General features: G+C 33.4%; 1 protein-coding gene and 1 pseudogene across 1 annotated transcript; both read right to left on the bottom strand.

The window, feature by feature from the left end:
• Positions 1–18,953: 18,953 nt before the first annotated feature.
• Positions 18,954–31,049, bottom strand: LOC134229593 (uncharacterized; annotated as a pseudogene).
• Positions 31,050–48,779: 17,730 nt separating this feature from the next.
• LOC134229592 (mucin-2-like) lies at positions 48,780–126,183 on the bottom strand. The gene is made up of 47 exons (XM_062711342.1): positions 126,118–126,183; positions 90,222–95,176; positions 87,480–88,427; positions 81,720–86,465; positions 78,585–79,082; positions 75,364–75,533; positions 74,074–74,218; positions 73,552–73,747; positions 73,171–73,421; positions 72,737–72,989; positions 72,242–72,484; positions 71,932–72,060; positions 71,566–71,769; positions 71,130–71,384; positions 70,752–70,953; positions 70,382–70,548; positions 69,226–69,387; positions 68,809–68,934; positions 68,379–68,507; positions 67,949–68,071; positions 67,730–67,846; positions 66,508–66,759; positions 66,200–66,328; positions 65,975–66,100; positions 65,744–65,881; positions 65,379–65,510; positions 65,031–65,285; positions 64,699–64,938; positions 64,428–64,547; positions 63,821–63,943; positions 63,472–63,726; positions 63,068–63,328; positions 62,266–62,388; positions 61,879–62,133; positions 61,094–61,348; positions 58,516–58,770; positions 57,822–58,085; positions 55,672–55,802; positions 55,510–55,571; positions 54,909–55,093; positions 54,047–54,152; positions 53,849–53,865; positions 52,515–52,656; positions 52,098–52,261; positions 51,890–51,963; positions 51,706–51,753; positions 48,780–49,480 (listed from the first exon to the last, which is right to left on the bottom strand). Exons 2-47 carry the CDS (start codon positions 95,139–95,141, stop codon positions 49,460–49,462), a joined length of 18,117 nt encoding a protein of 6,038 aa, XP_062567326.1. The 5' UTR covers positions 95,142–95,176; positions 126,118–126,183; the 3' UTR covers positions 48,780–49,459.
• Positions 126,184–142,222: the final 16,039 nt, after the last annotated feature.

The raw sequence follows: 142,222 nt of genomic DNA, 5'->3' as shown, positions 1-142,222 counted from the left end.
AAATAAAAAATGTTAAAAACATCATCATTAATTTATATAACAGCGATCATTCCAGTTACAAAATATCAGAAATAACAGGCTTGAATAGGAGAACAGTTAGTAATTTTTTAAAGCGTTTTCGTGAGCGGGGAACACAGTAAACTTACCGCGAAGGGCAGGAAAGAAAACTTGATGACAGGGCGAAACGACACTCGTTCGCATTTTGGGGGAATCTCGGAAACTTAGAGGATCTCACAATAAATTCAACAATTCTGCAGTTGTTAAAATACCTTTAGGACTGTGGAAAGAAGATTTTTGAAAGTGAATACAAACGACATGTTGTTTCCAAAACATTAGATCAGAAAAATGAATCGCTCTCGACGTGTGGGTTTTTGTAGACAAAAGTTACTTTGGAATTCAAATTTGGATAGGTTTTTTTAGTGACGAGACAAAAATTATAATAGGTGGGGATAAAAAAATCTTTTTTGGGGGAAATCTGATGAACGTTTGATTGGGGAATGTGGGGAATAGTTTGGACAGGGAGAGGCGGGGGGTATAGCGATGTTTGGGGGAAACATACAATGGGGGGGCCCCTTTACATTGTTGAAGGAAATATGAACTCTAATGTTTATTTTGAAACTCTGAACAATAATTTGTGGCCTGTCGTTGCTAAAAACTTCAAATGGTGCCGGATTTTAAGATAATCCCCTTTGCCATGTTTCTAGGGTTTGAAACGATTGGAAAACACAAAACAATATTCCGTTTCCATGGCTGCACGACCCCAGATATTAATATTATAGAAAATGTTTAGATATTAAAATTAATTAAAGAGCGTACATACTTTAAAACAAAGCAGACCTGGAACGATGTTATAATTTTCTTTACCGCTTTACTATAAAAATTTTTTTAAAGCTACCCAAACAATTAGGGCAGTTTTAAACCAAGGACCATCACAAAACATACAAAGGTTAGTTTTATGCTGTTACATATAATTAAATTTAGGATTTTTGATATGTACTTAGGTTTACGGAAAAAGTGGCCATTTTGGGGAAAAACTTATGGGCCCAAATACTGTATTTTGAAGGTTTTTTTTTCGTCAGTTAGTAAAAAAAAAATTTATGAAAATAGTGTCGTGAAAGAAACATCCATATAATGTATAACAATCACATTTTCACACTTAAATTGGTTTTTTTTTTAAACTACACGTTTTCACTTACGTGTAGATTCCATTTAAATTTTAGAACGTGTAGCAATCTTGACGTCACTAAAATTGATACGTAAAACACCAGAATTTAGGTTTTCCCCTACAGACACCCTAACGTACACGTTTTTAAAAAACCCCTCAAAAATTTAAAATGTGAACGAGTAAAATTTAATAAATTCAATAGACTTTATTTATCGTAAAAGTTCAGAATCTGCAGAACAGTAATAGGAACATACAAAAAAGTAAAAAATTTATATTTTTAAAGGTCTATAATTGATTCAGAAAATTTCAAGAATATAATACAATTTAACATTGTAAAATGTATCTTTGTTTTTAAAAAATTGAGAGAAATCGTCTTATTTTCTGCAATGCACATCAAAGAGTAAATAGCACTGATTTTGCAAAAATTATTGCTTCAAGATATCTTTTTTTTTAAAAAAAATAATTCATAATAATGATTAACAAACCGGTTTTATTGCAAGAAGTATTGTCCCTTTTAAAGAAAATCCTGGAAAACACTGACATATGAAGGAACCGATAGTATTTTTACATTTTTGCTCACACCCTGAAGTTTTTTCCCAAAACATTGTCAATATCTGCAGCAAAAAGTCCAAGTTTCAAAAAAATCTACCTTGTATAGTTAGTGATTTATTTTTTTAATTTAACCAGCCTACATGCATGTATTCTTTTGATATCATTAATATCACAAGATAATATATTTTCTAACTTTTTTATTTTATCCAGTAAAAAAAATCAAAATTAAAATATAATAATTTTAAATATTCCATAAAAAATTTGTGGGATGTATCATGTAATAATTCTGATTTATTGTTTTTAATCATGCAGATTAAATTCGAATGATCCCCTTTCATGTTCATTGGACGTGTTGGGTAGCCATAGCTTATCAATATAATACCTTTAAATTTCATTTTCTTTTTGGAGTCCAGAAAAGTGGCAAAGAAATCCCCTCGGTATTCTACGGTTTCAGATGTTAAATCACAAACACTTACATTTCCATTTCTACATTCATTGATATCTTAAAGAAATGCATAACAAATGTTATAATATTGCTATATATCTTTTATAAATTATTTATATTATTTTATAAATCCCGCTTTAAAACCCTTTACATTTGTTTCCAACTTCTTCAAATCCTGGTGGACATCACAGTTATGCCCCACCAAGTCTTTTCTCCTTTGGGAGTAAGGTCAGTGCATTCTCTTCCCAATGGACAAGGACCACCAAAGCAGCCTTTTGATCATTTCACATTTCTACCTAAAAATTGGGTATTAGGCATTTTCAATGGGCCAATAAAAACTAATACAAAAGCCAAACAAAACTTTTCATTATTTTGCTTACCAGAATAACCAGTTTGACAATCACACAAGGCCAGTTTGAATCGGTCATTTTCTGTGATATTACATTGAAATAAAAAAAACCCCTTCATTACGGAGCCTCCGATAAATAATTAAAACATCCAGTGAGGGTGATTCTGCTCCTAATTCGTCCACAACACTTAAACTAAACAAACATTTCAATCATTGATATAAAAATTTCCCAGCAATACCCTATAACGTAGAAAATTTCTTTAAAATACCTTATTTCCGATATATTTGTACTCTTTCGTCCCCCTTCTATCCGGTGGTTGTGTTCAGATAAAAATCTTAGGACTTTTCAGAATATTGTATTTTGGCGTTTGGTTGCTGTGTAGTAGTATTGAACCACAATTCGGCAACTTTACCAACTTCAACTTGAATTGAAGTGTTTCCGATATCCGCAGTTTTGTTATCTTTAAAAAAAAAATTATTGAAAGAACACAAACAAAAATTGATGCAAATTAAACATGTATAAAAGGAAAATTTTGGGATTTAAGTTTCAATATACTGGACATTAAAAAATTAGTTTTTTAACCCAATTTGTTTAATTTTAGAAATGAAATTGTTTTTTTTTTTTGTTCCGATGATTCGGGAGTGCAATATCTCCTGTTGCCAGATAGTCAAAGATGCAGGCTTTACGGGTTTTCTCCAATTTTTTCTTTGCATTTTCCAAAGCCCCTTTTACTAATCTCGTCCAAAAACAATGGTTCGAACCGGGGGAAAAAGTTTTTGTTTGTCAATCCTTTATCTGTGAAAAATTTATTTTCATTTTCCCGCCCCATGGTATAAAGTTGTGTTTGGGTTAATAACTTTGATTGAAAAGAACCAATTATATCATATGTATATACACAATTCCCGAACTGTTAATGAATGTTTGTTAACAACAAAAAATGTCGTAAAATCTCAAAAATTTACATAAATTTATTTGATAATTTAAAGGGGAAAACTTTCCCAAAAAGAATGGATGGAATGACTTTTAAAATTTTAAATTTAGATTATAACATGAACAGATATTGCTCTGTTTAAAACGTTTATTAAAAATATTTAACATATGTAGAAAGTAAAGGAAATTCTTGATATTCAAAGAAGTGGTTTGTACCAAAAGGGAAAAAGTTTAAAAATACAATCAACGATGAATTTATAAAAAAATTTTGTTATGCAAAAAAATATAAGAATATCATACAAACTTACATAGCTGCCCAAAATTTTGTAGTTATCTCTTTCTGTTTTTGTTGCATTTTGTCCAGATATTTCTTTTGGAATAAAGTCATTGTTTAGATCTCCATAAAAACCCCCCATTAATCCTCTTTAAACCCCATTACGTATTGTCAACCCCGTTTCCGAAATCAAAAATGTCCCCTAAACTATTTTAAAATAATTGCTGTAAAATACTATTGGGTTTATGGAAAAAAAATGTGTAATAAATATAGGACCCTTTTCTATATGAATTTTTTTAAAAAAGAAATTTTTTAAATTAAAGTAATCATTTCTGAATCAAAAAATAACGATTCATATGCATTTCTCTTAAAACTTTCATATATATCCTTTTTCTGACCCCACTCGTTCAAAGGTTTTTCCCCATGAATACTTCATACGTTATAATAGGTGTTTTTTATCTTTAAAGATAAAAAACCGGGGGAGTTTTGCATTTAATTTTAATTTTGACGTGACGTAAAATTTTAAACTAAAAATAAACTAAAAACACAGTAAAACGATCCCATGTATATCAATCATAAAGAAAATTGGAATGGGGCTTGGCTGTGATTTGCTCCATCTCAATCAATAAGTATTTCTTTAATTAACCCAATTAAACTCCAAAAATGCAAGATATAAAATACCACCCCTTAATGTTTATTTCATTTCATTTCATATAAATTTTTTTTTTATAAAGGCAGCATTTTTTTTTATTCTGAAAATTTTATTTTACATTGCCAAATTCTCATTATGTACAATTGGCTATAAACATTCCATTAATGACTTCATTACAATTTGTGCATACACGATATAAATGCATGTATTTTTTTTTTTTTAATTTAAATAAAACAACAATAAATAAACAAACATTTTTTACAATGAAAAATCGATGTTGTTTCAGACCCTTGCTGATAAAAGAGGAACAACTTGAAAGTGTAGGAGATGTTTATTTTCCTCCCTTTTTTCACGGTTTTCCACAGAATCAGATACATTTACAGCAAGACCTGATAAATTCAAATTGAGTACTTTGTCCTCATATACACAATGTAAGTATAGAATTGAAAAGAATTGTTCACTTGTACTGAAATTATCTGCATTTATGAATATCCTATTGCAGCAAGTCGTAATTTGATTTCTTAAAATTTTATTTCCCCAATAAAACAAAACATATAAGATTTTAAAAAATATGATTATCAATGTCATTTGATATAAATTGAAATATATGTAGATGAAGAGTTTAATGTTTGATTTTTGAAGTTTAAAGTAGATGAATGCAGAATTTTCATTTTTAATTTAAAGGCGACACATTGAAAGAAATGCGTCAAAACATGAGGGGGGTTTACATTAATAAATGTAAAGTACCCCAGGCCCCTGTTCTTTGAAATAATGACATGAAAGAAATACAATTATTCCATTTATATCACAGGAGAGTTGAACATACACCATTTTTCATGTTTTTAATGAATAAAATTAAAAAAATAAAATTAAAAATAAAAATATTTACGTTCAACAAAATTGAATTGTATCCCCGGTTTCATGTGATATGGAAAGCATAATGATAGATAGGAAAACACTAAAATATTTATAAATTTTTGATACATATAAAAAAAGTAGTCAATATTTATTCTAATATGAATTTACAAACTAATGCTACCTCCGGGGTTTTACAAATACTAGTATATTTGTATGAAAGACGTTTCGTCAAACCCAATGGGTTGGGCAAAAAAAGGGAAAGGGGGGGGGGTGATAGGTGTATTAAAATTTAAAAAATTACATTTTAAAAACGCTTTACATATGAGAATTTTAAAATTTTAAGTTGATATATTTTTCAAGAAAACAAAATTTTTAATTTTAATTTTTTTTTTTGTTTTTGATTATAAACAAATACACCCCCGTCTGAAAAAGCACAATGATTTATTGAGAAAGGGGAGGGGTAATTTTCCGCTATTTAAAATTTAAAAATGGTGTCAAAAAATCCCAAAAAAAAATTGAGATTTTTTTCACCGCCCAAAAATTTTTCCAAAAAAAAAACAGGTTTTTTCAAAAAAATTTTATTTTAAAAAAACGCTACTTTCAAGGCTTAAAAATTAAGTTTTTCAGTTAAAATTTTAAAAATTGTTTTGATTAAAGTATATCAAAAAGATGACTATGTTTTTGTGTTAAATGGTTAAAGGAATAAGCCAATGAAATTTAATTAAACCAACCCGGGTTTTTTTAAAATAAGGTTTAAGTAGTTCATTGATTAAAAATTTTCTCTCCTTTAAAAAAAGGGGGGGAACTTTTGGAAATTCCCGTCCAAAAACCACTCAAAGATTTTTTCCAAAAATGCCATGCAGTAGATATAGTCAGATAAAAAAAAAATAAGAAAATTAAACGACGGAATTTTTTGGGTAGGGGTGTTGTAATCCTAAAATCTCACGTTCAGAATTCCAAAATAAAACAGGGTTAAAAAAACAAACTATTATAAAAAAAACAACAACAACAACAACAACACGAGTCCTTTATACTCTAATAGAGAAGAATTGAATTATTTTTTACTATTATTATTAACCCCCCCCTTGAAAAGCGGGAGGGTATATATAATTTTAATTTTTTCCGTCCTCTTTTTCTGCCTCCCTCTTCTTTGTTCCTTTTGGGGAATTTCCCATCCGCAACTCCTCTCATACCACTGAATGAAATTTATAAATTTCACAGAATCTTTATTACATATTGCCATTGTGCACCTCCTTTTTTACTTTTTGATCCGACACATATTTTTTCCCCCGGGCCCAGGAAAACTATTTTTTCACAGTTATAGCCATATGGAAAGGCGGGGGGGTTTTTTGTAGTCATCCTCCGTCCTCTATTTTTTAAGTCCCCACATAATTTTGGTTCATGTTATATGAACATTTGAGTTTTAAAAACAAAACAATACATGTATATATACTTCTCAATTTAACATCCTTCAGATATGTCGTGGCTTTTATTAAATTTTAAATTCGTCGTTTGATTTTTCAAACCCCCGAAAGAAAAGCGTCGACTTTCCTTTAAAAGTGGCCCCAACCATTTTTGGAACGGGGGAAGTTAAAAAGTTAAGTATTTCCTGTAGACTAAAATTCCACAAGTGTGCTGTCCCCTGAATCACTTAATTATAATATTTAAATTATATAAATTTTTTGCTTTTTTTAATACCAACACGGCAAATTTTAGAGGTGTGCAGCATGTTTTTTTTATTTTTCATTTTGTATTTATCTAAAAAATTTATAAAGCTTAGCTAGGCTTTTGGAATGGGGGGGGGGGGGGGGAAGGCTTTGCCCTCTCTTTTTTTGCAAATAATTTATAGGATTTAAAATTGGAGTTTACGTTTTTTTTTTTTTAGCCCCCCCCCCCCCCACCCCCACTTTCAATTTGCTTTCGACGCATATGCTTGGTAAGTTTAAAATTTGAATATTTACTATTCCCTAACATGCCTATTACATGTAATTTTTAAAAAAAGAGTTTCCAAATAAAATCATTTAGTATATATATTGATATATTATATACCCTGCACACTGCTGTTTAGTTACAATTTCTTTTGTTTGTTATTTTCGTCCCCCTTAAGAATTTTTTAAGACGCCACCACTTGCCGATGGAGAGCTACAAATTTTGCCCTATACTCTGTGCCTTGGAGCGGTAAGGGATCTCGCTTTATATGGTCTCATCCGAAGGACTGGTGTCTGGTCGCTTAAATAAAGTATAATGCAGCAACTGAATTCATTAATACTTTAATATCCGTCCCCCCAAAGTCACCATGTTATCTTTTTTCAAATCAAATATATTTTTGCATCAAAAACCCATAAATAACATGTTCATGAAAATATTCAGAAATAGGATATTAAGTCCCTTATATCTTTTTTGTATACCTGGGTAAAATAAAAAAAGAAGGAGCAGCGAGATTGCACTGTATACTCAGTACTTCACTCAGAAGAAATTAATTTCCCCATAAAAAAGGGAAAAATTAAAAAAAAATCATTAAAAAGTTTTTTGACCTTTTTGGGGTTATATTAAAACTGGGTTTGACTAGGTACATATACGGGGAAAAATTCATTTTTATTTCTCATCTTCAAATTCAGATCCACATTTGTGGAAATTTTCCCGTTTGCTAAAGTTATAATTTTAGTTACCCCCAAAAATTTTTTTTTTTTTGTGAAAACAAAGTACCCATGCAATTCGGAATTTACAGCATTCCTGGCAATCATGCCCGTTACACATTAATTAAAACATAAGCACACTCCTTTTACCCTTTGCTGCACTAAAAAATACCATACATGGTATCTTGCTTTTTAACCTTTTGGTTAGATTCTCCTTTAAAGCGCGTTTCAAACGTTTGATGTAAATAATGTTCGTTTGCCATAGCCAAACATTTGGCACGATAAAATTCCTGCCAATGGTCAAAAGCTGAGTAAAAGTCTAAATATGAAGCCATTGGGTATTGATCCCGTCAATGAGTGCAAATTTTGAAAGGGGGAAAAACAAATTGCAACAACAGTAAACATTCTTTACTTGTGAGTAGATCATTAAATGCATTATTAAAATATTAATCCAATTATTTCGGAAACTTTTTATTTTTTTACAACCTTTTGCAACATCAATATATATATTCCCCTAGGGCCAAAAAAAAATTAGTTATGGATTTAATATTACTTACATGAATCCGAAATGAGGCAAATTTTTTTTTGGGTTTTTCCCCATCGAACAGATAAATTTCTAGTGAAAGGTTTAGTTGACATTTTCAAAGTCTCTTGTTAAATCTCTTCCCTTTCTTAATTATCATTTCTTAAAAAAATTGTATGGTCTTGTATGATGTTTGACAAAACAAATTTCATTAAATTTTAAAAAAAAATTAATAAAACCTAAAAAATTTAATAAAATTATAATATATTGCTTTTACTTTGCTTATCTGGTCATTTATCTGCACTTTTGATCCAGTTTGGCTTCAGCTACAAACGCGCTAATTTTTGTTTGGTGGTTGTTCCATGGTCTTGCCAGGTCTGTCCATTGAAACTTAAATCTACGGAATCCTTTTTTTTTCATCATTATATTTTATCCAAAAAAGTGTAATTTTTTCCATCGAGAGTCAAAATGTGTGGGTCACCAAAATTTACACCTAAAAAAGAAAACAAATACTCAGCTGTAGCATGTTGAAATATTTAAAAAGGACTAATAGGGATTTTTTTTTGGGTTTCCATTTATTTTTTTTTTGGGGTTTATTGAATATTTAAAAGCAATAAACAATAAAAAAAATGGATTACACTGGAACTGCTTTCCAAACAAAAAAAATTAGACTATGCCAACGATCTAACCAAATTAAAAATTAATTAGGGAAGACAAAGGGTGATAAAAATTTAAAAAATAAAGAAAAACCAAAAAATAAAGAACTAGGACCATAAGAAAGATCATGAAAGACTAGTTAATAAATTATTAAAAACAAAAAGTGGAAGGCCATATTCTCTAAAGAAAATATTTTAACTTAAGAATAGAAAAAAACATGGGTTCAATGTTGAAGAAAAAAAAAAGAGGGGAAAGGGAAAAACACCTAGAAGTGTGTAGTAAAGAAAAGAGAGGGGGGGGAGAGGACTGAGTTTAATCAAGATCAATTGGAGTTTTTTTAGGCCATAGGGATTGGTTGTTATATAATAAAAATTTATAAAAAAAGTTAAAAAATTTAATATACCTACAAAAATATTAAATAGTGACAGAATGTTTTAATTTATTACCTTGATTGACCTTTAATTTTTAAATAATAAGACACTGGGACACAGATAGACTGTGATTAATATCATGCACTTGTAGTGAAATTAGGGGACAAAATTAAAATGGAACACCTTAAGGGTTTTAGTTGTTGCTAGTGACCGTTATTTGTTTTACAGCTTTATGGTCTTCCGAGACACGGTGTATAATAGTTTTCAAATTACAGTTGAAATATAAAGAACCACTAATATTTTTTATACCATGATTCTTCGATAGGCATTCAAAGTAATTGAACTAAATCTTTCAAAGGAAAAATGCCTGAGCTTATATCATTTAGCTGTTAATAATAAACATATGGGGATAAACCCATTGTTCAAGATCAAAACTCCACAAAACAATGAAAAAAATAGGAGCAAGCAGACATGAACCTCAAAACTCGGGGGGGTCAGGTCCCATTGAAAAGGACTATCCCCGTGACCGGTCACACCCGCCGTGTTCTGTCAAAACGGAAAATAACTAAATCATTTGTATAAATTATGGACTATAATGAGTATGAAAAACGTCAGCAGCATTGGACTCAATGATAAATTACATATGCTGAGAAGGTCAATGTATCGACCATAGAACTTACAAAAAGATACTTTAAAAAAATTTCTGATATTCTTCTTTATAAATTGTTTGTCAATAAATTACCTTTTTTTGGGAAAAATTTTTTGAGGCAAACACTTGCGTATTAAACAAGTGAATAAAAAACCCATAGCAGGGGATAAAATAATTCATAAATAACGGAAGTTAAAGATAAAATTTAAACATATTTTATATAGGCTTGGTTGTTGTTCCATCTCTTTTAATAAAATATCCTAAATATAACCAAAAATTTCCTAGCTTTAATGAATCTATCCATATAAGGTTATTACATGTAGTTTTATTTATATTATTTCTTCTTACCAGGTTGAAAGGGCGACCTCCAATAAAAAAATGGGATTGGAATTTCCCTTTTAATGTCCAAGCTACAACACCCCCCTTAGGTTTAAGGTCACTTTTACTGTACAGTTGTCGTTCAAAGAATGGGTTGTACTTTAAGAAGTTCCCGCAACAGGTTTCCCCCAAAGTACAAACTATTGATTAACCATGCATTCTGTAAAAGCATTCCTTAAAAACGGGAATTTTTTTGTTGCTTCAAGATTTAAAATATACAGGGTATTCAAAAAGTTCTTAGACTTTTGTCCTAACTTTTTTTATTTAAATATATTATACCCAAATTTGGTACAAATATTTTAACAACAGATTAAATAATTTGAGTAAAAAGTTGGAATGTATTTCATATTTATTTAAATTACCAAGGATTTAGAACAGCAAAAATGGGGTCACAGCCCGTCAAAATTGAGTAATTTACTAATTTTCACTTTTTAGTAATTACAGCCATACCTCTAATAAATTGGGCTGAAAAAAATAGAATTTACATTTTTTAAATAAAGCATTGCTGTATTAATTAAAATGAAAACAGGTTATGTAAATGCTTCCGTTTTTAAAATATCAGCTTCTAAATACATATGGACTTGATTAAAAAAAAAAAACCCATGACGTTGGAGGACTTTCACAGACAAACAATAAAACTGTACTTACATTGGGAAATTTCTTTCCAACTTAAAAAATCCGTATAAACCAGGATATGTGTGAAAAATAATTTTTATTTGTGTTAAATGGAAAATACAATTTTTAATTCAGTTTAAATGGACGTTGGATTGTCTGCAAAGAAACGGTTAAAGTTAAAAAATATTGTCGAAAGAGTTAGGAACGTCATTGAACTGATGTGTTTTTGTTGCAGAAATAATAGAGTTACATGGAAAATTAAAAATTTTTAAAAACAATAATTTTTATTCAACTTTTTACAATTGTTGAACTACAGTAGTTGTTAAGTGTTAATTATGGATATGATTTTTTTAATGGAAAGAGGCTAAAACCTGTTTAAATTAAGAAAATTAGTAAAATTTTGGGAAAAGTTTCTAACTTTTTTAACCTAAAAGTTGGGTAACAGTGCTCCGGGAACAAAACATGTTGGTTTAAATTTTTGGGTAACATGAGTTCTATTTATTCAAATGGAATGAAATTACAATTCGACAAAATAAATGTTAATGTTTACAAAAATGTGTTGATGTAAAATCTTGTAATAAATATATGCATGAGAAGCATTTTGTTTTTTTGAATGACCCTCGTATTTGAAAATTGAAAATGAATATACATTCACAAAGTGAAAATTATAAAATCTAGGAGAATGTTTTGTAATGTTGACATTGAACAATTTTTTGAAAAAGTTGCATGTTTTAAAATTTTTTTTGCAAAGCTTTCCCCCCACATGAAAAAAAAAGTATATAATATATACTTTTCATTCCTTTCCAATGTCGATGCGTAGCATAGAACTTATTTTTTTTGTCGAATTTTAATGGCATATCTTGGATCAAATCTAAGCAGTGGCTATCACAAGCACATTCAATTCTTTTCATCGGGGATAACAAACGTTCTTTTTTTCTTATTATTTGTATACCAGTCGTAAAATTTTTTGTCTTTGTTTTTTACCGTAGTCATTTTGTAATCCACAGTCCCTAATTCCTAAAAAGTAACATTTTTTTAAAACCTGGCTTTTATTTTTTTTAGAAAAGTCAAAAAAATATATTTCCTGATAAAATACAGATATTTTTAGGGTTTTATTTTTTTTAATTTGTAAAACTATACCTTTTTATAGATAGTTTTTGACTATCAGAATTTAGCAAGAGTTTTTTCACGTTGGCCGCCATATTAAGGGCAAATCTTCATATTCCTTTGTTGTTCAACTAATTTTAATTTTTTTTAATATCATCATTATTTTTCTGTAATATATACATTTTTGGAAGCCTCCTTTTTTAAAAAATAATTTTTAAATTTAAAATTTTCACCAAATAGTTCTGCTACATCCTTTTAAATTTATAAATTAAGACAATGAGGAAATATCATCAAGTGACCCCCAAAAGGCATATATGTTGTGATTTTAAACCGGGGGGGGATTTTCATTTACCTCCCCCCGAACTTTTTAAAATTTACAAAATGATAGCGGCATCATAACTCCTGCTAAATTCAACCTGTCGAAAACTATCGATACAAGTAGCTAGTAAAATGAAACATAATGTTTTTATTTTAATAATTTCCCCTGTTTCCCCGGATTTTCATCATTTGGAATGCAGCATCTTTGTTTTAAAAGGGGTTTTTGACAAAAAAAGATTTTACTGATAACCCAAATAATTTTCTTTCCCTTTTTTGGGTTTAATTTACCTTTTTAAAATATAACTGTAAAAGGTCTTCGCCATTTGTTATCAAAATACACTGGAAATACCCCTTAAAAAAAATTTAAATGTATAGATTTTTAAAACTACATAAATGGCATTGATGTATTCTTGAAAAAGGTATCAAATTTCAATAATTTAGCCTTTAAAAAATCTAAAAAGATGTGTTTTTTTTCACTTGATATGCTGCTTTTTAAAAATTTACATATACTTTACACGTAGCTAAAATTTCTTCTTTTTATATAAAACCATCCATGACAGTGTATATCCTCACACATAAATGTAAATGTCCTTTTTTAATTAGATTATAATTTTTTTTAAATCAGCTTTCTTTTTGCATAAATTTATACGTATTCTGATTGGCACGCATAGACAATCAATACCCCCGGTTTTTCATTTTGTGAAAGCCATGTGCAGTGTTTTTTTTTGGTACAGGTAAATTTAATTTTTACAATTCCTATACGATTCTGACCAGTGACCTACCTTGGACCAGGGTTTTCCCTTCTTTTAAAGCGTTTTTTTCCCAAATGTGCATACTGTAATTAAAAAAAAAACCCGCCACATATTCTTACCCAAAATCTTTAGCCTTTACGGTAGCAACTCGCATTTTGTGTTATCTCAGATCGATACAAATTGAATCAATATAAAAATTTAATATTTTTTGATTTTATATATCCCGGTATGACCTTCATTTATCAAAATATCATTTACTTATTACATTAATTACATTAATTTTTTAGTAAATTTATTAGTCTTTTAAATATTTTAATTACCCTACGGTTACTTTTTCCCAATGTTGAAATGTTGAAATGTTTTTAATTTGCTTCGCTAACCGCTTTTGGCATGTGTCCATTTTTATCGAAGGGAAATTCCATAAGGCGCTACCTATCGACAACAGAAATTCAACAAAGCCTCTACCTAGTACCTATGATTTGTTTCTAACACATATAACAATTAAATAAAATCAAGACTATCAAAACAACATAATCTTTCGGTTTTTTTTTTTTTTTGATTTTGAAATCACCCGGAAACTTCCAAAAGGCGCTCCTTCGACAACGGAAACTTCAACAAAGCCTCTACTAGTACCTATGATCATGCTCATGAACAATAAATATTTGACCGAATTATGCTACGGGCACAGGGAGGAGGGGTTAATTACTGGCTAAAGGGGTTGAAGGTTTTCCGATGCAAAAAAAAACTCTGATCGAGTTTCATTTTCCAAAATATTTGGGCATCCCTTTAATTAACCAAGTAATACTAGTACACGAAGAAAGTCTTTATATAAAAGTATAATACATCTGTAATTTTAAGTTATGGATTACTTCCATAATGAAACGTTTGTATTTTTCCAAAATTTTTTTTAATTAAAATTAATAAAAAATAAAAGTTTGTTTAAATAAATTTTTTTTAAATTATTACAAAGATTTTAAACGATCACATTTTTATTTAAAAAAAAAATAATGGGAGCCGAAAATATTTAAATTAATTTTAAAAAATTGGAGAAAAAAATTTAATCCATTGATCCTTTTCTAAAAATAGCCATATAAAATATCCAAAAAAAAAGGGCATAAAAAATCTTGACATAAAAAATTTAAAATTATATCTAATGAATGATTATTTTTGAAAGTTTGTAAATTCCTATGCAAGGTATAAGTTGAAAAAAACTTTTTAAATTTGAATTTCTGCAATTCGTTAATTATCATTTTGACCCTTTTGAAAAAAAAAGAAAATTAAAATCAGATCTTAAACATATTGATAAAATTCCATATTTTTGTTTTTATAAAAAAAAAAACAAAAAAAAAACACAATGTTTGTTAGCACATTTGAAGAAAGTGACAATGATACCTAGGTAATTTTTCAATGGACAATTAAATTTTTTTTAAAACCCGACTTTAGTGAACCTTTGAATTTTTAAAATACTAGTATTGATGGATTAAACAACAACTTTCCTTCTCACACGGTTTTTTTTTTTTTTTTTTTTTTTCAATATTTCATGAAAAATATTTGCCAAATACTATATATTTTTTTCTTTTCCAAATTTTTTTTAAAAAGTATATCCCTTTCTTTTGAACATTTAATTGTATGAAAAATCATAATTACATTTTTTTTTATCTTGTTTACTTGTCTTTTTTCCCGTGAGAAAAACTAGTAGTTCATAATATTAATAAACAGATGTACTCAGTATTGTATAAAATACAGAATGAACAGTATCGGGCTCGAAAAAATTTTGAAATTGGGGCCCAGGAGAAGTAACTCCCCAATGACAGGTCACACCTGCTGACCCGCAGTGAGCCTACAAACTGAAGCTTCGAAATTAATTAATTCTCTGCTCGTCCCTGTTTTTTTACTACCAGCTAAAATCTATGTCGTCTCCAAATCAATTAATTTAAAAATTTGAATTATCATTTTATTTTCTTTTTGAGTTGTTTGCTATAGTAGCCTTTACAGCTCCCAATTTCAAATCAAAAGGCATAAAACCAATTAAATTTTAACTCAACATAATTTTTTTTTCGTTCTGGACTTTTGGACGCCACCAAAGGAGACAAATTTGGGAAAAATTTTTGAAATTGAACTTCCTGTCTTTCAAACTGAAAATCTCAGGTTGATATTTTGAAAAAAAAATTTGTCATCAGTTGGGAGTTTTTGGTTTCCATTTATTAAATATCAAAATTTATGTGTTGCTTCTTGTGATGACACTAAAAAAAATATGCATGCCCCTTTTCCTTCAAAACATTTTTTTTTTGTAAATGTCATATTGATAAAGCTCTAAGCTTTTTGTTTATCTTTGATTATGTTTCTGTTTTCATGTGTATTGTTTTTGTATGAGTGTTGTAAATGTGTTTTTATTTAATAGGATTTCTTTATATCCATAACAAAATCTAAAAAAAACCAATTATAATTTTTACACAAAATGAATTTACATAAGGATGAAATTTTTTCCCATAAAAGTGTTATCGTCTTTTTGGGTGATTTTAATACTGCAGTGCATATTTTGAGGTCACAACAGTAGACTTGTTATATTTTTTTTTATTGGTTTTTTAAAACAGAAAAAAATAGCACTTTTATGACTTAACATTTAACTGGACACTTTATACATTCCCTAGGTTTTAATTGTAAGCAAAACTATAGCCTACCTTTTTTTAAAATATTGAACCCCAAATCCCATAAAACATTATGCCTTTGCCTTATCATATAATTTAAATTTTCAATAAAAACGAATCAAAATTTGATTGCACACAAGTATCTCCCGGGGAATTTGTCTCCAAACAAAGTCATGTTTACCCATGTAACCTTTAAAACCAGATGCCTAAATCTGGAAAATTTTAATTTGGAGTCGAATTAATTCACGGCTTTTCCAATGAATAAATATTTTCAGACTTTACCCCTTTAGAAAAAAAAAAAAAACTAATTAATAAATAACGCTTTTAGCAACCTTTCCCCTTTAAAAAGATTATTAAAATAATAAATTTACTGATCATATATGCATTTTTTTTAAAAACCATTTTTTGGGGGTAAAATTTCTGGTTGAGGAAAATATCAGTTTTGGGGGTTTATTTTGTATGAAGTTTTAGATCATGCATATGCCATTTTTCCCCGTGGTAATGAATTTGTGGGGATCTTCACACCTCAAAACAACAAAAAAAAACCCCCACAAAATTTTATTTAAGTAAAATTTATTAACAATGAGCATATGACGGGGTGACCAGATTTTATTTTTTTAAAAACTTTTGAGCCTAAAATTTTGTTTTTAGTGTAATCCAAATTTTTTTTTATTTTTAAAATTTAAAATGTACCTTTCGTATGTTTATAGTAAACCTGCCCTTTTTTTTTAGTGAAATCCGTAAAATGGCAAATTATATGTCTATCTTTTATCTCTGCACTGTTGATATTTTTTTACACTGTTGAAATCTTCACCAAGTCCTATTACACCCTTATACCATAATTATATATAATATCATTTTTTTTTTTACAAAATTTTCCAATATTTACATTGGTTTTTGTTTTTCATTTTCATATACACGTATATGTATTTAAAAACTTTATTAAAATTTAAAATTTATGATTACTAACACACGTAAATTTAATCCACCATATCCCTCTCCAGCAAATATTTTTGTCGGAACTTTAAGGGGTGGGCTGGATTCATCATCTCCCTTTACACAACATTTTTTCCCCATCAACATTTCCCTTGCTATAACGGTAAAGTTTAATTGATATTACATTTTTGTTAATTTTCCATATTTATTTAAAAATTTTTAATTTTTTAAAGACAGAAATTTTATACCCTTTTAACAATACTTTTTAAAAAATGTTTGGTAAATTTTCATATAAAACTTACAAAACATTTTTTTTTACACTCAAGTACCCCAAACTTTGTATTAAGGAGAGCTTTGACCTTTTACTTGACATGTAGATATATCATCGACCTTTTTTTTATTTACAATGTTAATTTTAATTCCCCTGATTTCAATCCTTAAAAAAAACACGATAAAGCCTACACAAATTATTTATCTTTTTTTTCTAAAAACCACATTGATGGCAAACTAAAAATGAACTTTATGATAGATGTGATAACTACAACCCTTTTTTTTTTTACCTGTTTAATGAATAAATCCCCTATAAAATTTTTTTCCAAGACAATTCGATACTCAAGAGAATATGCTTAAAAAAAAAATTCTTTAAAAAAAAGAAGATTCAAATGTTTATAATAAAAAGGGTATATTATTTTTTGAAAAAATAATTTAACTTAGTTTTCATATACTAACTTGGGAGTTTCCAAAAAGCGAAGTGGTTTATAAAAAAGCGTAAATGAAGTTATGTTATATGTAAAACATAAGTTGAAATAAGCATCATTCCTTATAATTTTTTTCAAATTAAACAAGGATAATACTTTTTGAAGTAATCATTTGACTAGGCAAGTTATGTTATACAAAATGGAAAAACCTTTTAAACCAATAAAATATGTGTTACAAATGAAATTAAATTATTTTACATTGTAATTAAAGTCAAAATCTCGCAAAATTAGTTTGAAAAACAAAAATCTTTGGACAAATGCAATGATAGTTTTAAAATAAAAAAATTTTTTATTTTCATTTTTTGTTGGGCATTATTTTCAATTGGTTTGTCTGTGTATTTTTCCTTTAAACGGTAAAAGGAGCATACAGGGTTGACCTGTTGATGGGGCGGCCAATCCCCCAAGCACCTGAAATACCTCAAAGCCTTTTAGAGGAAAGTTTATTTCTCACAATCTGTCTATAGACGTTTGGGTTATTAGGCCATTCCCTTTTTTTAAGTTTAGCGTCCGCGTGCGCTTTGGTTATTGCAACCCCTATAAGAAAAAAACACAACATAGGATCCTAAAAATTATTTTTTTAATTTTTTAAATTTTTAAATTTTCCAAAATTTTCGTAATAAATTTATTGGATGTATTTTAAACTTTTGTCCCTTGTTTTTCTTAAGAATAATTTTTTTTAAAGCAGTTTATTAGATCAAATCTTTGTAGGGGATCTTTTTTGACTTTTAATCCTGTGTTTTATGTTTTGGCATGTGTGTTTTTTTGGGAAAAGGTAGGTAGGTTTTTGAAAGATGGGTGGGCGCTAAAAAGAGAAAAAACTTGGAATGCCACGTTTATTATCTTCACATTTCGTTAAAAAAATTCCTACCCTGGAAATCGTAAAACATATAAAGGTCTGGTAAGAGTGGTTTTCGTGAGCATAAATAATATTTTTTATATTGCTATCAGGTTTAAATGAATTAACAATTGCGGACAGAATCCCCTTTGATGTTTATTTTTGGGGATTTTTTTAAAATACAATTTTAAAAATTGATCAAAAAACTTAAATTTAAAATTTTTTAATCTTTTAACAGAATATTTGCAAATTTGTTTTTGTTTCTTTGTTCCATAACAAACAAAAACAAGGAAAAGGTATGTTTTTGCAGTTTTAAAAAATTTGTGTAAAAATAAAAAATTTTAAAAATTCATACTTTTTTATTTTATCCAACCCAAAAAAGGTTCGCTTTTCCTTCATTCCAAGGGGCCCCTTGATATTGCTCCATAATCGGCAAAGATTGTTACATTTACAAATTTGGGATTTTTTTTTTTCCCAATTTCCAAATTTTTCCCTAAGGGTTTGTTGGTGTTTAATTGTGACTAAGGATTGACAAGGGTGTTTTTTAACAACCCCATTTTAAATACAAATTACTAGCAGAAAAGTTGCTCAATTTTTGGTCTATTTTTCCAGGAGGAAAAAGATCTTCAAAAGTGAAAAAAATTAGAGTTTTCATTACAAAAAAAATACTTTTTAACATCATCCCAGATAGAAAGCTTACGTTGGGCCGATGTTGGAATATGGTTTGTAGATCGGCACATATCGCCAAAAGATATTGGGCCAAAATGGTCCGACAATTGTCATTACAAAGTGGTGCATTACATTGTTCCAGCATGGTCCACATTTTAAATTTCAACAGTTGGTGATACATTGTTCCAAGTCAGCCCCAAAATTGTTATTTTTAATGTTGAAGTTTGGTCATCTTTGTAATGTTCTTACATTGTTGAACCAATGTTGCTATGTAAACTTATAAGTTGAAACATTTAAAAAAATTATTTATTTTAACTTTTATTTATTTGTTTATTTATTCGTTTTTAATTATTTAATTCGCAGTTTTTCAAAATGGGGAATATCTTTAGATTTTTTTTTTAAATTTAAAGGAAAATTCATGGGTGAATGGGTGATAAGAATTAATTTAAAAAAACACCCCAAAAATTTTTTGGGGGTTTCCCAGCCTTGTTGATGTTGTCAAAGGAAAGTTGGAAGAAGTTCCGAAAAGAAGAATCATAACTTTGGATAATAAACCCCCCGGTATGGGGACACAATGTACAAATTTTTTATGTGCCTTGAATAAATAATTCTTCTGCTACTGACTGTTCCTTGTCGGGACACTACAAAATATAAAAGCTATAAAATGCCTGGCGGAAAATCGTTTGGCAAGCGTTACGCATTTCAATTTTTTTATAAAATTTAACCCTAAACATCTCTATTTTAAAAAAAAGTTCTATTCAATATGCCATGCTTTTTCAGGAATCTGAATGCTCGCAAAAGGAAAAAGCAGATAAAATTAACAAAAGGGAAATTTTTAATTTTCATAAAAAAAGAATAAAATCACATAATTGAAATTATCTTTTGATAGATAAATTACATGTACCTTGTATCTTTTTTAGTGTTAGTAGGGATAAACTTTAGCTCTAACCTTTTTTTTTAGCTAACCTGAGCCATTTTAAGGCCCAAGGATTTTCTAATCAGTGTCTGGTATTTCTGTCATCTGTAAACTTCTCAAATTTTTCTTTTTCGGACCCAATCCCAATTTGAACCAAAAAAAAAGTAGTAATTTCTACCACTTTCTAACTGTCAGGTTGAAAGAACCAATTGTCTTGTAAAGTCTTATTTTTAAAAAATTTTTTCATATATTTATATGTGCGATATATATCATGATAAAAATAACCTAATGTAAACTTTTTTTTTTAAAATTGTGAGAAAAGTTTGAAGTGTTATGGGAAATCCGAAATTGCTGAGCCTCGCCCTTTAAATGAATCCGTTGTGAAATGACCGGTTATTTGGCTACCCTTTTAAAAAACCATTTTTATTTATTTATTATTGTGAAATTTTATGGGATATTGGTGAGGAATATTTTAAAAAACCTAGAAATTTTGGAAATTCCTTTAAATTTGGGTTCAAAAAATACATTTTTGATTTTATGGATTTTTAATTAAATAAATTATTTTCTAGTAGATATTTTGTATTTACATGTGTTTGTCACTCTAGTCTAGTCATTAACTTTTTTGGTAAATGTCATGGGAACTGGAAATTATTGTAACTGTATACCCTGCTGAGGTGGCCCAACGTTGGGCCAATGAAAAGTTTCTTTTGGGGGATAAAGCATACATACATGCACAAGTTTTCTTTCCCCCCACATAAGAAGTATTGAAGTTGAAAAAACGATATTTCTTCACCAAACTCCTTTCCTTCTAAAGATAGTGGAATGAAAATTATATTTTTTCTCAGGGCCAAAACTGGTTAATTTAAATACGCATCCCTTTATCAAAAGAATTTATTTACAAAAAACAAAGCTTATCTCTAGGTCATAACTACATTGATATTTAAGATTGGTTTTTAAAGGGGCCTGCTAAAAAAAAAAAATAAAATTTTTCAAATTTTCAACAAAATTCTCTTTATGAATATTATTTATACTTTTATTTTTTAAATATTACAAATGACAATTAAAACCCAAAATTTTCATTTTAGCAAAAAAGGAAAAATTTCATTTTTGATGACCTAGGGTAATATAAAAAATTAACAAATTTGAATCAAAAGTTTATATTTTTATGAAACATGTTCATGTATTTTCACTATTTTGTTTTTTTTAATTTGATTTTTTTTAACAAAAATTAAAAATAATTTTTTTTTAAATTCATGTTTTTAAAAATTTTAACAACTATTTAAAAGATTGCGTCCCTTTATATTAACAAATTACACAATTTTTCCCCAAATAATGTCTTATGAGTTTTAAAAAAAATGCCCCTTACAAAAATTTACTATATAAAATTAAAGTTTTTTAAAAAGGTTTAAACCTTTTTTTAAAAAGCTTTATCACAAGTTTTTAAACTTTTAAAAATGATAAAAAGTACTTGCTTATCAGTCAGGTAATATTTCAGGGCTTTTTCCAAAATTCTTTTTAAATCTATAACCTGTAAAAACGGGAAATGGTAATTAGATACTGTGGCTACACAATTTCAGTTTTTATGGGTACTTGTCAAAAAGAAAGTATGAAAAATCACAAAAATACTTCTTCAGATATTATAAAATTTTTTCCCGTTTTTGAGGTCAATAAAAATATTTAGCCTCGGAAAAACAATTTCCCCGGGCCCCAAAGGGGGGGTAAAAATTGACTTCGAAATGCTAATCATTTTTTGACCAAAAAAAACAGCAATAATTGTTTTATTGATTTCACTGATAAAATGATACAGCCCATTGCTTTTTTCATTGGTTTAACCCACCCAAAAAAGAGAGAAGCAGTTAAAATGTAAAAAAATTTCCCAAGTCGTATAACAGGAAAAAATTTTTTATAAATTTTAGTTGTCATGAAAAAATTATAAATTTTGGTTTTTTATAGGATAGATTTTGAAAGGAAGGATTTTTCAGGGAAAAAAAAAAATTTTCCCAAAAAGTAAATATTGTTGTTAAAAAAAAATTTAAAGGGGTCCCTGCATCCCCTTTTTACCACCCCTCCCCAAAAAATTATATTCACATATGTTTTGTTCACATGAAAAAAAGTCATAGTCCTTTAAATAGCTTTCAAAAACAATTTGTATAAATTTTGGGAAATTTTCCCCAAAAATTTTTTTTAAGATCAATGAGAGGAAAAAATCTTTGTATTCACCTGGAACGTCACGTGCAGGTAATACAACTAATATTTTTTTCTAGTTGGATTCAGCCAATCAGAGATATGAAAATTATTAAATAAATTTTGTTTAAAGTCATTTATTGACTTTATTAACTGAACGGTATTAAGCAATATCTCCCCAAGAATAATTTCTTTTTTATTCAATTCACATAAAGGATAAGTCCACATTTTAAAAAATAAGCAAATGAAAGTTTTAAGTCAATTTTTAAAATTTGTAAATTTTTTTTTAGAAGTCTCTGTCACAATTTTTTTTAAATTTTTCATGCAAAAACATACCCAAATGATAAAAAAAGTTATAAAGTAGCAAAACTTGGTTATAACGAAGTCACGGGGAAAAGTGAAATTTTTGATATCCGTTATTGTTAAAAAGGTAAAAGAAAGTCATTAAATTTATATATCGGGGATCCAAAAAATACTTTGTTTTATCCGAAAAAGGGGAATTCCTGTTGTATTTAAAGATTTTTGCTGTATACCTTTCGCTGCCAATGTTTGGGGAAATAGGTTATTATTTTAACGTTTATCAGACTTTGGGAAATTTTTTTTTTTTTAAAAAAAGATCATATTGGGAGAAAAATTTAGCTACCTCGGGATGTTTCCCAAAAAAGTTTAGCTTTTCTGGTCCCATGGTTTTGATAAGAATTTTAAAATTTTTTTTCCTATATATTTTGTGCATTTTTTTTTTAAAAATTTATTGCTTCTCCAGGGGGTAATAATCTGAAAAAATTAGAATTTACAATACCCCAGGATTTTTCCTCATAATTTCAGCTTTTTGACCCACTGGTTCCTGAGAAGTTTTTTAACAAATTTTTTTCAAATTTAAATGGGAAAATTAATTCCCTTGTGGTGAGAAAAAAATTTACATTTCCATTTTATTTTGGTTGATTAAAGTGCACAAAGGTTAACTTCACTTTTGGGGGTTTTATTGTTTTAAATTAAACCAAAATTTGGGGGGTCCAAACGGACAGACAAGCAAACCTAAATTTGGCCCAGTTGGGGCAAAAAAATTTGAATAAATATTGTATTTTCATTTTATATTTAATAAGAAATAAAAAATTTTAAGAAAGAAATAAAAATCATATAAAAAGTTTTTTTAAAATAGGCTTAAAAGGGTAAAGTGAATATATACCCCCCAGAATAAACCTTGATGAGCTCCTGTATGCATAAACATTTTTCCAGTGGGGCTTTTGTAATCTTTAATGAATGCTGAAGTAGTATAAACGCCCGGGTTGAAGGGGGTTACAAAAATTTAAGTATTTAACATTTCCAACTTAGGGGGGTTTTTCAGTTCCCAGTTTTGAAAAAACGGGTGCCTTGAAAGGGTTTTACAATGAAAACCAAAAAACCCGGATAGGAAGGATGGAACTATTGGTGTCTCCATTTAAAAGCCCTTTTGGCTTTTACTTCCTTCAACTCCAAGAAAAAGGGGTCTACAAAAGTCCTATCAATAAGATAAAGATAAAACATGTTTATACACTGTAAAAAATTTGGAAAGTAAATCCAAAATTTTTTTTTTTTTTTTGCTTGAAAATTTAAATTCCCACATTAACATATAAATAAATGTATCTTGTCAAATTTAATACAAAAAAAATTTTTTAATACTTTTCTTTTATAATTTTCTTTAAAAATTTTTTATTCAAACTAAAGCACATTTTAGGTCTTGGAGAAAAAGAAATTAAGATGTGGTTTTTTAATTCATTTGATTAATTAAAAAAAATGTTAATTTACAAAAGAAATGTTCTTTTCCCTTTGGGTAAACTTACATGTAATATGCCTTCCTTTTTTAAGGTTTTAGAGTAAAAAATTAATGAAGAAATATCATTTTAAATAAAGTGTATATAAACTGTGTAAATTTTTTTTAAAAATATTAATATGCAATTTCACTAAAACCCTTTTTAAAAAACCCTTTATTCGATAAACTACAGATATTCCGTGCACTGAGCAAAACAAAAAACATCCCCGCCTTCAAGGGTTTGGGGGGAAACGTAAATTCCGCTATAATAGTGGTATCCATATTATAGTAAAATTTCCGCTATATTTCCTGCCGTAGATCCCCTAGTTTTCCCCAATCATGCAAGGTGTTTGAACCGCAAGTATGGGGGGTATTAAAATAAATTAAAACCCCCAGCTTGTTTTAATTTTAATAATTTTTTAAAGGGTTTTTTAAAAGGCGACATTTTTTTTTCTAAACCCGAGTTCCCGGATTTTTTAAGCTTGTTTAAATCTATTTATTCCTCATTAAAGTGCACAAATTAGGCCATTTTTAATTATTTAAAGAGTTTAGGGGAATTAAACAAAAAAAAATTTTTTGGGTTTGAGGTTTTAAAGGGGTTTTGGGAAAGCTGTTATGGTAAACGAAAAAACCCCAATTTGGCAAACTTTAAAAAAGATATTTTGATAAACTCGATTATATCCTCTTAACAAAATCAATTTATAATAAATAACCCAAAAAAATTACTTATAAAAGCGATCGTAGAAAAAAATCTTTTTTTTTGGATTTTGGTTTAAATTTTAATTGTTTATTTAAAATAAAACTTTTTTATTTTGGTGTGGGGGAATAGTTTACAAGAGTGCCTGTAACCTTATTTTAACACATGTTAAAAAATAATTATTAATTGACAATTTATTTAAAATTTGCACAAACATATTTAAAACGCTTTATGTTTATGCACTTCGCAAGACATTTAATTTTAAAAAATTGAGAGAAATGGCTTTAGGTTATTTTTCTTGTTTTTTCAAAAATATATAAATCTAATTATATGCATATGAAATAAAAATTATATTGCAAAAAATCGCACTAAAAGTATCAATTTTTAAAATTTGGCGATTTTATACCAAAGTGTTGCTGTTTAAACCACAAGGAAACCCCAAATAACCAATCGCTACTGCTCAATATTCAGAAAAAAGTTTTTAAAATTCTTAAATTTCTATAAAAATTTTTAAAAAAAAAAAATTTTAAAAAATCGGTGGGAAACAATTTAGCACTTTTTAAAAAAAAGTATTTTCACAATTTTGAAAGCATTTCCATAATGGAAAAAAAGATATTAAAAATGAATTTGTTTTTAAAAAGCGAATTTTCATCTTCAATAAATTTTTAAATTTATTCATCATTGACTTTATTACATCATGTTATTGATGACAAATGCATTAAAATCTCTATTTACTTATCTTTTTTTTTAAAAATTTATTTATATTGATTTAATCTGAAGACAGTCAAAAATTAAAAAACAAACCCGGGCAGATACCCTGGAACTTTTTCACGTGATAATGCCCTTTTTTTGGGGCATGCTGCATGGCGCCTTTTCAAAATGTAAAAAAAATTTTTCCTTTTAAACATTCCAAAATGAACATTTAAAAAAACTTTTACTAGTTGAACAGTTTTTCAATTTTTTTAACCATGACTATGTACCACATATTTACCATCCCGGAAAAAAAATAAAATTTTCCTTTTATATCTATATTGTACCTTTTTTAAACTCTTTTTATATAGTCAAAATTATCAAATTTCTTGATGAGAAATGACAAAGAAATTGAAACATTATAACTACAATTAATATTTAGTTTAAAGCAAATTTTACTTATGATTTTTACATATATCAAAGAAGAATTATTTTACTGAACTATTACAAAAAAAACTTCTCATTTTCCATGTGCCACTAACACAATCACAAGAAGATGGCCGCAAAAGGGGAAACCGATAATAAAGGATCATGTTTCCCTAACGGGACTTAATACCCATAAACATGCAGACAGAAATAATTTTTTTTTTAATTCCCCAAAAAACCCTTTTATAAAATTTATAATTGTAAAAGGCCTAATTTTCATTTAAAGAGGAATAAAAGAATTTAAACAACTTAAAAACCCTATAAAAACCCGGGTTTCTATGTTAAAAATGCAACTTTTCAAAAAAAAATGGTTTGCATTATTAAACGCAACGGTAAAAAATTTATTAAAATTCCCAAAAAATCCCAACATTTACACTTTTTATAATTAAACCCCACCATGACTTTTAAAAACCTTTTAAAAATTTTTTTCCGGAAAAGAAATTGAGGGTATCTACGGCAGGAAATACAGCGTAATTTCACTATAATAGTAATTCCCCTATTATGGGAAATTAACTTTCCCCCCATCTGTTCAAAACCCTTTTAACGAAAAGTTTTTTTTTTCCTATAGGAAAAAAGAAATAAGAGTATGATCAAAAAGTAAAAAAAAAGATGATAATGGTTTTATGTTATAAAGGTTTTGGAAAAAAACCCCTTTAAAATTTTAATCAGTGGTACAAAAAGAGTTGGGGTAGGGGATTTTACCCAAACGTAACGGACGGCGTTTCAGCACACAACGACAGACACAACCCTCACTAGTTTTTCCCCTGCTTTTCAAGCGGGGTGTATAGTTAAACAAATACAAACTGCGATGGCAAACTGAGTCTTTGTGATAGTAAAACCCCACATAAACATGATAATGTTTGATGAAGTAACACTTGAGGGGGGGTTTTTTTCCCTCCCCCCCTCTTCTGATTCCTCCTGGAACTTAAGACCTAAAATGAAAAATTTCTGTTTTTAACCATATGAATAATTTCTTAAATCATATTCATTTGCAATGGACATCCAAACAAAAACTGACACAATATTACAAAAAAAAATAAAACAGTTATATTGAATTCCCTCACCTTTAAACCATTGTGAACTTTCTACTCAAATTAATGTATGTGTAATCAAGAATAAAAATCAACCGATTTAATCAATTCAAGAATTGGCTCTTCCATTTCTATGGAAAATCATTATAATTATATATAATTTCTTACAATGCAGTGCTATTTATTTTTAAATTACTCTGCTTGAATTACATACTTCCATAAAGATAAACATATATCAGTTCGCTTGTTCCCCATCCTTCTGAATTGTGTGCCAGACATCTATACCTGGAGTCATGCTCATTATAAAAATCCACCATGTTAATGACAAGTTTTGGCTTGAAAAGGTCAAGACTACTGCCGTTGTACCTCGTGTCAGTGATATTTATATCCATCGTGTATCCATTACAAATAGGTTGCCACTTCGTTTCATTAGTTGCTGGTAAATCCGTGCGATTTATACTAACGGAAGCTCCGATTTCGACTGTTGATAGAAATGGTATGTTGAAGGATGATTAGCTGCGTATAACCTTTGGAGTGCCTAAATATAAAGATCATCATCAACCAAAAGATTGAAATGGAAAATGACAAATAAAATTAATGAATTCATAAACACATACGCAGTGTTTCTATTTGCTCGATATATCCTGTGCTCTCTTTTTCAAAGTAATTGTTATACCAGCTTCTTGCTCTAATTGTAACAGAATAGTTTTCACCAGGCTCTAATCTTTCTGGCCATGTGTAAATGTTCGAATACGGATAATTATAGCCATGATAGCCAGCTCCGTTGATATCTACTCTGTATCTGTCTACGTCAAGTATTATTCTTTGGAACAGCCCATTTGAGATAAAGTCTTTCTGGATGAAAGTCACTAGCATTTACGTCTAATGGACCAGGAGGCAGAGGATCTAGAAAATATCATAAACCTTTTCAAAGAAATAAAGCGCAAAAAATTACATCATTTTACATGCAAATAGAATGTCAAAAATACATACTAGTATACATATTTAGCAAAGGTAAACACATACCTACGACAAGTCATATGCAAGATGTGGTAACATTAATTATTTCTGTTGGGTCGTTAAGTAGAACAGTAGAGGTAATGTAAAAGTAAAACAAATATCCAGGAGTAAAATATGATTCGAACGTGTGGTTATTTTTTCTTCCAACAGATATATGCCTATTATAAGGATCCCCAGTAATCTCTTAGTGAGACAGTGCAATACTGGATGAGATTGGAATCCGAAGACGGATCATCCCACCAAACGGTGATACGTGATGTAGTTATCTCGGATCCTCTGTAGACAGCCCTCAAGTTACCTCCTATAATTAGAAACAAAAAAATTGTGTCATATAGAGTACACAAAAAGAACAAAAAGAGTGTAACAGTTTTAAATTAGAACTTTACTTACTATTAAAACATATTTCGTTCCTGTGATAAGTGTAGCTGGCACACATACATGATCTGTATTTTGTTAGAACATTCTAAATGGTATCTCTGATCGCATTCTTTTGTCATGTTGCATGAATCATTAAACCGTAATACTAAAAAGGAAGAAATATTTTAACATCTACAAAATAAAACTTAGTGTGCAATATTGGGGAAAAAACAATTCCAGATACTCTCTCTCTCAACCCAATAGCAACAATGAATAATTTTTTAGTTCGTACTAGCCCTTGTTTACCAAACTTACTCTTTCTCGAAAATTAAAAAAATAATAATAACATACTTCCTTTTACTTCTAATCTAATCGTATTGCCATGACACCATCCACCAGATATTCGAACTTGAAGTTGATACCTCACTTCATCCTCAAAAGTAATGTTATTAATCCTGAGTAGCGGATGGGGCAAATGTTTACTTCCAGCGTATTTATCTTTGTTGATGTTAATGACTTCAGTTTTATCATGCCCTATTTTCAGCCATATTGCAAAGATAGCTGGTTCCGAATAGGACTCCACAGTGCCTGTATATGAAACTGATTGTCCGAAAAATTCTGATATAAATTCGGGAGTAGCAATGACGAGTGGACACCCTGAAAATAAAACATGATACATGCATAGACATATAATTAATTGGAGCTGGTGAGATTTAATTTTTTTTTTATAATTTCTATGGGTTAAAATATATAATGCTTTGAAAGTCCAAAAAACATGGGTCAACCAGCTACAGATTAAAAAATTACTTCTTCATTTTTTTAAAAATAATTTTATACTTACTCACAAAGAAAATCGTAGAGCTATTTACTGAGTACGTTAAAAGATTATTCCTTCCTTTTTGAATTTTAAAAAGAACCTTTTTTTTGTGCAGACAAGTTTAACTGTGAATTTTGAAATTTTCAGAAAATTCTGCAGAGTTACATAGCTATGAATGCCAAAAACCAATACCTGTTTACTTAATTTTTGTATATCCGATGAAAAGCTACGTAACAGTAAGATCATATGAAGAGAAATCTTCGTCATGAAGAATGGGCGGAGCGAGGAGGAGCCCATTCTTCGTGACGAAGATTTTCTCTTCATCTGTTCATATAATTTTACTATTACTAGAACAGAACCTCAGCCAATCAAATAAATGGATTAAAAATAAACTCCTCTCATGCTGTGTCATAAATGATGCTCACCTTGGCCGCTCGTTGTACATATCGAGCACTCAATCAATATCGAAAACACGCGGTTTCAAAATGAACTCCAACCCATTCAGGTTAGCACGGGATTATATGAAATTGCATGAAAAGATCTTTAGTGGGGAAATGGTATGGTTAAGATATTAAAGCTACTGAACTAATGAATTATATTCTTGTAACAAGAATCGTAATATCTATATTTGTGAAAAATGATTGTATTAAAATAACAAGGCCCTAGTCAGCAGGAGTGGGTATCGCTTCCTAGGGTGAAATAAAAAAATTGATAAAAATTTTAATTGTGACTTAAATCTGTCTTCAAAGACAAGGTTCGTCTCTGATATACATGACGATGGTTTTATTTTCTGTATGTACCGAAATGGGAAAAAATATTCAGAAAGGCAACAAAAGATTACAGTGGAATAAAGGTGAAGCAATGCCTAGAGAGTTAAAATATCATTGTAAACAGCTCGTGGATTTTGAATAGTTTGTTTTTGTGTGCTAAACAAGAACCAACGAAAACACACCCATATAGCTGTCAAGTCAACTAATCAGACACCGTTAAATATTTCAGAAATGGAAGAATTCCTCACCATGAAGAATCAATTCTTCGCGGTAAATGGAAGCATTTGATTGGCTGAATAAATAGGTTATGTTCTAATGTGGTATTTCAAATGATAACGCATATATCCCGGTATCTTTAAATTTCCGTTAATATGTTACACAAATAGTTTTCTACTATTTATTCAATACACAAAGTTATATCCTTAACTATTATATTAAATTGTCATTTTTTCTACTTTATATAGTCTTACATGAAATGTTAGCAGTGACCATCAATTGAAGATCCGTGGTTGTGACAGGGTAGCTGGTCGTTGATGTTGACAAGTAACTGGGACTGATTGTTTCATTTTCGGTTATCAAATTTGTATATCCAAAATTAGAAGTGCCACTTAAAGTTGGTAGCTCACTGCTTGATTGTACTTTTGTGGTACTTGTTGTTGCAGAGGGATATGACGTGACAGTAGATTCATGATTATCCATGTTTTCCTCTGTTATGAAACTTTCAGTTGTTGAACTTGATGGTGTGTTATCAGATATCTGATGAGTATTTAGAGAAGAAAAACTTTTTTCAGAAGTTTCGGATATTTTTGTCGACTGGGATTCATCATACTCGCTGTCGGTGGAGGATTCTGGAGTTAAAACTGTTGTTGTTGGTTTTGATGGAGTTGTAGGATTTTCTGCGAATGACCTTTCTGAAGTATCCTCTGATGAAGTAATTTTCGGTGAGGTGTTTGACGGAGATTGATAATTAAGCAAAGGTGTTGTGTTTTCATCAAGTTCTTCGGTGGTTGTTTCCATACTCATAGAAATGTTTACACCTGTGGTTGCATTCGAAGGGATATTTTCCATTTGTAATTTGTCATCGACAACAGGAAGCGCAGTTATGTCTTCTACACACTTCAAACTTATGCAGAGCAGAAGTAGATCAAAGGCACACACCCTTGTGGTTTGTCGTACCTTTTGACAAAGATTCATGGTGCCTAAAATGGTTTTGTAGAAGTCGGCATTTCAAATTAAAAAAATAAATCTGTCATGAATGGATATATTTTTAAAATACTTATCTATATATATTCTCTTTAATTATTTCAAAAATCAATGCTTATGTGTCATCTACTGATACAACTACGATTTTGGAAACGTTTTTTAAAATTAAAAAATTAAAATTAATATATGGGTTTATCGTAAGAAGTATTTTGCGATAGAGAAGAGTATGATCACTGTTTCGATTTCACTGACATCGTTTAATTTGTTGAACATCTTCAAAGCCTACCAAACAACGTACATAAAAATACATGTATGTTTGCAATTGGCATCTAAGTATTATGCCTCCCGATCATTCCTCTTAAAAGGAATACTTGTTTTAACTGTATATCTCTGCAAAAAAGCTTGTTTTTTTAATCCATTCCCCCTCTCTCAAATGACTAATGGTATCAACACAATATTTTCTAATTTTTTTTTTAATTTTATGATAGAACACACAAAAAGAAGTAAAGCGCGCTTTCCAGTACTTTGCATACTACCACGTTTAACTGGAAAATACATGTTACTGTGTAAATAGATTTAGGTGGTGCATTGGTTTACTAAACCAAAATATGAAAAAAATGGAACTACCTCTGCATGTATATTTAATTTATTTAAAGGGCCATGGGTATAGTTTCAATTTTTTTAACCAATTTTTATGTTTACAATTCTTAATCAAGGCAATTCAAATGATCAGCGAAAATTTGAACATCATTTGTTGATTTACAAAGAAGATACAGAACTTTAAATTCTTCATAATTTAAACACGGCTAATCTTGTTTTGTTTACATATAGAAAATATGATATTTATAACAAAAGAAGATTTAGTAAATCACAAAAAACTGTGTAATGGTATTTAGAATTAAGTTATTTATTGAAAAAGCTGCTTTTAACGGACATATATTAGTATATTTAAACTATGTAAACAAAAACACGACAAAAACCTTCTTTAGATAACAAAGGGTTTGAGTTTAAAGTCTGTCTTGTATTTTGACAACTGAAATTCAAACTTTTGATAATCATAAAAAAGTATTTGCAAACATTAAAAAAAACGGGAAAAAGAAATTTGAAAATATTCAACTGAACCTGCGTCCGTGTCCCTTTAAGATAATTTACTGTAAACTTGTGCCTTGATTCGGGCTATTAATTTCTATTTACAAGAAACTAACAAATACAATACATTTACGGGGTTATTCTCTTCGGTAAATTTATACACGTATCACTTAAATCGAATAAAATATTTTTTTTATTATTTTAATTTGTTTGGTTTTTTATGACATTCTATAGATCATTTCATGACTGTTGAAAAGAATTTTGATATCATGAAAGATTTCTATCTTCGTTTCGATAACTGCTGCTGCATCTTACGTCTGTACGTCGTCACCGTTTTGTTTATGTGCCTCTTTCAAAATAGTCAAAACTCCCATTTCATATACTTAATCAGTTAATATTTAATCCATTTGTACATGGTTTGCAGACAGACTTGAACAAAATCTACATATAATTAATATTAAACTTTTTCTGTTGTGAATATTATATTTTTAAAAATTTTTATTAAAATCTTCGAGATTAAGTTAAACAAAATGATTAAATTAGCACTAATAACTATCATTTATAGAAAAAAAATCCGGAAATTGAGTGTAAATTCCTAAGTATACGCGTGGAATTAAGTATCGCGTAATTTCGCGAGAAGCACCACACGCGAAATAAAATTACTTGCCTTTATACATGTAATCATGGTGCTGAAATCTATGTATGTATTCTTAATCAGCCGTCTATTCGCGAAAAATTATTCTCGCGATTTGCCGTTGAAGAGACCATTCGTGATAATAAGCACTCGCGAAAAATAAGGAATCTACACTAATTACAAAAAATGCCTATTTTGTTTATATACAGCATTTTGGAAAAAAAAGGATAAGTGCGTTTTAAAAAATATTGATTTTTAATATGTAGACCAAGTTAAACCAAAATAAAATTAATATAACGGATATCAAAAGAACATAACCCTCTCAAAGTGTCTCTTGTTTTATAGTTGATTTAAATACTTGAATCTAAATTTTCTAATGCTCACCCGGGAGTTCTCCTTATATCCCATGCAAATGTTAAAATATCATTGATAATCTTGGAGATAATTATGAATTTTGCCAGGCAAATAAAATATTGAAATAATTTGGATGATTGTAAACGCTATATCTCTTTGAAATGTATAAGACCTGCCTCCCTTTCCTGTTGATAATTTAGATTACCAAGTGTCAGTTTAAAAAGTAAGCATTATCTAGACTTAGGTATGAGATAGTTTCATGATCCTTGTTTTGTGATAGAACAAACAAAGACTTGATATATTATTTTTTGAAAAAGCTGCCCTTTCATTCTGTTAATTTAATTCTCGAAGGATATCACTGGTAGCCTGCTTCTTCATCAGCAATGGAGGAAAACGTCATGTAAGATTCACCAGTAAAATTAAGTCATTGAACTGATGTGCATAAACAATCTTCAGCTTGAAGTGAAATATCAGTATCTATTTATCGGATATTAAATTATAGATTTCATTTAATTATTAAATGCATGTTAATGTTTTTAAAGCAATATACTAACATAATACATAGCAACATGAATATTCTTCACAAAAATATTAGACTTCTTTCTTTATAATCTGAACTGAGCATTACAAAAAGTAAAGATAGATTTTAAAAAAAAACCTGGTTTATCACATTCCTTAATATCCTCTTATTAAAAATCCTAGATTGAATCAATAGCAAAAATACATTTCATTTACTTTATGCTTTAGAATAAAAATAGGACAACAATCCTCGATGACAGAATGAAATTACAATACTCTCAACCTCGTAATCTTTATAAATATTTAGAGAAAGGAAGTTTAATTTGCTTCAGTAATTCTTGTTTGTGTAGATTACACTATTAGGTCTAAATCTTAAACTTCAATTTTGATAAATTATTTAAAATGTGTAAGAAAGTACAAAAAAAAGAAAGATTTTTTTTTACTTCAATGAACAATACTTATGTATGGTCCAGTGTGTTTGTTTTATAGCAAACATGCATATGAATCAAAGACCGAACGGAGCTTTTCTGAGTTAAGTTTATCTGTGGTTTTCCTGTCTATCTGTAATTTCTATGTAATGTATCTCAATCAAGGCCACAAGAGGAGACTAACGTTTTAAAATCCACTTGTGACATCACTTTATTTTTCGAGCGCTCCCAATCGCATCTTCTCAGGCCTTTCCCGCAAGCTCGTAAAATCATCTCTAATGTATAATCGAATGTTTTCAACATAACTTCACACTCTTAAACTCCTAATAGATTCATTTTGACTTTTCTCTTATAATTTCATATATATGTGCAGATATATGCACTGTGGTCCGTGTAACACATAATAGGTAATTCAATTACCTAAAATGGTTTAGAATTTGATACATATGGTAAAATTCAAACAAATTTCGTACAGTGACTTTAATATTTTATTTCAAAAAACTAAAATTGAAAATTTTAAAACACATTTTGAAATGTTACATTCTTAGATTTTGACCCCCAATATTCAAAATTCAATTTTCCGATTTGATATTTTAAACTCTTTAGTTTTTAATCCATCGTTTGTTCAGAAAAGGACAAGATAGGGTAACAGCCGAATCTGGCCCCTTATTTGATGTAAAAATCAGAACACTGGTAAAATTGTGATAGTTTCTAGTTAAGAAGTTAAAATGGTGCTTACTTTAAAACAAGCACCAATTTTGATTCAAAGCTTACAGGGAAGCCACTAGAGGGTGCAGAAATAGGGCATTTTTCAGTTTCCTCAATTCTGGTTGAATTTCATCATATTTTGGATACATTTCTCTTCGGAAAACATAGAGCACAAGCTTGCCTATCTGAGATTTTTACACAGTACAAAAACTGCATCTGATACAAGTGTATAAAATATATAAATTTGGTAGATAGGCAAGCGTGTGCTCAATTTTTTCCGAAAGAAAATGTGCTGTAAAATTGATGAAAATTTGCATAAAAATGAGAAATGTCGAAAATTGACCTGTTTCCTGACCCCACTGTGACCCCTATATATTCTAAATCTTAAAACCAATACTCATTTTGTGGCAGGGGTGACAACAGGTTTTTATGGATAAACTGTTTAATCATTCTGAAAGACACCCAAAATCGGGGACCAAATACTGATCTTACCCTATCTTGTCCTTTACATTTAACAACCAATGGTTCCGTAACATTTTACGTCAATAGTTTAAACTTTTTACTTCAAACTTCTGAATTGAAATTTTTGAAACATTTTAAATTGTTTGAAGTAGAAAATTTTGAGTCTAACACTTTCCAATACCAAAAGTTCTTTGAGGTTTTAGAATTTTACTTCATGTTTATGTTTCCAAATTTTCAAACTCCATTTGAATTTTGAAACAAGGTCTGTATCGGGTTTTAATTTTTATGTTTCCTAAATAGCAAATTTTCAAACTCGATTTGAATTTTGAAACAAGGTCTGTATCAATTCAATATTTTAATTATTTTTAAAAGCTCTTTTGCTTGACCAAAAGTGTTTTGATAGAGTTTCAAATTTCAAACCGGGTTTTAATTTTGATGTTTTGGAAATTTAAGTGTTTGAAGAAAAAAAACACATTAAAATGTTTTGAGAGTTGAAATTTAGATTGAAGTGATATTTTTTTTTACAAATGTTGATAACTGTCGATTTCACATCCAGTTTCAATCACTCTGAAATGCTAAAGTTGATATTGAATTTATTTTTATTAAACAATATTTCAAACTTAAGATAGAGTACAGTTATAAACGATAATTCTATTAGTCAATAGTGTATTTTAAAGAACATTGTCTTTCATTTCATTTTTATTAGTAAATGTAAAAAAGAATGATATATATATATATATATATATATATATATATATATATATATATATATATATATCTGTTGATATGAAATTGATATGCAAGTTGTAGTTAATTGATTCAAGTAAATGGTTGGCCATGTGCACTTAGAATGAAAGAAGTTAATTTACATTGTCTTAAACTAAAGTACAAAAAGTAAAAGTTTTTAAAAACTAATTATAAAGCGTAGTCAATTTAAAAGAAGGATATGGATATAACAAACAGTACACATTATTTAAAATTAAAGTTCATAAAACAATTCAAAATAAAAGCAGAGCAAACACGGACCTCCGAAACATCAGAGGTGGGATCAGGTGTTATGAAGGAGTGAGCATCCCTTGGTGACCGGTCACAACCGCCGTGTGCTCCTTGTCATGATAATGGGGAGGGGGGAGGTTCCTTCGTCAATTCAGCGTATAACGTAAGTCAGCATTTGACTCAATGATACATTGAATTTGCTGACAGCATCATTGTATCGACCATAGAACTTAAAAAATGATGACTTTAAACGAAATTGCTGATATTCTTCTTTCATCAATTTGTTTGTCAATAATTTACCTCGTTTAAGAAATTTATGTAATTCATGTTCTTGCGTATCGAATCAACTGGGATACATAAACTACGTATGCATGTGATAAAGATATATTGCTTCTTAAGTAAGGGCAGTTGACAATAGAAAAGTTAAAAAGTCATCACGTTTTTCATAGAGCTTGCTTGTTAGATTACCAAAATGTCTTTTAAAAGTAAATATCCAGATATGACAAGGATGTGCCAGATCCTGTTGTATCTTTTATTTCTAACTCACGAGGATATACTGAGTATCGTATCAACATAAAAATGGAAATTACAAATGATAATTGATCATACGTTGTCGATATATCTAAATGTCAAATTGAAGGCATATCAAGTGTTTTCTTGTTTTCACGCATAAGATTTGCATATGAATACGAAAAATAGATCTAATAACGGAGCGCAATTGGCACCCTCGGGAATTCCAATAGATTGTTGGAAGACCTGGTCTCCAAAAACCACAAAGGTATTGTCAATAAGAAACTCAAGCATCTTTTTGATGTCAACTTCAGAGCATGTTTGTATGCAATCAGGATGTGTATAACAAAATAATTTTGCAAATGACCAATGACCAGGTAAGTAAATTTACGAGTTCCATTTTAATTGAAAAAGCAGCTGGACTTCAATTGACTGTGGGGAAAGGTTGTGTATAAAGTTTAAAAGTCGTAAGTTAAAACTTAATTTTGTCTTCATGAGTTCTTCTGATACAAATAAAATCAAGCATCAATTATTTACTACCGGTGTTTAACATAAAAGTTATAAATAATTTGTCAAAATATACAATGAAATGAAAAAAAGTTACATAACTATTATCTTTCACAAAAATAAAACAACAATGAAAGATAAAATAGACAAATATGGTATTAAATTATTTAAGAGTCACGAGATTCACATAAAAAGCATAACTTGATCTGTTCTGACGTCCAAATATGCAGGTTCTATTTGAGTGTATTCTAAAAACACCGCGGTTAAAATTTCAGGTCTACTATTGCCAAACTTTCCCTTTATTTGCCTAAAAAATATTCTAATAGATAAGAATCAGTCGGGGAAAAATTGTGACTTTATTAATGAAATCGTCCAATATTTATTTTTCAATTATCTCTTCACTAGAAAAAGTCGTCAGTTTCAATCTGCCTGAGCAGATTTAAAAAAAATACAGATGGAATCTTTGGTTTTAAGAAAAATAGATGAATTAATAAGATCGGGGAGCAAATTCTTTCGGATAAAACTAGTTAAGTACTTCCCATGCATCTGCATTCCCTTTATTTTTTTAATTGTATTTTTGCTGAAAAGTTTAGTCTTTATACTTTTGACTACGAAATGTTCCGTCTACCTGTTCAATATATATAGGGTTCATGAGGATGTTGACGGTCAACAGAGGATGCTCATTCCTCCTAAGCATCTTTTTATTAATTCATAACAATTTTTTATTTTCCTTATAGGCATTATAATAATACCTTGTGAACAGCATTTTAAAAATTCTGTATTACCATTAAAATATTCTAAAATTATAAAGAATGACATTGTAGCTATTTTTCTCGAATGCTCTGTAAATATTATTATCCCGCTTCAGACAAATTTGTCGATTACTGATTGGATAAAAGCTAATCACGTGAAGCCCTAAAATTTTCCGTATTACGTCTCCGTCGAGGCGTAATATGAAAATCGGAAACGCGATTCCGTTCGAAGCGTTGTTATTTAAGAAATAAGGTAGAAGGGCTTTATGGGAGATTTGATCATGTGCCAACCCGTTTTACATCCCAACAAAACTCAAAAAATGATACCTTATTACTTATATTTACATTTGTGACTTATTCATACTTTAAGTTTGCCTGATTGCTACTTTTGACGTTTGAAATGCGTTATTTTTCAAATCCAACGGCATGTATGTAATCCACTAAACGCGCGTCGACCCTTTATTACGTCACAAAGAAATTACGTCGAACGTTTATCCAAACGCACATCTATGACCTCTTGACCTCGTACCTGCATTTATACAATTATACATACGCATTGCTTTCAGTGGTGTTATATAAACGAAGACATTTGTAAATGGAAATATTGTAAATTGTAAATAAAAATGGCGGATAAGAAACGGTTTACTAGGTAGTTTAGTTAAATTTTTTGTTACCGTAACGATACTTTAGGTTGATTGTTATTGGATTAAAACTAATATTTTCATAATATGCACAAATATTTGTTTTATATTGAAAAAGGTGTTCAGCTGGATAAATTCGTAATACAGTCAATTAGCTTCGCCTCGCCCAATACGTATTTCCATTTCAAACCCTGTATGAATCCGTATTAGGTCACTAACTGACTGTGTAACTAATAGTTCATTAGAAAACGTAATATATGAAACAGACCCAGTGTTTAGTATCTTACATGTATATATATGGTACATATATAAAGCAAATTTTTCAACAACTCTTAATCTAACATAACTGCCCTAAGTAAGGAAAATTTAAGATAGAAATCACAAAGAAATTTACTTTTATATGGATACCCACTTCCTCCCAATCCCCACCGCTCGGCTATCTAGGCAAGTCTAAAATCTGCTTTCGATGCCGATGGAATTCTCGCGGCGCTGTACTACATTACACGGTCATTGAGAGTAGAAGTGAGATACAGTTATTTGGACATTAGTTTTTAACATAGGATTAATATTAACAATACACGTTGTAGTGAAATTAATTATTATTTATACACATTTTACAACAGCTCTTAATTACACTCTTCATTTAATGTTAATCTAGTAAATCTTATATAAGCCCACACCGCGATCTAAAAATTGTTTCAAGGATTAGAATCTTCTAAGGCAGTTCTTTTGGTATATAATTAAACATTTTAAATCAGAGGTTGGGGGTTATGGAAAATTTTTCAAAACGGCTTAAAATTTTGGCCATTTTTGAAGAAATTTTCAAGATTTGAAGAAAATGATGCGATTTCTGACGTCATAATACATGGACAAGTTAAAAAAATTACGTCATTTTTATTTGATATAAAGTCACTAAGAGTAAAAATGACATTTAACAAATTAAGAAATTTTTTAACTAAAAAGGAGCAGTTTTGATTTTTCAGAAATTCACATGGCCACAAACACCTTCTTTAAACTATAGTAAATCAAAATTTAATGCACATTATTTATAATCTCAATTTTTAAGGTAGGACAAACACCCCTGGATTCTATTTTAACCCATTTCTTGACAACAATGAATGATCCCTGTAAGAAAAATTATATGTTTTGGCATGTTGCGTCATTTTTGTGAAAAAAATCAGAGAATCCTATATATTGGTCACTTGGGGGCTTACATTTTGGAATGTTTTTATGCTAACTAAGTGTAATAAACAAGCATGTGACAGTCTGTTATAAAATGCAGTGTAACTTTTGTTCCATACATAGTAGAGGAATGATATTTGGACACATATATAAGGAGTCTCCATTCTTTATGTACTACTAAGGTCAAGGTCATATCAAAAGGTCAAAGGTGACGTCATCTACTGAATCTTTTAGTTTTTTTGCCATTGAAATTTTTTTGATCGCAAAAATATCTGAAACTAACGGTTCAATTTTCTTTATTTTTAAACATTTTATTTAATGACCCATTTGAATCATTCTGTTGATTTTATGTAAAAATTGAATCATACATTTTCTCTTAAGAAAACTTAAACTGTCGGATATTTACATGTAAAATTTCAATTCCAACGCTAAGTATGTTCTATTTTTACTTAATATTTTGACTTACTAACTTAAAGCAACAAAAAGGTTATATTTATGAAAAGTATTACACAAATTTGCAATAGATCAATTGATAATTCTAGAATAAGGATCATTCTCAAGTCTAATGTCTGATTTCCCAATCTTCTTACAGGGGTCTGATAGGCCATATTTCAGACTATGTGGGCAAAAAATGTGCGGTTGAATTTCTTTCATATCATACACAAAGAGAGATTTTATATCCTAGAACAAAATATCAAATTTTCAGGAAAATTGAATTTGAGGAAAAGTTTGGCCTGTCTATTGTGTCCTACCTTAAATGATTTTTTATATCAAAAATTCAAAATATATAAATGGATCAAACTATTAAAATTTTTGTTTGTATAATTATATGTAAATGTTCCCTACTCCCTCCTATCCCCCCCCCCCCAAAAAAGTGGGGGGGGGGGGGGGTTTCGGTTAAAGTATCATAGGAAAGCAATCTACCGTAAGAAAAGTTTCACAACATAGCATAGTAAATAAGAAAAAAATATCAAAGTATTAAATTCTTTAACTATTGTTTATTATAGTAAACTTAAGATAACTGTATTTTTTAGGATGTGCATCCATGTATGTTGGTATGAGGAAGATGTAATCAAGAATTTATTTTCCCCAGTTGGAAATTTGGGGGTACTTATTTCTCACTGATATGCTGAATCATAGATTTAGTAACATGATAAATTAATTATACAATCTGTAACCTAAAAAGTCATTCCATCGTGAAAATATAATTTCCCTTTTATTTACTAAACCCAATAATACAGTATAAGAAGGCATATTAAAAGCTTAGGTGACTGTCTATTTCACATCCTATTTCAATCGCTATAAAGTGTCAAATTGGTATCGAATTTGTTTATTAAACAATATTTTAAAGTTTACATAGAAAAAAGTTATAAACAATAATTCTTTTATTAGTCGATTTAAAAATGTGGCTTAAATGACCATAAAGTGGCCATGAAGTGTATCTCAATGAACACCATCTTTCATTTCTTTCATTTCATATTTATTAGTATTAATGTAAAAATGGTACGAAATTGATATGCAAGGTGTGGTCTGATGATTCAACTTAATGGTGGGTTATTTGTATTTAGAATAAAGAAGTTAATTCACATTGTGTTCAACTAAATAAATAGTTGTAAAAGTTTTGAAAATCTAATCAAAAAGCGGTGTCAATTTCTTTTGTTGTAAATTTTCTGAAACGAATGAAATCAAACATCAATCATTAGGAAAAATAAAAGGGGTTTAATATATACTATATCTATACATATTTTTTTTACGACAGGTACAATTAATACGAATGAAATCAAACATCAATCATTAAGAATGGGGTTATATACTATATCTTTACATAATTTTTTACGACAGGTACAATTAAAAATATTGTGTGAAAATCTAAAATGAAAGGAAAAAAGTTATGTACATGTATGTATTAACTTTCACAAAAAATAAAACCACAATGAATAATAAAATAGACAAATATGGAATTAAATTTCATAAGAGTCACAAGATGCACATAAAAAAATATAACTTGATATCTTCTGACATCCAAATATGTAGGTTCTTTTTGGGTGTATTCTAAAATTCCAGCCAGTTAGTATTTCAAGCCCATTGTTGTCAAATTTTCTAAAAAAAAAAAAAACAAAACAATATTCTAATAAATTAGCATCAGCATGGGAGAAAAGGTATGAATTTATTCATGAAGCCGTTCAGTTATGTATACTGTATTTCAATTATCTGTTGAATAGAAAAAAGTTAACATTTTAAATTATTTGTTTTTTGGCAAAAATAGTTATTGTACTCAAACACGATAAAGAGATAATTGGATATTTTCGCATGTACAATCTGCTTGAATAGTTACATCATGTATCTCTGTGAAATAAAAATAAAACACAGATTAAATCTTTGGTTTTATGGAATTCACATGAAACAATGAGATCGGAGAGAAACTCAATCGGATAAGACAAGTTAACTACTTCCCATGCCTCTGCCTTCCTTTAATTTTTTAATTGTATTTTGGCTGACATGTTAGGGTATTAAACAAGATTTGACTACGGAATGTTCCTTCAACCTGTTCAATACATACAGTGTTCATGAGGAACAGAGGATGCTTATTCCTCCTAATAAGCATTTTTTTATTTATGCAATTTTTGATTTTCCATATGGCATAATAATAATACCTTGTGAACAGCATTTTAAATTTTTTGTATAACATTAAAATATTCTTAAGTTTATTCAGAATTAATTGTGGTAATATCATTTTTTTCGATTGCTCTATGAATATCAGTTTATTAGAAAATGTAAGAGAGGGAACAGACCCAGTGTTCGTATTTTATTAATAGTCCCTTTAACAGCAACTCCGTCTTTAAATAAATGTGTATTTCTCTCATCTGGGATGAGGGGTATTGATGTCTTTTATTTGATATATCCTATTTTTAGCTTTTATTAGTCAATAAAATTATACATACCTCTAAATTTGTTTACGAAATACAAAAAGTTGCATATGTATTTGAATTTCTCAAGTATATGTTTTGTACCATTTCATAAAATACCAGTCACGATATGTGTTTCACATATCGATCATAAAGAACACGGACCCCCCTTCCCCTGAAAAAAAGATAGAAACAACGCATAATAAAGAAACGATTCAATGATTAATTACAAGGAATATTTGTCATCTAATTGTTTTATATGAATATTATTTATTCGAGAAAAACACATGATTTAAACGCACTTTTTGAAATAAAACAGCCAGTCTATAAAGCTCACAGACAAAAGAACCCAATTTTGTAAAATGGAAAAGTTCTGTCTTTTCAAAACATTCTTTGGTTGTTTTCTAATTAATATCATGCAGGTACATATAGTCTACCAGAGGCGTACATGTATCGTATTAAATTTTTTAATCAATGATGTTATTAATGCATCAAGTAAACACAACACTGTCTTCAATAATCCTTTTCATTTTTTTTCAATTTTGTTTGTCAGATGAATATTTACATGACCCTAAAACATTCGTATTGTAAATACCAAAGAACAATCCTACCCCTTCAAGTACTTCCTCATTTAAATTATCCTAACTTCATATCTTAACTTCCGGGTTTGACAGAAATACCATATGCACGATATGCAAGAGTTTGATAAGAATATCCTTGCTTTTTAAAGCCAAAACAACGTTACCACTTACTGTAAAATAACATATTTTCGTGGGGTTAAATTTTCGTGGTTTGAGAAAAAACTCTTGGTTCGTGGGGATTTGAATTCGCGGATTAAAAATTGTTGGGTTGTGTGTAACATTTTACATTTCGTAGTGGACATGAATTCATGGGTCTATCCATATCTCGAAAACAACGAAAATTAAACCTCCATGAAAATTTTTGATATGATATGGCAAAAACGGGAAGGGCTATTGCATATCACGACAATAACATATATATATATATATATATCACATTTCACAACAACTCCTAAACTAACATACGAGGGCTGTTCAATAAATAATGTCCTGAACTGTATGACATAAATTACAGATATCATATGACATTGAACTTGACCTTCTCTCATTATTGAATCTTTACTGAATTTATAACAGTTTATTTGACCACTTTTCAGCACATAGTTTCATCATGAGAAGCTGGGAGACAAGGGCTTTTCGAGACACTGCATTATAAATGAATGGTAAAGAATCAGTAAACTAGAGTGAAAATAAAAGCTACATTAAAGCTGCTGTAAAACTTGTTAAGAATCCCAAAGAAATATTCACTTAAATATGTGACATTTACAGCAACCGATGCCTGTTTTATAGACAAAGGAGCAGGTAGAATTCAATGATAAAAAATTATATTATGGGCATCAAAGATGGGTACCCTCCTTGCCAACAAAAATTATAACAACTCATGTACTGTTTGCCAAATTTCAACAAATAATATTTGATGATGTATAATTGACTTTAAGACATATAGCAAATTTGATAGACATCATATCGGGAGTAGTTTACACTGTTTTAAAGAAACGTTTGACAGTAAAAAAGCTTGGTAGTCAAAGGCCATCCTATATTCCTAAAAATGAGTGAAAACGACAGCGTGTACGAAAGTCTGAACAATTATTTTAAAATATCAGTAATTGTAGTTATCCACGTTTGTTTTATATTCAAACAGATATTGAAACATGATTCTATTGCTAAAAACCATCAAAACGAAATTTACCATAAGATGCACTTGATAAAAACGGCGAAGGTCTGACAAGAGCAAAGGTATGCAAGAGCACAAAGACAGATTTATATGCAATTTTCTTAAATATTAATGGTATTGTTGTTCAAATTCGTATTCGGGGAGACAGTTTAATATCTGGAGGAATCTAGAAAGCACTTTTTTTGCAAAAAAATAAAAAGGTTTATTAGAGGAAGGACCCAGAATCAGGAATCCACTACAATGAATTTCTTCACGACAGCGTCCAAACCCGCATGCCCTGAAGAGTAAAGGGATTTTCGGGATAAACAGAAAGTTAATGTTTTTTCACATTAACAATATTTGCCAGATCTTTGACCTTTTGACTTGTTTCTATTTCCAAACTTGAAAAAAAAAAACCTTTTAGAAGAAAAAAACAAGTCCGGGAAATCATTTGATCTGCCATTTTCCAGTATACTAAGGGTCATACCCAAAAATGAATTCTAAAAACAATCAGAAGTTGGATAAAAAATGTTACTTATATGTGTTTGAATTAAAAGAGATTAATAAGTAAAATCATGAAGACTAAACCATTGAAAAGCCCCGTTTTCTTCTTTCTAAGCACCGAGGACATTATTTATTGAACAGCCCTCGTAACTGCCCTAAGTGAAGAAATATTAATATAGAAAGCAAAAAGAAATTCACTTTTACATGGATACCCACTTCCGCCCCAGCCCGGGGTTGAACTCGAGACCTTCGGAATCTGTCTCCTAGCAGTTCAAGAACAGCGCGCTAGACCGCTCGGCTATCTAGGCAAGTCAAAAAACTTGCTTTCGATGCCGATGGAATTCTCGCGGCGCTGTTCTTGCACTTGCATTCCATCGGCATCTGCTAGGAGACAGATTGAGGTCGAGAGTTCATCCCCGGGATGGGGCGGAAGTGGGTATCCATGTAAAAGTGAATTTCTTTGTGCTTTCTATATTAATATTTCTTCAATTAGGGCAGTTATGTAAGTTTAGGAGTTGAAATGGTGTATATTCGCTCGGCAAGCCTCGCAAATATATACACCATTTCAACTCGTTGGATAAAGCCAATATATATATATATCACATTTCACAACAACTCCTAAACTAACATACATGTAACTGCCCTAAGTGAAGGAATATTAATATAGAAAGCACAAAGAAATTCACTTTTACATGGATACCCACTTCCGCCCCAGCCCGGGGTTTAACTCGAGACCTTCGGAATCTGTCTCCTAGCAGTGCAAGAACAGCGCGCTAGACCGCTCGGCTATCTAGGCAAGTCAAAAAACTTGCTTTCGATGCCGATGGAATTCTCGCGGCGCTGTTCTTGCACTTGCATTCCATCGGCATCTGCTAGGAGACAGATTCCGAAGGTCGAGAGTTCATCCCCGGGCTGGGGCGGAAGTGGGTATCCATGTAAAAGTGAATTTCTTTGTGTTTTCTATATTAATATTTCTTCACTTAGGGCAGTTATGTTAGTTTAGGAGTTGTTGTGAAATGTGCTTTATAAATAATAATTAATTTCGTTACAACATGTATTGGTAACAATCCTCTGTTAAAACTAATGTCCAAATAACTGTATCTCACTTCTATTCTCAATGGCGGTGTGGTGTAGGGCAGCGCCGCGAGAATTCCATCGGCATCGAAAGCAAGTTTTTTGACTTGCCTAGATAGCTGAGCGGTCTTATATTGCTAGGAGACAGATTCCGAAGGTCTCGAGTTGAGTTCAACCCCGGGCTGGGGCGGAAGTGGGTATACATGTAAAAGTGAATTTCTTTGTGCTTTCTTTATATATATATATATATATATATATATATATATATATATATATATATATATATATATATATATATATATACTTACTGAAAGAATGAATCGTTTAAACGTCCACATTTGGCCCCCCGATAATTTACAAAAAATCAGTTCAAAGATATCCTACATATTTCTGCCTCAATCTTTTCATCAAACATTGTAGTTTATTAATTTCATTTTCAATTTTCACTTACTTGCACTGTAATTGGGTATTTATCTGATTAATATAGCAGGGGTACGTTGTTTACATCGATTTCCCATAGACGTTAGGCCACACCCCCATTTTGAAAGCCCAATTTTTATATGAGCGCATAGATGTTTCAAGTTGTAGTAAATAGGGTCAATGTAAAGAGTTAAACTTGTCATTTTATTTCATGAAAGAAATTGAAACAGTCGTGCGCTCACTTGTTGTTTTCCAAAAAGGCAAAATCACGGGTACCTGTCCCTATAGTAAAGGCACCTTGTTTACAAATTTCAACCCGCCTTTGACCTCATGAATAACAAAGCATTAAACACGTGACTCAAATCTATTCACTTTCATGCTTTGAGCAGATCAATGCGACATCGTGTCCAGTGTTGCGAGCTATCGATGGTCAAATCCTTTTCAAATGGATAATTAGAATTAAATGTACCCTGGGATAAAATTTCTTTAAAACGGTATATTTAAGGCTTGTTAACATTTTTGATTTACTTGTTATTTCAGTCAATTTTGTTTGATTTTTTTCGGTATTTATCAATATATTTTAGAGGCTTTTAGCACAAAGCTTGCACTTACTGCTTGTATCTCATTAATACAGAATTTGAAAAAATATACTGAGAGTATATATATTATCAATTTGCCTTTCTTCCTAAATATACATGTACATGTACATCACATCAGCGTTACGTTCATTGACTCTTAGAAGATATAAAAAAAAATACGATCGTTATTTGAAAAAATATCAATTTCTTTAGAAAATAAACCGTTTGTTACAAATGCGTAATTCCATTTAAAGAAACATTACGGAAAAGAAATTGAAGTGTGAGGCATTAAAAAGATTTATATATCGGATAAAACACATTGCACAAAATGCACCCCTACATGTAATTAAACAGATGGAAACTCCGGGTTTCATCTGACGACACTACAAATGTTATAACTTTTTACATCGGCACAAAATCTAAAAACAATGAAAGATTTACATATAAATATTAGTATGTAACACAAAATCGAATGAAAAAGTGCGTATTTTTTTTTTTTGAAATGGTTTATTGTTTAACTCACTAGACAGGGACGTAGCAACCGGGGGGCCGGGGGGGGGGGTTGCCCCCCCCCACTTTTTTTCCCCAACATTACCTTTACTATAGTAAATGTTCATTGAAAGGATGGTTGGTCCCCCCACTTTATACCATAGTATAGTGATATCAAGGATTGTAGGGAGAAAAATTTGAAGTGATAGTAAGTTGGCTTCGAAAAAGTTGACCCCTCCCTCCCCACGAAATAGGATTTTCGAGTTTGGGCAACTTTTAATTTTTTTTTTTGCTTGTCAACTTTTTTTTCAGGCGATTAAAAAAAAATTTTCTCTGGTTGCCCCCCCCCACTTTCAAAAACGATACTACGTGCCTGCTAGAGGACGAGATTTTTTTAAACAATGCAATCTGGACTGTGTAAAGTACACTTATCTAACACTGATGTTTTTTTTTTATATCCAGCAGCGATAATATTGACGTTAAACTGACGTTTAATTTTCTCACTTTCTTGCGAATTTATTTTTCATACACTGAGTGAAGTTTTATATCACAATTCAACCGTATTTGTTGTAGCACACCAATTTCGCAAAATTATATATGTACATGATATGAAATAATTATTAACGTGAATGTAATAAGCTAATTAATTATAAGCTTTAATGAATGGATTATCATCTCTATAAAAATAAAGTTTAAGTATGATAAAGAGTCAATCCTGCATTATACGTTCTATTCACAAATTCCATTGTGTGTATTTATATATAAATAATCTGACGAATTTCTAATAAATAATTTAAAATATAACTCGTAAGTTAAGCAGAAAAAAATAAGCCTGACAAATAAAAAGGGATGCTTATGTGTTCGGTCTCTTGCACTAAGAAGGGGGCTTTTAGGTTTCACTTCATCATAAAACGTAATACACTTCAAACACACTATGTATTCATACTAATCGCACGCTTGATAGACGCCGCGCCTTCTCATTCATATGCTAGGACTACAATGATCTATATATAGCCGTAATGGCGAAGTTTTACAGTGAAATATGCGACTTTATTTAATCAATATCATGTATATATTGAAAATCTCTTTCACAAAAAATCCTTTATTAGTATCTATACAGACTATACTTGAAGACTTTAGCTATAAGATAACAATGTTCTTATTTAAAAGGGTAAAATTCTGCATTTAAAAAGGGGCGAAATTGCAGTGTTAAGAGGATTCATTCTTTTTTACAATAAAAAACTCTTCATTTGAACAATAACAATATATTTATTATATAAAGATAATATGACAACAGCAGCAAAGTAACAAAACAAAGATCATTTGTTCTAATTTAAATATATAAACTACGATAGAATATATTACTTCTATAATAAGTATTTTATTAAGAAGAATGAACGCACGCTTTCACACATACAAACCCTCACACACAATTTATGAAAGCTTAAACTTATAATGTAAGATCATGGACATGTACCTGCCTGATATATAGCATATTATCAAGCACCTTAGTGTTTGCTTTAATACAAATAAAAAGATATATCCAAAATATATTTTGGCGGACGGAAAAGATGATAATTGTGCGTAGACATGAACAAATACTCTGAATATTACGACTGGAAGAGATAAATATACTGGTAGAATACAAACAATGCACTCGTTGTACAGACATAGATTTATATATGGATATAAATTCCTCCTACAAACAATAAAATATGACATTCAGACACAAACAAATTAAGATAAGTACAATCTACTCCTAAAATGAATTAACTGTACGATAACATTAAACATTGAGCGTTATAAAATCTTTTTTTTAAAAATCAATCATAACATTTTATTGCACATCCTTGAAAAGGCCTTGATAGCATTTTAGTTGTTTCTATGGAATTCATAATGTTATTTATCTAATCCTTTCTACTTTGAAGATGCCATCAAGCTGTTGACTGATTTCTCTGTAAAATAAATTCTTCGTCTTAATATTTTAAAATGTCGCATCAATATATACATATACGAATACATGATACATTTTCACGATTATGTTAAAAATCATGTATAAAAAATATTTGAAAACAATGAATGCCTGATAAACATTGTATGTACAGTAATTGTTAAATTTGCTTTCAAATTTTGACACTTAAAAGAAAACAAAAGGCCCATGGGCCACATCGCTCACCTGAGTAACTTGGGTGATGCAGATCTTTTTTAAAGATTTGTTCTATATATATTTCTATGTAAAACTTGGATTCCCTATTGTGGCCCCGCTCTACCCCTGGGGGTCATGATTTTAATAATTTAATATCTACACTACCCAAGGATGCTTCCACGTAAGTTTCAGCTTTCCTGGCCCAGTGGTTCTTGAGTAGAAGATTTTTAAAGATTTGTAATAAATATTTCTATGTAAAACTTGGATTCCCTATTGTGGCCCCGCCCTACCCCCGGGGGTCATGATTTTAACAATTTAATATCTTCACTACCCAAGGATGCTTTCACGTAAGTTTCAGCTTTTCTGGCCCAGTGGTTCTTGAGAAGAAGATTTTTAAAGATTTGTTCTATATAGTTCTATGTAAAACTTGGATTCCCCATTGTGGCCCCGCCCTACCCCGGGGGGTCATGATTTTAACAATTTAATATTTACACTACCCAAGGATGCTTCCACATAAGTTTCATCTTCCCTGGCCCAGTGGTTTTTGAGTAGAAGATTTTTAAAGATTTGTTGTAGATATTTCTATGTAAAACTTGGATTCCCTATTGTGGCCCCGCCCTACCCCCGGGGGTCATGATTTTAACAACTTAATATCTACACTACCCAAGGATGCTTCCACATAAGTTTCAACTTTTCTGGCCCAGTGGTTCTTGAGAAGGAGGTTTTTAAAGATTTGTTCCATATATTTCTATGTAAAACTTGTATTCCCTATTGTGGCCTCGCCCTACCCCTGGGGGTCAGGATTTTAACAAATTAATATCTACACTACCCAAGGATGCTCCCACGAAAGTTTCAGCTCTCCTGGCCCAGTGGTTCTTGAGAAGAAGATTTTTAAAGATTTGTTCTATATAGTTCTATGTAAAACTTGGATTCCCCATTGTGGCCCCGCCCTACCCCCGGGGATCATGATTTTAACAATTTAATATCTACACTACCCAAGGATGCTTCCACATAAGTTTCAGCTTTTCTGGCCAGTGGTTCTTGAGAAGAAGATTTTTAAAGATTTGTTCTATATATTTCTATGTATAACTTGGATTTCCTATTGTGGCTCCGCCGTACCCCGGGGTTCTTTGATTTAGCAATTTAATATCTACACTACCCCAGGATGCTTCCATATAAGTTTCAGCTTTTCTGGCCCAGTGGTTCTTGAGAAGAAGATTTTTTAATGACCCCACCCTATTTTTATATTTTCTTGATTATCTCCCTTTGGAAGGGGTCTTGGCTCTTGATTTTAACAATTTAATTTTCCCTTCACCCAAGGATGCTTTGTACCAAGTTTGGTTAAAATTGGCCCAGTGGTTCTTGAGAAGAAGTTGAAAATGTGAAAAAGTTTACAGACGGACGGACGGACGAACGGACGACGGAGAACGGGTGATCAGAAAAGCTCACTTGAGCTTTCAGCTCAGGTGAGCTAAAAAGGGGAGCCACCTGAAATCATATTTGAACAATTATCTCAAAATGACGTCCTTTTAAGGTAATGATCTTGTCTAGACATAGCACGAAATTCCTTGATACAACAGTGTCTCGGAAGTTACTTACTGAATTAGGATTAGAAGTTAACCTTTTACATACGTTAAGGTTTGGGTTCTTAGACTAGGGTTGATAATAACGTATTCATAATGAGGGTAGCTAGCTCTTTTGATAATATATTCTGATTGAGATTGCTTCTTTGCATAAGTGTGATGTAACTTTGTTATGTTCCATTTCCGTAACTTTGATAATTTTTTTTGAATATTTTGCTGCTAAAAATTGTACTTACTAACAAATTTTTAGAGTCATGTATCAGAGAAATTGATCAAGGGATGCATGTGTGACAAATTATTTCAAATGGTATCATACATTTTCGGAATCCTTTACAATATACAATGTTCGTCTCTTAAAAATATTCCAGCATAAATAAAATGTTGATGTTTCGAAATCAATCATTCAAAGCAGTGAATTAAATAAACCAAAAGGTATGAAACGATAACTTACAAACACTGGGTTAGGATTTGCTTCTGCTATGGGTCGTTGTATTCTAAACTGTGTGAGAAAATATAACTAGTTTGAAAATTAGTTGAAATAATTGCAAAAAAAAGCAAAATCTCAATTCTGTATAAAATATACAGTTTATCAATTATGTATGAAAATCAAAATTCATTTCTGAGAAAAGACTAACCGATTCAGCTGTTGGAATGGAAGACTGTATGAAATCCCAGGAAAATTCCGAATTATAAGGAATAGGTCTATCATCTAAAAGAAAATTTCAGCAAAAAAAACACAATTTTAATTGCCCAAGTCCAATAGTATGCTTAAAGATTGAAGTTTTTCTCATGATAAAAATTGAACTAAAAATATTAGCTCTAAATGATGCAACTTAGATTTACCTATATGTTCTTGATTCCAGATGTCCTGTTCATATTGCCTTGGTCGTGGTGGGTTACTTTCTAAACTTCGAGGACCCTCGAGACCATACGGGGAGTACATGGGTCCCCAGCTGCCATAACGGACAGGTATTCCATACCTGAACGCTTCACTCCCATCACACGACCTATAAAATCATTTAAAATTTTTATGTAAAAATCTTATAATGAAGTACATGACATGTATAAATGTGAATAGTTTTAGGTAAAAGAATAAAAATAAATCAACAAAATTTATGTCCAAATTAGTATATATGAATTTTCTTGCATAAGAATTTGATACTTTTACACAAAAAATCTACTTATGCTACTCGCTATTGATTGTTTTCTTTTCAAAGAGTCTTAATTTTTAAGCAGTAATTTTACACATGTTGATCTAACCTATCATCACTATTACTGCTGACTGTCAGATCTTCCTTATCTTTTCTTCGTTTACAGTAGACGCATATGATGAATATAATAGCTATTACTGTTACTGTTAAGGGTATTCCTATTCCTAGCCCAACAATCAAGTCAAAGTAATCTGAAAGGATTAAAAATATACATCATTTCTTGCTCACATGATAAAACAAGAGATACTGTCAGCACTGCGCTCATAAAATAATTACTTACGCTTCAATATGAATAATATGTTTTTATTTAACCCGCCATACCCCTTATAACGAACAAACGTGCACAATAACACATTACTATTAAAAAAATACAAATATCCTTAAAGTATGCGTTTGTAAAGGAGGAGTTGCAGATAAAATAGTTTAAAAGGGAATGGAAGTGTCCTAGTTTTGCTATAGGGGAAATATGAATTAGAAGGTATAATGATACCACATACATGTAGATAAGACTCAGTGAAAGATTCATAAAATTTTATCGAATGGTACATGTACAGAATGATTTGCGGATATGAAAAGGCTATCAACAATGTAATGCTTTGAACATTAGGAGTACCTGTGTTACAGATTTACAGCAAGACGTTTCAACGCTTTGAACCTCCCATTTGAAAGAGATAATCAGTTTTCATCGATGAAAAACATGGAATGGAAAGTCAATCGTTTAACACCCTTTCCCGCAGTCACGCATTTTAACGCATATACCATTTCCTATTTCTAACGCAAAATCACGCATTTACCGTTTCCCCGCAATCGCGCATTTTCACGCACTTTAAAAAGTTCATTTAATCTTCAATTTATTGTCAAATTCCAACTACTTTATACTTGCTTGAATCCCATAAATTAGAAAAAGTTATTTTATAATTAAAATATTATTTCAGAACATTATTTCCGCTAAACTTTAGAGAAATTTGTACCCCGCTATAAAGTGTTTGCGGGGAAATGGTAAAGTAATATTTCTATGACGCGAGGATTCAATATATGTTGAATAGCAATTCTGTAAGTTGTAAAGAGTTAATTTTTTATAACGTATTAGTACAGTATCAGTATCTTGATATTTCAAATCAGTTTTATCCAGTTCTTTTTTACTAAAAGACAGAAAACAGATATAAAATTAATCATATATGGTGTTCAAATACTTTTCATACATCATGTACATCACCAATAAAAAAGAATGCATTAAATCATTTTATCATAGTAATTTTTTTAGTAAAAAAGCCGGTGTTAATATTTTATATTGGAACAAACTTTTGATTTTAAATTTGAGAAAAGATAGTGAAAATATTTTTATTTTCAAAATCCTTATTGCAAATTAAACAGAAAACATACCCGTTACTTCTATTGGTCTGAAAACAAGAATTAAACATAACATATTGATACATGGTTTGTAAATCCTATATTCAAATGTTAATTGCATTTGAATTACAAAATTAAACCTTTTAATTTTAAATTGCATTTTACAACGTAAGGAGTCCTTTTCTTGTCTTTTGACTTTTTTATATTAATTAAATGTCTTTATCTACTTACACACAGGAAGGAGTGCCTGAGTTTTCAACACATGTTTCCCCTTCCGAACACGGGGACAAAAGTTTTAAAATGGTACATGGGCTGCTTGAATTGCCGACTGTGAAATCTGATAAAAAGATGAGAGGTGCAATAAGTTTCTCTGAAAATAAGTACACATGTACCTCTCGAATTTAACGGAAAACGATTGCATTTAAGACATGTGCATCGGCATTACACAAACAATAACATATACGTACATATGCTTTTACAATGCATTGTTAAAGGACCCCGTTACTTCAAACGACAAATATTACAGCTACACAGATGAATTAATTTGTATTGCTTGGATGTTCTTCTTAATAGTTGATGCTAATATTTCACTTTAATTGTTTGTGTATAATTTTATTGAACACTAGAAGAACCGAATACTGGTGGTTCCAGTTTTAAATAAGCATAAAATTCATCATATTTACTGCGTGACTCCCTTTTTTAGATTTTGTGTATCATGACTTCAAGATCACTAAAAAATATTATATAATCTAGATCTTATATTTATATAGTATAAAATATATATCTAGGCTTGTTAATAACCAAGCTTTTTGTACATTTGAATAGCTCGAATTATCTCCTTAACATATTGGGAATAAAGGAACCTCTGTAAAACCCCCATTTGACTTTAAAATCTATGAAATACCGGTAAAATGTATTGTAGAAAATTGCCCATTTTTGTCACGTGAAATATTCAATATGTATCTAAGTAATCTTTCCTTTCTAGCGTCATTAAAATAATGTACTTAATTTTAAAAATCTAGCAAACCATTTGCTAGCTTATATACCAGAATGTTCCGTGGCAAAGTAAAGAGCAGCAATAAAAATTACTTACTTTTGCCTTCTCCGTCAGTGATTAATACAGTCACTGTGGAAAAAGAAGCATTTCTCTCTAAGATTTCAATCCTCACAACTTTACTCAGCAGTTTTTTCGTAGCCCTGATGTAGTCACTCGTTTGTGCTTCTTGTGACTCGTTCTTATAGACAACTATTTCAAATCTGACCTTAAGGCTACCAAGTCTAAACACAAAAATGTTTTCTTTAATTGAAACGTTAAACATCATAAGTCTGGAAACTTTCAATAATACTGAGAAAATCTATTTATAAATTCAGTCTCTTTATTAGTAAAGGCTGAACTAAAAAATGCAATTTATGTTTAAAGGCCAGTTATGCATGGGAGGGATCTTCAGTTATTCTTTGATCTGGTGTATTAAATTTTTGTTTGAAATCAATTGGATATTGTTATAAAAAATACGGCCTCTTACACAAAAGTGAAATTTTGAACAGAAAATCACATAACCTTTTTTAAAATTGACGTACATTAAATAGTCACTGTTATTCATATTAAATTCTTTATTTTTGTGGTATTTGATTTACATGTACTTTAATTCTGGGTAAATTTATGTTCATACATGTAGTCATTAAGGCTAACTTACCTTATAGATAAAATAAATATCGTTTTAAATCCACGTACTTCTTCCTTGAAATTGTCTATCAGCTGAAAATATCAATGAATTGTTACGGCTCAGTTCAGTAACATAAGCACAATTATTAAATGTATATGAAAATAAGAATTTTCATTTATGCTTGTAACTCACAGTCTGAAGGATAATGGCCGTTATATTTTCAGTGTGGTCTTTGAATTCCTGCGGCGTAACAGATATTGCCAGAGTTGTCTCCGCTTGGAACGTTGTTTCTATCGTTCCAGGTTTAGAAGGTGTTTTTTGTGCTGAAACAATAGCAAATAAAATCTAATACTGGCGTACAATACTTTTATGCATGCAATATTTAACAAGAGGCCCACGGGCCTTATAGGTCACCTGAGTATTGTGAAACAACTTTCAAACAATTAAATTTGGTTCATGTTTTAAACCAGAGGCCATGAAATTCACAATTCACAATTTTGAAAGAGGCACTATTGCTTATCATAATTAAAAAACTTAGCATGCTTACTCTACTTATTCAATACCCAGAGGTAGATCAGAGTTACAAAGAGAAAATGTTCTTCCACTTTTTAACCAGTTGTGCACCTCACCCCAAAAGAACCACTGACCCTGGGGCCAAATATTTCAAAATTTTGCAAATTTTATCTTAAAATGGTTGATTAATACCAAAGAGCAGATTTCAAAGCATTAATTTGTTTTCAGACTATGTAACCCCCCCCCCCACCCCTTGACCCAGGAGGGGGGGGGGGGGGGCATAAAAAATAATCATTTTGCTAGATGCACCTTTCTTCATCACAAATATATATACTTGGATCATTAGCATAAACCCAAAAGCAAAGGAAAATATTTTCAAAGAATTAATGTATTTTTACTGAATAATCAAAAGAGCCCTAACACCTGAACCCCTGATTCTGGGGCAATAAAATTCACAATTTTGGAAAAGGCACTTTTGCTTATCATAACAATGTGCTTAATTAGTTTATTTAATACTCAGAAGCAGAGAAGATTTTCAAAGAATAAATGTATTTTCACTATATAATCAATAGAGCCCGCCCTAACACTAGAATCCATGACCCTGGGGCCATAAAATTCACAAATCTGGAAGAGGCACTCTTTTTCATCATAACAATGTACTTAGTTAGTTTATTTAATACTCAGAAGCAGAGAAGAAGATTTTCAGAGAATAAATGCATTTTCACTATATAATCTATAGAGCCCCGCCCTAACTCCAGAACCCCTGACCCTGGGGCTATGAAATTCAGAAATCTGGAAGAGGCACTCTTGCTCATCATAACTATGTACTTAGTTAGTTTATTTAATACTCAGAAGCAGAGAGGAAGATTTTCAAAGAATAAATGCATTTTCACTATATAATCTATAGAGCCCCGCCCTAACACTAGAACCCCTGACCCTGGGGCCATAAAATTCACAAATCTGGAAGAAGCACTCTTGCTCATCATAACTATGTACTTAGTTAGTTTATTTAAAACCCAGAAGCAGAGAAGAAGATTTTCAAACAATAAATGCATTTTCACTATATAATCTATAGAGCCCCGCCCTAACACTAGAACCCCTGATCCTGGGGCTATAAAATTCACAAATCTGGAAGAGGCACTCTTACTCATCATAACTATGTAATTAGTTAGTTTATTCAAAACCTAGAAGCAGAGAGGAAGATTTTCAAAGAATAAATGCATTTTCACTATATAATCTATACAGCCCCGCCCTAACACTAGAACCCCTGACCCTGGGGCCATAATTCACAAATCTGGAAGGGGCACTCTTGCTCATCATAACTATGTATTTAGTTAGTTTATCTAATACCCAGAAGCAGAGAAGAAGATTTTCAAAGAAATAATGCATTTTCACTATATAATCTATATAGCCCCGCCCTAACACTAGAACCCCTGACCCTGGGGCCATGAATTTCACAATTTGGTAGAGGACTCAATGCTTATTACATTCATGCTAACAGTTTGCCTGCTTGAAGTCCAGGAGTAAAGAAGAAGATTCTTTAAGATTGCAATAATTTTAGTTGTTTTGGCCCCACCCCTCAGGCCCCAGGGGGGCGGGGACCATGAAATTCACAATTTTTGTTCCCCTTCACCCATAGATGCTGCATACCAAATTTGGTTGAAATTGGTTCAATGGTTTCACAGAAGAAGCTGAAAATGTTCAAATGTTAACACACGACACACGATGCACAACGCACGACGACGGACGAAAACAGATGGGAATAGGTCACCTGAGTTACTCAGGTGACCTAAAAATATTATCACTTTTTTATAGGTGGTTTTACTTACACAGACAATCCTCAGTTGTTGCATTTGTTCCATAACGACAAAAACAAAAGTGGCCGCTCGTTCCATTTAATAAACAATCTTGAAGATTACGGTCACATGCAGCAGTTCCGATACTACAGTCCTCTACATGGACATCACAATTTGTTCCGTTCCAGTTCGCTTTACAGATGCATGCTCCTGTCGTGTCGTCACAATCAGCCGTGTTCTCAGTATTGCAAGTACAGTTCTGAGAACACTGAGTACCGTATGTCCAATCACCACACCCTTCAGATATATGATAATAATTTTGGTTAATTATTATTATTTGCTGTATTGTATTATGTTTAGATGTTTTTGTGAGGAAAAGAGTTTTATTTAACCCACTTTCTTCGTCAAATTAATGAAAATATTTTAACACGCTAAGTACTAATTTCATTGAATCCAACGAACTTTTGCTCACACAAACAACGTTAATGTTATTTTTAATAGGTCATTCTTTTCTTCCAATTGTGCAAATTAATCTGAATTTCTTACATTTTAAAGCAATATATAATGTTGAATCTTGAATTTTATATGTTGTTATTACTTATTAGAATAATATCACTTTTTTATCAATTTTGTTTTGTTGTATACTTAATGCGGAATTAAATATATAAGAATAAGAGTTTTTGACAAGATTATGACTAAAATAAATAGAGTAGGAAATCCCTATTACCTGTACAATTAATTCCAACTCCATAGAATCCTAAATCACAAGAACAGTTGTAGCTGTCTATCGTGTCCTGACATGAAGCATTCAGATGACAGTTGTGAGCTCCTGTATTACACTCATCCGTAAACTCACAGTTGGTTCCATTAAAACCATCTTGACAAATGCATGTTCCGTCAATGTTATCACAGTCTGTTGTGCCAGCTGTGTTGCATGAGCATATTTGTGAACACTGCTCTCCATATGTGGTCTGGTCACAACCTTTTATAGATAATTTAATTTCATAAAACTCATGATGGATGACAATCATTCAAGTTTCAACTTTTATCTTTATAGTATGGTATAAATCAAATTTTGCACCTGAATAATCGAATCGACCTGAATATTATTAATACGTCAAAGAAGGTCACCTCGTCTTCATCTACTTTTGAGTCTACATGACTTAAGATCCTAAGCTGCCTCGACTGAACGGATTTATGATCATTTTCCTTTTGAAGTGCGAAATAACAAATGTTTACAAAGCAGCACTTTTGATACATTTGAAAGTAATGCCCAGTGGTCGTTGAGAACATTTTCTTGCAGCTACTAAAATTATCTTCTTTGTTTTAGAAATATATCACTTTTCTAAAAGGCACATCTGTTTTTTTTTTCGTGTAGTATAATTAAATCCAATTAACTACAGACACTGATTGACAAAACGTCAAAAATTAGCCAAGGCCTTCTAAAGATAAAATCTTATTCCAAAAAGTTGACACACACCAAGAGCTTTGGGCTCAAGTCAGATTTAAAGTTTACCTAGTCCTTTGTAAAAATTTAGAAATGGGCTTTAGCTACATCACATATCCGAGTTATTGCTCTTCTTTCCAATAAAATCTTTCTTACCGTAGTATTGTTCTAGAACGAATATCACTGCCATCATCAAGCGCAAATTTAAAGAAATTCGGCCCCCACTTGTCAAAAGTAATGTACATATAAATATGTACATGTTAGCCCTATATCTACTGCAATACATTCATACAATGTTTGGAAAACGGAACAATTTTTTTAATACAAGGCTACGAGGTCAAAACCAATTTTTAATGGACTCAGCAAAGGTAACGAGAAATATGAAAGACCTATCTCTTATACAAAAGGTATGAGCAGGGTAGATGTAATGTGTTTTTAAAAGTAGTATAAACTTGTCATGTTTGCAATAAAAAATCAAAGTATACTTTGAAAGATCTCAACACAGGTAATGTACATGACTGTGATGTATGTGTTATTCGCAACTTGTGACCAATGTTAAAGTTTTAAGACAGACTGACAGACGAATAAAATTTACTTTTCCCTCCTGTTTTTGCTTGGTTTGAACATATTTTATTGTTAAGATGTTATAACAAAAGGATTGGACACAAGTACTTAATACTTAGAACGTCCTCTTCTTAATAACAATTAATTACACAAAGTATTGTTCAAAAATTAATTTACACTGGAACCAAAGGTCAATAAGATTATTTAACATAGGTAATGCATGTACAGAATTTAAATTGATGTAGTATGTACAAACGAATCAAAATACTTCAAAAACGACCAGATCTCTTGATAAACAATTGCACATTTAAAAATAAACTTTCATTGTCAGAAATACTGATCGTATTATCTCCCCATAACAGAACATGAGTGTCTACAATACTTAAGTTAATCATTCTAAATATAGCATTAAACAGATCGTTCCTTGGAGCATTGTATTTCGCACAAGAGAAAAAGAAATGATATGCGTCTTCTATTTTTCCACAAGTGCATAATGGACTGTCAATAATACTACACCTAAATAAGTCTTTATTTAGAACACAATTGTGTCTTAATCTAGTATGAATTACACTCCAGTAACGATCACCAAAAGTAAAAAAGGACGGGGTAGGTGTTCTATGAGAGTTTACACAATTTTTGAAGGCACCTATAGTAGTAGATTGTCTTGTTTCAAGAGACAAAGAGTTCCACTCCCTTATTGCCATTGGAACAAATGATGATTTATATATATTTAATCTACACTTCGGGATGCAATAATTTTGTGACTGTCTTGTTACGTAATTTGATTCTTGTGATGGAATATTTGGAAATATTTCTCTCAGATACTCGGCTACCATGTTATAATATATTTTATACATAGTTGTTCTAATTTGGACATTCGTCTTACAGCAAGTGGTTCCCAACCAGTTTCAAAATAGAGAGAATCTCGCGATGCTAATGAAGTTAAACCAGTGACTATTCTTGCCGCTGCAAGTTGTAATTTTTCTAATTGTTCGGAATCTTGACTAGAACACCCACACTAAACTTCAGTTGCGTATTCTAACTGAGGTCTTATAAAAGAAGTATATAAAAGAGATAAAGTTTTAGCACTGACCCTGAATTGCATTTTTGCTTAAGTTGCCTAGTTTGGTACACAAATTTATATTTTGGGGTCTTCGGGTGATTTTTTGTCATATTTGAAAATATAACAAAAATATATAAAGGGATTAACAAAGAAAATACTTTCTATGCCACTTTGCTCTGAATGGCCACAGTTATTGTTTCGACATTTACATTCGCACATAAAAATAACTACCTGTACAATTGATGCCATCTCCATAGAATCCTAAATCACAAGAACAGTTGTAGCTGTCTATCGTGTCCTGACATGAAGCATTCAGATGACAGTTGTGAGCTCCTGTATTACACTCATCCGTAAACTCACAGTTGGTTCCATTAAAACCATCTTTACAAATGCATGTTCCGTCAATGTTATCACAGTCTGTTGTGCCAGCGGTGTTGCATGAGCATGTTTGTGAACACTGCTCACCAAACGATGTCTTGTTACAACCTTTTAGAGAATAATTAAGTTTTAATGAAGCATATGGCATTCAGAGAACATAACTATACGGCAAATGCCACATTGCCACAAAATAAAAGTTACAGGACCGTGAACGAATTAACTGTTTATTGAAGGAGAGTGATTCAAATAAAAAATTAGAATTGAAAAATCATATTGCATTAGAATGCAAAGCTCTTTCTCATTTGAGTCTTCGCAAAAATTCAGATTATTGATACAGATTAGATGAAAGTACATTTTATAGACTATTCTAGAGAAGCAACGTATAATGAGGAGAATCCTAATGTTGTTCCTAATCTTAACCTTGCAATATGGGATCATGAATTTTACAGTTATAGACGAAACATAAATTATATCCACACTTTCCCGTTTTAAAAAATTTCACTTATAGGATATAGCGGACAAAAAAAGAGTTAACAAAGGGGAACCTAAGACCACTAAATTACAAAAAACCACAAATATTATAGTAATTCCAACATTTCCGTATTGCTCTGCATTATATAAATATGAATAATGAATACCTGTACAATTGACGCCATCTCCGTAGAATCCTATATTACAGGAACAGTTGTAGCTGTCACTCGAGTCCCGACAAGTAGCGTTCATATGACAGTTGTGAGCTTCTGTATTACACTCATCCGTAAACTCACATTGGGTTCCGTTAAATCCATCTTTACAAATGCATGTTCCATCCAAATTATCACAGTCTGATGTGCCAACTGTGTTGCATGAACATGTTTTAGAACACTGCTCACCATATGACGTACCATTACAACCTTTGTGGAATTGAGATAGATGAATAAAAAAGACGTCTGGCTAAATTGATACCTATAATCTTTTTCGTTTGTGTTGAAAAAGAAAAGGTTTGCGGCTTTTGACCTCTTTTTTTAAGTACATATTAATTTTACCTGTACAACTATAGCCATCTCCACTGAAGCCTAGTTGACATGTACATGTAAAGCTTCCTTCAGTATCAGAACAACGTGCATTTTGTGAACAATTCCCGGTTCCAAGCGAACATTCATCAATATCTGATTAAGAGTATGAAAGATAAATGCATTATTCACATCGCTGCCTTAAATACGTAATAGATTTTACTAATAAAGAAAAAATATACTTAAGCCCACACACGGATGGTAATTTATTTTTTAAATATACATGTGTTCTATTAACGACAGGTTCTAGAAACAAAATGTTTTATGGAGAGTATTAATGTAGCTTTGGATTTAATCCTTGCAAACAAAGATACATTTTTCATAAACAAAAATAAGCTCCATCTAAAAATTTCTCTACAAAGTCCTTATATTTAATCTTCAGGAAAACATTAACTGCTGTAACAGAATAATCTCAGATGAACTGTGCTACGGTGAATTATAAATGTAAATCAGAAAAGGATCTTCTAGATCATTTAAAATCCAATTTTTTATCAAAAGGTTAATCATCAAAAGTTAATGAACTAAAGGTTTTTTGATATTATGGAAAACCGTTTTATTTTTTAAAATCAAAATGGATCTTGGGGAAATTTTCATATCTTGTGAAATTACTTCCTTCGAAACCACACTATTTGACTGTAAAAGCCAATACATGTACTTTCAGATTGATAATTAAAATATACTGAAGTTTCTCATTAACTACAAGCAATGAATAAAGGAAATTAAAAGGTGTAATTGTTATGCATAAAAATGAGTGAATTAAATTGTTTTTTCTTACTTTCACAATGTCCTGCTGATGTTTTATGAAAGCCAGAGTCACAAAGACATAAATATGAGCCTTTTGTTTCAGTACATGATGCATTATTTCCGCAAATATTGGGATCATTGGCGCATTCTTGGACGTCCTCTGTACAGTTAATACCCTGCCAACCAGAACTACAGTAACAGGTTCCATTCTGTTTGTCACATGACTGAGTGTTACTGAACTCACACGTACACTGACTGGCACAGTTCTGCCCATACGTTGTACTCGAACACTCTATAGAACAAAACAAAAACCATTTATCTTTAAGTTAACACGTTTTAAATACCATTGATCTAAATTAATTTGTTCTCTTTATCTAAATATTAAAAGACTTCCACTTGTCATGAATAAAAAACTCTGACAAAAGATCTACTTACCAACACATTGTTCGGCGGCAAAAGAAAATCCGTTTTTGCAATTACAAGAGTGAGATCCATTTAAATTCTTGCAGTCGGAATTATTCGGGCAAATATGATCGTTCAAACATTCATCAATATCATCATTACAGATTGTCCCATTCCACCCCTCTTTACAGGTACAGGAACCGGTGATTCTGTCACATGATTCTGTATTTTCAGGTTTACACGAACATGCATCATTGCAGTTTATCCCGTAGTATTCATTTTCGCATTCTAAATTGTCAAAGAGGTAAGTAGAGGGCAAAGAAATTTTCCATGAGGTAACATTTTAAATCTGTAATTTAAGTTTCTTAACTCATGTACATACCTATACATGTTCTCTGGTCAATGTCCAGCTTTTTCCCTACATCACAAGAACACGTGTAACCGAGACCAGGACTATTCTGTGTACAGTTCTCACTGCACGGGCTCTGAGAACACTCGTCAATATCTTTTTGAAAAAAGTAAAAATTAAACAAGAAACATGAATTCTCGATCCAAGAATGTGATTTGAAAAAGATATTTTATACCAATCATTGCGAAATTACATTATCACTACTTATTAACAAACATTCTGTGAAAAGTAATGCTAGAAAAATACAATACATGTATATAGAAATGTATGACTTTTTATATCAAAATTATGCTATATAATACAGCATTCCTTGTTATGTTCAATTCAACGTTGCATGTGGTTCATTGAATTGTTTACTATAACATATATAATATGATGGACTTTTAATGAAAATCTAATTTTACTTGTATGATAAGCAAAATTCATCGAAGTCCTGAAACATAAGGGAATCGTGATTGTTCAGATGTTTATTTTATAATTCTATTGCTGTTTAAAAGAAGCCTACTAGAGAACTAAAATGATAAAATTAATTTCTAAAAATACAATTATGCATATTAAAGAGCTTAAAATGTTAATTTACCATTGCATGTAACATTGTCTAAATCTATACTGAATCCATTTCTACAGGAACAATACTCCGACCCATCAGCACGCACGGCACACTGTTGAGTACAGTTCAGCTTGGTACACTCTGTTTTGGCTGCAATTAAAACAAATATGGGTACACATGACCAGATATTATATGTTAATTAATTAAATAAAAGTTCTCATTCTACAACCACTAATGTTTAAAAAATTGTACCATCAATGGTCAAACTCTAGTTCCAGGTTTCTCTTTTTTAGACACTTACCAAGGCAGTTGGACTTTGTTGTTGCGTTCAGAAGAAAACCTTCTCTACAAAAGCATTTGTAACTTCCAAGAGTGTTTGAACACAACTGGTCACATGGTGGAACTGGTGATGCACATTCATCAATGTCCTCACATTTTGATTGGTTTGTGAGCTTAAACCCAGGGTTACAGGAGCACGTGTACCCCCCATTTGTATTGTTGCAAATTTGGTCGCAAGGTTTGCTGATACATTCATTGATATCTTAAAAAGAGCAAGGAAATCGCTAAATTTATTTTGAGCTTTCAAGTAAGCGAAGATAAGTTATAAGCTACTATGTTAATCTGTGTTCATACCTGTACATTGCCCTGGTAAAGTTGCATTATATCCAATGTCACACAGACATCTGTAGGATCCTGGGGTGTTCTGACAGATCTGGTAGGCCCCGTTACAAGGAGTACCAATGGCACATTCATCGATGTCAGCATCACATTTCGACCCTGCCCATCCTGTTTCACACTGACATCCTTGTACGTTGTCACAAGTGGAGGCACCAACTCCGCAATTGCAAGGTATTTTGCAATCAAGTCCATAATGAAAATTATCGCACACTTAAAAAAAGGTAGATCAAATGCTTTTAAATTTCATTTATTTACTTTAACCCAAGCCATATTTAATGCTTGTAAACGTGCTTCATAACATACCTGAGCATTGTCTTCCGTCATTTTCTAAGACATGTCCTATGGGACATGAACAGTTGTAGGACCCAATAGTATTCACACAATTTTCTTTGAAGGTACACAGATTCAGTGTTTCATTGCCACACTCATTAACGTCTAATATTGTAAGCAAATAAAATAAAAGCAAAACCATTATTCATCTTCCATGACGTTGTACTGTTCATTATGTACATTTAAACAGTCTCTCAAATTTCACATAATTGTGAATGTTAACTTATACAGCAATGTAAAAGTCGATTATAAGATTGAAAATACAAAACCATTTAAAACAAGTAAATTTTATTACATTGATTATACAGTGTAGTACACATTATCTCTCTGTGTCTTACCAACACAGGATTGCTTATCCACCGCATTCAGGTAGAATCCCGCGCCACAGAAGCAGTATCCAATGGTTTTATTTGCTGGATCTTGTTTACATCCAAATGAGCAGTTAAGGTGTGGATAAAGCGAACAAATATCAGTCACTGTAATAATATATATTACAAATCACTGACCTATTAAACTTTTGATTGGTAATTCAGTGACAGATCTTAATATGTTTTGCTTAAGTTACATACCCACTGCGCATGTCTTCCTGTCATCCTCCAGTGTGTACCCAAACTCACACTCACAGTTAAAACCTCCTTCCACGTTAGAACACCCCTGAGAACACCCCGACACTCCCGTCTTACATTCGTCAACATCTAGTAATATTTCAAACATATCATCCAATTGTTTATCGGTAACATATAAGCGAAAACAAAAGTCCAGACTTGTGATGAAAATGATGATTTTCTGCCTACCTTGACATTCGAAAGTTGATTTCTGGGTGTAGCCTTCTTTACATTGACAAGTGTAATTACCGTCATTATTCAGACACGTGGACGATACGGGACATTCATTTGAACCGTCGTTTGCACACTCGTCAATATCTTTTCAAATAAAGGAATATTACATTGTGATACAATTGTTTTAACAAAATGTTAAATATTGTCTGCAAATCCTTCTTTAAAAAAATAATGAGTTGAGTATATTACTTTCCATAATAGAATTTATGTTTCCCAATTATCAACTTATATTTGTTGATAAACCTTTACGTAGTTTTATTTACCTTTACAAAGTTCATTAACTTTCTCGAATCCATTCCGGCAGTTACATGTGTAGGATCCCTGGAGATTATGACATTCCTGGTCTGTACCACAGATTAACGGATTAACTGTACACTCGTCTATATCTTGATCACATTTAGTTCCCGTCCATCCGGACAGACAGACACACCCGGTAGCTGAGTCACACCTGTCCATACCTGGACCACACTCGCACACCTGTTCACAGTTGTCACCATAACTCGGAGGTATACATTCTGTTTGGAAAAGATACATTCATTTGTATATTCATTTGACGCAATTTTATAATGATTCATCTTTTGATCCGATATTCCAATGCTCCTCCAAAATTAAAGAGGAATAAAAACATTAATAATATAATAATAATGATAACATACATATTGTGGAAATATATTTTTATTACATTTTTAAATAATAGAATTGGTATATTCTTTACTGAAAACAACATTTCAGTAAATTTAATATAAAATTAAAGATACCATATAGTCTAACATATCTGGTCATATCTGGACATTTTTCTAGAAGAAATACGTCAATAGTAACCAAACAACTTTGTATTATAAAAAATGTTGACATAAACATTTATTTTTTATCATTATTAATTCAGATATTAGAGAGGTTTAGCAAGCTCACTTGTACGTGTACATGTACGTGTAAACTACAAGTTAGAATTACACGTACACGTTAACATTTTTTTCTTGTTTAGCAAAGTATAACCTGTACTTGTACTCGTAAGTTTTTAAATGTAAGAGGGGTTTATATTTAAAAAATCATTTGAAAAAGCAATGATTTTAATACGTATTTCACCGTTTTAAATAAATATATGCATGTACTTATGAGAAAAAAATTGTACAGATTTCTTATATTTTTAATCTGTCACAGCCTGTTTCGAAAATCTTGATGTTGTGATTTTGACTCCCTATAAATTAATATTTTTTAATTTCTGACGTTCAATTTTTTTTAATCAGTATTTGCATTAAATATTCAGGTTTTATAAAAACCCACACTTATTGAAAAATAAACAGAGGATGAAGAATTTTAAGCTACAAGTTTTGATTTACGTGTACTTGGCAATCTACACGTAAACTGCGTAAGAAGATACGTGTAGAAATTCGTCATTAGCAAAAGTGATGACGTAATGCACATATTTCTAGTGCTACACGTACACGTACACGTTGGTTTGCTAAACCTCTCTATTTAGATTACCTGAACAAGTTGTTTTGTCATCGTTTAGAGTGAACCCCGTAAAACACGAGCAATTGTATGAACCGACTGTATTAACACAACCCTGAGCACATATTCCAAATCCACATTCGTCCACATCTTCAATATAAATATTAAAAATGCATTTTTTGAAATTTTGTAAAGCTAGCGAAATTTCAAAAGCATTCAATAACATCTACAGTTACTGAATATCATACAAACCTGTGCAATTTATTCCATTTGCAGCAAGTTTGTATCCGTTTTGACAGATACACTCATAAGTACCAGATGTATTGACACATGTATATTCACAGGTAAGGTTGGCTTTTTTACATTTATCTGTCTCTAAAATTGACAAAAATAACAATACATGTAACAACAGTTAGAGGTTAATTTGCTAAATAATTCCTAAAATTGTCGAACAAACCATGACCATACTCATTCAATTTCAATCAGTTCAAACCAAACAGTTCTGTTCAACTAATTCAGAACATTTACACTATTTTTTTTGGTTTTTATGCATAATCTAAGCTGAACATGATGCAAGATTGTAGGGTTACATTACAATAAAAAAGAAATAAAGTACATATTTTCAATATTGTTATTGAGTCATTGGTACCTATAAATCTTATCATGATATGGGGTGAATTACCTGTCGCAAAGCATGTTTTATTATCGTCATTTATTATAAAACCAGGTAAACAGGAGCAGACATATGCCCCTTCTGTGTTGTTACAGATCTGTGCGCATCCTGAAGTGCTCTCAAAACACTCGTCAATGTCTAAAAAAGATTTAGGAAACATACGTGGGGGTTAAAAAGAAAACATACAGATAAACTTCTGTCATCTTAAAATATATATCCCTCATTTGCAATACTCTTTCCCCATTTTCAACAAGATAGAGTGATTATGTAATAATATTGCATACAAGCACCTGCATAGTTTAAAGTCCTTCAAATATTTACACTGCATTTAAAGATATCTCATTCTATCCAACTTCGTCTAGCAAAATGGAATTAACATTTAGGAATATCGTATTTCAAAAGAATTTACTGCTTTCATTCAAAGCGATTTATTGTTTACCTAGACATTCAAGGTCAACCTTCCTGTACCCCGACACACAATTACAGGTATAACCCCCCTCTGTGTTCTCACAGTTCTCGGTCCTTACATTACACACCGGAGCAGTTCCATTGCACTCATTGATATCTGCATAATAAAAAGACAGTATTTCATTTCATAGTGACTCGCTGTATCGAGGACAGACAAAAAGATCACTTCAAGGTCAGAATTCATGGTGAATAAAGTTGCACATTCGAATTCACATGCACTTATACAAGAAAAAGACCTGTCAATTTAGTGCGGTTATTATCATGTAAATCTTTTATTATTTGAATGGTGATATAAAATGTATCATTATAAATATGCACATTTATAATCTTTTCATTTGAAAACATGTGTACGTATTTATTAATCAATTAAAAATTCTTAATGACGCACCTTCACATTTGTTGTCTATGTCTCTAAATCCACTTGGACAGTCAGAGCAGTTGTAACTTCTATTAAAAGCGGCTTCCTGGTCCGGAGTGAGGTCGGTACAATTCCTACCCAGGGGACAGGGGAAGTCAGCACACCCATCAACATCCTGTTCACAGTCATCACCTTAACAATAGAATTAACCGAAAATATATGATAACTTATCAAGAAGGCATTCGAAAATTAAAAAAAAAATGAATTGCAGACAACCACATGTGTAATGAATTTACAGTCGTATATTTTTTATTCTGCTCTTGGGATTAGGGATGCAAATTAAATTTATGAGTATATTACTGACTGCATGTATGTCTATTTGTAATACAAGGTCCATATATTTTAATATTATACTGAATGTTTTATACAAATACATATTACAGTGAACCGTGCGCGCATAAATTCCGCGCAGTCGCTATTTTTTGGGAATACACAAGTCGTCAAACAAAGGTGACTGTTGCTACGCAGGAAGGCGTGGCTTCATTAAATCAGCGGGTAGTAGTATTTTTATCAAATGTTTCTCGACGAATCAGATTCAAGTAATTTACATGAAAGTATAATATATAATAAATACTGCATGTAGTTGAGTGTAACATTGAAACTTTTCACCCCTCGAAAACCATTGTCAACCTCGGCTGCGCCTCGATTGACAATGGTTTTCTTGGGGTGAAAAGTTTCAATGTTACACTCAACTACATGCAATATTTATATATTATTAATACTGAAAGTTCATATTTATACCCCAACACGCTGTAAAAACGGGGTTGTATAGTAGTGAGTGTCCTTCTAACTGAACTTCCGTCCGTCTGTGACTGATCTCTTTTTCACAACTCCTTTTAAACCAATGAATTAAATTTGATACACACAGAATCTTTATTTTATACAGATATAATGTCGTTTTTTGCCTACTATTTTACTTTTTGATCAGTGACATTTTAAGTGTTCCATACCAAAACACGGTTATACTTTTATACTATGAACGGGAACAGGGGGTATCATTTTGTGAACTCATTGCCATTTTAAAACTACGTTCTGTCCCTTTCTTCTAACTTATAGTGTTTAGTTTAAACATTTGACTATATTAAAAGTGTTGAAAGGCAGGGTTTCTTTCCCTTGGCTATATTACCTGAGTATCCTAGTTTACATTCACATGTTGCTCTTTTAAAGAGTTCATTTTCGGAATTTCTTGTATTTGTGTAATTGCATATACCATTTCCGTTACAACCACTACATAGGATAATAGCGACATCTAGTGGAGAAGCTTCAACTTGTTGGTCATCTACGGCAGAGACACTTAAAAACGAAGATAACGTACTGTTAGTCATTTTAAAACATGTAAACAAAAACTGTTTCAAAATTTATGAATCGGGATTGTTGTGTCACTTGGTATAAATCGACACAAATATGGGAAAATACGTTACGGTAACATTTATTATAATGCCATGTTAAATTCAATTTTCGTAAATTTGTCTTTGCATAATGATGATCAGCATTACCTAATGCTTGTAACATTGGTATCATATGGTGTCCATGTCGCTATGCCTGTCATATTGTCAAACTGAAAGTTTGTGTTTGGCTGCTGTAAAATTTTGTATACAGCATTTTCGCCGTCATCAGAAATGTTGAATTTGATTTTCATAGTAACATTAACTTCTGCCTCGATCACAGTGTCTCCAACCACTTCCGGTGTCTCATTGGCTGAAAAAGAAAACATAATTGTTATCGGCTCTAAAATAATGCAGACATTCAATAACATTCAATAATATAAAGTTGTTGCACCGTTGATGATAAATGGCGCACCGTAAGCAATGAATCCTTACTTTTCAAAATATTTTAAACAAAAATTATATCTATCAGAAAATCTTAATGTGTACCTATGGCACTTGTTTCAGACTCGGAAGTGCTCTCTTCACTTCCGGAAGAAATAGCCAATGTTTTGTCGCCTGTGGCGAGAAAGTCAAAAATACAGGACTGGGAAGCAGATGCACCGCCACATTGTGCCTTAGCCTCGTTTTGTCTTTCTTCACTGAACTCGTCGATGAAAAAGGGAAGAAAATCCGGATGATTGTAGTCCTCGTGTGACAAACCAGTATCGTAGTGGAATATCGAAGTTGTTTCATTCACAGACCCTGCAAAGAGTATGATACATGATATTTTTTTTCTATTTGAACATTATCTCAATCATAAGACTTTAAAAGGGGTTATTATGGAAGAGGACACACAGAGACACATAGAGGTACATGTGTACTACGTATATATAAACGTTCTTTTCATCAAACCAAATATCATGTGTCTTGTACATGTACTCACAGGCTTGACCAAAGTTGAAGTATATGGCCCTCTCACTCCAAGTACTGTTTTCGGTCAGAGTTGTACCGTTGGGGAGAAGGAAATCGTTGCTTTTGTCGCCATCGAAATTTCCCATCAGCCCTGAAACGTTTCCTTTATAGACATCGTCAACAACAGCCTCACACGTCAAAAACCGCACACCAAGACTGACTTTGATTGTTATAGCTAAAATTGTCATGGTTTTTATGTTATTCATACTTTGAAAGCAATGAATGATATATTGGGAAATTTCTCAGAAAAGTTATTATTGTGAAAATTTTAATTTATTTGCAACAGTACTTTGAATTCTAAGATTATTCTTAAAGATCACCATAACATTCGACTTACAAGAATTAAGGAAAGAAGCAACAATTGTCTGGTTCTCTTGTCGTAGTTGTAGGTACTGCGTAGTGTATGTAAAGTTCAGATTCTCGAATTCTCTCGTCAAGTCGCGTCCATCACCTCTGATGTACATCTCTATAGAGACAATATTTTTTTCTTATGCATCATTGCACATCTGAGTTTTTAAAATGTTCATTTCAAATGGATCTCGTCAATCTGAAGTCTTTAGAATTAGTTTTATCTAGCGAGTGTTTTATAAAAAAAAAATCAACCATGGATCAGTCATTCTTTAATTTGACTTTTTTTGAAAACTTACTGTCTTTATTTCTTGACATTTCAATCTGAACGATTGCACCAGTCTGGTCTTTAGCGGCAAAAGCACTGAAAATTGTGGCATTAATGGTGGTTCCATTTTCGTTAGTTGCTAGATCAGTCCTAGCTTGGAGATCAAATTTAGTTTCTTCAGTATCTATTTTCATCATAGTGTATTCTCCGTAACCATTAAATGTGTACTGATGTCCATCCAAAGTACCAATATGAGGATCACCGAAAAACCAGGCTATTTAAGGATAACACGGATTAGTATTTTATGCAATGCCAAAAGTATAAAATTTAATGCACAAAACCTTAGGAAGTCGACCTCTAAGAATGATATTAAATAATAAATCAATCATTTAATTAATTACTTTAAAAAATTAAATCAGTGTAAATAATATGATCATTGAAATTGCATAGCAGATAATTGTTCCTGCAAATATTATAACATAGGTTTTTTTTTTCAAAGGGGACAATGTTCAAGGCATATACTAACCTGCTCTAAATGGTGACCTGCGGTAACACCTCGTGATGGGTCGAACCTCGTAATACCAGTCACAATGTCCTGAATTACAGCAAATGTCTTTTGGCCGAACATCCTGATTGTAGTGATTAAACCGTTGAAAGAAAGGATTATACTCCATTAATGTGCCTGCCACTGGAGGTGACCGCCGACAGGAGCCGAGGACAGGGCGCCACCACCACCACCACCGCCAGGAGGACCACCAAAAGTAAGGATAACAACACTCCTACAGGACAATTATTGTTTGAAAGGCTCACTTTGACAATATAGTTGTTTAATAAATTCACTTTGAAAGAAGTAATGTAAACTTTATTAACATTTATTGAATTAATTGATGCAAGCTAAACAACATGTACAAAATATTGATAATTAATATCTATAAACCAAGAATCGAAATCCGTTTTTACCGCATTTCTACCAAATGTCATCGTGGCATAGCACATAACATTGTTCCTGTAGTCAATTCTGCTGAATGAAAAGCGTGGGTCAAATCTAAGGAGATTGCTATTACAGGGACATTGTAGCCACCGCGCCATGTTAGACAGTCGGTTAGCCACACCGCCCTCTTTGTTCTGCAGATACCAGCTAAAACATTCCCTCTCCTCTCTACTTAGCCGGACCACTGTTGTCAATTTGTATATCCAGAAACCATTCGTACCTAAAAATAAGGTGACATATGACTACGCTTACATTTCATAAACTTTTCCAAAAAGAGAACATGTAAACAAAATTTTCTTATTCGGAATATAGTTAAGCATATACGATAATGTCTGCAATTAATTATTTACCTCTATTCCCCGGGACAGAACTCATGCGAAAAGCAGCCCGTTGATTCGAGTAAGAATTCCTGGCGAAAAATCTTTTAAACCTGTATCCAATTGAAATCCTAAGGTTTCTTATAGGTCTGAGATTGACATCAATGTAATTAAAGACAACGAACGTGTTTTCTCCGTCCGATATCAATAGGCACTGAATGGTTACTTTCTGTTGTAGGAAAAAAACCAAAATAATTAACTCGCTGGAAAAGACTAGCTGAATTTGGTCATACTGCATTAAAAACTTCAAAAAGATATGTCTTTTCAAATAAATTAAACTAAATTAACTACCAATTTTCTCTGTTTAGGATTTTTTAAATGAAAAAAAAAATAAACAAAATACCAGTAATATTTATAGAAATTCCTGACTTTATATTTACAATGCCACAAATTAAATTTAACAATAAATTATTTGTAGATTAGTAGATGTCTTACAAAAAATGGCATTTGTATAGTGCTGCTAAAAATTGTCATTGTATATGTACATAGTTTTACCTGAGATCTATCAGCGTACAGCGCCATGTCTTTCCATGTGACCTTGACAAGCCAGCTGGTCGCAAAGTTTGGAAAATCTTGTGAGTAGAATTCTCTGATGATTGCATTGGCTCTTAATATTGCGCTGTGCTGACTTATAAATCCTCTAAATGAATTATAATTTTACAGTTTTATGAGTACTTAAATAATAAAAAAAAATCATGAAATGATTTTGGTGAAATTTGTACTTGCACCCTTGGATCTTTTGGAAAGTATTTTTTTTTTCATATAGAAAGAGCTAGAGCTCCCTATTTCTGTCTTTATTTGTAATCTGTAAGGTTTACAAAAATGATTATTTCAACTGTAGAAAATTGAGACCAAATTTACAATTCTATTCCTATCGGAGCTTTCTAAAGAGAAGGGAATTTGAGCAAGGATGTCGCAGCAAAAGGGGAGGGTATATATGAATCTTTGAAAAACACGATAAAAATCATTTTGTATCTGATTAAGAAGTATATTGGCAGATTTTGGTTTTTTAATGTACATGATGTACAAGTTAAAAAAACCCCACAGATAAAGCTTTTGAAATCCAAGTACCTATCTCAAATACTTCCCACACCCTTAATTTGAGAAACCAGGAAAAGATCTTAAATAGTAATTATCTCTAATAATTTTAAAACTCTTTAAGGTGAGCATTACCCCTGAACGACTGAAGATTTCTTCTCATACATTTTTGTTAAAAAAAGTTTTCTACATATTTTAAAACGAACATGGGGTTGACATTGGAGAAACATGAATACATTCCCACGGCAGTTATCCTTGTATAATTTTCTGGTATGCCTTGAAGGATAATGAAGTGTTAAACACTAGAGATGTTTTATAGTTCTCTCAGAATAACGTTAGATATTATGCATTCAAGACAAGGTAATTTGCTTCAAAGATTTAACTGATCTTTTTTTTTTTTTTGGGGGGGGGGGGGGGGGGGTAAGATCATCACATTCACATTCAAGTTGTTTTTAAAAACATAGGAATACATTCCTCAGTTAGGAACTTGTAGACAAGAAAATGAAAAAGGAATACTTCTAAGTTTAAGTGGCTTTTTAAATTTCAGTACCAGAATCTTTCCCGGACATAATTCGAACCACAATTTCAGTGGGAGTGTTTTTGTTTGTTAGTTTGTTTTGATTTTATTTTGTTTTCTTTTTTTTAAATGGGACCAATTTTTCGATGAAACAGAAGATAACTTAAAATATATAAACTTTAATAATAATGATTAAAAAAATAAAATATTAGATGTGAAGAAAATCTAACCTGGAGTAAGTCTGATAAAATACAGCACCGTTTCCATTATACTGATATGATGTCAAATCCGTCCAAAATGGACATATGATCTGTCGTCCAGAAATAACTGCCGAACTCATTTCATTAATAGAAAGACTGTTGTATCTCTCACCCATGCCTATTATACCATTTGTGCCAACCTGCATATTTACAATGTGTAAAAAAAGTAAAAAAAAATACTTTTTTCTAAGTATCACTGTCTGTTTTCATAAAGACTAAATTAAATCCAGATATACAGAAAATAGCGTTATATCTTTATTTTATTTTAATCATATCTATAATTTATAAGTAGGGATGGCAATCCATTGCAGAATTGCTAATGGGTTAAAGTATCAGTCACATTATCAAGCGATGGGGTATAGTATGATAATACTATGGGTAAAAAATTTATTTCAGAAACAAGTGCCTGTGGAGGGGGTATACGATTAGAAACCGATGCATTTTTTGTTGAAAATGAGATGGTTGCCGGCCGGACACCACTAGTGATCGGACGGTGACTGACGCCATTTTGCGAATCGGTGGGGTCATCGGTAGGAAATAATTCGTGGTTAAAATTTAGCGATGTCTCCAACGATGCCTCACAACGCTCCTCATCGGCAACCAATCATTAACACATCTTTCAAGGATCGGCTGATGTATAGTTGAGCGTCGTCCAATATCCGTTGAATCTGAGGTCAATGGGGGTTGAGTAGTGTTCAACAGATCATCGGTCGATGTTCGAGCAAACATTGGCCCGTAGTCGACCGATGTACGATCGATGTTCACCAATGTATGAGCGATGTAATATACATCAGCCGATTATCCTGGAACACCGTTTTATGATTAGCAATGCATCGCTGGGCCTTTGTAAGTCCGACCGGCAACCACGTCATTTTTATCATAAAACGCATTGGTTGCACATCGTATACCCAACGCTGGATAATGTGACTGGTATGTTAAGGACTACTAGGCCAGAGACCGATGTTGGGGCATCGTTAACACCACGGATTACCACCGGTCTACGGCTACCGTCCGGGAAATGTGACCTAGGCATAACCGCAAACATTTCCCACCTATTAACCGGTTAGTCGTATCAAGATATACGTATACATTTTGAAATATTTTCTTTTCATACACACAAGAAAGCTAAAAAGACGTTAGAATTAAATTGTTTATTATTTTGATCAGGGAATTTTATGTATATAAAAGTGTGTTTTTTTTTATTTAAATAGACAAGAACAATTTAAGAAAACCATGAATCTTGCTGAGAAGTCAGTCAGGGATAATTTTCCAACGCAGATGTTAAAGAAGTTAATTCTGCATTGTCAACATACATGTAATTAGACTATGTCTGAACGCTAACTTTATTAAAAATACAACGTTCTTTATAATAATATAGTTTAATAGATAACGGCAAATATTGACATACTATAATTAAAAGTGCTTAACGTTGATGTTTTAATATCATTAAAAATCCACAGGACTATCTGGGTAACAGCATGATGTTTTAAAAACAGTAATTAACACTTTACGAATTGACCAATTACCCTGCGACCTCAATCTGGAGAGCTATAATTACCTCCAAATATTCTTCATTATAAGATGTGTTAAACACTAAAATAAAAATCTATGCAGCGCTTTCCTTTCTGAAAAAAACAAAAAAAAGGAACGGAAGGAATTTTAAGGAAACTGGGCTCAAATTTACATGTTTTATTTTTTTCCGACTAACCGATTACGGATTTTCTAACCGATTAATATCATTCCGACCGATTAATCGATTAACTGGTTACAAATTGCCATCCCTACTTATATGCAAAAAATATGACAGATCACGCGTGACAACGGTTCAGTGGATCGCGTACTTTTTGATTAACCTTTCACAATGACGTCATCTTCAGCATTAGCTAGCCATAAACTGGACAGAATACCTCACAAATTAAAATCGTTTGAATACCGCAAATATCAACTTCAAAGGTTTCGGATCAACAGAGTTTGACCACAGCAACATGCACCAGTACCGCTGAAGCATTATCGCAAGCCTGATGTAAATGTCAGAGTGCATAGGCTTTGTAAATAACGTTTCACAAGAATCTGCTTTTGAAAGGATGATAGATTTGGTGTTGATGTATGAAAAATGGTATTACATATATATGTATATACATATATACAAGGAGGGAAAACGCAGTCATGTTCGACTTGTTTGACTAAGTTAATCGCATTCTTTGGAATTCACAACAACCTGTTTCTGACAATCGTTCGATATAAACCAAACTGAGCATACACAGGAAAAATTGGATACATGTATGCATGACAGCTAAAAACAGTAACATTCCTAGACTCAGCAACAGCTGACAAAGCTCTACATTTAGATTGGGACTCCAATACAGTTTTTATACACTCTTCCTTCCATCAGATGCATTGTTAAGTATTTTGTCGAGGGGGATACTAGTCATAAGATATTGATTTTTGAGTTTGAATGGTAAAATACCTGTATATGATTTATAAATATAGATATTTGTAAAAAGTGAGGCTTGTATGTTTTTGTAAATGAAATTTGAATGAGAGAAACTGTTTCAGACAATGATGATCTGTGAAAAAACGTATTATGAATTTTAAAAGGTAACGTCATTAAAAGACATTTGATTTACAATTGCTATCTTGTGAAAGCAGTTAAGCGATAAAAAATTAAACATTGACTCTCAAAAGTATACAGCTGGAAGTAGTGTCAGCTAAAGAAATTTCAAATGATTGAAAATGCTTTTAATGAGGTATATGTATATGTTGAATGTAAAGGAATAGTATATTTGAAAACCTCATGATGCTCTGTTGTCAAATGGTACAATATTGCTGAGGTTGTTCCATGGTTACAAAAGATGTTGATTTAAAGTTAAGAAACATAATTTCTAATTCTATTAAATAAAATGGATTGAAGTTTCAGATCTCAACAAAACGCTTTTTTTTTACATCTATAGATGTACTCATTTTAATTTTTTTAAAAACAGATTTAAAAAGATTTAATTTCTAGAACACCCCTCGTACATATTTATTTATGTGGTATTTGTTTAAGTATTTTTTTCAAAAGACATGAAGTTATTTGAACTTAGTTTTTGATTTTCAAATGCAACTGCTTGCTAAAAAATTCTAACTCAAAACAAAAGAGAACTCTAAAGTATCGAAAAACTTCATTTTCTTATAACTACATATGAACTTACATAAACAATCGAAAATCCACCATCTGACCCATCTCCAACGAATACTTGGGTTTCCGATTGCAATTTAGCACTTGTAAGGTCATCACCAACCAAGGAAAAATCTCCAGCACTAGTCCCATACTCCAGAGTTAAAGTAGTTGTAGTAGTTGGACTTTCAGTAGTTGTGGTAAATGTCAGAGCCTCAGTTGTAGTAGTGGTCAAGGCTTCTGTAGTGGTAGTTGTTGGTGGCTGTGTAGTTGTTGTAGTGGTTGGACTTTCAGTGGTTGTGGTAGTTGTTGGTGCTTCAGTAGTAGTAGTAGTGGTCAAGACTTCTGTAGTGGTAGTTGTTGGTGCCTGTGTAGTTGTTGTAGTGGTTGGACTTTCAGTGGTTGTGGTAGTTATTGGTGCTTCAGTAGTAGTAGTTGTTGTGGTCAAGGCTTCTGTAGTGGTAGTTGTTGGTGCCTGTGTAGTTGTTGTAGTGGTTGGACTTTCAGTGGTTGTGGTAGTTGTTGGTGCTTCAGTAGTAGTAGTAGTGGTCAAGGCTTCTGTAGTGGTAGTTGTTGGTGCCTGTGTAGTTGTTGTAGTGGTTGGACTTTCAGTGGTTGTGGTAGTTGTTGGTGCTTCAGTAGTAGTAGTAGTGGTCAAGGCTTCTGTAGTGGTAGTTCTTGGTGCCAGTGTAGTTTTTGTTGTGGTTGGACTTTCAGTGGTTGTGGTAGTTGTTGGTGCTTCAGTAGTAGTAGTAGTGGTCAAGGCTTCTGTAGTGGTTGTTGTTGGTGCCTGTGTAGTTGTTGTAGTGGTTGGACTTTCAGTGCTTGTGGTAGTTGTTGGTGCTTCAGTAGTAGTAGTAGTAGTGGTCAAGGCTTCTGTAGTGGTAGTTGTTGGTGCCTGTGTAGTTGTTGTAGTTGTTGGACTTTCAGTGGTTGTGGTAGTTGTTGGTGCTTCAGTAGTAGTAGTAGTAGTGGTCAAGGCTTCTGTAGTGGTAGTTGTTGGTGCCTGTGTAGTTGTTGTAGTGGTTGGACTTTCAGTGGTTGTGGTAGTTGTTGGTGCTTCAGTAGTAGTAGTGGTCAAGGCTTCTGTAGTGGTAGTTGTTGGTGCCTGTGTAGTTGTTGTAGTGGTTGGACTTTCAGTGGTTGTGCTAGTTGTTGGTGCTTCAGTAGTAGTAGTAGTGGTCAAAGCTTTTGTAGTGGTTGTTGTTGGTGCCTGTGTAGTTGTTGTAGTGGTTGGACTTTCAGTGGTTGTGGTAGTTGTTGGTGCTTCAGTAGTAGTAGTAGTGGTCAAGGCTTCTGTAGTGGTAGTTGTTGGTGCCTGTGTAGTTGTTGTAGTTGTTGGACTTTCAGTGGTTGTGGTAGTTGTTGGTGCTTCAGTAGTAGTAGTAGTGGTCAAGGCTTCTGTAGTGGTAGTTGTTGGTGCCTGTGTAGTTGTTGTAGTGGTTGGACTTTCAGTGGTTGTGGTAGTTGTTGGTGCTTCAGTAGTAGTAGTAGTGGTCAAGGCTTCTGTAGTGGTAGTTCTGGGTGCCTGTGTGGTTGTTGTACTGGTTGGACTTTCAGTGGTTGTGGTAGTTGTTGGTGCTTCAGTAGTAGTAGTAGTGGTCAAGGCTTCTGTAGTGGTAGTTGTTGGTGCCTGTGTAGTTGTTGTAGTGGTTAGACTTTCAGTGGTTGTGGTAGTTGTTGGTGCTTCAGTAGTAGTAGTAGTGGTCAAGGCTTCTGTAGTGGTAGTTGTTGGTGCCTGTGTAGTTGTTGTAGTGGTTGGACTTTCAGTGGTTGTGGTAGTTGTTGGTGCTTCAGTAGTAGTAGTAGTGGTGGTCAAGGCTTCTGTAGTGGTAGTTGTTGGTGCCTGTGTAGTTGTTGTAGTGGTTGGACTTTCAGTGGTTGTGGTAGTTGTTGGTGCTTCAGTAGTAGTAGTAGTGGTCAAGGCTTCTGTAGTGGCAGCTGTTGGTGCCTGTGTAGTTGTTGTAGTGGTTGGACTTTCAGTGGTTGTGGTAGTTGTTGGTGCTTCAGTAGTAGTAGTGGTCAAGGCTTCTGTAGTGGTAGTTGTTGGTGCCTGTGTAGTTGTTGTAGTGGTTGGACTTTCAGTGGTTGTGGTAGTTGTTGGTGCTTCAGTAGTAGTAGTAGTGGTCAAGGCTTCTGTAGTGGTAGTTGTTGGTGCCTGTGTAGTTGTTGTAGTGGTTGGACTTTCAGTGGTTGTGGTAGTTGTTGGTGCTTCAGTAGTAGTAGTAGTGGTCAAGGCTTCTGTAGTGGTAGTTGTTGGTGCCTGTGTAGTTGTTGTAGTGGTTGGACTTTCAGTGGTTGTGGTAGTTATTGATGCTTCAGTAGTTGTAGTAGTGGTCAAGGCCTCTGTAGTGGTAGTTGTTGGTGCCTGTGTAGTTGTTGTAGTGGTTGGACTTTCAGTGGTTGTTGTAGTTGTTGGTGCTTCAGTAGTAGTAGTAGTGGTCAAGGCTTCTGTAGTGGTAGTTGTTGGTGCCTGTGTAGTTGTTGTAGTGGTTGGACTTTCAGTGGTTGTGGTTGTTGGTGCTTCAGTAGTTGTAGTAGTGGTCAAGGCTTCTGTAGTGATAGTTGTTGGTGCCTGTGTAGTTGTTGTAGTGGTTGGACTTTCAGTGGTTGTGGTAGTTGTTGGTGCTTCAGTAGTAGTAGTAGTGGTCAAGGCTTCTGTAGTGGTAGTTGTTGGTGCCTGTGTAGTTGTTGTAGTGGTTGGACTTTCAGTGGTTGTGGTAGTTGTTGGTGCTTCAGTAGTAGTAGTAGTGGTCAAGGCTTCTGTAGTGGTAGTTGTTGGTGCCTGTGTAGTTGTTGTAGTGGTTGGACTTTCAGTGGTTGTGGTAGTTGTTGGTGCTTCAGTAGTAGTAGTAGTGGTCAAGGCTTCTGTAGTGGTAGTTGTTGGTGCCTGTGTAGTTGTTGTAGTGGTTGGACTTTCAGTGGTTGTGGTAGTTGTTGGTGCTTCAGTAGTAGTAGTAGTGGTCAAGGCTTCTGTAGTGGTAGTTGTTGGTGCCTGTGTAGTTGTTGTAGTGGTTGGACTTTCAGTGGTTGTGGTAGTTGTTGGTGCTTCAGTAGTAGTAGTAGTGGTCAAGGCTTCTGTAGTGGTAGTTGTTGGTGCCTGTGTAGTTGTTGTAGTGGTTGGACTTTCAGTGGTTGTGGTAGTTGTTGGTGCTTCAGTAGTAGTAGTAGTGGTCAAGGCTTCTGTAGTGGTAGTTGTTGGTGCCTGTGTAGTTGTTGTAGTGGTTGGACTTTCAGTGGTTGTGGTAGTTGTTGGTGCTTCAGTAGTAGTAGTAGTGGTCAAGGCTTCTGTAGTGGTAGTTGTTGGTGCCTGTGTAGTTGTTGTAGTGGTTGGACTTTCAGTGGTTGTGGTAGTTGTTGGTGCTTCAGTAGTAGTAGTAGTGGTCAAGGCTTCTGTAGTGGTAGTTGTTGGTGCCTGTGTAGTTGTTGTAGTGGTTGGACTTTCAGTGGTTGTGGTAGTTGTTGGTGCTTCAGTAGTAGTAGTAGTGGTCAAGGCTTCTGTAGTGGTAGTTGTTGGTGCCTGTGTAGTTGTTGTAGTGGTTGGACTTTCAGTGGTTGTGGTAGTTGTTGGTGCTTCAGTAGTAGTAGTAGTGGTCAAGGCTTCTGTAGTGGTAGTTGTTGGTGCCTGTGTAGTTGTTGTAGTGGTTGGACTTTCAGTGGTTGTGGTAGTTGTTGGTGCTTCAGTAGTAGTAGTAGTGGTCAAGGCTTCTGTAGTGGTAGTTGTTGGTGCCTGTGTAGTTGTTGTAGTGGTTGGACTTTCAGTGGTTGTGGTAGTTGTTGGTGCTTCAGTAGTAGTAGTAGTAGTGGTCAAGGCTTCTGTAGTGGTAGTTGTTGGTGCCTGTGTAGTTGTTGTAGTGGTTGGACTTTCAGTGGTTGTGGTAGTTGTTGGTGCTTCAGTAGTAGTAGTAGTGGTCAAGGCTTCTGTAGTGGTAGTTGTTGGTGCCTGTGTAGTTGTTGTAGTGGTTGGACTTTCAGTGGTTGTGGTAGTTGTTGGTGCTTCAGTAGTAGTAGTAGTGGTCAAGGCTTCTGTAGTGGTAGTTGTTGGTGCCTGTGTAGTTGTTGTTGTGGTTGGACTTTCAGTGGTTGTGGTAGTTGTTGGTGCTTCAGTAGTAGTAGTAGTAGTGGTCAAGGCTTCTGTAGTGGTAGTTGTTGGTGCCTGTGTAGTTGTTGTAGTGGTTGGACTTTCAGTGGTTGTGGTAGTTGTTGGTGCTTCAGTAGTAGTAGTAGTGGTCAAGGCTTCTGTAGTGGTAGTTGTTGGTGCCTGTGTAGTTGTTGTAGTGGTTGGACTTTCAGTGGTTGTGGTAGTTGTTGGTGCTTCAGTAGTAGTAGTAGTGGTCAAGGCTTCTGTAGTGGTAGTTGTTGGTGCCTGTGTAGTTGTTGTAGTGGTTGGACTTTCAGTGGTTGTGGTAGTTGTTGGTGCTTCAGTAGTAGTAGTAGTGGTCAAGGCTTCTGTAGTGGTAGTTGTTGGTGCCTGTGTAGTTGTTGTAGTGGTTGGACTTTCAGTGGTTGTGGTAGTTGTTGGTGCTTCAGTAGTAGTAGTAGTAGTGGTCAAGGCTTCTGTAGTGGTAGTTGTTGGTGCCTGTGTAGTTGTTGTAGTGGTTGGACTTTCAGTGGTTGTGGTAGTTGTTGGTGCTTCAGTAGTAGTAGTAGTGGTCAAGGCTTCTGTAGTGGTAGTTGTTGGTGCCTGTGTAGTTGTTGTAGTGGTTGGACTTTCAGTGGTTGTGGTAGTTGTTGGTGCTTCAGTAGTAGTAGTAGTGGTCAAGGCTTCTGTAGTGGTAGTTGTTGGTGCCTGTGTAGTTGTTGTAGTGGTTGGACTTTCAGTGGTTGTGGTAGTTGTTGGTGCTTCAGTAGTAGTAGTAGTGGTCAAGGCTTCTGTAGTGGTAGTTGTTGGTGCCTGTGTAGTTGTTGTAGTGGTTGGACTTTCAGTGGTTGTGGTAGTTGTTGGTGCTTCAGTAGTAGTAGTAGTGGTCAAGGCTTCTGTAGTGGTAGTTGTTGGTGCCTGTGTAGTTGTTGTAGTGGTTGGACTTTCAGTGGTTGTGGTAGTTGTTGGTGCTTCAGTAGTAGTAGTAGTGGTCAAGGCTTCTGTAGTGGTAGTTGTTGGTGCCTGTGTAGTTGTTGTAGTGGTTGGACTTTCAGTGGTTGTGGTAGTTGTTGGTGCTTCAGTAGTAGTAGTAGTGGTCAAGGCTTCTGTAGTGGTAGTTGTTGGTGCCTGTGTAGTTGTTGTAGTGGTTGGACTTTCAGTGGTTGTGGTAGTTGTTGGTGCTTCAGTAGTAGTAGTAGTAGTGGTCAAGGCTTCTGTAGTGGTAGTTGTTGGTGCCTGTGTAGTTGTTGTAGTGGTTGGACTTTCAGTGGTTGTGGTAGTTGTTGGTGCTTCAGTAGTAGTAGTAGTGGTCAAGGCTTCTGTAGTGGTAGTTGTTGGTGCCTGTGTAGTTGTTGTAGTGGTTGGACTTTCAGTGGTTGTGGTAGTTGTTGGTGCTTCAGTAGTAGTAGTAGTGGTCAAGGCTTCTGTAGTGGTAGTTGTTGGTGCCTGTGTAGTTGTTGTAGTGGTTGGACTTTCAGTGGTTGTGGTAGTTGTTGGTGCTTCAGTAGTAGTAGTAGTAGTGGTCAAGGCTTCTGTAGTGGTAGTTGTTGGTGCCTGTGTAGTTGTTGTAGTGGTTGGACTTTCAGTGGTTGTGGTAGTTGTTGGTGCTTCAGTAGTAGTAGTAGTGGTCAAGGCTTCTGTAGTGGTAGTTGTTGGTGCCTGTGTAGTTGTTGTAGTGGTTGGACTTTCAGTGGTTGTGGTAGTTGTTGGTGCTTCAGTAGTAGTAGTAGTGGTCAAGGCTTCTGTAGTGGTAGTTGTTGGTGCCTGTGTAGTTGTTGTAGTGGTTGGACTTTCAGTGGTTGTGGTAGTTGTTGGTGCTTCAGTAGTAGTAGTAGTGGTGGTCAAGGCTTCTGTAGTGGTAGTTGTTGGTGCCTGTGTAGTTGTTGTAGTGGTTGGACTTTCAGTGGTTGTGGTAGTTGTTGGTGCTTCAGTAGTAGTAGTAGTGGTCAAGGCTTCTGTAGTGGTAGTTGTTGGTGCCTGTGTAGTTGTTGTAGTGGTTGGACTTTCAGTGGTTGTGGTAGTTGTTGGTGCTTCAGTAGTAGTAGTAGTAGTGGTCAAGGCTTCTGTAGTGGTAGTTGTTGGTGCCTGTGTAGTTGTTGTAGTGGTTGGACTTTCAGTGGTTGTGGTAGTTGTTGGTGCTTCAGTAGTAGTAGTAGTGGTCAAGGCTTCTGTAGTGGTAGTTGTTGGTGCCTGTGTAGTTGTTGTAGTGGTTGGACTTTCAGTGGTTGTGGTAGTTGTTGGTGCTTCAGTAGTAGTAGTAGTGGTCAAGGCTTCTGTAGTGGTAGTTGTTGGTGCCTGTGTAGTTGTTGTAGTGGTTGGACTTTCAGTGGTTGTGGTAGTTGTTGGTGCTTCAGTAGTAGTAGTAGTAGTGGTCAAGGCTTCTGTAGTGGTAGTTGTTGGTGCCTGTGTAGTTGTTGTAGTGGTTGGACTTTCAGTGGTTGTGGTAGTTGTTGGTGCTTCAGTAGTAGTAGTAGTGGTCAAGGCTTCTGTAGTGGTAGTTGTTGGTGCCTGTGTAGTTGTTGTAGTGGTTGGACTTTCAGTGGTTGTGGTAGTTGTTGGTGCTTCAGTAGTAGTAGTAGTGGTCAAGGCTTCTGTAGTGGTAGTTGTTGGTGCCTGTGTAGTTGTTGTAGTGGTTGGACTTTCAGTGGTTGTGGTAGTTGTTGGTGCTTCAGTAGTAGTAGTAGTAGTGGTCAAGGCTTCTGTAGTGGTAGTTGTTGGTGCCTGTGTAGTTGTTGTAGTGGTTGGACTTTCAGTGGTTGTGGTAGTTGTTGGTGCTTCAGTAGTAGTAGTAGTGGTCAAGGCTTCTGTAGTGGTAGTTGTTGGTGCCTGTGTAGTTGTTGTAGTGGTTGGACTTTCAGTGGTTGTGGTAGTTGTTGGTGCTTCAGTAGTAGTAGTAGTGGTCAAGGCTTCTGTAGTGGTAGTTGTTGGTGCCTGTGTAGTTGTTGTAGTGGTTGGACTTTCAGTGGTTGTGGTAGTTGTTGGTGCTTCAGTAGTAGTAGTAGTGGTCAAGGCTTCTGTAGTGGTAGTTGTTGGTGCCTGTGTAGTTGTTGTAGTGGTTGGACTTTCAGTGGTTGTGGTAGTTGTTGGTGCTTCAGTAGTAGTAGTAGTGGTCAAGGCTTCTGTAGTGGTAGTTGTTGGTGCCTGTGTAGTTGTTGTAGTGGTTGGACTTTCAGTGGTTGTGGTAGTTGTTGGTGCTTCAGTAGTAGTAGTAGTGGTCAAGGCTTCTGTAGTGGTAGTTGTTGGTGCCTGTGTAGTTGTTGTAGTGGTTGGACTTTCAGTGGTTGTGGTAGTTGTTGGTGCTTCAGTAGTAGTAGTAGTGGTCAAGGCTTCTGTAGTGGTAGTTGTTGGTGCCTGTGTAGTTGTTGTAGTGGTTGGACTTTCAGTGGTTGTGGTAGTTGTTGGTGCTTCAGTAGTAGTAGTAGTGGTCAAGGCTTCTGTAGTGGTAGTTGTTGGTGCCTGTGTAGTTGTTGTAGTGGTTGGACTTTCAGTGGTTGTGGTAGTTGTTGGTGCTTCAGTAGTAGTAGTAGTGGTCAAGGCTTCTGTAGTGGTAGTTGTTGGTGCCTGTGTAGTTGTTGTAGTGGTTGGACTTTCAGTGGTTGTGGTAGTTGTTGGTGCTTCAGTAGTAGTAGTAGTGGTGGTCAAGGCTTCTGTAGTGGTAGTTGTTGGTGCCTGTGTAGTTGTTGTAGTGGTTGGACTTTCAGTGGTTGTGGTAGTTGTTGGTGCTTCAGTAGTAGTAGTTCTTGTGGTCAAGGCTTCTGTAGTGGTAGTTGTTGGTGCCTGTGTAGTTGTTGTAGTGGTTGGACTTTCAGTGGTTGTGGTAGTTGTTGGTGCTTCAGTAGTAGTAGTAGTGGTCAAGGCTTCTGTAGTGGTAGTTGTTGGTGCCTGTGTAGTTGTTGTAGTGGTTGGACTTTCAGTGGTTGTGGTAGTTGTTGGTGCTTCAGTAGTAGTAGTAGTGGTCAAGGCTTCTGTAGTGGTAGTTGTTGGTGCCTGTGTAGTTGTTGTAGTGGTTGGACTTTCAGTGGTTGTGGTAGTTGTTGGTGCTTCAGTAGTAGTAGTAGTGGTCAAGGCTTCTGTAGTGGTAGTTGTTGGTGCCTGTGTAGTTGTTGTAGTGGTTGGACTTTCAGTGGTTGTGGTAGTTGTTGGTGCTTCAGTAGTAGTAGTAGTGGTCAAGGCTTCTGTAGTGGTAGTTGTTGGTGCCTGTGTAGTTGTTGTAGTGGTTGGACTTTCAGTGGTTGTGGTAGTTGTTGGTGCTTCAGTAGTAGTAGTAGTGGTCAAGGCTTCTGTAGTGGTAGTTGTTGGTGCCTGTGTAGTTGTTGTAGTGGTTGGACTTTCAGTGGTTGTGGTAGTTGTTGGTGCTTCAGTAGTAGTAGTAGTGGTCAAGGCTTCTGTAGTGGTAGTTGTTGGTGCCTGTGTAGTTGTTGTAGTGGTTGGACTTTCAGTGGTTGTGGTAGTTGTTGGTGCTTCAGTAGTAGTAGTAGTGGTCAAGGCTTCTGTAGTGGTAGTTGTTGGTGCCTGTGTAGTTGTTGTAGTGGTTGGACTTTCAGTGGTTGTGGTAGTTGTTGGTGCTTCAGTAGTAGTAGTAGTGGTCAAGGCTTCTGTAGTGGTAGTTGTTGGTGCCTGTGTAGTTGTTGTAGTGGTTGGACTTTCAGTGGTTGTGGTAGTTGTTGGTGCTTCAGTAGTAGTAGTAGTGGTCAAGGCTTCTGTAGTGGTAGTTGTTGGTGCCTGTGTAGTTGTTGTAGTGGTTGGACTTTCAGTGGTTGTGGTAGTTGTTGGTGCTTCAGTAGTAGTAGTAGTGGTCAAGGCTTCTGTAGTGGTAGTTGTTGGTGCCTGTGTAGTTGTTGTAGTGGTTGGACTTTCAGTGGTTGTGGTAGTTGTTGGTGCTTCAGTAGTAGTAGTAGTGGTCAAGGCTTCTGTAGTGGTAGTTGTTGGTGCCTGTGTAGTTGTTGTAGTTGTTGGACTTTCAGTGGTTGTGGTAGTTGTTGGTGCTTCAGTAGTAGTAGTAGTGGTCAAGGCTTCTGTAGTGGTAGTTGTTGGTGCCTGTGTAGTTGTTGTAGTGGTTGGACTTTCAGTGGTTGTGGTAGTTGTTGGTGCTTCAGTAGTAGTAGTAGTGGTCAAGGCTTCTGTAGTGGTAGTTGTTGGTGCCTGTGTAGTTGTTGTAGTGGTTGGACTTTCAGTGGTTGTGGTAGTTGTTGGTGCTTCAGTAGTAGTAGTAGTGGTCAAGGCTTCTGTAGTGGTAGTTGTTGGTGCCTGTGTAGTTGTTGTAGTGGTTGGACTTTCAGTGGTTGTGGTAGTTGTTGGTGCTTCAGTAGTAGTAGTAGTAGTGGTCAAGGCTTCTGTAGTGGTAGTTGTTGGTGCCTGTGTAGTTGTTGTAGTGGTTGGACTTTCAGTGGTTGTGGTAGTTGTTGGTGCTTCAGTAGTTGTAGTAGTGGTCAAGGCTTCTGTAGTGGTAGTTGTTGGTGCCTGTGTAGTTGTTGTAGTGGTTGGACTTTCAGTGGTTGTGGTAGTTGTTGGTGCTTCAGTAGTAGTAGTAGTGGTCAAGGCTTCTGTAGTGGTAGTTGTTGGTGCCTGTGTAGTTGTTGTAGTGGTTGGACTTTCAGTGGTTGTGGTCGTTGTTGGTGTTTCAGTAGTAGTAGTAGTGGTCAAGGCTTCTGTAGTGGTAGTTGTTGGTGCCTGTGTAGTTGTTGTAGTTGTTGGACTTTCAGTGGTTGTGGTAGTTGTTGGTGCTTCAGTAGTAGTAGTAGTGGTCAAGGCTTCTGTAGTGGTAGTTGTTGGTGCCTGTGTAGTTGTTGTAGTGGTTGGACTTTCAGTGGTTGTGGTAGTTGTTGGTGCTTCAGTAGTAGTAGTAGTGGTCAAGGCTTCTGTAGTGGTAGTTGTTGGTGCCTGTGTAGTTGTTGTAGTGGTTGGACTTTCAGTGGTTGTGGTAGTTGTTGGTGCTTCAGTAGTAGTAGTAATGGTCAAGGCTTCTGTAGTGGTAGTTGTTGGTGGCTGTGTAGTTGTTGTAGTGGTTGGACTTTCTGTGGTTGTGGTAGTTTTTAGTGCTTCAGTAGTAGTAGTAGTGGTCAAGGTTTCTGTAGTGGTAGTTGTTGGTGCCTGTGTAGTTGTTGTAGTGGTTGGACTTTCAGTGGTTGTGGTAGTTGTTGGTGCTTCAGTAGTAGTAGTAGTGGTCAAGGCTTCTGTAGTGGTAGTTGTTGGTGCCTGTGTAGTTGTTGTAGTGGTTGGACTTTCAGTGGTTGTGGTAGTTGTTGGTACTTCAGTAGTAGTAGTAGTAGTGGTCAAGGCTTCTGTAGTGGTAGTTGTTGGTGCCTGTGTAGTTGTTGTAGTGGTTGGACTTTCAGTGGTTGTGGTAGTTGTTGGTGCTTCAGTAGTTGTAGTAGTGGTAGTCAAGGCTTCTGTAGTGGTAGTTGTTGGTGCCTGTGTAGTTGTTGTAGTTGTTGGACTTTCAGTGGTTGTGGTAGTTGTTGGTGCTTCAGTAGTAGTAGTAGTGGTCAAGGCTTCTGTAGTGGTAGTTGTAGGTGCCTGTGTAGTTGTTGTAGTTGTTGGACTTTCAGTGGTTGTGGTAGTTGTTGGTGCTTCAGTAGTAGTAGTAGTGGTCAAGGTTTCTGTAGTGGTAGTTGTAGGTGCCTGTGTAGTTGTTGTAGTGGTTGGACTTTCAGTGGTTGTGGTAGTTGTTGGTGCTTCAGTAGTAGTAGTAGTGGTCAAGGCTTCTGTAGTGGTAGTTGTTGGTGCCTGTGTAGTTGTTGTAGTGGTTGGACTTTCAGTGGTTGTGGTAGTTGTTGGTGCTTCAGTAGTAGTAGTAGTGATCAAGGCTTCTGTAGTAGTAGTTGTTGGTGCCTGTGTAGTTGTTGTAGTTGTTGGACTTTCAGTGGTTGTGGTAGTTGTTGGTGCTTCAGTAGTAGTAGTAGTGGTCAAGGCTTCTGTAGTGGTAGTTGTTGGTGCCTTTGTAGTTGTTGTAGTGGTTGGACTTTCAGTGCTTGTGGTAGTTGTTGGTGCTTCAGTAGTAGTAGTAGTGGTCAAGGCTTCTGTAGTGGTAGTTGTTGGTGCCTGTGTAGTTGTTGTAGTGGTTGGACTTTCAGTGGTTGTGGTAGTTGTTGGTGCTTCAGTAGTAGTAGTAGTGGTCAAGGCTTCTGTAGTGGTAGTTGTTGGTGCCTGTGTAGTTGTTGTAGTGGTTGGACTTTCAGTGGTTGTGGTAGTTGTTGGTGCTTCAGTAGTAGTAGTAGTGATCAAGGCTTCTGTAGTCGTAGTTGTTGGTGCCTGTGTAGTTGTTGTAGTGGTTGGACTTTCAGTGCTTGTGGTAGTTGTTGGTGCTTCAGTGGTAGTAGTAGTGGTCAAGGCTTCTGTAGTGGTAGTTGTTGGTGCCTGTGTAGTTGTTGTAGTGGTTGGACTTTCAGTGGTTGTGGTAGTTGTTTGTGCTTCAGTAGTAGTAGTAGTGGTCAAGGCTTCTGTAGTGGTAGTTGTTGGTGCCTGTGTAGTTGTTGTAGTGGTTGGACTTTCAGTGGTTGTGGTAGTTGTTGGTGCTTCAGTAGTAGTAGTAGTGGTCAAGGCTTCTGTAGTGGTAGTTGTTGGTGCCTGTGTAGTTGTTGTAGTGGTTGGACTTTCAGTGGTTGTGGTAGTTGTTGGTGCTTCAGTAGTAGTAGTAGTGGTCAAGGCTTCTGTAGTGGTAGTTGTTGGTGCATGTGTAGTTGTTGTAGTGGTTGGACTTTCAGTGGTTGTGGTAGTTGTTGGTGCTTCAGTAGTAGTAGTAGTGGTCAAGGCTTCTGTAGTGGTAGTTGTTGGTGCCTGTGTAGTTGTTGTAGTGGTTGGACTTTCAGTGGTTGTGGTAGTTATTGGTGCTTCAGTAGTTGTAGTAGTGGTCAAGGCCTCTGTAGTGGTAGTTGTTGGGGCCTGTGTAGTTGTTGTAGTGGTTGGACTTTCAGTGGTTGTTGTAGTTGTTGGTGCTTCAGTAGTAGTAGTAGTGGTCAAGACTTCTGTAGTGGTAGTTGTTGGTGCCTGTGTAGTTGTTGTAGTGGTTGGACTTTCAGTGGTTGATGTAGTTATTGGTGCTTCAGTAGTTGTAGTAGTGGTCAAGGCTTCTGTAGTGGTAGTTGTTGGTGCCTGTGTAGTTGTTGTAGTTTTTGGACTTTCAGTGGTTGTGGTAGTTGTTGGTGCTTCAGTAGTAGTAGTAGTGGTCAAGGCTTCTGTAGTGGTAGTTGTTGGTGCCTGTGTAGTTGTTGTAGTGGTTGGACTTTCAGTGGTTGTGGTAGTTGTTGGTGCTTCAGTAGTAGTAGTAGTAGTGGTCAAGGCTTCTGTAGTGGTAGTTGTTGGTGCCTGTGTAGTTGTTGTAGTGGTTGGACTTTCAGAGGTTGTGGTAGTTGTTGGTGCTTCAGTAGTAGTAGTAATGATCAAGGCTTCTGTAGTAGTAGTTGATGGTGGCTGTGCAGTTGTTGTAGTGGTTGGACTTTCAGTGGTTGTGGTAGTTGTTGGTGCTTCAGTAGTAGTAGTAGTGGTAAAGGTTTCTGTATTGGTAGTTGTTGGTGCCTGTGTAGTTGTTGTAGTGGTTGGACTTTCAGTGCTTGTGGTAGTTGTTGGTGCTTCAGTAGTAGTAGTAGTGGTCAAGGCTTCTGTAGTGGTAGTTGTTGGTGCCTGTGTAGTTGTTGTAGTGGTTGGACTTTCAGTGGTTGTGCTGGTTGTTTGTTCTTCAGTAGTAGTAGTAGTAGTGGTCAAGGCATCTGTAGTGGTAGTTGTTGGTGCCTGTGTAGTTGTTGTAGTGGTTGGACTTTCAGTGGTTGTGGTAGTTGTTGGTTCTTCAGTAGTAGTAGTAGTGGTGGTCAAGGCTTCTGTAGTGGTAGTTGTTGGTGCCTGTGTAGTTGTTGTAGTGGTTGGACTTTCAGTGGTTGTGGTAGTTGTTGGTGCTTCAGTAGTAGTAGTAGTGGTCAAGGCTTCTGTAGTGGTAGTTGTTGGTGCCTGTGTAGTTGTTGTAGTTGTTGGACTTTCAGTGGTTGTGGTAGTTGTTGGTGCTTCAGTAGTAGTAGTAGTGGTCAAGGTTTCTGTAGTGGTAGTTGTAGGTGCCTGTGTAGTTGTTGTAGTGGTTGGACTTTCAGTTGTTGTGGTAGTTGTTGGTGCTTCAGTAGTAGTAGTAGTGGTCAAGGCTTCTGTAGTGGTAGTTGTTGGTGCCTGTGTAGTTGTTGTAGTGGTTGGACTTTCAGTGGTTGTGGTAGTTGTTGGTGCTTCAGTAGTAGTAGTAGTGATCAAGGCTTCTGTAGTAGTAGTTGTTGGTGCCTGTGTAGTTGTTGTAGTTGTTGGACTTTCAGTGGTTGTGGTAGTTGTTGGTGCTTCAGTAGTAGTAGTAGTGGTCAAGGCTTCTGTAGTGGTAGTTGTTGGTGCCTTTGTAGTTGTTGTAGTGGTTGGACTTTCAGTGGTTGTGGTAGTTGTTGGTGCTTCAGTAGTAGTAGTAGTGGTCAAGGCTTCTGTAGTGGTAGTTGTTGGTGCCTGTGTAGTTGTTGTAGTGGTTGGACTTTCAGTGGTTGTGGTAGTTGTTGGTGCTTCAGTAGTAGTAGTAGTTGTCAAGGCTTCTGTAGTGGTAGTTGTTGGTGCATGTGTAGTTGTTGTAGTGGTTGGACTTTCAGTGCTTGTGGTAGTTGTTGGTGCTTCAGTAGTAGTAGTAGTGGTCAAGGCTTCAGTAGTGGTAGTTGTTGGTGCCTGTGTAGTTGTTGTAGTTGTTGGACTTTCAGTGGTTGTGGTAGTTATTGGTGCTTCAGTAGTAGTAGTAGTGGTCAAGGCCTCTGTAGTGGTAGTTGTTGGTGCCTGTGTAGTTGTTGTAGTGGTTGGACTTTCAGTGGTTGTTGTAGTTGTTGGTGCTTCAGTAGTAGTAGTAGTGGTCAAGACTTCTGTAGTGGTAGTTGTTGGTGCCTGTGTAGTTGTTGTAGTGGTTGGACTTTCAGTGGTTGATGTAGTTATTGGTGCTTCAGTAGTTGTAGTAGTGGTCAAGGCTTCTGTAGTGGTAGTTGTTGGTGCCTGTGTAGTTGTTGTAGTTGTTGGACTTTCAGTGGTTGTGGTAGTTGTTGGTGCTTCAGTAGTAGTAGTAGTGGTCAAGGCTTCTGTAGTGGTAGTTGTTGGTGCCTGTGTAATTGTTGTAGTGGTTGGACTTTCAGTGGTTGATGTAGTTATTGGTGCTTCAGTAGTTGTAGTAGTGGTCAAGGCTTCTGTAGTGGTAGTTGTTGGTGCCTGTGTAGTTGTTGTAGTGGTTGGACTTTCAGTGGTTGTGGTAGTTGTTGGTGCTTCAGTAGTAGTAGTAGTGGTCAAGGCTTCTGTAGTGGTAGTTGTAGGTGCCTGTGAAGTTGTTGTAGTGGTTGGACTTTCAGTGGTTGTGGTAGTTGTTGGTGCTTCAGTAGTAGTAGTAGTTGTCAAGGCTTCTGTAGTGGTAGTTGTTGGTGCCTGTGTAGTTGTTGTAGTGGTTGGACTTTCAGAGGTTGTGGTAGTTGTTGGTGCTTCAGTAGTAGTAGTAATGATCAAGGCTTCTGTAGTAGTAGTTGTTGGTGCCTGTGTAGTTGTTGTAGTGGTTGGACTTTCAGTGGTTGTGGTAGTTATTGGTGCTTCAGTAGTAGTAGTAGTGGTCAAGGCTTCTGTAGTGGTAGTTGTTGGTGCCTCTGTAGTTGTTGTAGTGGTTGGACTTTCAGTGGTTGTGGTAGTTGTTGGTGCTTCAGTAGTAGTAGTAGTGGTCAAGGCTTCGGTAGTGGTAGTTGTTGGTGCCTGTGTGGTTGTTGTAGTGGTTGGACTTTCAGTGGTTGTGGTAGTTGTTTGTTCTTCAGTAGTAGTAGTAGTAGTAGTGGTCAAGGCATCTGTAGTGGTAGTTGTTGGTGCCTGTGTAGTTGTTGTAGTGGTTGGACTTTCAGTGCTTGTGGTAGTTGTTGGTGCTTCAGTAGTAGTAGTAGTGGTCAAGGATTCTGTAGTGGTAGTTGTTGGTGCCTGTGTAGTTGTTGTAGTGGTTGAAATTTCAGTGGTTGAGGTAGTTGTTGGTGCTTCAGTAGTTGTAGTAGTGGTCAAGGCTTCTGTAGTGGTAGTTGTTGGTGCCTGTGTAGTTGTTGTAGTGGTTGGACTTTCAGTGGTTGTGGTAGTTGTTGGTGCTTCAGTAGTAGTAGTAGTGGTCAAGGCTTCTGTAGTGGTAGTTGTTGGTTCCTGTGTAGTTGTTGTAGTGGTTGGACTTTCAGTGGTTGTGGTAGTTGTTGGTGCTTCAGTAGTAGTAGTAGTGGTCAAGGCTTCTGTAGTGGTAGTTGTTGGTGCCTGTGTAGTTGTTGTAGTGGTTGGACTTTCAGTGCTTGTGGTAGTTGTTGGTGCTTCAGTAGTAGTAGTAGTGGTCAAGGCTTCTGTAGTGGTAGTTGTTGGTGCCTGTGTAGTTGTTGTAGTGGTTGGACTTTCAGTGGTTGTGGTAGTTGTTGGTGCTTCAATAGTAGTAGTAGTGGTCAAGGCTTCTGTAGTGGTAGTTGTTGGTGCCTCTGTAGTTGTTGTAGTGGTTGGACTTTCAGTGGTTGTGGTAGTTGTTGGTGCTTCAGTAGTAGTAGTAGTGGTCAAGGCTTCTGTAGTGGTAGTTGTTGGTGCCTGTGTAGTTGTTGTAGTGGTTGGACTTTCAGTGGTTGTGGTAGTTGTTGGTGCTTCAATAGTAGTAGTAGTGGTCAAGGCTTCTGTAGTGGTAGTTGTTGGTGCCTGTGTAGTTGTTGTAGTGGTTGGACTTTCAGTGGTTGTGGTAGTTGTTGGTGCTTCAGTAGTAGAAGTAGTGGTCAAGGCTTCTGTAGTGGTAGTTGTTGGTGCCTGTGTAGTTGTTGTAGTGGTTGGACTTTCAGTGGTTGATGTAGTTATTGGTGCTTCAGTAGTTTTAGTAGTGGTCAAGGCTTCTGTAGTGGTAGTCGTTGAAGCCTTTGTAGTTGTTGTAGTGGTTGGACTTTCAGTGGTTGTGGTAGTTGTTGGTGCTTCAGTAGTAGTAGTAGTGGTCAAGGCTTCTGTAGTGGTAGTTGTTGGTGCCTGTGTAGTTGTTGTAGTGGTTGGACTTTCAGTTGTTGTGGTAGTTGTTGGTGCTTCAGTAGTAGTAGTAGTGGTCAAGGCTTCTGTAGTGGTAGTTGTTGGTGCCTGTTTAGTTGTTGTAGTGGTTGGTCCTTCTGTGGTTGTGGTTGTTGTTGGTGATTCAGTAGTAGAAGTGTTCAAGGCTTCTGTAATGGCAGTTTTTGGTGCTTCTGTACTTGTTGTATTAGTGTGACTTTCAGCAGCTGTGGTAGTTGTAGGGACTTCAGTAGTAGTGTTCAAGGCTTCCATATTTGTGGTTATTGATGCTTGTGAAATTGTTATAGTGGTTGAACTTTCAGTAGTTGTTTGGTATTCAGTAATAGTGCTCAGGACTTCTGTAGTGGTATTTGTTGGTGCCTCAGTAGTTGTAGTGTTTGAACTTTTAGTAGTCGTAGTATTTGTCTCTGTTTGTGCAACTTGTAGTTTGTTTGTCATAATAATTATGATGATAATTGCTATGTGATACAAAATGTCCTTCATATTCAATCATGTTACTTTGAAACTCAGGTGTCAATCTAATAGAATAGAAAAATGAATAAGGATATTATATTTTGGAATTTGTAAATAAGGTGCTTTTTTGTTTTTAATATTGAATCATATTGCTTTGTAACTCATGTCTCAATCTAGTAGTATATTCAATATATAAGGATAATTTGGAATTTGGTAGATAAAATGTTTTTTTAAGGAGTAGTGATCGTCTTATGGACTTTTACGAAAAGCACTGCCTTTCACAGTTGACGGTTCACTAGACATTTAAACCTGCATCATGTATTGAATTACGAAATTGAAATAAATAAGAACACATTTCTAGTGGTCAAAGGTAGTGTCCCTAATGTTGTTAGGGTTAAAACGTGAGGACCGGGAGTTGAGGGTAGGGTGTTTGTCATTTTCTTTCAGAGTAACTGATCTACGCTTTGAAATAACCCGTTATTTGGTTGAATTAAATGTTCAGCTAAATACTCAGTATTCTATAACGAAAAAGAGCTCCCGTACATTGTTCTGGCGAAAAATTAAGCTGTCAACTGTAAAAGTCAGCGCTACTCGTAAAAGTCCTACAAGAGAGATAATTTCCACGTATAAAATATATACATTCTTTTCAGAGTTTTCATCATCAGATCTTCCTAGCTAATTGAGATCTCTGAGTAATGAATTCGATTTTAGGATGCGATGGAAACATTACCTTTTTATTTTTTTGCCACCACCCCCGCACCCCCCACCCCCGAAAAAAACATTTAAAGTAATATGAGCAGCAAGTTTGACTTGAGAAAATTTGTTGCAAACTTGTTATCAAATTCTCACAGACAGAACCATAAAACATTTTTAATCCTCTGTTGTCCATATTTGGAAGAAGTTTTAATAAGTTTTAATTGGAGCAAAATTACATTATTTACGCCCTGTACATTATTGATTTCTTATATAATGCTATATTACGAAAGCCGGATAGGCTCATTTCTGAAAAGATAAAAAAAGTCAATTATCTCGTTTTAACGAGTTAGTTATCTCTTTATAACGAGTTAGTTTTCTCGTTAAAACGAGTTATAACGAAATACTAACTCGTTTTCACGAAAAAAAATTTTATCTTCTTAGAAATGAGCCTATCCGGCTTTCGTACTGGATAATCGAATGTACAGGAAAAGTCTTTTGAAACAATTTTAATTTCTATTTTGGTTTTATTAATTACAATGATTATTAATCATAACATCATATCATCGCTTATGCTAGCAGATCCTCGAAAGTGACAGTTGTGATACTGATATTTACACTTATAATGGTACTGATATTTACACTTACAAGTAACAGCTTTTCAAAAAGCTTGCCTGACTTAATCAATCAATATCTGTAAGAGTAGTGATAAACCTTTTGAGCAATACTTTTTTGTGTTTGAAATATGTCTTTTTATTTGAGCACATTGTAAAAATATTTAATTATTTAACTTGTAGAAGAACGATGCCTTTGCTGCATTCTGAATAATTGTTAACAGAATGGTTAATGTATGTGGGTTTTCTGCCAATCGCAACTCCTCGGGCCTTATCTAAGGAAGAAGACCACAAATGTATTGTTAATTTATACGCAATGACACCCCCCCCCCTTTTCACAAACTTTGAAATAAAAGCATGGATGATGTGTATAGACCTATTATCTGTGGTATATGGAGTTAACTTTATTCAATGTAATGATATTATCTAAAATATACTATTGAAGGGACTTCTAACTCCGTTTTTACTATGAACAAGAAATGTAGAAAACATCCGATAATGTCGATACATTCGAGTTTGTTTTTCGACCTATGTCGAAAAGACCCAAGAAGATGCGATTGACTTTTCTGCAAGTAGATTGATCTACCCCTGGATCTAAATTTAAAGCTACACCTATTCTGAAATCTGTTGTCAAATCATTCATTGTGAACATTTTAGAGAATGGATATAACTAAATACATATGTTGTAGGAAAGTATTTTCTCCAATGAAGTAAACAGTAATAGTTTGTGTTCTTTGATCTTTTTTTTTTTTTGTTCTGAAATGTGGGTACTATAATTTTTTGAGAACGAAATAGGTAAAACCAACATTTAGGCCTTTGTGGAAAAAGAAATCCAAGATTTCGCACAGGTAATTTCTTTCGTTAAATCGTCTGGAATCTGGTTGAACTGCTTCGATCGTTTGTGGTGATTGGACTAGTCCATTAAAATTTGGAATAAACCAACAGAGGGGAAACAAATTAGAGAAGTCATTTCTTTTGTTTTGCATGTCCATATTCTGATACATACGATTCATATGTTGTTTTAAGGAATAAGATAAAATTTGTAGACAGAATTTCTGAATCATAAGAAGATGGAGGTTACAATTACAAAATTTTATTTAATTCCATTGAAGTTAGCACCCCAATTCATACAATAGAACAATCCATGAAAAGGTGCGAAGATCGCTTACTCGTGACATTTGGCGCGAAAAGAGCGATTCACCCCTTTCGTAGAATATAAATGGACTGATCCAGTAGTATAGAAATGCAGAAAAAAAGATACACGGACACATTGAAAGGGTAAATCACATGGAATAATCTGTTTCATGAAAACAAAGTAAACAAAGTAAATACTGCATTATTTTGCATCAGTAAACCATTGTTTCCCTGAAAAATGTTTCTTTTAAAATGCAGGTAAAAGATTTCCAATGTAAATCAGCTTGCACAAAATCTAGCTCTCTGGGTATGATCTATTAGTTTCGGATCAAGCAATTATCAATCCTTATACAGCCTGACGCCGTGACGTCAGGCAATAAAGCATTGTCATTGAAGAGGCAACGTGATAGTCATCACCGCTTTACTTTTATGATACGGCTGCCTGTTTATCACTTCCAGAAAACGTAAAGTATTGACTTAAAAATTTACGGGTATATTCCTTGAGACAACACTGGCCTTCGGGTATCAACAATTTTAACTTTGAACTTTGAGTTTTACCTACTTTAGAAGAAACTTTTTCCTGATTTTTGAGCAGCAAGTGCTAGGGCCTATATATTTAGCATTTGTATTTCTTATGAGAATTTCTTCTTCTGTGTATCAATATTTGTACCCTTTCACCTTGACCTAAGAGGCTGCCGAACGTTATAAATTAAAAAACATCATCCTTGACATAACATTTGAATGGTTGGTGCTGAAGCTTTCCTATTTGCCAGGTATACCCGCTGAAACAAATCCTTTTTCGGGTATCGGTAACAACATCTTTGAACTCTTGACCTTGGAGTTTGACTTGCAGATACCGGTATGTGTAACCTTAACCTTTGCCATTCGGGACTATCAGTTTTATTTGACGATTTATGTCATAAATTATTGCATTAATGGTTGACTTTTCAACCACTTATGCTACATGACCGCTTATATTTAATAGAGATTGTTCTATCTGACGTATCCGTATCCGTATACGTATCCGTATCCGTATCGAGGTATGAGAGGCATCTCGATCCCGATGCTTAAACCATCTAGTTACATTTCCATCGTGTAATGTTTAGTTTTTAACCTCATTCACTAAGAAATGATATGCAATATGATATTTTTAATAAAAACATATCAGTTTCTGTACATGTCTTATGCATCCTGCTTATGGGGGGGGGGGGTAAAAGTTTAAAAATAAAATTAGAAAAACAAGTATGTTTTTTTTTAATTTAAATGTGTAAAAAATATTTCGAAAATATTTCTAGATTCACCTCTCTCTCGCGCGCGCGCTCTCTCTCTCTCTCTTTCTCAATATTAGGGTATTCATTGTTCATTCTCGAATTAACATTTATAAGAACATGAGATATCTCCAATAAAATATAATTATTTATACAGTTAAACCTCTTAAACTCAAACTTGTAAATCGTAAATACACGTAGTTGTACATTAACTGGGAAAGATTTAACCATACATTGTAGGGCAAAACAAATGTGTATGGGTGATTCACTGAAAATTTCCATCCTCTTTTCCTTTTTTATCATCTTCTATGCCATTCATTATCAGGTATTTGATGGTCATAGTCCCCCCCCCCCCACCCACCCCAAAAAAAGAAATTGGATAGCTGGTAATGAATACACTCCCAAAATTGTAGGTCGATAGCCGTATCATGAGCGGCGGAAGCAAATAGAAAGTGGGGGCGCTAATTGAAAAGGGGGGGGGGGCTAAACCAACAAAAAAGGTAAAACCCAATTTTAAATGCCTATATTTTGTCTATCTTTGCAAAAAAAGTGGGAGGGGGGTAAAGCTCCCCCCCCCTCCGACGCCTATGCGTATCTACGGTTTCAAGGAGCTTGGGAATTGAACATGATCGAGTTTATAGTGAACAAAGCAAGCTCTGAAAAACTTATTTTCGATAACGAAAACGATATTTCATCATTGTAATTTTTCTTTAATGTGTGATTTTTTTTCTTGGCTACATTGAAGCAGTTACTTTTCTTCAATTCTATAATTTGTGCACTCTGATCTCGATCTCGGCCAAATTAAATATATATATATATATATATATATATATATAAAAGAAAGTAGGATAAAAAAGGAAAGAAAAGAAAATTAGCAGTGCGATGGACAAGTAGGCTTAGCAAAATAAGATGTATTATTTTGAAAATTTTGAGCCATAATTATTTTATTCTTTAAATTTGCATAAAAAGAGAGTTGAATACCATATTATAAAATAGATTTTATATCAATTAAACCACAAATGATGTTATGAATGAGAGTTAAAATATTTTTAACTAATTATTTTTTTGTTTGTCAAGGTTTTTCAGGGCTGATTTTTTTCTCTTTCAAATAGCCCCCTACCTACTTTTAATTTGCTTCTGCATGACGCCAATGTGAGGGGAGGGGGAAAGGAGGGAGTTACACGGGCTCTTCAAAGCATATACTCAATACTTATAACAGTCAGCGTTTTATCGATCGCGTTGATGATAACGTATTTTGTATGTGTGTGTGTGTGTGTGTGTGGAAGGGGGGGGGGGGGGTAATTGGTAAGCCGTTACATGGCGTATTAAAAATACAGACAAAATCAATGAAAGATATTAATTGAGTGGAAAAAGAGAAAGGGGATTTTCTACAAATATATTGAAGCAAAATGAAATTAATTTTAAAACAATATAATTAAAACAAAATATTTTATACTTGACTTTATTTTCTTTCTTTTTTAAATAAATATTTTGTACGAAATGATAGAGGTGAACAGCTACGGAAGCGTATTAGTGCTACTTGCACACTTTACTTTTTTTTAATTTCGACACTTTATTCTGTAAATTTTACATTTTACACTTTAAAGTGTAAATTTTACACTTTAATCTGTAAATTTTACACTTCAATCTGTAAATTTTACACATTAATCTGTAAAATTTACACTTTAATCTGTAAATTTTACACTTTAATCTGTAAATTTTACACATTAATCTGTAAATTTTACAGATTAATCTGTAAATTTTACACTTTAAAGTGTAAATTTTACACATTAATCTGTAAAATTTACACTTTAATCTGTAAATTATACACTTTAATCTGTAAATTTTACACTTTAATCTGTAAAATTTACACTTTATTTGTTTATTCACATAGTCAATTTAGCATCTTCACACATCCTCAATAACACATTTGTAAGCCAATAAAATGTTAGTTTAAGCAAATTTTCTGAATTGATAGGATTTATAGATTATATCACAATTGTGTCATCCATATATTATTTATGTGAAAAAAGTCTAACAGGCCCTGGAATCTATATTAAGGGGGGAGGGGTCCTCAAGCACCTGTGATCGGGAATATGTGCATGTATGTTTGATATGCTCTTCACTTTATATTCAAAGAAAAGTTTTACTTTAATATAAAACATCAGAATTAAATTTTATCATGCACGAAACATGGTTTGTTGGCTATAAAATGTGTTACTGAGGATGTGTGAAGATGCTAAATTGACTATGTGAATAAACAAATAAAGTGTAAAATTTACAGATTAAAGCGTAAATTTTACAGATTAATATGTAAAATTTACAGATTAATATGTAAAATTTACACTTTAATCTGTAAATTTTACAGATTAAAGTGTAAAATTTACAGATTAAAGTGTACAATTTACACATTAAAGTGTAAATTTTACAGATTAAAGTGTAAAATTTACAGATTAAAGTGTACATTTTACAGATTAAAGTGTAAATTTTACAGATTAAAGTGTAAAATATACAGATAAAAATGTAAAATTAAATTTAAATTTTAAGTGTAAATTATGTAAAATTTACACTTTAATTTGTAAATTTTACAGATTAAAGTGTAAAATTTACAGATTAAAGTGTAAAATTTACACATTAAAGTGTAAATTTTACAGATTAAAGTGTAAAATTTACACATTAAAGTGTACATTTTACAGATTAAAGTGTAAATTTTACAGATTAAAGTGTAAAATGTACAGATTAAAATGTAAAATTTACAGATTAAATTGTAAATTTTACAGATTAAAGTGTAAATTTTACAGATTAAAGTGTAAAATATACAGATTTAAGTGTAAAATTTACAGATTAAAGTGTAAATTTTACAGATTAAAGTGTAAAATATACAGATTTAAGTGTAAAATTTACAGATTAAAGTGTAAATTTTACAGATTAAAGTGTAAAATTTACAGATTAAAGTGTAAAATTTACACTTTAAAGTGTAAAATTTACAGATTAAAGTGTAAATTTTACACTTTAAAGTGTAAAATTTATAGATTAAAGTGTCGAAATTAAAAAAAAGTAAAGTGTGCAAGTGGCACTAATACGCTTCCGTAAACAGCAGTTTATTATTTTTAATACAAAAATCACTATTTGGTATTTTCTAATGCATGGACTGTGGCTAATTTAACCACAAACAGAGATGGAAAATGTATTAGATGATTTAGACATCGGGATCGAGATGCCTCTCATACTTCGATACGGATACGGATACTTATACGGATACGGATGCGTCAGATATCATTAAGCGTCACAAATGCAGACAAGCCTTAACGTTTAATGAAACAAGCAAATATCTACATGATCGACCGCTAATGATACAAACTAATGTATACGTATCATTAATCGTTGCAGTCGCACCCTTTAATGTATCAAATTAACATTGGACTCGGAACATCGATCTAGGTTGTCCTATATCTAAGGGTATAAAACTGTCCCAAAGGAGTGGGGGTGGGGTGGGGGTACTAGGACATTTGTAATAATTCCATACCGCTGTGCATGCCGCACTAACTAAAATTAAAAACTTTCTATTTGTTATGTTACTTTATATAAATATAGAACTTTTCTGTAAATAACTAATTTTATATCAATCGCATTTCATATATATCCGAGGTTTAAAACAAAAATAACTAAATTCACTTACCGATTCGGAAAACATGTAAATACCAGACACAGTTTAAAGTCAGTTAAACTATAGAAACGTGGGGGTATTTAAATTAAAATCGGTAAAAAAAAATTAATTTGTAGGTAGATATATATACATGTATGTTTATTCACCAATCAAGGGCCCTCGAGGGGCATGAACAAATCATTACAATATGATTACACTGATTACAATTCTAAATTATAGGTGTATAATGTAATATGACTAGTGATTAAATTTGACATTGAGAAGTGCACCACCACAAGATGTATCAAAAGTATAGAAAACTATAGGATGATAAAAAAAACAACAATTAAATAAAAAAATAAATATAAGATAAATAATAAAAAAAAATCTTGTAATAGTGACAGTACTCTGATATATAACTAGTGCATCTTGAATACAAAGGGCACCAGGGGATGATACCTCTACACAGCCAGTATGGCAAACCTGTACCCTATATAAATATTGAAGATGGTCATTCAAAAAAAACCATTTAAGTATTAACAGAAATAATAATTTCAATTAATAAGTACTTAGCATATAATTATAAACTTGATGCAGACTAATCTCTTGGAGTTAGTTCAATAGATATTTAACACTCTAATCTGAATATATACACAAACATACACTTACTGTTACACATATCCATGCATACAAAAATAATTTACATACAAATATATATATATATATATATATATATATATATATATATATATATATATATATATATATATATATATATATATATAAACTAATGGTACTATCATGTATAAATGTGAATCTGTGATCTTGAAGGTAGCATACAATTAATGTAAAGAAAAGGTAACTTGGACACAGAGGGTGCCAAGGGACGATGCCTCTGCACAGTCGATTACACTGGCAAACCCGTACTCTAAGTATTCAAGACACCCATTCTGTACATTTTACATTTGTACATTTGTTCGTTCGAACAAATGATTAAAATTTGTCCGAAGGAATCTCTAATTAGTCCAAACAACTGAAAAAAGTTATCACTGAAAAAAGTTGACACTACCCCCCCCCCCTCCCCACGAAATAGGATTTTCGACTCTGGGCAACTTTTCCCTTTTTTTTTTTTTTTTTTTTTTTTTTGTCAACTTTTTCAGTTAAGTAAAAAAAAATTCTCTGGCTGGCCCCCCCACTTTCAAAAACGATGCTACGCCACTGTCTTTATTCAGATTTTAAACCTTAACACCGAACTCAATTTTGGGGAGGATTGAGGGGATATCAGTCTTTCAGTGACGATTTTCAAAAATAATGTTCGGCAAAAATTAGGGGGGCAGAACACCCACCCTCCCCCTATTCCCCTCCCTTCCCCAGAGAGTACGTGCATTACAGGAGTGATGATCTATATTTTGGCAAGTGTGCAATAAACTTAAATTATAATAGGATAGAGGAGTTACAACTGCACCAAAAATCTAATATTTTTTTTAAATCATTCAAACACAAATGTAAATAATAAAAGGACCCCAAATCGCAATCATATTCAAAACCCTTTAAATAAATATTCAGAATTTTACAAAACAGTTGTCCGAGAAGCATTAGGGACTATATCGATTTTACAAACTTTTGAATTGCTTGTGCTTCAGTGCAAGGGTTTATTTGTATCTTTAAAGGATTTGAATTAAAAGTTTAGTTTGTTCATTGATATGCAACACAAGAGCACTGTCTCTCCTTAGTCTACAGATGTTGTAAACAGTGCTGTCTAAAAGTTGCCTCATTGATATTTTTTATTATGCAATAACATTTCTAGCGTGTGCATGAATATTGCTGACAAGTTGCGGTTCTTTAAAAAAGGACTGCAATAAGTGGACCATAAACATGACTGTGTTTCTAACCGAAATTCAATTTAAGAAAATTTCTAGGTGTACAGTAGTAGATATTCATGTAGGTTTGTTCACATTTTCTACAATGATCTGCCTACTAATGACTGATTGTAGTCTCAAAGCAAAACTGTTAAATTTTATCTCCGATTAGACTTTAGTTTTCTAAGTTTAAAAAATCGGTGCGGGCTATTTTGATACATGTAACCCATAATGGGTGGGACTTGACACGTACATGCATATATGTGTTCTTGAATTATACGGAAGACATCTATCATGAGAAAATAGATCTGATATGGTACACGAGTATAGCACAGCTTTGTATTACGGATTTTTTTTTTGGAGAACCCCCCCCCTCTCTCCCACATTAAAAACCGTTGCTACAGACCTCTATCAAAGAGTATTTAGATTGTTGAAATATACTATTATTTTGCGAGTCTTCGTGTACAAAACAAATGCCGGTGAAAACTAGTTCTGTCTTTTAAAAGCTAGAACTAGTCGTTGAATATTTTTTTTAATTCAAGTTGTTAAGTCTATATCTATATACTGCAAGTTCTTTCTACCTTTTAAAATGCTTGTGCCTTAGAATCAATGTTTGATTTGTATACAAAATATAATTATGTATAAAAGAGAAATTTGGATCTGCCAATGAAGATATAAATACGATATGCAGATTTAAAAGCGCAATTTGCCAACGAATTTCATATTCTTATTCTACGGGCAAGTTGACTAAAGGGCGAACTCTCTAGCATTCTCGCGCATGCGCAGCCTGTCGTTTGCATCCGGTTTAACCTCATTACATGTATATATTTACTGCGTGGACCTCAGGGTCCACGCAATGAAACGTCTATCGTGGAGACGTGTCATGTTGTAAATTTTGAATTTACCGGGTGGCAGTAAATACAAAATTTACAACTTGTAAATTTTGTATTTACTGTCACCCGGTAAATTCAAATTTTACAACATGACAGACGGCTTCTTTTAATGACGCTTTACACTGAGGACATGAAAAAATAATCACATTGTACATAATTATAGAATATATTATATCATTTCAATTTAAGGGTTACTTGTTTTTATCTATGACAATAATTTTAATTCCATTTCACTTTCAATGTTGACCCTTGATTTGAAAAATGTCCAAAGACAACGAAGTATTGTTGATCAGAAATGGAATTTGATTAAACCATTTAAAAAACATGGATCAATTTAATCTTGTTTCTTTTCGGGTAAAGAATTAATTATTTTAAATTGGTTGCAAAATAAAAAATGGTAGATTTTTTTTATATCTATTAATCTATGATTGATTGAGAGTCGATAGAAGAATCACGTATTATCAATTTTAAGCTAATTTTAAGCTAATATATTTATGAACTATTATATTTATTGCTCACTGTATTTGAAGAAATATTCTTACAGCTGTTTAGAATTGACTTATTATAGCGAGCGCAGCGAGCTTCGCGAAGCTCGTCACTGCGAGCTTCGCGAAGTTCGCAAAGCTCCTCACTGCGAGCTCTTAAAGTAACGCCTGGGCGAAGAGAAAATTCAGACTACTGCACATTCATTTGATAGAATTTTTTCCGCAGTAATTTGGACCCACAATGCATCGCTTCGTACACAAAAGCTAAATCAACGTTCTCGCGAGAATAACAACAAAAGTTAAACGAACGAATAATACACTTGCATTGATTTGATGATTTTATTGCAGAAAAAATAGTCAATAAAACTGTTCTTTATTAAAATCAGCTCTCTCAGTTTGGTAAAGCAACATGCATACGACGTCATGTGACGTCAGAGTCTTATCCGCACCAAATGACACGTGCGGTTTGACAAGCCCCATCTAAATGAAAACTGGAAAAGTATCTGCGCTCGCCCAAACGGTCGCACTGTCAACATATTAATAATTAATATAAAAGACAATGACTTGAATTTTAAGTAAATATTATAATATGTTTACAGTAACATCAATACACCCCGCCTACCGTCATTCTTGGCGTCAATTGTCAAACAAAGGGAATGAAAGTATTCATAATTTTATCATGGTTTTAACTTTCTATTTGAATTTTGTACTTATACATAATGTACCATCATGTATGACGAAAACATTATCAAACACTGTGCGTCGAGTTTTAACTCTACTAGTCGAAGACCTGAAGAGCTTATATGCGATTGTGAAGTACCCCGTTGTCCGTCCATTGTCTGTTAACAACTACTCAAAGTTTTACTCCCCCTTCAGAACTTTTGCTCTGATTTGAATATACATTGGTAGACAAGCAGACAACAGTAATACTTAGTTCATATTTAAGTCGATGCTGAGGCGACCAAAATTTTCTGGTATCTTGACTGGCCGACACCAGTATCGGTGGACGCGGAGCAGTCATATTAATTCCTAGTAATGACTTTAAGGATGTATTTTAAGAAATCAGCCATATTCTTCATAGATCTATATTCAAATATGTCACCTGAATAATGTTTGCCCTGTTATTTGGGAATTTTTCTGTAAGATTGTGTCACAATGTAAAATATGTGTGCAAAATTTTGAATAGAGTCACAAAGAAAACGACAAAAGAGCGTATATCGAAGCAGCAATTTAAAAAAAATTAAGATTTCTATATATTTTACGTACATCGTATTTGTAATTTCCATTCGAAAAGATTGTAAATCAACCAATTTATTAGAATTTCGTTTGTGTTATGTTTCCTTTAAGCCCCAGTCACATTTTCAAAACGACCAACGGCCGACAGTTTTTTTTAAAGCAAAAATGGGATTTTTCGGTTGGCAGTCGGCAGTTCATCGCCCGTTGTCTTGCCAAATTTTGACCTCTGTTTTGTCGACCGACCAATTTTGTGTCCGTCGGTCCAAATTATTTTTTCTGCGTCGGTGGCCGATGTCTTCATTTGAAGCAATCTGTCAACCAACCTTCGATCATCGTCCAACCATCGGCGGTCAGTTTATAATGTAAAACCCCAGTCACAATTCCAAAAACGACCAATGGGCGACGGGTTTTTAAGCAAAAATGGGATTCTTCGGGTGACAGTCGTCAGTTCATCGGCCGTTGTCCCGGCCGATTTTGACCTATTTTTTTGTCGGCCGACGAAATTTGTGTCCATTGGTCCAAGTTATAATTTTTCATGCGTCGGTGGCCGATTTCTTCAACTGCAGTTATCCGTCGACCAACCTTCGATCATCGTCCGACCATCGGCGGTCAGTTTATTAAGTCAGTCGTCCGTCGTTGAACAATAAGGGTGTTGAAAATTTCGGCCGACGGTGAAAATCAAACTGTAGCTCAGGAGCCCGTTTCACAAAACTATCGTAAGATTTGTCCTAAGATAGATCTTACGATCATCTTAAGATATGACTTATGACAATCGTAAGATTTGTCACTGCTGTTTCACAAAACTATCTTAAGTATAAGATATCTTAAGACAAGTCTTAAGACAAATTTCATTATTCAATATCACAGGGATTTTTTTTAAACAAATATGTTTTCGTGAAGTTTTTCTGTAATTTTCTTCGAAATGTTAAAATAATGTGTGTCTCATATAGTTTCTTTTGCATATATGCCCTCAGAAAAAACAACATTTTATTGCATCAACTTTAATGTACTTTGTGTGTGTGATGGTGTGTGTGTGTGTGTGTGTGTGTGTGTGTGTGTGTGTGTGTGTGTGTGAGGAAGGGTGTGAGTGAGGGTGTGTGTGTGTTGGGAGGAGGTCATTAAAATAAATTTTGAATTAATTTCATTACAAAAAAATTAATAAATAAAATTTGCTTAAATGTTTCTTGCTCTGGAAATTGTAGTTTCTGACAAAATGCATGTGATTACTTTTAATTAAAACTACTAGTGTATCTGAAGCTTTGCAAATTATGAACGATTTTAACAATGACTCCTCTTGAAACAGCAAATCGTGTTCAAAGTTAGTTCATAAAATCAATTCAATACAGGTGTCTTTGAAACGCTACAACTTATTACAATAATATATCACTGCTAACAGACTAAGAAGAGAAACGAAAGAAAAAATTCCAGTCAAAATTTTGCTGTTTCAATACTATCATAAAAAAGCATAAAGAATTAAAGCATGTACATACAGCATAAAATATTACAGCATATTGAATTGTCATACACATTTCTGTGGTTTAAGAGGATACCTCAGAAATTGAACGACATGTATTTGACTTTTATCTACTTTTGTACGACCGAATAAAATGTTTACTTTGAAATTAAATCATCACAATTAGAAACATATAAAAATCATTTATATATTGTCTGCCACAATGGAACAAAATAAACTAAAGTATTTTTTTTTGGGGGGGGGGGTGGTGCAATATCAGTTTGGAGAGGGCACAACCAAAGAAAAATGTCTTGAAATGAACAAAGTGGGGAAAAAAGTAGGTACATTTTCGTTTTTTCTATCGTATATTTTTTTTTGATAATTTTTTTTGGAGGTCGGGGGGGGGGGGGGGGTGACATTGTTCTGACTGGCCTGATATAGTCTAAAGGATTGTTCTATCTCTAAAAACCGTTTTCTTTAAAAAAATTCTTTGGTTTTTAGGCAAAATACATACTGCCGCAAGTTTCACTTTCGACTTAAGACATGTATATAGTTGTCTTAAGATTATGATAGATCTTAAGATTATCATAAGATATGACAGTTTTGTGAAACAGCTATGGTGCAATCTTACGATAATTTTCGGTCTTAAGACAGATCTTAGTCATAAGATAGTTTTGTGAAACGGGCCCCAGAGCTCGATGATCGGGCGACGATTGGCCGACTTGTGAATATTTAACCTATTAAGGATACATAACACAAACAAAATTTTGATGCATGGATTGATATAAATTTTTTGAACGGAAATAACATAAATAATTTATCCGTAAGATATAAAGAAATCTTAAGCATTCTTTGCTGCTTAGATTTGCACCATTTGTCGTTTTTATGCAATTCCTTACAAATTTTGCACACATTTTCAACATTGAGTCACGTCACCTACATGTATCTGAATATAGATCTCTGAAAAAATATTGCTGATTTCTAAAGAAAAAAGATTTTTTGTGTTATTTATCCAAGTCATCGGTGTTCCTTGGAATTAATGTGACTGCTCCGTGTCGCCCGATATTCGTGTCGGCCGATCATGTTCTTTCATGTTCTTTCAGCCGACAAGACCAGAAAAATTTAGTCGCCCGACCATCGGCTTATATGTGACCTAGGCATATGTCATCCGTGTTCCGACAATAAGGGTTTCCAATTTTTCGACCGACGGTCAAAATCAAACTAGCTCCACTGTCAGAGCGGACCATCGGATTAAATGTGACCTAGGCATATAAGGTCAACTATATATAAGTCGGCCAATCGACGCCCCATCATCGAACTCTGAGCTACAGTAACTGTTTGATTTTAACAGTCGGTCGAAATTTTGGAAAGCCTCTAATGTCAAACGACGGACCACCGACTTTATAAACTGATCGCCGATTGGCGTATGATCATCGAAGATTCGTCGACGGATCCCTTCAATTAAAATATCGGCCACCGAAGCAGAAAAAAAATATTACTAGGACAGATGGACATAAAATAAGTTGGCCGACGAAAAATAGAGGTAAAAATCGGGCAAGACAACGGCCGATGAAGTGCTGACTGTCGCTCGACAAATCCAATTTTTGCTTCCAAATCCGTCGGCCGTTGGTTGTTTTTGAAAATGTGACTAGGGTTTTTTAAATACATATTTCTTTTTTTTTTCGGTTAACTTTTTGATTTCGATGAACGGTAGTGCCATGGATACTAAAAATGAATATTTCTTTGATATTTATATGTATTTTTAAAATTCTTCTTCTACAGTTTTAGTTGGATTTCAATTATATAACTTAGCACACAGGTAGACTATATATATACTGATTTAAATCAGTAAATTGGGAACTTATTTGTACTTTAGTAAACATTTGTTTTTTAGAGGTAAATTTGAGAAATTTTTATTGAAAAGCTACCAAAGAATTCGTTAAACCGAAAACAAAACAGGGATTGATTAATTGTATATTGTTTAACGTCCCTCTTGAGAATTTTTCACTCATTTGGAGACGCCACCACTTGCTGGTGGAGAACTGTACATTTTTGTCATATGCTCGGCACTTATAGGATTAGAGCCTTCGAGCAAGAAGGGATATTTTTTATGCCAGCACCTACTGCGACAAGGGGCCTCGGTTTATTCGGTCTCATCCAAAGTACCGGTCTCCGCGGCCCATAGTGGGATTCGAACCCGCAACGTAAGGATCAACTCCTTACTGCGCGACTCTAGAATAGAGGCTCGAACAACTGCGCCACGGGCGACCGGAAAAGAGTGGAAAAGGTTTATGGTTGGATTACACTTGTGCACTACTGAAGCAATAAAGCACTGTTCCTGTAAACAATCATATTTTGAATTTTTGCTTTGTCCTTCATCAGTCCATATCTGTTTAATTGGATTGAAGACAAAATGGTACGTAAACTTTTAATGCAAATCTCTGTGGGCTATAATTCTAATTGATGTACAAATGTACATGGTATATGGTTATGTTATTTTGCCTGCTGCCCGATCCCATTCATTTTTATTTGTGAATACACTTGTGTAAAATTTTGTATAAATAAGGGAAAAAATGTTAATAGTAAATTCTAAATATTCAGTCGATAACTTTCTTAAATTTCTGTTTAACTTTTGATTCTGATAAACTTTAATATTTATTTTTTTTCTTCATTTTTTAATTTGGATTAAAGTTGAATGATTGAGAAAGAAAGACAGAGATACTAATTTATGTAATTTAATTTGTAGATTTTTTTTACTGTGTAGCACACCAGGTCCAACATTTATTGTTTGGAGACCTAGCTTGCTCTGTGTCCATGATTGTAATTATCTATCATTGGTAATGATTTACTCAATAATTATGCACACAATGGCAGAGTCACCAACCATGAAGCTTGGGTTTGGGGTGTAGAAGGCGATTTGAAAGCAGCAAAAACCCTTTGTTCGAGGTGTGAAGCATGTACTAACACACCGAAAGCGGGAAGACCACAATTCTTTGAATTTGCTTCTTTAACCTATCTTAGACTAGTAAAGAATCACATATCTTAATCTGTATCTACCAAGGAGAAGCAAGCACACTTCTATTGAAGACTTAACTATTGATGTCATTTAGACTATGGCTTACCAACGGGAACAGGTTAAACAATTCGAAAATCAGGTATTTTATCTCGATCTCGCAACTAGAAGTGTGCCAGAAGAATAGGCAAATGCGTGCATTCACGTATGTCATGCATATTGGTGATAAAAATAAAAACAAGATTAATCAATGCATGCTAATTATAATACCATAATAATACTTTAATCAATGGTACTGTTATTTGATAATTACATGTCAAATGATCCATTGATTTAGAACACCCAAGCTTTAAGACCACAAAAAGACATTTCACAACAAGAACAACACGACAAAAGCCAGACTGGTTTTATTTTTCTGTTTAGTAGATATCAAATTCTTGAGTCTCAATTAAACGGAAGATATTATCAAACTAGCACACATTCAAAGATATGCGTTTTGAAGGAGGTGTTGCCTAATGACATGCATATTATCTTGATATACAGAATGCGAGGTAGGTTCGTGTACGCAATTCTAAAAGAAAACAATAAATCTGTATACCATCATGTTTTACGAGATCTATGCATGGTTTACCCTTTTTGACTATGCTTATTAAGTAGGCAATAATCAATCGACAGAAAAGTTACAAGTACGATTTTTTTATACAAAGATATGCTTATTAGAAATTGTTTTAAAAAAAGCATTTAGGAAAAAACGTGTAGCGCTTCCAGATTTTATAGGGAATATTAAAAAGAGGGGCGGGAGGGGGGCTGATGAGGGCTCATACCCCAAGTTTTTTGTTTCTTTTAGACTTTTTTTAGAATCGCTAATGACGTCCAAAATCTTTTATAATTGTCGTTTAAATTAATTTTTCATTGCTTGTATTGAATTTTCCGTGTCCTTTGAAACGGTGCTCAAAATTGTAGGTCAATAATGCTATTTAGGTAGTTATAAAGTGCGTCGCATTAGAGTATTTATGTTGAAAGTAGGGATGTCAACGAATAGTCGACTATTCGACTATCAGTCGAATGGACCGACGATCGAATAATGAGACGAATTTCGAATATTAGATAAATGCAAGTAAAGGAGGTGATAATGAAATTCTCTTCTCAAAATTGAAAAAGCGTCCTTCCTCTCGTAGTGTACGTCCTCAGACGAATAAGAGCTAAAACACAGTCACAGTATTTGTAAATATTTTTCCAAATCGTACTTATGGAAAAAACAGTTATTACATACCGCGATAATTATTTCTCAATCACTGACCTTAGTTTAGCAGTAAATAATGCAGCGTTATACTGGACTTTAAAAATTATTTAATTGACTTGTACCAATTATATTTACAACCTCTAGGAATTTCAAATGCTAGGAACACAACAATATTTGCATAGCCGTGAAGTTTTTTGAACTTCGATAATTATCAAAACAATAATCTTACATAAAAGACATTTTGATAGCTTGGGTAATCATTAATTGAACAAACAGTATTTAACAACATCGTCGGATGTGTGGATAGTGTCTGTTTACAATTCCCATTTTCCAATTTATTTCAATTTTCCAATTCATTTTACTTTATAAGCTTTCAAAAACACGCGTGTTATTAAAAATGCTTCGAATAATCGACTATCGTTCGAATAATGCAATCGAATGTTCGACTAAGGAAAATTCATATTTTGACATCCCTAGTTGAAAGAGTGGAAATGAAAGACATAATAATGAAATATGTAATATAATATAATTGCTTAAACGTATCAACCATGTTAGTAATTTATTCTACAGTGACCAGAATTTTTTATATCGAAATTTGAATACACCTTATAAATACTTGAATGTAAGATTGCAAACTGTTGCTTTTTGCAAGTAGGTAGATAGGTATGATACTTATCTAATCAAAATTCTAAGAAAGAGAATGGATTATTCAGTGTTTGCAATTTAAATTTCATAAATATAGGATCTCGCATGATTTGTAGTTGGATATGATTTTTATCCAACGATTTGTGTGTTTTATATCCCCGATCCTTGGCGAGGGGATAAAACCAGACAACGAGTTGGATAAAAACTATATCTAATGTACAAATCATGTGAGATTCTTTTTATCTCATGTTTTACATATTGTTTATACACCACAATCAATGTTTTACACTGTTTTTATATAGGATTCCAAGTTATTTTACTTCATTACGCTAACGTCAAACCAATTGTGCCGTCACAACTGTGGGATACGAAAACGAAATCCCATGAGCTATATCAACGGGATACAGAGGTAAACATGGGATAAAAGAACATTTATAATTATTTGGTAAAAATAGGCTGTCTGCAAAAAAAAATAATAATAATTTTGAAGTTATATTTTTTGCAAAAGGAACAAAATATTTTTTTGAAAATACCCATGCCCCTATATGGCAGCTCAAGAGCACGATAAAAACTGTTCAAATACCGGGTATGTCAAAGTTTATGGTCATGATTTCAAAGGAATATTGTAAATATTGATAGAATTACAGGGTTCTCCATGGGCCGTTTAACGTGGCGGCTACTTACTTACTTACTTATGCCTGCTACCCCTTTTGGGGCATAGGCCGCTAATAAGATTCCTCCAGGCTCCTCTATCCTTCGCAATATTTTCTACCTCCTTCCAGTTCTTCCCCATTCTTTTGACATCTGCCTCCAAATCTTTCTGCCAGGTGTTCTTTGGCCTCCCTCTCTTACGTTTTCCTTGGGGGTTCCAGGATAGGGCTTGTATTGTGGTGTTCCTATGTGGCTTGCGTAGAGTATGTCCTATCCACCTCCACCTTCTCTGCATTATTTCTTCTTCTATAGGGGGTTGGTTGGTTCTTTTCCACAGATTGATGTTACTTTTTTTGTCAGGCCATCTAATCTGGAGGATGCGTCTCAGACAAGAGTTGACAAATGTCTGTATCCTGTTTATTGTGACAACAGTCATCCTCCATGTCTCGGAACCATAGAGAAGCACAGCCTTGACATTGGTGTTAAAAATTCTAACTTTGGTGAATGTTGTTATTCCCTTGGTCTTCCAGATGTTTCTAAGTTGCAGGAATGCTACTCTTGCCTTTCCTATTCTTGCCTTTATGTCACCTTCGGTTCCTCCTTGTTGTCCACTATACTGCCAAGGTAGGTAAAATGTTAAACTTCATTTATTTCCTGACCTTCTGTGTTTAATGGAGCATGTGATAGTGTGTTTGCTCTCAGGATCTTTGTTTTTTGCTATGTAGATGTTGAGTCCTATCTGTACTAAAGCTTCTGCCACTGTTGTAATTTTCTCCTGCATTTGTGCCTGAGTATGTAATAGGAGTGCCAGGTCATCCGCAAAGTCGAGGTCATCTAGTTGTGACCATGGCGTCCACTGTAATCCATTTCTTCTATTGTCTGTAGATGATTTCATTATCCAGTCTATTGCTAGAAGAAACAGAAAGGGTGACAAAAGACACCCCTGACGAACTCCTGTTCTTATTTCAAAAGGTTCCGTCAGTTGTCCTCCATGTATGACCCTGCATGTCAGGTGTTCAAATGAGTTGCGAATGATATTCACCAGTTTGCAAGGAACTCCGTAATGTCGCAGAAGTTTCCATATTGTCTCCCTGCGGCCCCGCCACAGTTAAATTCCTGAGCGCCACAGTTAAAAATTCAGCGACATAGTTCCGCCACAGTTAAAATATCAGCGCCACAGTAAGATCATCATTGTCAGTGCGACAAATTGTATTTTTTTTTAAAAATCGAATAAACTTCTAAACCTCAAAATTATGTACCATTTTAAGTTTCTAATGCTAAACTGATAATTCACTCTAATTAGGGCCCATTGTTTGGCTTGCACAATCAATTATCTGAAAGTCTAGACCTCGCTATAGACACATGACCTGAAGCCGTTTTTTCACACTTCACAATAATAACAATGGAAAACCAATTTTAAATATCAATAAGTTCATGCTAAAATAGTTCTACAGTTAACCATGTCTCTAACATTACACTTGCACTGCGAGTCAAAACATTGTACTCGGAACATGCGTCATATGTGACCTTCCAGAATTTCCTCTGTCGATCTTTAATGAACATTGCATGTATATATTTACCTTCTGGAAAAAAATCTTTTATTAGATTAGTGTTCAATACTCAAAACCTGTTATTACTGATACTTTTTTCAGATTTTATCAGCAAATATCTATTTATTTAGTTCTTATGCGTGTTTGGGAAGGAGGGTCTTTTTCACGGAAATAATTTAATAAATAATTTTTATGCTACGCATATTTTGAATCGATATCGTTTTTTTAAAATCATTATTCTTTAATTCGTCATACATTTTGCCATATAATTAATGCTCCAAGTATTTGTATTTGAATATTGATTGATAGGTCCACAATTAACTTGTGTTTTTCAATTTAATTTGGGATTCCTCCGCGAATTTGTCGCGAAATGACCGCGATTGGTAGTACTTAGTGCAATTCTTGCGCCACAGTTAAAGGAGTATATATGATAAGAGCCAATTTCGGCCCCCAGCTGAAAATCAACATTTTAGAATGACATTCAGATATTTTTCACTGAAATTTATTTTGTAGACGAGATTATATTAGAAATATTTTCAATATATTTATCACATTTATATGCACTCACTAGCTGTTAATGACATGATGATTGATTGATTGATTGTATACTGTTTAACGTTCATCTCCAGAATATTTCACTGATATGGAGATGTCACCATTGCCGGTGAAGGGCTGCAAATGTAGGCCTATGCTCGGCACTTACGGCCTTTGAGCAGGAAGGGATCTTTATCGTGCCAAATCTGCTGTGACACGGGGCCTCGGTTTATACGGTCTCATCTGAAGGACCGCCCCATTTAGTCGTCTTTTACGACAAGCAAGGTGGTACTGAGGATCTATTCTAACCCGGATCCTCACGGGGCGTTAATGACATGAGAAATAATGCTATTTTTGCTATCTAACAAAAAAGCCAAAAATATGCCTTTTTTCTTGATGTTTTTTTTCTTATGGGAAACATAGAGCGCAGTGGAGAACAAACATAATTTTTCTGTCACTAATAAGTATTGGATAGATACATCTTTGGTAAAAATATAAAGCTTGTTCTAGGCTGCGCTCTATATTTTCTGCAAGGAAAACTGCTTGAAAATAAGCAGTTTTATACAAAAATGCTAAAACTGGCGGGAAAATGTGATTTTTATGATGTCATATTTCTAAAATAACGGCATTTTGATCAAAATAAAAATGACCAATAAAGGTCGCATATATAGCTGTATTAATTAAAGCTATATATAAAGAAAAATTAAGATATTCATTTTAAGGGGCCAATTGAGACACTTATCATATATTGCTCTCTGAAATGATGGAGAATCCTGGAAAGAAATGTCTCATTATGAGGAATATTAAAGTGAAATACCAATCTTTCAGAAGTTATAATGTAAGTCAAACATAGAGTAGGGGGCCAGAATGGTATTAAGGCTGGTTTTCAAAATTGTTTTTGTCCAGAAAGTGAGATACAAAAACCTTTAGTTAGCAATATTCATTCAAAAGATATAAAGAAGCTCAAAATGAGATAAAATCAAACGATCAGAAAGTAAAACTTTAGCCACTTAAAGAAAGTTCTTGTTGCAAGAAACATATGAGTAGTATATGAATGCCATATTTCTAAAACTCCAAGATTAACGTCAAACTCTAAAATAAATTGTGCCCAAAGAAAAAACCCTGACTCAGGAACTGGAAAATTCATTTTTTAAAAGAACTTCTTTGCTCAGTGTAACGATGCACATAACATATTTGCTTAATTCCTATGAGCAGAGATTTTCAAAAAATAAAACATTTTCAATTTCTTATCAATTAAAGCTCCGCCGTTATACAAGAACCTCTTATCTACGAGCAGGGAAATTCATCTTTCCTTATCATAACTATGTTTATGACCACTGAAGGACTTTTGGGGGGAAAAAACATTTTTCACTAAACAGAGTCCTCCCACTCCCTAACTCCTGAAAGTACCACAAGTAGGTACACAATGAAGAAATTACACAATTTTGGATGAGGCACCCATGTTCATCATAACCATGGATAGAGTTTATCTTGACAACAGTTTGACTTGATAACCAAGAGTAAAAAAGAAATAAAGCATATTTTCTTTTTATAATATTTGATAACCATGCCCTGTAATCAATCACAACACCATAATCTGTGCCCCAGCTTCCACCAAAGATTCCTGATTGCCTGAATAGGTAACGGAACAGCTCAACTAGCAGTGCTTACCAGCAACAAGGTTTCAGACTGAACATGAATGACACAAGTAAGCTTGCACTTTCTTTAGTTGACGAAGTTTTGGGTTGACAGTTTTCAAAGAACACATTATACTTGCTACTTATCATGCTTAACAATTAAACAGGTGTGCATGGCTTTAATATAAAGGCGGTTAATCCTTATGATTATTATACATTATTCACAGCAAGTTTAATCCTAAATTTCATTGTTCTGGAAAATTTTATCACTTGGGTGATTTTTTTTATTCATCTCATTTTACATAAAAACAACAAAATGCATTTTATTAAGTATTTAGTTACTGGAGAAATTTTAAGGTTGTACACATAAGGAACGTCACATTAATATATTGTTCTATGATTTAAAAAAGATCTTATATTTCTATCTAAGAAAAAAAAAATGCCTTGTTGACACAGATACTCATTTAACATATATTTAGCAGTACACTTGTAAATAAATCAGAAGAAAAACTATTTAAATACAACTAATGCGAATCAAAATGCCTTTGTACGACAATAAATGCGGATTAAATGTTAATTATATTTTACTTTTTTGGACATTTTACTTGAAAAAGACGTTAATGGTAATCTAACAACCAAGCTCTATGATAAACGTGATGTCTTTAACTTTTCTATCGTCAACTCCCCTTACTTATGCAGAAATATACCTTCATCGCCTGCATACGGATGTTACATATCTCAGTTGATTAGATACGCAAGAGCATATGATCTACATATATAAACAATTTCTAAAACGATGTACAGTTGTAAATTATTGAAAAACATGTTGATGAAACGAGAACATCAGCAATCTCGTTTAAAGTCATCATTTCGTAAGTTCTATAGTCGATACCATGACCTTGTCAGCAAATGCAACAATACAAAATAGGAGCACAGCAAACACGGACCCCCAAAAACATCAGAGGTGGGATCAGGTTCCATGGAGGAGTAAGCATCCCCTGCCGACCGGTCAAACCCGCCGTATGCTCCTTGTCATGATCGGGAAATAACGGACAAAATCGTCGTCAATTCAGTCTAGAAATAATGGACTAACAATTAGTGTGAAAAACGTTAGTAAGCATTATACTCAATGATAACTTGCATTTGCTGACAAGGTCATTGTATCGACCATATAACTTACGAAATAACTTTAAACAAGACAGCTGAAATTCTTTTTTCATCCAAATCCAATTTAATCTGGCACAATATACGCATACGTGTATGTAATACGCATAAAACAACTCCGCAAATAATTAGTTGCAGATGTGATGCAATGATATTTTCCCTCAAGATCATAGTACTGTAGAAAAAGAACAAACAAAGAGAAATCTGGGGACTTTTTATCATTGAAATCAAAATACAGTGTGCAGTGTATATGCTTTTACATTGTAGCTAAGAAATCTTGTTTAAACATGTTAAACGATAGATTTTATTAAATATACTTCATATTGGTAATTTGTGCTTATAAAATTTATATTCGATTGCAAATGTACAAGTTTTCTTTCTAAGAAAAGTAAAAAAAAAAAAACCTAGATATACTTTTGGCATTTTTCTCCTCCCTTATCATAATTGGGTCATATATATTCAGTACTGTGGATAACGTATATCACGAAGTTCCAATACCTTCTAATAAATATTTTTTCCGTGCATTGGTCTCATTTCGTATAGATGGCAGCAAATATAATATAAATATATTTATATATACATAGTGTATTTTAAATAAATGATAGCCATGTCATGAAGTAAAACATAACATCATAGACGTGTAATCTTAATGTCATAAAATTCCACAACCACTCTAGATTTTGTCGATCGGTTACGAAAGGGTCGAATCAATACTGCTTATCTGCCACGAGGTTTTGGACGGTACATGGATGCCACCCCGCAGCTAGCTGTTTGACTTAATTACATGACGAAATTTAGGTTTCTCATCTTTCACGGAACACATAATCCTTGTATCATGCTTAAGAAATAAACAGGTGTGCAATATTCTAATATCAAGTTAAAGTAACCCTAATGGTTCGTCACACATAATTTACAGCAAGTTTAATCCAAAATTTCATTGTTCTGTAAAATGTTATCACCAGGGTGGAAAACTTTTATAATTAATCATTTCATTTTAAACTCAAACCACAAAATGCATTTAATTAAGTGTTAAATTACAGGAGAAATTTTAAGGTACATGAAGTACACAACAGGAACGTCACATTATAATTTTATAATATAGTTTTTAAAATTCTTAAATTTCTATCTTCGACAAAATAATACCTTGTTCACACCAATGAATATTAAAATATTTAGCAATAATTAAAAGAGAAGAAAAATAAATCAAAACAAACTAATGTGAATCCAATTTCCTTTGCACGACAATGAATGCGGATTAAAAGTTCATTATTTTTTGACTTCTTTATAATAAGTACAAGCTATTATACACCATACCAAATCACTTTACCGAATTCATAGCAAATATACATTTTACACTATGACAACATTTCTTTTTCTTTTTATTCAGTAGAAAAAAGGGCAAAGTATTTCCATCTGATAAGATTAACCACATGTGGCTTAATTTTCCTAATACATGTACATGTAATTTTGTTACATGCATAATGCATGCGTCAAAATTTAATTCAAAATTAGTTTCGCTACGGGTTAACAGCGATTAAATACAAAGAAATGGATGTGCATTAAATTAACTCGACTTAACTAATTTGCATTAAATTTTCCTTGTGAATGCGTTTAAATTTAATTCGAATACATTGCATTTCAATTTCAAAATTAACTATCCGTTTAAACAAGGCAAGTAATATTATTAAGAAGCCCAACTTCATAATTGTTTATCACGAAGTTTAAAATTAAGCATGCGGGACCTGAGGTGTTTGAAATTACATTTGTCATTAGCATGAGCTTAAAAAATCGTTTTTACTGAGATTTTTAAAATGCTTGTGTAACTATGTAAAATTCGAACTATTTATGATTACTTTATCGTCCATAATACATTTTTTATATATTAAGTCATATTGTAATATAAGGATTAAACAACTATACGTTGCAAAACTATACGTAAATAAGATAAATTTTATAATCTTTTTTTAAAGAAAATGTTTGATTGAAATCTGAAATCGATTATTATAATCAAATTACGTTGTTTAAAGAAAAGAAAATTGTTCATGAATTTAAATTTCTTAGTTTTAACAAAATTTCAACAGTAAGAAAAAAAAACTTGATTGAATCCGGAAATGATATTATCATACATGTATATGACCTTGACCTATACCAACATTGTACATGCGGTACTTAGCGTTGACCACTTTATATAGGGTTCTGTTTAAAAGTCTATTAGGGACAACCCCTGACCAACAACAACTTGATCTTAGCTATTTATAGAATAAATCCCTATCCACAACTTGATCTTAGCTATTTTTAGCATACATGTATATCCGTGACCCACAACTTGATCGTAGCTACTTTTAAAATATATCTCTAACTAACAACACCGTGATCTTTATTAGCAATTTTTAGAATTTATATTCATGACCAACAACAACTTAACCTTAGCTTTTTAGAATATGTATATTTAGCACTTTAATTAAGGACTCCTGCTCCCAGTTACATGTATGACAATGAGCATAGTTATAGAGAACTGAAAATACTAAAATCTGTGTTTTAGCGCCACCCGTCAGGCCTCAGAGGACATATATAATTCATGTTTGTCATATGGCCTTCACTATTGTCGACTGCGTGGCGTTAACTAGAGTCGTGAAGTAAGGAGTTGATCTTTATGTCGCGGCTTCCAATCCCACTATGGGACGTGGAGACTGGTCCTTCGGATGAGTCCGTATAAACCGATGTCCCGTGTCGCAGTAGGTACTGGCACGAAAAAGATTCCTCACTGCTCAATGGCCCTAAGTGACGAGTATAGGACAAAATTTGAATCTCTCCACCGGTACGTGATGGCATCTCCACATGAGTGAAAAATTCTGTAGAGGGACGTTAAACAACACACAATCAATCAATGACACATTGATGTTTTTGTCAAATTGTGTTGAAAATGACTCAGCGGTTGAAATAAAAAGCATTAAAAGTTTACAAACGAAGCACGATGACCTACAAAATGGTAAGGCATAGGTTACTTGTGTCACTCAAGTGACCAAAGACAAATTAAATATGTTTTGAGATCAAGAACATTCAATTTGTGCTAGATATAGATTCTTCTTTTAACTTCATAAGAGGGCATATGACCTCACTAGCTGGTAAATTTTAAGGACTTTTGAATTTCTGGTTGGAAAGTATATAGAAAATTTAAGCACTAGGTTGGTAGTATTTGAGATGGGTGGGGTGACCTCTACAGTTTAGAAAACCTTACATCGATTTTCGAATTTGAGAAATTTATCCTTTTTCTTGTCAATGATTTTTTTCAAATAATAGCTTTATTTACTTGTCTGATTTTTATGCTGCCCCTCCCCAACCTTCAAAATTGACACTAAGTCTTTGAACGCATATCCATTCTATTTAGAATTTCTGCATGTGTTAAAAACTGTTGAAATGTTTTACAAGGGGTAAATGCTGTCTGATGAAATAAAATGTTTTATTCACAAAAAATTTGTTTCATTCCTGTGCTTGATCCTATGATTAAAAAATTTTATTGAACAGAGCAGGTAAACTGCATAATAACGTGGACCTTTAAATGTTACAGAAGAGGTATTGTGCCTCTAAATCTTATTCATGCCTCAAATATGTTCTTAAAATCTGATCAGTCTTATATATGAAAATAGATCGTAAATATATCATTTTAATTAACAAAAATACTAGAGACTGTTTTATTTACAGTCCTATGCATGACTATGGTATGTAAAAATATTATTTGAATTAATAAAAATACTATAGACTTATATTTTAAAATGCAAGCTAACTTTAAGACTCCTAATTTATACATAGCTCAAATGATTAAAATGTCCATTATTGAACAGGGCATGTAACTTTATGACTCGTAAGAAAATTTCTTTTGTAGAAATCGCGAGTCAGTGTAGATTATCAAAAAGGGGAGCATTATCAAAATCAGTGGGAGACCCAGTCAGTATATTACTTCCGTGTTCGAGTTAACAGATTAAGACAGCCAACTAATGTCCTATTTTTTAATATACTGGTACTTGTTTTTTTTATCAATTCTTGAGGTTTTTTAAAATTACTGACCTATCCTTTGAAAGGCGGTCGCAAACTGTTACGAAAAAAAATTCCTTTGGAATTTGCACAGACAGTACATTTAACGAGAAACCAGATAGCATTGATGAGACGTGAATCTAGTGAGGTCTTACAAAAGACACATTTGGAAAAATAATTGCGTAGCACAAGTATCAAATTTAAAAATATTCTATTTTAGTTGAAAATGAATGTGTGGTCGTTAAACAAAAATTATGCTTCAAAAACATTTTGTGATTGATATTAGACATGATACATGTTTCCCTGTCTTCTTGGTACAAGTACTATTAACAGTAACTGTTGTTCAAAATTTTACAAATAACGAATACAAAATTCACTTCAACTGAAAGGAGAATACAAGTCAAAAGGCACTCCAACCAATAGGAGAATACAAGTCTCAAATTAATTTAATAATTTTTAATCGATGTTTCTCTGCATAATTTTATTTGCAAGGTTAAAACTTTCTCACCTTTTAAAAACTTGTTTTTACAAATATTTTTCATAGTTTTTATATAAATGACATAGCAGTATTTCATTTCGATGTATTGATCACATTTTTAGACATGTTTGGGGCTTGCTTGTTGCCTGTTTGGTCGTATCAACTTTCATGGAAACAAGGATGTGTTTGTGAGGCACTTCACTCTGGAAGCAGCTTATAGCGAAGATTAAAGTTTCTCAAATGTAAGCCTAACTCGAAGGTCAAGATCAAAAGGTCAAAATGTTGGCATCAAGAGAAAGGTCTTTTTAGAAGGAATACACTGTGAAATACGAAAGCCCTTGTACTAATTGTTCAAACGGCATGGTCAAGGTGTAAGATTTTTTTTTCAAAGTTGATAAAACGCTAATGTAAAAATTAAAAAATATATATATCAATTGAAACGTATTGTCACAATAAATAAACACATGAAGTATGAAAGTCCTGGTTCCAACAATTCGAATGTTATGGTCATGATTAAAGTTTTTTTTGTTAAATTTGGTAATACTTAGCCATACTCTAAGGTTAGGATCAAGAGGTCAAATTTGGTGGCACCCAAAGAAAGGTTTGTCTCAAGGAATACACTTGTGAAATATAAAAGCTATTGTCCCATCCATTCAGAATTAATGGGTAAGTTTAAACTTTTTGCGGACAAACAGACAAAAAGAAAAACTGACGGTCAGGAGAAAAACTACCAGACAGGAGAAAATCTATATACTCCTGAAACTTCTATTACGGGGTCATAAAAAAGAGGCTTTGACATTTAGATATGATCATTTTTTTATGTAAATACTATTCGCTTACTTTCAATCAGTACTTAGCCTACTATAAATCATTTTTTATTCGCGAGAACATTATTTTCGCGTAATTACGCGAAACGTATACCTATTAGTATTCCTTAGGGTTATATAGAGCAATGACCATAATTTGTAAAAAAAAAAAAAAAAAAAAAAAAAAAAATTGTCTCGCTTAAGAAGAATTAATGCCTACTATTTTGTAGGACACTGCAAATGGTAAAATGAGGTTTTCATTCGATTCAACAATTTTCATCTTATAAATTGCTGTCTTAAGAAATTACTCATTCCTCGATTGGTTTGTTCCAAGTGAAAATTCTTAAGTGCTATTCAGAAAGAAAATTGGATCGGTAAAATTTACTGTTATATAAACCGCTTCACCTTAAATAGCCACATTTTTTCTCCATTTTAAGAATTAAATGGCAATTCGTGCGTCCAAAGAAAATCGTGATGAAGGAAACGTGCACTATTGTGTTACAGAACTGCGCAGTAGCTGAATAACCACAGCCATTGTTCATTGAAAAGCTAGCCATTTTAGAATTTTCCTATTTCGAAAGAACAGTTACTCTCTGATGGATGTACCCAAAACACTGAAATCGGATATATAATGACGTGTTGCTTAAAAAACAGATTTGTATAACAGAAATGTTATATGATGCTGAAAGGATCATTTGAACAAGTTTCTTTGTGTCAATTGCATCCTCATTTTTTAACATGAACGAAATACATGTACGACTCGTATGGCTGAAATATTGCAGTCTCGACATGAAGCAACAATATACAATCGATTAATTATCAAACATCGTTATAAATCAGGGGGTAAATATATATAAAACAGGAAAATATTTCATTTTTTCGATTATTTTGATATTTGCATTTTGTCTTTGGTTTGTAAGTTTGTGATAAATTTGAAAGTGATAAACGCGTACAAGCAAATAGTATTATTGTCTTCTAAGATAATAATAAATCTTCTTTCCATTATATATTTTTTATTTAAATGATTATATCTTCATGAAAATAATTGTGTATTTAGCTGTTTTTAATAATTTCAATTACGGGGATCTGTATACATTGATACTAACGATGAATTTATGATGATAGCAAAATTTAAATTCAAGAATTCGAATGAAGGCAATCCTCGTTTAAAAATTGATCAATTAATTTCCATAACATTCGCACCATAAAAACATACAAAGTTAAATTGGCCATAGAATTTTACAGTTTGTATGCAGTTTTATCTTGATTTTCTAGACTATGTATTGCGTCGTTTACTTGCTGACATTTAAAAGTTGAAAAATCACTCCTAAATTACTTAAAGATGTTGCTTTATTTGCAGTTTAACATTGTGTTGGATTCCTCAATAATAAAGGCCATTGATTCTATATATAAAAGTGTATTTAAAAAATTCAAGGGTTGTTTTTCTGCTAAAAGGGATTAAAAATTAACCATAAAACAATTTGAAGCAAATAGTGTACAAATTTTGAACAAGCAACAAATTCAAGGAACCTTTATAAAACGAAACCTAAACGAATTGATATCAGGAGCTAGCTAACTCATATATTATGCAAATCTCTTAAAAATGAAAATTTTAAATTAGGTTATAAAAGAATAAAAAAAACAATCTTATGTGTATTTTGTTTTTTCTATGTTAATCGAAAGTTCCAAATTGAATGTGTTTTTAGTTGAGAAATGGCAAACTTGGTCTGTGAGTGAAGAAAATCAATATAATTTTTTATGTGCCTTAATTTATTATACATGTACTAAAATTCTATCAAGTTATTGAAAAAAATATATATATTTGTTCTTTAAAAAAACTTTTGCTTCTATTTGTAAAACTTTTCTTACCCTTTTTAAATTTGAAACATTCTTGTTAAGAAAATCAATGTAAAGAAAAACTTTGGGGACAAAGACTTTTTTGATTAGTAATATAAGAAATAATCCAAAATACCTGTTTCTCTGCTTATCCACGCCTTTAAAACAGCACATGTGCAACAGGAAGGGGATTTTGAAATTGTCTAACTAAAAAAAAAACGTACACTGTGTAGTGCATTTAAAAAAGGTGTGTTCAACGATTTATGCGAGGTTTTTTCTTATCAGAAGGACCAAAATTCTCAATCTTAATCACAGTTAAACTCTTGATAATTTTAAAATGAAATGCCTACGATTTAACACAAATTTTAAAATTATTAAACAATAATTTTTAAAGGTTAAAATAAATATGTATATATTTTTTCACACACAATGTGCAAGAAATGGCGATTAGGTGGATCAACGAAATATGCATGCTTCTTATACATTTTAATATAAGCGAAGAAGGTAAAATGAAGCCAATTAAAATTTCATATCTTTCATTTACCTTTCAATTAATAAACAAAATATATTACTGCTTCGACTTTTATTTTTTCATCAAAGAAATGATATCAAAACAATGGAGTTTTGTTTTAATCCCGATAAATTTCCGTGTATTATTTGAAATTGGCCTTGCGTAAACGATAAAGGTATCTGTACGTGAATTTCCTTGGAATATTTCCGCAATAGAATAAGAGAATTCACACGAGTTCAATAAAACTTATTCCAAATGTAAACATTCACGACTAAAAATGCACTTGGAGGAAATTAAAAAAAAATCATTGGAGAATATGAAAAGACAAACACTCAATCAATCAAATATATTTCAAGGCGGCATAAGTTTGATCATTATCCAGTTAGATTTTGATTAACCTTTGTTTTTAGAAAAACGTTCCAGGGGTGCTGTAGTACTTTATAACGAGAAGCTGAGAAGAAAATAATCCCAAACAATGTAAACACTTCCTTGACCCACTTTATTAGAAATAAAAAGTCAAACAACAGAAAACGCAGCAAAAAACTCAATGAGTACTGGTTTTATAGCCTTTTATTACCCGACAGGAAACAATTCTCTCGGGTCCAGAACACGATGCTAGTGTTACGAGTGTTCGGAACTTTAAAGCACCCTTTGTTAATAGCTGATTTGGACGAGGTAACAGTTCTATTAAGCGCACAATAATTCATTTATGCCTTTCATTATATATGTTTTGTTTTAAATCAAACCAGTTTATATTTGAAAAATGCATTTATATATGTCACTATATTCACTATCGCTTTATCGTGCTATCGCACCGTCGTTATAGCATTGTCGCACCATCGCATCATTGCCATCGCACTATTGCACCACAGCCACGTCACCGCACCATCGCTTCCTCGTTATCACGCCATCGCATTATATAACTATTATATAACTATTACGCCATCGACCTTTTATTCCATGCTCAATGGTGCGATAGTGAACTGCATGGCCCTATCCGGATTTCATAGATTTTCGTTTGGAATGTGTACATATTTATTTCGTTTTTTCATGTTAATATCTTATATATAGAAGCAATACTTACTGTCTAAGTTTCCGGATTATCTCCCCTGTTCCATGCATCAATGAAAGTGTAAGGTGGATGATAAAATTGTCCAATTTAATTTTTCTACATGTATTTTAATAATGCTATATAATTATGCTTGACTTTCTATCATGGCCCTTTCTTCCCAATAAAGTATGACTTACTTAATTTGTATCTACACTATGCGATAACCTTAACATTTCTCTTTCCACTGGTTCATAAGATGGTCCTTTCCCGCAAGGAGGGCATATTTTTTGTGTAAGAAACTTGAATTCTCTTTAACGTACTAGGATTCTTTATAAATATTTTGATTTAGATTGATTATAGAGAAGAAATAGATAACGTAAAACTGTTTGCCACACCCCGGTTTGTTAAGGCAGCACACGCCGGATCAGAAGTCGGTGAATTAACACTTTTTTATAACATGTAACACTAATAAATCTGAAAAAGTCATGGATAAAAGTTTTGCTTTCATTACGCGTTCTATGGACTTCAATGGGACTTAAACTACACGAAGCACTACGACGTCACCACGTGACGTCTATAATCAGAAAATATGCCTTAATGAAAAACTGAAAAGTTCAACACTACCCTGGGATATTTAATTTCAATTGGTAATAATAGTTATGTAAAAACATCTCTGTACCATGAAGGGTGCTGCTAGAATCTCTACTGTCCTATCACAGAAATAATTATTCAAAACTTTCGGACGAAACCTTTCCAAATTTTTTACATTTTTAAGCGGTTAGCTTCGCTAACCGCTTTATGGCATGTGTCCGATTTTTATCGACACCGGAAACTTCCATAAGGCGCTACCTATCGACAACAGAAACTTCAACAAAGCCTCTACCTAGTACCTATGATTTATTTCTAACACATATAACATATGTTAAATAAATTCAAGACTATCAAAACAACATAATCTTTCGGTTTTTTATTTTTTTTTCTGATTTTATTTGTCAATGAAATAAAGAGGTAGGGGCTCCATGTGCGAAAATCGGCCCCAAATTTTTCGAATTTTCAAAGCTAGTTAATAAAATCGACTTTACTTATATTTCACAGTTTACCATCATTGCATTCCACAAATAGCAAAAGTTCGGGAGATTGACTACTTAGGACGTCATATTTGTGACGTAAACCTGACGTAATTTGGCAAAAATCATCAAAATCTCATAATTTTTGCCATAAATTGATTAAAAAAAATACCTCCGCACACACCCACCAAAACAAAATTTCTTGTAAATGTTCATTATTAACAAATCTATCAACAATTGAAGTATCGTATTGGTGGAGGCCTGCGGAGCATGAAAAATCGATCGATGAACGAAAAGCTTACCTGTCATTCCAAGTAATCAATTATCATAATTTACATCAATATAATTTCCAATAGATATGATATTGTGTTTTTATATCACCGTACATATTTTAAAAACATGTTTTAATATATCTACTAATAAATGTAAGAAATTGTTATCAATTTAGGACATGGTAGCTGAAATATGCAGTGATTTTTGGTATAATAATTCCAAATCAGTCCGAATTTTGCTACACTCACGCAGTCATTTACCTTATATACCGCTGTACCTCGCATTACACATGCACACCTGTGTCAATCCAACCTTTATTTTTAAACAGAATGGTTTGTGAATATTACATGCAAAAATAAAAAGGCATAATGTATTAATTAAACTCTAGCTTCAACAATATCATTCATAATTTGCTACCCTTTTCGAAAATCAACTCGTATGAAAACGATGCATTGGACTTCCCATCGAAGTCGTGACGTTTTTGCCTAATCAGTTGTGAATTGTTGATGGATAAAACACAATGAATTAGGTTACGATAGAATGAACTTCCATGAACATTATCTGTTTGATAACACCTAAAAATATACTTAAACAATAAAATGCTTTCTTTGTTTGTTGTTACTGGAATGAACGGAAGCAGCTGTTGCAGAAAAAATACATAACCTGCGTAAGCGGGTTATTTAATTTTTTTCTGCAATAGCTGCGACCGTTCATTCCAGTAACAACAAACAAAGAAAGACGTTTTATTGTTTATATTTATATCTGTTTAAATTATCATTTTAAGTAGGATTAAAAATATTAATTATTGTGTTAATGATGCGAACGTCTTTGTACGTTTCATTGATGGAACGGCCACTGATCAAGAAATCTGTACAGGTGATATGCCTAATGTAGTTTATGCAGGGATGAACGCAATGGGTTTTCTTAAGAAATAAAGAAGAAAATATTCAGTGGATGTAAATATAAAGTTATGACTGCTATTGTACCCCACTCCCTACAGTTTGGTATTATCTATTTTCGAATCACGTGTACAAGACTGCAGCTGAATTAATTGCCCATTCTGCACACACAATTTATTTATATACAATGTTCTATACGTGTAATAAATTAATATTGGTTTCTTTAAATGCAGCTTAAAGGGTATGTAAGTAACGATTTTATAAAACAAAGCGAAAACTATTCCAAAGTCAAAACCGGGTTAATATCGGTCAGCGTCAGTCATGTAAATACCACCGCCCCCCCCCCCCCCCTTCTTTCTAATGCGCCGATTTGTCGAAGATATCTTGTTCTATTATATGAATATGATTTTTTTTGTCAACTGGGACAACTGGCTTTCATATATTAAATATACTGAATTCTGCATCTTAATAAGTATTATATAACATTCACAGTTAAAATAAAAAAGATGATTCGAAATAAAATGAATGTCCCTGTAAATATTTGATCCACACACCACATTACAATTCTGCGTGTAATTTGTCTTTCATAAAAAAAAACTTAAGTAAACAGCGCAACAATTGAACACAATTAAAACTAGTGCTAATTGTAACGGGAACCGTTACAGATGTTCCCCAAACGCTCCCCAACTCCTTTTTGGTGCCATATTCCCTGTAAGCTTCATTAAATAAGACAAACTCTGTGCATTTTTGACTTTAACAACGTTTTCTCAGCAGGATACCAATTATATTCAAATTTTAGCATTGCACCCGTGCGCATGTGAATGCATGTGCGTTATGATCATATCATCTTGTCTACACTATCTACATATCTTAATATACAATATATTAAAGCATTCAGTCCAAAAAGTATGAAAAATCAATCTTTCAAACGTATTTTTCATTTCACTCGTTTCAAATGCACGCACGTGCGTGCACGTGCATGATGACCATACCTTCTTGTAGGAGTCCCTTATATCTATCTATATTCTAAATCCCATCCTGTTTGGTTGAAAAACAAGGGAGTTATAGCCATTTCAAGTTTAAGCCAATCAGATTGCAGCACACATGCATGCGCGTGATTTCATGATTTTTTTCTACATCATATTGTAGTATATCCTAATGCATGACTATCTTTTAAATTTCAAAGCATTTTGTCAAAAAACAAAGGAGATATAGCCATTTAAAGTTTCAGCCAATCAGATTGCAGCACGCGGGCATGCGCATGCTTTCATGAAAATTCTTATATATCACGCTGTAGATCTTCATAATGTAGGTCTATGTTCAAAATTTCAAAGGACTGTGACAAGAAACAAGAGAGATATTGAGACTTTAGTTTCAGCCAATCAGAGCGAAGTGCACGTGCATGCGCGTGAGATCTTACTTTTTTGACCATGTCATTTTGTCTATCCTTCTAATATATACTTATAATATGAATTTCAAAGCATTTCATCAATAATTTAAATAGTTACGTCTGTATCAATTATATTGGACATTTCTCGTGTTGCACGTGCGAGCTCTTGCAAGCACATGTGCATGCACATGCTTTCATGATAAATCTTATATTACAGGCTGTAGATCTCCCTAATGTATGACTATGTTCAAAATTTCAAATGATTTTATCAAAAAACAAAAAAGATATTGAGACTTTAGTTTCAGCCAATCAAAGCGAAGTGCACGTGCATGCGCGTGCGATCTTGCTATTTTGACCATGTCATCTTGTGCACACTACTAATATATCCTTACATTATGTTTCAAAACATTTCGTCACAAAATAGAAAAGTTACGGTTATATCCATTATATATTGGTCATTTTAAGATTTGCACGTGCGCGCTCTTGCAAGCACGTGCGCGCAAAATAACCTTGATTCCGCAAATCTACATAACATGCCTACTTACCCTAAAAAGTTTCACCTAAGTCGGATGTGTAGTTTACAAAATCACTCGCGGAAAAGATTTTCCCAGGAAGAAAAATAATAATAATAATAATAAGAATAATAATAATAAGAAACAGAGTAAAAACAATATGTTCCCCAACTTCGTTTGGGGAACATAACAAAATGATAGTAAATCAGCATGTGCTTTTCTGTTTATAAAAAAGAAATTTAAAAAAGTAATTTTAGCGGAAATAAATTGGATGCCGTGGAACCCTCCTCGAAAACAGATAAACCTCTATGCGAAATGACTATGAAAAGTCAATCATTGAATGTGGTATAAGTGATTGTTGATTGAATGTTGTTTACATTAACCATTTGGAAATAGTTTATACTTAAAATAAAAGATAACAATGAAATTTCAACTCACTTGTACATTACATGATATTACGAAAGCCCAGTGAGCTCATTTTCGTAGGTAAAAAAAATAAAATTTTCGCGTTATAACGCGAAACTTTCGCGAATAAACGCGTTACTTTCGCGTAATAACGCGAAATTTTCGCGTTAAAACGCGAAACTTTCGCGAATAAACGTGTGACTTTCGCGTCATAACGCGAAACTTTCGCGTCATAACGCGAAACTTTCGCGAATAAACGCGAAACTTTCGCGTTATAATGAGCATAACCAAGGTTATGTAGGGCTGTGTAAAATATTGTGAAACAGCCGAGGGGTAGTTTGGTCCGCCACCCCCCCCCCCCCCCCCCCGGAATTTGTAGAGTTAGCAAATTCATATACTAAACCAAATAAAAGAGACTTTGAACACCTCCACATCCACCCCCCCCCCCCGGCACCCCCCCCCCCCCCTTTGGAAAACGTGGAACCCTCCTCGAAAACAGATAAACCTCTATGTGAAATGACTATGAAAAGTCAGTCATTGAATGTGGTATAAGTCATTGTTGATTGAATGTTGTTTAACGTACAATTCGAGAATTTTCACTTATATGGAGACGCCACCACTTGTTGGAGAGCTACAAATTTTGTCTTACACTGGGCACTCAGGGTCATTGAGCTTGGAGGGTTCCTTTTCGTGCCAGCACACGGGAACTCGTTTTATACGAAGACCAGTTTCCACGTCCCACAGTGGGATTTAAAAACCGCGATGTAAGGATCTCTTTACTTCATGACTCTAGAGCAGACGCTATATAACCAATGTGCCACGCGGGCGACCAATGGCACGAGGTTTTAAAAGTACCCCCCCCCCCCTCACACACACACACACAAGAAATGGGTTTTTCATGTTTGGGAATTGCGTTTAGTTGTTGTTTAATTTGTTTGTCAGAATATTTCTGGCTTGACAATTTTTCCTTATTGGGGTGGACCCCCCCCCCCCGGAAGAAATTTCTGGATCAGCACCTGCTTATTTATACCTGTACTCAATACTCGGAGCCATTGAACAGTGAGGGATCTTTTTCGTGAAAAAACAACAGGGGACACCGATTTATATGATCTCATCCGAACAGTCTCAACGTCCCGCAGTTAATTTAATCCCACGACGTACATCTAATGATAAGGTCTGAATAGGAAGGGGTTTGTCTTGATCACATGAAAAAATGTTATAGTTAGATGTTTACTCAAAAAAATAATGAAAAAAAAAATCACTATATATTTAAAGCAATTTGATTTCGAGGGGTCCATTTTATAGCATTATTTTCGGCCGCAGGAGCGGCCGATCTATTTGTGGTTGTATTAGGGACGTTATTTTTTTAGTAGTTCAGTAAAATATTTTTTAAATGATAACATGTATAAAATCAGAAATAAAATATTTTAAAAACATCACCTATTCCCAGTCTTACGTGCTTGATTTTAATATATATTTTTTTCGGATTATCAAAATGAAAAAGGTTTAGTATTGTCCACACAACAATACGTGTATTATGTAAATCAAAAGAATAACAGGGACGATAGAATTAAGGCTGAGCATCCCCTTGCAATCATATTGATCAAGCTTAAGGCAGCATTGGACATCGATCCCGATGCAAATTACGTCACCTCCGTTTTGCACAGAATTAACACAGAATTAGTCCTCATACAAACACACACAACTGCCTTCCAATATCCCCTAAAACTCTATTGTAAAGAAGTAATTAGACCTGTGCATTTTTTAATATCCATATTAAGATATTAACAAGACTAGTACTTAAAAATCCTAAATGACGTTCAAAAGTCATATTTCATTGACGATATTGGGTGCAAAACACAGTTTTATGTATGACGTTATCAGGACGTTACTTGGTGAGGGACAAGCAAAACTGGCCCCTGTAAAGAAATAAAATGGAGGCTTGTTACATATACTTCTGCAAATCAATGGAAAGATAAAATTGTGAATTTAATAAATATCCAACTATAATACATTCATCAATTACTACTAGGGAGTATTTGACACCTGAAATATAGGGGATATTGGGTTGTTTATGTATCCATTTTCAGCATTTTTACCCCCCCCCCCCCCCCCCCCTGCTCAACAAAAACAGAAAAAATCTGACAAAATAAGTTATGTGCATTTCACAGAACAAGTCCTAAGGTTTTCTTTTAGTGTGCTTTTAGGGTACATTTTCCACCTCTTGAAAGAGCTACATTACCTGTTAATTGACTCATGCAATTCTGCACATGTGAAAACAAGACGTTTGGGGAGTTATCTCCCCCTATTAAAAAGTCTCACAATTTTTTTTTCTAAAAATGAATGCACATTTTTTTCTTTAAATATTAAGAGAAGACTCTACTTTATGCGAATAAAAACAAAAAAGATGCAGTTTTCATCTAGACTCCTATAAATAGCAGGAAAATCCCTACCCAGCATGCTTCTCTTTGGGACCCCCCCCCTGGATTTTATACTAAACTGCGTTTAGCTACCATTAGAAAAAATTGTTTTATTAAGAGGAATTATATACTGAACAGAAGTCTTCATATCAATTTACTGATGACCTCTATATTGCAACAAATTGAAAACATATCAACGTTTTGAAAGTGACCAAAATTGTCAAGTTTTTGAGATATTTCCTTTCTGTTATTAATGTAGCCAGAGACATATTTATGAAGAAAGTTGGTTGCTATGACAACCATCAGATTATCATCATCATACCCTGACAAAAGAAATTTCGTAAACTATCAAAAAAGTTTTGTTGTTCTTATCAATATTAGTGAGTATGGTTAACTCAGTGTTCTCTGAGGAGGGTACCGAGTAACTGTGTGTGTATAACGTAATGACGCTACTTTTTAACGTTAACGTTAACTATTAACGGCGGTCAATCAGTGCCTTAATTTTCTCCTTAAATTAAGTTTTTCGGACAAATTGGTGTTATTTTTAAAAAATAGACATCCACAACATATAATCAAAAAAATAAAATTTATTTTTGAGCTGGGGCCGATTTTCGCCAATGGAGCCCCTACCTCTTTATAATTGTTGGATTAAAAAAAAGTTTATGCATAGGAGCATTTGGTGTCGAGATTAAATTTCCGTGACATTAGCTGATGGCGATCGGGCCCCAATCGGACGAAATTCGAAGTCAGCATGAAGTTTAGCTGATAACATTATCAACGCGTTAGATTTAAACTTTAGGAAGAAATGTATAGCGAGAAATATCATATTTGAACCCAATGCTACACGAAAACCAGTAGGCATTTCTGATTTATGTGTTAAATTGAAGCCTGAATCGAACAGGTGGTCAAAATGGCGTTGGACACCTTGTGTATTTATATATAGAGGGGGTAGAATGTTTCGATATTTGGCTAATTTAGAGACTTACTGATAAAAAATCAGGTGCCTGTGATTAATTATTAGGCACCCCTCATGAACAATAAATATTTGACCGAATTATGCTACAGGGCACAGGGAGGACGGGTTAATTACTGGCTAAAGGGGTTGAAGGTTATTACCGACTGCAAAAAATCGATCGAGTTTCATTTTCCAAAATATCAAGGCATCCCTTTAATTAACTTAAGTAATACTAGTACACGAAGAAAGCCTTTATATAAAAATACTGAATACATCTGTAAGTTGTACAGTTATGGATTACTTCCATAATGAAACATTTGTTTTCTTCTCCTTTTTTTCTCAATTGAAATTATTTAAAAGAAGATAAAAGCTTTGTTTCCAGGGATAAATTCTGTACTCAGTCTAATTATTACAAACGATTTTAAACGATCACGTTTTTATTTAAAAAAAAAAAAAAAACTAGTGCTAATTGTAACGGGGACCGTTACAGATGTTCCCCAAACGCTCCCCAACTCCTTTTTGGTGCCATAGTCCCTGTAAGCTTCATTAAATAAGACAAACTCTGTGCATTTTGACTTTAACAACGTTTTCTCAGAAGGATACCAATTATATTCAAATTTTAGCATTGCACCCGTGCGCATGTGAATGCATGTCCGTTATGATCATATCATCTTGTCTACACTATCTACATATTTTAATATACAATTTATTAAAGCATTCAGTCCAAAAGTATGAAAAATCACTTTCAAAAGTATTTTTCATTTCACTCGTTCCAAATGCACGCACGTCCGTGCACGTGCATGATGACCATACCTTCTTGTAGGAGTCCCTTACATCTATCTATATTCTAAATCCCATCCTGTTTGGTTGAAAAACAAGGGAGTTATAGCCATTTCAAGTTTAAGCCAATCAGATTGCAGCACACATCCATGCGCGTGATTTCATGATTTTTTTTCTATATCATATTGTAGGATGTCCTAATGCATAACAATGTTTTAAATTTCAAAGCATTTCGTCAAAAAACAAAGTAGATATAGCCATTTAAAGTGTCAGCCAATCAGATTTCAGGACGCGGTCATGCGCATGCTTTCATGAAAATTCTTATATATCATGCTGTAGAACTTCATAATGAAGGTTTATGTTAAAAATTTCAAAGGATTATGACAAGAAACAAGAAAGATATTGAGACTTTAGTTTCAGCCAATCAGAGCGAAGCACACGTGCATGCGCGTGCGATCTTGCTATTTTGACCATGTCATCTTGTGCATACTACTAATATATACTTATAAAATGAGTTTCAAAGCATTTCATCAATAATTTTAATAGTTACGTCTGTATCAATTATATTGGACATTTCTCGTGTTGCACGTGCGAGCTCTTGCAAGCACATGTGCATGCACATGCTTTCATGAAAAATCTTATATTACAGGCTGTAAATCTCCCTAATGTATGACTAAGTTCAAAATTTCAAATGATTTTATCAAAAAACAAAAAAGATATTGAGACTTTAGTTGCAGCCAATCAGAGCGAAGCACACGTGCATGCGCGTGCGATCTTGCTATTTTGACCATGTCATCTTGTGCATACTACTAATATATCCTAACATTATAAGTTTCAAAACATTTCGTCACAAAATAGAGAAGTTACGGTTATATCCATTATATATTGGTCATTTTAAGTTTTGCACGTGCGCGCTCTTGCAAGCACGTGCGCGCAAAATGACCTTGATTCCGCAAATCTACATAACATGCCTACTTACCCTAAAAAGGTTTCACCTAAGTCGGATGTGTAGTTTACAAGATCACTCGCGGACAAAATTTTCCCAGGAAGAAAAATAATAATAAGAACTAGAGCCGAGTTCGTTGCAAAGCAACGAGTAGGTCTTCCGTCCGGTTTTGACCAGAAGTGCCGGAAGTGACGTGAACAAAAGAAAGCAATGAGCTAAGTAGTCTCTAGTGACTTAATAATTTCAATTTTGCATTAAAACCTTCGAAATAAGCTATTTTTGGCTACTTCCGGTTTGACCAGAAGTGACGTCGACGGACGGAAAGTTAAGATTTAAGCTTCCAGTGAAATATATTGCCCAAAAACCTGTCAAGAACAGCAAAAATATGCAATTTTTGACTACTTCCGGTTTGACCGGAAGTGTCGTCGCTGGACGTATTTTGACGACTCCATTAGATAACGCTTGACATTTTGAACAACTTTGCTTCTTTGACGTATTACAAATTCTCAATACTTTTTGAGATATAAATGAAAAACTTTTGGTCCCTTTTGGCCCTTTATTATAGGGGCCAGCCCCTTATCGTTGATATCTTTCGAAAGATCGTGACATTCTCTACAACTTTTGTTCTATATGTCTTTACAAATTGTTAACATGTAAAAAGATATTGCAGAAAAGGTGTTAAAAATTTCTGAGTCCCTGGTAGAACTTTTTTCGAGCCATAGCGAGCGCCGACGTGCGGCACTTCCGGAGAAAGAGAGTGGTGTGTGACAAAAGAGCACACCTTGCTCTATCATCGCTGAAAATCTTATGTTTCTGTCTTAAGGCATTTTCGAGAAAAATGATGGACAATGAGACCCCCTGAAAATCACAAAATCGCGGAAATCTCAAAACCGGAAGTGACGTCATCAAAACAAAAAAATTACTTTCAGCTTTGTTTGATGTTCTACCAGTCCTGAAAGTTTCATTAAAATCTATCCAGCCGTTTTCGAGAAATCGCGTGCACAAAATCGGTAAGAAAAAAAAACAATAATAATAATAATAAAAATAGTGGAAAAGAAACCTAAGAATAACAAGAAGGTCTTCCGCTGAAGATGGAAGACCTTAATAAGAACTAGACTCTTGTTGCCATGGCAACAAAAGAGTCTTCCGTTCCTGTATGATACCGTTTACATTGATTTTTGTATGGAGAGAAACATGTACATTATGTTATAAATTTTAAATTGTAAGAAACGAAGTATGTCATTTCGGTACTTGCAGTCCTTTGATTTTTAATGCAAGAATGAATGTATCTGTTGTCCTTCTGCATGCAATTTTTTGGGGGTTAAGAAGCATATTTAAACTTTCTTCAAATTAAAAAAATAAATACGAAGTATCTAGAAGCAGCGTCTCAGAACTTACGGTACTTTGATTTTCACTACAAAAATGAAAGTATTCACCGTCCTTGATATATACACATGACAAATTAAAAAACGTGTTTATATGAAATGAGTTTTTGCATTCAAATAAAGATTTAGATGTATATATGTCAAAGTAAAATAAAATAGACTTAATATCCTTTCAGTACTTGCGGTACTATGATTTATTTTGACTGACAAAAATAAGCTTCCATAGGTAACTTATTGTATGCATTGATGTTTATGTGTAGGAAAAATGCCTGTTTATACTACATACATGTACATGTACACTTTAGTGAGAAAAAAGTTGGTATCTAAAACAGTTCTCTCAGTACTTAAGGTACTTTGATTTTCATTGCAATTATGTTATCTTAATCCTAATATAAATGAGTTTGTATGTTTTGATTTTTGTATGCAGAAAAACATGTAAACGTAACCTTCATGTAATTTAAAGTAAGAAATTCCGGACAAAAGTCCATTTAAAATTTAGAAAATCGGCCATAACTTCGGACCGGAAGTAAATTTTTCAAAAAACGGAATTTTATATAAACTTCATATATCAGCCTACTAACATGTGAAAAATTGTGAAAATCTATCTAACCATCTCTGAGTAATCGAGCTCACAAAATTTGGGAGGAATAATAATAATAATAATAATAAAAAGAAACAATACAATCACTATAAGTCTTCCGTTGTGAACGGAAGACTTAATAATAATAATAAGAAACAGAGAAAAAACAATATGTTCCCCAACTTCGTTTGGGGAACATAATAATGGGAGCCTGAAAATACTAAAATTAATTTTAAAAAATTGGAGAAAAAAATTTAATCGGCATTCGATCCTTTTCTAAAAATCAGCCGATATAAAATATGCACAGAAAAAAGAGGCATGACAAATCTTGACGATAAGCACAAATTGAAAATTATATCTAATGAATGATTATTTTTGAAAGTTTTCTAAATTCCTATGCAAGGTATAAGTTGTAAAAATACTTTTTAAATTTGAATTTGTCCAATTTGTTAATTATCATTTTGAGCCTTTGAGAAGAAATAAAAATTAAAATACAGATGCTTACAGACATAATGATAGAAATTCGCATACTTGCTTTTAGTAAAAAAAAAACAAAAAAAAAACACAATGTATTGCTTATGCGACATATTGAAGAAAGTGACAATGATACCTAGGTAATTCTTGCAATAGACAATTAAATTGTTTGTTATACACTGACTTTTAGTGAACCTTTGAATTTTTAAAATACTAGTATTGATGGATTAAACAACAACTTTCCTTTTCACACGGTTTTTTGTTTTTTTGTTTTTTTGTTTTTTTTTTTTTGTTTTTTTTTTATATTACAATATTTCATAAAAAATATTTGCCAAATACTCAGTATATGTTCGTTTATACATATCGTGCAAGATTCTTTTTTAAATAATTGTCATATACCATTTACTTATTCGAACATTTAATTGTATGAAAAGTCAATAATGTACATTTCTTAAAACTTTATTATCTTGTTTATTTGTCTTTCTTCCTGTGAGAGAAATAGTTCATAATATTAATAAACAGATGTATACTCAGTATCTGTATCAAAATACAGAATGAACAGTGATCGGTGTCAAAAGAAAAACGGATCCTTGAAAGTTCCGGTGCCTAGGAGAAGTAAGCATCCCCAATGACAGGTCACACCTGCTGACCCGCAGTGAGCCTACGAAACTGAAGCTCTCTGAAATTAATTAATTCTCTGCTCTTCCATCCGTTTCTCTCAGACTAGCCAGCTAAAGATCTATGTACAGTACTCCAAATCAATTAATCTAAAGAATTTGAATTATCATTTTATTTTATTTTTGAGTTGTTTGCTATAGCAGCCTTTACAGTTACCTAATTTCAGAATCAATAGAGCATGAAAGCCAATTAAATTTGCAACATCAACATATTTTTTTTCGTTCTGAGCACTTTTGGATGCCACCAATGGAGAAAATTAGGGATAAATTTTTGAAATTGAACTTCCTGTCTTTCAAACTGAAAATCTCAGATTGATATTTTGAAACAAACATTTGTGATATCAGTCTGGGATGTTATTAGTCCCCTACCGGTGAAACCGGAGGAGACTATAGGTTTCCTCTGCGTCCGTCCGTCCGTCCGTCCGTCTGTCTGTCTGTCTGTCCGTCTGTCTGTCTGTCCCCGTCAGTCTGTCCCACTTGGTTTTCCGCACTTTTTTTCTAAACGCTTGCAGATATTGAGCTGAATTTTGGTACGTAAGTGTATCTTAATGAGTTACAGATCAAGTTTGAATTTCGTTTTGCTTCATTAATTTTTGACAGAATTGTGGCATTTTGATAATTTTTCATTCTCACTTGGTTTTCCGCACTTTTTTTCTAAACGCTTGCAGATATTAAGCTGAATTTTGGTAGGTGAGTGTATCTTAATGAGTTACAGATCAAGTTTGAATTTCGTTTCGCTTCATTGATTTCTGACAGAATTATGGCATTTTGAATATTTTTCATAATCGCTTAATTAAGATCGGGTTCGAACTGCGCTAACTTCCGATTGTCGACAAAAATATGAAGCGAGGAAAAGACGATGGATAAATGAGTTGAATTGTCGTCTTAATGTTTATTATTTTATTAGATTTAAGGCATTTACAACTTGAAAATCTTTCAGTTTAACCTTGGACATGACTTTTGCACATTAAAAAATGGCATCCTGAAGAAAAAGGGGAACCCGGTAGGGGACATGTATTGCTTATGCAATACTCTCAGAATGCTTGTTGGTTATACCATTTAGTTAAGTACTACAAAATTCAGTGTGTCTGCTTCTTCGCTGATGACACTGGAAAAAGATATGCATGCCTACTTTTATATCATGATTCAATGCATTTTTGTTAATGTACACTGTACATATTCGATGAAAGCATGCTAACCGCTTTTCAGTACTTTCAGTACTTTGATTTTTTCATAAGATAGAGAAAAAGGCATCAATTCCCGTTAACCATACGATACTAGCAGCATTTTCCCAAAACAATAGAAAAAGAACTTAAGATAGAAACAAAAATTAAGTTTCAAAGTTTTCGGCGAAGTGTTGAACTTTTGCATCTTTTTTGTTACGAACGATAGAGGAAAGGCTGATCGGCAAATAAACACACTGTTTGCTTTTCTTGTACGAAAAAATTGTAGAATTATATTAGCATACCTTATTCATAAGCTTTACTCCCAAATAAATCACACATGATATTCATTCCAAATGTCTTTAAACTCCGAATTTTTGTGTTTGTTTAAATGAATTCTCGTTACGCATTAATTTCACTCTGCTAATACTGATCAACAGTTATGACGTCACGGGTTTAACCCCTGTGATAAATACATAGACCCAGAAACGACAAAATTCCGTTAATATTATGCATCTGCACATTTTGATTCATTTTACGACCTCAAATCAATCTTAGATATCGATTTTAAGAAATTGTTATTTCTAAAGTTCACGTCATATAGCTTACTATGACGACATATCATATAGGCAAGTAGAATATTTGGTTGTAACCTTAATATACCTGCGCACAAGACATATTACAGAAAGGCGCCTGGCACCTTTTGATCAGAAAAGCTCAACCGAATCCATTATTGCAGGTACGAGGAGAACA

Source organism: Saccostrea cucullata, unplaced genomic scaffold (genome assembly GCF_032062105.1).
Source record: "Saccostrea cucullata isolate Sc308-1 unplaced genomic scaffold, CSIRO_AGI_Scuc_v1 ctg91, whole genome shotgun sequence".
In the NCBI taxonomy this organism is placed as follows: Eukaryota; Metazoa; Mollusca; class Bivalvia; order Ostreida; family Ostreidae; genus Saccostrea; species Saccostrea cuccullata.
The sequence above is the reverse complement of the archived record's forward strand: the minus strand, read 5'-3'. Positions and strand labels throughout refer to the sequence as shown.

Bases quoted from the DNA above. Each gene is read 5' to 3' on its own strand.
- LOC134229592 (XM_062711342.1), bottom strand. From the start codon at position 95,141: ATGAAGGACATTTTGTATCACATAGCAATTATCATCATAATTATTATG. The intron at 73,748-74,073 runs GTAAAACTATGT...TTCCTACAACAG, and splicing joins TGTACGCTGATAGATCTCAG to AAAGTAACCATTCAGTGCCT. The intron at 70,954-71,129 runs GTACACATTAAG...TTTCTTTTTCAG, and splicing joins GTCTGAAACAAGTGCCATAG to CCAATGAGACACCGGAAGTG.